The 144,179-nt window shown below is 42.5% G+C and overlaps 1 protein-coding gene and 1 long non-coding RNA gene across 8 annotated transcripts; one reads left to right on the forward strand and one right to left on the reverse strand.

Annotated features, from left to right (window-relative positions):
• Positions 1-9,470: 9,470 nt before the first annotated feature.
• Positions 9,471-30,187, reverse strand: IRX5 (iroquois homeobox 5). 2 transcript variants are annotated; one of them, XM_019749778.3, is made up of 5 exons: positions 29,468-30,187; positions 27,978-28,383; positions 27,020-27,799; positions 11,135-11,218; positions 9,471-9,627 (listed from the first exon to the last, which is right to left on the reverse strand). In XM_019749778.3, exons 1-4 carry the CDS (start codon positions 29,714-29,716, stop codon positions 11,154-11,156), a joined length of 1,500 nt encoding a protein of 499 aa, XP_019605337.1. In that variant the 5' UTR covers positions 29,717-30,187; the 3' UTR covers positions 9,471-9,627; positions 11,135-11,153. The 2 variants fall into 2 exon arrangements, with proteins under 2 accessions (XP_019605337.1, XP_074170967.1); XM_074314866.2 differs by having other exon boundaries at positions 9,471-9,630.
• Positions 30,188-30,616: 429 nt separating this feature from the next.
• Positions 30,617-89,333, forward strand: LOC109457116 (uncharacterized). Of its 6 annotated transcripts, XR_016022090.1 has the most exons (9): positions 30,623-32,126; positions 35,610-35,755; positions 37,177-37,242; positions 41,888-44,175; positions 46,317-46,927; positions 66,531-66,571; positions 67,247-67,392; positions 87,268-87,522; positions 89,058-89,186. It is a non-coding gene; the product is annotated as an uncharacterized LOC109457116 (long non-coding RNA). The 6 variants fall into 6 exon arrangements; XR_016022091.1 differs by having other exon boundaries at positions 30,617-32,265; positions 41,888-46,927; positions 89,058-89,332; XR_016022089.1 differs by having other exon boundaries at positions 30,617-32,126; positions 41,888-46,927; positions 89,058-89,331.
• Positions 89,334-144,179: the final 54,846 nt, after the last annotated feature.

Consider the following 144,179-nt stretch of genomic DNA (forward strand, 5'->3'; position numbering starts at 1 on the left):
CTGTGATTATATTCTTTTTACAGATGGGGAAACTGGGGCTCAAGGAGGTAAGGACCTTGCGCAAGGTCATCAGCGAGCAAATAGTAGAGGGTGATTTAAACTTGGCTTAGATGACCCTTAACCACCAGAGTGAATTGCCTTCTCACCACCGCCAGCCCTGAAGTACTGGGTTTCACAGCCTCATCCGGGCCGAGTGGCATATCTAGAGCCCTGTGGACCCCACACACCCCTCCTATGCTCTAGGGTGGCCTAAGCCAGTCTGGCTCCAGCCAGTGTTCAGTGGCATGAAGCCCAGCGCCTGACACCATCACTTCTGGGACCTGGCTTGGCTAATATGAGCTGGTGCTTGTTTCTGGAGAGATACCGTGTTTCCCTGAAAATAAGACCTAGCCGGACAATCAGCTCTAATGCGTTTTTTTGGAGCAAAAATTAATATAAGACCCGGTCTTATTTTACTATAATGTAAGACTGGGTCTATAATATAATATAATATAATAATATATAATATGTAATATAATAGAATACCAAGTCTTATATTAATTGTTGCTCTAAAAGACGCATTAGAGCTGATTGTCTGGCTAGATCTTATTTTCGGGGAAACAGGGTAACAGCCCAGCAGTGGTCACAGTTAGATGACAGGCAGGGGAGGGCCTCACTGTTAAGAAATGGCTTCCTTCTGTACTCAGAATCAAACTTCAAGTTCTTTCCATGGCTCACAAGCCTCTAGAAAAATCTGCCCCCATCTTCTAACACTCTCCCCTTCATGTTCTGCAGCCACTCTGGCCTTCTTTCTGCTCTGCCTTCCCCTCTCAGTACTTTTGAACTTGCTGAACCCACTATCTAGAACATTCTCCCCCCAGATCCTCTTTCAAACCTGAGCTGAAATGTTACGTCTCACCCAGGCTTTCCCTGATCAGCCAATCTAAAATATCCCTCCACCCTCAGCCCTATCCATCTATTCTACTATACTTTCTATAGCGCTTATCACTATCTAAAATTAGCTGGTGTATAGACTTATTTTCTTACTTATAATAAGCAAATACATTCCCCACTGACTAGAATGTATTTCTATTAGGGCAGTCCTCGTCTGTCTTATTTACTGCTTCATCCAGCACCTACTACAGTGCCTGGTGTATAGTCGACAATTGGTAAATATTTGTTGGCTCAATGGATGGATGGATATGTAGATGGATGCATGGATGGATGGATGGACAGATGGGTGGATGGATGGGTAAATGGATAGATGGATGTCAGAGAAAGAACAGCTGCAGAATCATAGACCATCAGGCCTAGAATGATCCTCAAAAAAAAAAGGTATAAGCCTCTCATCTTTCAGAAAAATAAGCTGAAGTCCTAAGACCAGAATATATGCATCCAAGTCTGGAGATCTAAGTTACAGAATTACCTTTGATTATGAACAAAACAAAACAAACAAACAAACAAACAAAAAAGTAGTCCGGAATAACTACAGAGGAAGCCTAACTGGTAAAGTGGAAAGAGCACTGGATTGGGAGTCAAGCCATTTTACCAAATGGACTCAGGTACCCATTCAGATATCCAGCCTGATATTCCTTAATCAATTTGGTTTTGCCCCCCTAACTTAAGCCACTTGGCCAAAGGACTGAATCAATTGGGTGATCAGTGACCTGCCTTAAAGATGTGAACCCATTAATCCTATTCCCTTCCTTAGGATCTGACCCAGGAAGAAACACTGAGTCATGACAAAGAACAGAATTACAGACTGGGACCTGTGGACTTGCTTTATTCAGCCTTCAGAATAAAAGCTTAAAACTTGAATTACATGTTTGCTAATATCACGTAAAAATCCAGATATCTGGCTTTGCCTCAGAGATCAGAAGATCAGGCAGTGCTAGGCCCACATGTCTGTTGGGCAACAGTTGGCTGGCACTGAGCAGCAGCTGCCCCTTGTATTTGTCACTCAGCGCACATCCAGGAAAAGAAAATTCACTCCAGGAATTCAGCAATGGGAATTGAATGCAGCTACTTAGCTACAAAGTAGTTAGAATGGGGGTGGGAGAGGGCGGGGTTGTATCATAGGGAAGTGAAATATCTGAGGCACAGACAGTAACTTGTCCAAGGTCACAGTTAATAAGTGGTAGAGCCTGGATTTGAACACACAATCCTGGTTTTAGAATCTTTGCTCTTAACATGCATTCGCTCATTTAGCTTCCCAGCACTCTTGTGACGCAACTACTATCACTCAGTGTCTACACTACAGAGATAGGAAAACAGATCTAAGGAGGAAACATGGTTTGCTCACGGTTTCAGATTTGTTCCCGGCAGCTCACAGGCTTGCTCTGTTTGGGTCCAGGCCAGACAGTACCTCCCATACCTCACATCCACACTGCCAAGATGAACACACGAGATGACAGACTAGCGATAACTAACACTGAATGAATACTTGTAACGTGTCAGCCACTGTTCTCAGTGCTTTGCAAGTATTAACACATCCTTACATGAACTCTATGAAGGAGATATGACTTACTCCCATTATACAGATGAGGAAATTGAGGCTCAGAGAGCTTAGGTAGTTTGCCCAAGATCTCACAGCTGGTAAGCCGTGCAGTCTGGCTCCAGGGTCCTTCTGCTTTTCTGCTTTGTCTCCTAGACAGGGGTCCTCCTTAGGCCTGAGGGGCACTGAATACTATGCAAAAATATCATCAAGATATGGGAGAAGGTATCTGGGGAAACACTGGGCTCCCCATCTCTGAACAGCACGAGATGAATAGCTAGATGCTCCTTGATGGAGCCCAGCTCAGGGGTGGGGAGGCTCCCTCAGCTGGGACAGTGAGGACCAAGAATGAGACGCTCCTTTTGGAAGTTCCTGAGACTGGGTTCTCCCAGATACAAACCCACAGGATGTGCCCACTAAAAGGTGTTGCTGAGGGAGAAGGTGGGCTGCTTGCTCTGCACAGTGAGGTGATCTCACTGTCAGAAACTATTAGGGGTCAAGTTTGTCTGTGAGCCTGCCTGGAGGCCAAGGCAGGGGCTGGGGAGATGAGATGCGGGACAATTAAAACAGAAAGAAGCAGTCAGGAGGGGAGAGGGAGGGAGAGCGAGTGAGATTGGGAGAGAAGGGGACAAGAGGAAAGAGATGTATTGAAGCAATCGGGAAGAAAAGTAAAGGGAGAGAGAAGAATTTTGAGTAAGCAGTTTTAATCTCCCCTCCCCCATCGTCCTCTCCCCGTCTCTGTTACCCGCCCCCCTCAAAGTTGGGGATTAAGTTATCCTATACATAACAAATAGAATGAGACCAGCATCTTGGAAAATAATTTAGGAAAATCATTCAATAATTGTCTTCATGAACACTGGCCAAATCAAATGATTCTTTCCAATATTTTCTCTCCAAGATGGGCCCAGTGGTGAGGAAAGGGACAGGGGACCAGGTCACAGGCTTGCTGGTAGAATTGCTTCTCAGTCTCTCTCACAGGTAGTGAAGATTCATTTCATCTCATCATCTTGTCTGACTCTCCTGGCTCAGGACAGTGAAAAATGACGTGTGGCTCCGGAAAGGGCACCAGAGAAATAAAAGCAGACCTCTGGCCTCCATTCCAAGTGAGAGCCCAGATGCCTGCACCCAGGATGTCAGGGAGCCCAGGACACCCCTGAGACTTTAACCAAATCTGTAGCCTTTTGGCCCACAGTGTTAGGGCAGGAGCCTCCGCTGCCTTCCTGGACCCCAATGAAACAGCTTCACCCTAGTTAGGCCCATGCTCCAGAAGAGCGGGGTGGGGGAAACAAAGGCTTAGGATGCTGCTTGAGTTTCATTGATTCAGGCAGAAAAATGAGCTTATTCTCCAAGAGAGCAACTGTTGATAACGTGCTTTCCTCAATGATTCCAAATCCTAAATTCAGCGTTTCTTATTAGAACACCCAGCTAGAGATGAACAGCCCCTGTGAAGGTCTTTGCAGGTTATAACTGGTGGGTTTTCTTTTCGTTTTTGTATTTTACAGCAACAGTGGTGACGGTGCTGTCACAGGGCGTTGTGGTCTCCTACTTGGGTGTGGCTCCCTCCTTTCCTCCCTCCCTCCCTTTTTTCCTTCTTTCCTTCTTCCCTCCTCCCCTCCCCCCCTCCCTCCTTCCCCCACCTTTCCTCCTTCCTTACTTCTCTCACATTCCCTGTTTCCCTTATTTCAATGAATATTTGCTGAGCACCTACTCTGTGCCAAAGCCGGTCCCGGCTCTGAGAATACAGCAATGAACAAGACAAACCAGGTTCCCGTCCTCATGTAATTCATTCTTTAAAGGAGTAACAGACAATAAGTAACCAAACCGACAAACGGCAATGCTATAGTGTTCAGTGCTATGAAAAGAAAATGTACAGGGTCATGGGATGGGGTGAGCAGGGGACACGATGAGGTTGGAGAGTCAGGGAAGGTATCTGGGGCGGGGGGGATCTCTGAGCAAAAGGAAGAGGGGGAGGAGGTGAGGTCAGGAAGAGAGGATGTGGGGTCAGATCACTCAGGACCCCCTTTTACTCTGGGTGAGATGGGAGCTGTCCGGCTGCAGTGTGGGAAACGGACCTCGAAGTAACAATCCAGGTGAGAGGTGGGCCAGGTGGCAGCAGTGGAAACGGTACAACGGGGGGTTAGGGGGAATCCTGGATGTGTTCTAACGGTGGAGCTGGCTGGATTTGCTTCGGAATTGGAGAAAGAATGGAATCATCTTCAGATGCTGCCAGGGTGAGAGCTAGGTGAATGGAGTGCAGCTCTCTGCCTGGAGTATAGACCAGGGAACGCTCCCCTCCCAGCCACAGCAGACCCCTCACGGCAGGGGGAGGGAGGCAGCTGAGGCAGATGCCTGGACCTTCCTCCCAGAGCTCTCTGGTGGCCAGTGGAGGAGAAGGCACCCCTCACATAACATTTACTCTTGCCACCCCTGCCGGGTGCCTCTCTGCAAAGTGTTATTACCCTCTTTTTGCACAGGGGAAAAAAAATATATGCCTCATTTCCATTGATCCATCCTGAATCAATGCTTTTAAAAAATCTCACGCACATTTAGCTTAAGAGCCAAAGCATGCATTTTATGTTTTAACATGGTGTCATTGATGGGAGGCCCCTGAGTGTGGGCCCCACCTGCCAGAGCCCCCTGCCCACCCTGGCAGCTGGCATGGTTGCAGTGTGTCCTTAATGGCCTGGCCCCTGCCTGCACCTGCCACGCCTCCCCTGGCCCCCAGCATGGGGCCCTTTCTCAGGTTTTTTGAAAGGATCGATAAGGTGCTGAGGCCTCCCACTGCCGCCTGTCACTCACACTGTACCAGACCATAAATTATGAATCTGCCTCTCTCGCTCTCTCTGGCTCTAATTTCTATGGCATTCGTCAATGGCGCTGCGACGGTTGACTCTTCTCAGCCTCAGAGGCAGGGGTGAGGTTGAACTTTAGTGAGGACACAGGTCAGGGCGGCAGGTTTAGGAAGAGGGCTGTGTAATGGGGGAGAGGGAGGCAGCAGCTGCCGGCAGGCATGGAGGAGAGGTGGAGATGGGCTGGCGCTGGACCTCAGTGGGGAGGCACTATACTCCCTGTGGTCCTGGGGCTTTCTCCGTGGGTGTGGGTGAGTCAGAACCCACGCTCTCAGCCTAGGAAGAAGGAACGTATTTCTGGGGGAGAAGGGAGAGTGGAGGAGGCATAAAACGACATTTCCTGTTGAGTCTCCCACTGGCTTTTAGGCCCAAAGGGAACTTTGCTAAGGCTGGGGCATGCCAAGGGCAGTGAAAACAGTGGGCACAGCATCAGCCTGGTGGGGCATGGGCTTTCCTCATGCAGGAGCCTTCAGACCAGCCATCCCGAATGCTGAGGGATGTGTTAGAAGAGCCTGGCGCTGGAAGGCAGGAGGCCCGACCTCTGTGCCTCGTTTACTGTGTGACTAGAGACCAGCCTGTTGTCTTCCCTCAGAGGTATAGCCAGGAGGTCAAGGTAGCTGGCACTTGCAACGGCTACCAGTTATTGAGCACTTACTATGTATTGTCTTGGTTCCTCTTCACAACCACCTGGGGACAATCACAATCCCTATTTACAGATGAGCAAACCGAGGCCACAGAAGTTAAGATCACCCAGTTCAAAGTGAGGGAGATTTGAACCCAAGCCTGTCCAGCTCCAGAGGTTGCGTTCCTAGTTACCCTGCCCTGCTCCTCCTGTGTTCCCAAGGCCCCTTCCTGCTCTCTTCCTCTTTGATTCACTTAGAATCTGTTCCCAGGGCCTTAGCACTTGTCTCCCTGCTATCACCCTCACCTCCTCTGCCCCTGCCCTCAGGGTCTTCCCCAGCTCCGTGCTAGCCAGACCTCTCCTCCCTGCACCTTGTCTCCCTCACCCCCAATCTACATAACTGCCATACTCTCCAGTCTGGTGATTAAGGGATTGGAATGTTTTCCCCACCTAGTATATTTTTGCAATGAAACATAGGGAAAGGCTTGAGCCAGAAGTCCAAGGTATCACCTCTGTCTTGCAGGATGACCTAGAGCAAATCCTTTCCTCCTTTCTGACCTCGATTTTCTCATCTATAGAATGGGTATAAGGTAATACATGTTTTATGTACCAAAAAACAAAATGGGAATGTAATGGTAGCAGAGAAATTGGGTCATTCTTCAAGATCAAAGTAGATAATGAATGAGGAAATATTTCAAAGCTCTAAAACACCATACATGTGAAACAGATTGATGCAAATATTTGTGCAAGCACAAAGAGTATTTTACTCTCACCCCAGGAAATAAGACTAACAGCTGCTCTGGGTGACAGTGGAGGGGAAACGAAAAATGTAGCCTAGCTCTTCAGCTATAGTGACTCCTGTCTGCTGGTCTTAGGGTGCCACTGAGGCCTCGGGCAGCTCTTGGGTAGTGAACAATGTTTTCAGGTTGGGAGCAATCAGTTTCCCTTATCCCCATTCCATTGATGTGAGTGGATCTTGATAAAAACAAAAACTACTGTACTGGGTCTGTACTGGAGACAGACCCACCAGGCTCAAAGTTGGTCTTCCAGAGAGGAAGGGTCTCCAGCCCTGAGCGGAGAACCAAGCGGAAGGACCTCCATTCAGTGTTCATTCATATATTAATTCATTTTATGAATAAGTATCTATAAAGTACTTGGTACAGTGCCTGGCACATAGTAGGTGCTACAAAAGTGCATGTCTTCACCATTCATTCATCCTTTTACTCAATCACTGGTTCGCTCAATCACAGGGCTGGTTTGCACAACTCCAGCAGGCGCCATTCACATGTACGCAGGGGTCCTGTTCATTCCCTCTCCGAAGCCAGACAATGGGCCCCCTCGGAGAGGGAATGAACAGGACCCCTGCCTACCTTTGGGCTTTGGGCTTCACAGATGAGTAAAGAGAGTCCCCCCTCCCCAGGGACCTCACAGTCTGTAGCAGAGGAGACGAAGATGTCTACAAACATCAATAATTCCAACATAAAGTAGAAAGTAAGGAGTATCCCCTAGGAGAAAAAGGTCGAGGGGGTGGGTGGGATGATGATGAGCTCAGTTGCCTTGAGGGCTCAGGAAGGCTAAGTCTGTCAGGGAAGCATCAGAGGTGGAGAATCTGTAAACGCCTGCCCCACCTGCAGGGGGCAGCAGTGACCCATCTCCACACCATTGCTTTCTTCCAGGAATATGGGGCCAGGATTGCCAGATCTTCTGACTGTTTTAGAGAAGCTGGAAATTCAAATTATTTTGCAGTATTTTCTGATTTTTTAAAAATATAGTGCAAGTCAATCAAAAGGGCCCCGGTTTGCAACTCTGGTTTGAGCTTTACAAGAAGAAATCAATTTTGTCGTAGGGAAGGCTTCATGGTGGCGTTGGAGCGTGACCTTGAAGATTTGGTAAGACTGACATTCCAGATGGGAAGAAAGGATTGACAGGAACCTGAGAGAGAATCCAGTTCATCTATCCCATTTCACAGATTAGGAAATTAAGGCTTTGGGGACTGGTTCTTTTTGGTTGCTAGTTAATAAGGGACGTGAAAATGGAGAAGAGTTTGGAATCATAGCTTGGAAAGAAGTGCCAGGCTAAGGAATTTGGGTTGGAATAAGCATGTATGCTTAAGAGCTAATGCTTCTAAAGTGCTTACTATGTGCCAGGCTCCATGCACCATCTCATTCAATCTTCCCAATACAATCACTATTATCCCCATTTTACAGATGAAACACTGAGGCTTAGCAAGTTTCAGAAACTTGCCAAGTTCACAAAGCTGGTAAATGGCAGAGCAGGTACTCAGACCTAGGCCTTTCTGACCCTAAAATTGACCACCATGTTATGCTGCAAGAGAAAAATGGAAGCAATGGACATTCGAAAGATGTTCCATTGTGTAGGCATATTTTTAAATTCTCTTACTCATTTACTCCTGTTTTGTTTTATTGAGAAGTCTTTTTTCACATTTCTTGAGAAGCCCCTCCCCGCCCCCTGTTAAACACAGCTGTCTTTGAGGGTGGGGAGAAGGAGAGTTTTAAACAGGAGTTGTTTAACTAATTGCCAATTATCTCTGAATAGGGTATGGTTTCCAACAGCTGTAAGGGATTTTGGTCCCCATCCATTGCCTACTGTTGCTGGTACTTGGAGTGTGTTGAGATATTCTTGGCCTCTTGCTTCAAAGAGAAAAACCAGTGCCTCACCCCTCCTCCATTCTTGCAGACTGCTTCAGCCCTGCTTTTGTACTGATTAGCTGGCTTAGGAGGGCACTGACTGTTTCTGACTATGAGAAGGTGGGTAAAGACACTCTCTATCTCTCTCTCTCAGTGACTTGGTATTTGTGGGGGCAGAATTCTCCCCCAGGACTTGGTACCCATGCTGTAATTTCCCAGTGCGTTTTCACATCTCCCTTGTGTATGGAGGGTTCTCGTTCAAATAGGAGACCAGACTTCGCTTCCTCCATCCCTAATTTAGCAGAAAGCTCAAAAGAAACTCTAGTATGAGATGCCAGAAGACCCCAATGCAGATGGGTGATGTTAATTGTCCCTTCTGGCTCTGTCTGCTGGATTCCTGGGAATAGGCCGAGGGGCAATCTCTGTAAATGTTAATCTCTTTATGCTTAACATATCACACTGTCTTTGATGTTCCCAAACATGTTGACTCCTATCTTGGTTGTGGGTGTGTGGCCCAGACAGGCCAAATGCTTGTTTTGTCTTTCGTCTTCCTCCAGGAAGGCTCAATGATAATATGTTCAACTCCAGCTGAAATATGAACAAGTCCTTCATCAAAGCAAGGTTTTGGGGGTGGGGAGCAAGATGCAGTGACACTCAGGGGGCCACTCCACCCCAACCCCAGAAACCAGACTTAGTATGAGTCATTTTCTCACTCAAGTCCCATTGACTTCAACTGGATGACACTGTCCATTACAAACTCCTCCACTCATATAGAAAGGAGAAAAAAAGAAAGATTTTAAAAAAGAAAAAAAAAACCTATTTATATCTCTATGATTAAGGTAATGCTAGTTGCTGTGACAAATAAAACCAAAAATGTATAATGGCTCAAATACAATGGAAGTTTATTTATCCCTGAAGTCAAGTCCAAAATGGATGCTCCTGATTAGAGGTGGATTTCCTCCAAATGATGATTCAGGAACCCAGGTTCATTGTCTTGTGGTCCTTTTATCTTCAACAATAGTTTCCAAGGATTCTCTGCTGTGGAAGGAGAAAGAGAGGGTAGGAAATATATACCCATTTTTTAACTGCTGGTGCCTGGAGATAACACATATCATTTCCTGTGGGGTTCCATTGGCAAGAACTAATCACATGACTTTACCAAGAAGAGAGGCTGGGAAATGTAGTCCCAGCTTGTAGGTGCTGCCCACTGACAACCTATCCTTTGGAAATGGGAGCAGGAGTCTTTGATGAACAATTAACGTCTCAGCCACATACGTGAGCTGTACGGAGCTAGCTGGGATATAGGGGGACGATTTGGGTTGGACTCAGAAGCTGTAGATCTGAGTTTGGGAGTTTGGCTATGTCCTTGTGGGCAAGTCGCTTCCCCTTTTTGAGCCTTGGTTTCCCAAACTATAAAATGGAGCTAGATAGTGCAGAATGGAAAGAGATAATAAGGGTGACCGTGTTATCTACTGTCACACATTCTACCTGTGGTTGCCCACTACGTTTGGATGTTACAGTATTTTAGGGAAAATGTAATGTCATTGATGATTTATACGGATTGTAAATTGCCCTGAAAAAACAATGTGACAAACTAGCAACACTGAGCCTTCGTTCCTGCTTGGTGACTACCAGCTAGAGCTGAATGTAGGAAAGGTATCACCGTGACGTTCTCCATGGTCCCCACCGCTCCCGTATGGCCTGTCTGGCCCTTGTCAGAAGGTAAGTGTGAGATGCCTGAGCAATGCAAGTGTCATATAGGTTAATGATGATAACCACACTCAGGCTTCAGGCATGTTTCACTTCTACTTTTCTGCTTCCCAAAGAGCATAGTCATTGCCAAACCTCCACCTCAGCTGCAGAAGCTTGTGTATTGGCTTAATTAACTAACCAGCTCTAGAAATTGCTTATTAACAATGAAGGCCAATGTAATGTCTTTTAATGATTGATTTTTTTTTTTTTTCAAATCTTGGCAGAGCATTACTTCTGAATACCATAACACAACCTTTAAGATCTTGTTGATTTGCATAAGATAATGAATGGGAATTCCTGGAGAAGGTTTTATCCAGAACTCAGAGCCCTGCAAGTCCAGTAATATGATTAGGAAGCTGGCCTGCTGAGGCCAGTGCTGGGGAGGATGATTGATTGATAGCTGTGATTGATTGGCACTGGTGGTGATGCCAGGGCATGGCTTTGTAGGGGCAGGCTGGTTATCTCCTGCCAGTGTCCACTTGGATATCACTGGAAAGGCAGGAGAGGAACAATAATGAGAGCCTTTTAACAGTCTGTTGACAGAAGATAAGTTAAGAAATAGAGTTATATATGACTGCTGGGCAGAGCAGAGCAGCAGCAGGAGAGAGAAAGAGGGAGGCAGGAAGGAGGGGAAGAGGAGGAGGAAGAAGAAGGAGGAGGAAGAGGAGGAGTGGGAAGAGGAGAGGCATAATTCCGAGTATATTATTCAGGATAAACTAAGGTGTGCTGCTATAACAAATTACCCAAAATCTCAATGGCTTAAAACAACAAAGGTTTATTTCTTGCTCACGGTACATATCCATCGAGGGTCAGCAGGGGTCTCTGCTCCACGTTGTCCTAAGTCTGGGACCCAGGCTGATGGAGCCTCCACCATCTGGAACATCATTATGGGGGGGAAAAAAGAGTGGTGAGTCATGCACTGACCCAGAAGTGACATATATCACTTCTACCCATATTTCATTGGCAAAGGAAGTCAGAATGAGTGGGGAAGTACAATCCTATCACATGCCCAGGAGGGGAAAAACTGGAAAGTTTGTGAACAGCCTTCATATCTACTGCTCAGAAGATCCCAGCTTTCTGGGTCTGGAAAGGATCTGTACTAATTGGAACTCTTTGTGTTGCAAAAATAGAAGGTGAAACTCAAACTACTTAAACAAAGGGAATTTATTGACTGGCAAAACCCAAAATCCAGTGGTAGCTCTGCCTGTCTTCAGGAAAAGCTAAATCCAAGGGTTCAAAGTCTTTAAGATCTGGTCTATTTCCACCTCTCAGCTCTATTTCCTTCCATGTGGATTTTGTTCTCAGATTTCATAGTCCTGGGGTTCAAGTTCAATGGGAAAAGAAAGCCTCCACCAATCTTCAATTTTAATAAACATCCTAGGTCTCAATCTCACTGGATCAAATTGGGTCATGTGCACATTCCTTAACCAGTCACTGTATCCAGGGGGAGTGGAAAGTTGGCCAGAACTAAATAACATGTCTTGCCCCAGAATCAGAATTGAAATAAGTTCATCAAAAGCATATGCTCCCAAAAGAGGGGAGAGATGGTCCCCAACGAAAATTAAGGATGCTAGATTAGAGTAAGTATCCAAAAATATTCACAAATAAAATCACACATGTCCACTACAGGATGTAGAGAGGCCCCAATCCAGTGGTTTTCCAAGTGTTGTTTTATAGATGTGCTTCAGGGGCTGCCTGGGGTTCCTGCACTCTACAATCTCCCTTTCAATGAGAATAATTGTGCTTTGTTATATGTGTTAGACTTCCATATAAGATAGCTTTGGAACCTCCCCGCCAAATAAAGAAGACCCTCTGCTTAAAAAAAAAAAAAAAGGTGGGGATTAAACATCACTGCTCTTTGATCCCACCTCCTCATTTTACACAAGTAGAGATTGAGATTCAGAAAGATTAGTAGATGTTTCCTCATGTCTCATTGGCCAGAATTGGTCACATGACCACCTAGCTGCAAGGGAATCTGAAAACATGAGCATCTGGCAAAGGGGAATGGAAGTATCTCAACTGGTCTAGACATAAACAGTTCATCTCCTGGGGCTGGGCATATTGCTATCCCAAACAAAGTTAGTGTGCCTTTAGGAGAAAAGAAGGAAGGCAATGGCTCTCAAATTGCTGTCAGCTTGGTGGTATAAATCTGATCTCATGGAAAATTCCTTAAGACTAAGACTGGGCCTTATGCCTTTGTTTATTCCTCCATTGGCCTCTGAAATTTGCCTGCAACGATCTCTTTCAATCCTCACAACAATCCTATGAGACACTGAATTATATATTGAATTTTAAAGGTCTACCTGGAATGCACTCTTATCACTATGATTTTGTCCCATTTTACAGATAGAGAAACTGAACCTCAGAGGTGAATTGAGTACCTAAGGTCTCACACTAGTAAATTTTTCTTATTCCTTACTTTATACCTGTAGCACTGAGAGGGACAGAGCACTGCGGGGGAGGAGGGAGGTTTAAGCACAAACCTTTTTATTACATAGGGGTTGACTGTAGAAAGGTGGGGGAAGAGAGTGAAAACATGGGTACGCCATGCAGAAGGAATAGCATTGCAAAAGCCCAGAGGCAAAACAGTACATAGAAATAGCACAGTTTTAGAGCATAAAGTTTGAAGGAGTGTCATATTTAGGAGTTTGGGCCTTGTAGGAGGGAAAAGAGAGCCATTAAATATTTTATGGAAGAGAATGCAGTCTGTCTTCAGTGGAGAACATCAGCTAACTGTAGGGAGCAAGGCTAGAGGTGGGAGGTCATTGAGAAGGTCAATGACAGTGGCCTGGATTACAGTGATGCAGTGGGAGTAAAGGGAAATGCAGACCAAGGAAGTTGAATCCACCAAATCTGACCCAGATTTAGTCACTGGAAGTGGTAATTTGAAGAAGATGGGAAAGGCTGAGACTCTCAGATTTCTAGATGGTGGTGCCATTTGCACAGGTGGGGCAGATGGGGCCAGGAGCATGGAGGACAGGAACTCAGACAGCCTGGTTCTCAAGCCTACACTCTTAGTCACAATGTGTTCTGCCTCCTCCATACTTGTCGTTCAGTAAGGAAGGGTCAGGACTCAGGACCGGGCCAGGGATATTGAGAGAACTCTGATCATAGTGAAGGCAAGTCCTTCACGTAGTGTGGGTATATTAGAGGTCCCACGTCCTCACACAGTGAGCTCTACCCCCTCCAAAGAGCACTGAGCGTCAGTGGGTGGTGCTCACCCGGTCCTCCCTCACCCTGCCCCAGGGCCATCATGGGCCATTGCTCCTCCTGTCCACCCAAGGTAAGACACCTGGGCCCCCAGTTTCCCTCAGGACTGACTACTGGGGTGCCCGAGACAGATCCTGGTACAACTCTGGCGTGCACTTGACTACCTTCTCAACCTGTATCCTCAGAGGGCCACCCAGGCGCCGTCATCCCATTGCACTGAAGCTAAGACTGTGCTTGGCAGTATCGATAAATGATGTATACTCTTTGTAAAGAGTACAAGCAGAAATGAATACTTGATAAACTCATCTAAAACTTTGTGTGGGGGAATAAATGCCCAGTCAATTCGTTTCGATAAAGAAAAGCAAAAAGTAGGAACTGCCCTAGCAGACTTGAAGACACGCTGCAAAGCCATAGTAAGAGAGAGCGTATGGTACCAGCTCAAGACACATAGACCACAAGGGCTCAGAACCAGGTCTATATGTTTAAGGAACCACACATGCAAAGATGAAAGGCCAGTACAGAGCTCATAGAAATGTGTGCTTTTTGGAATAATCTTGGTTCCAGTCCAACACATGGGTACTCAATATGTGACGGATGAACCTATTGGTTTTGCAGGCAGTGCTAGAATGAATGGCTTTCTAAAGCACCCCACAGACATGCTCCCAGGACACAGATATTATCATTGTTACTTTACTGGGATGGAACTGAAGCTCTGAGAGGTTAAGCCACTTACCCAAGGTGACACAGCTTGTACCGGGCAGAGGAATGATGCACCCAGCTTTCCTTGACCCCAGAGCCTGTGCATTCTGCTGCCTCTTCCTCAGCAGCCTCCCCCTGCCCCCATGGAGAGGAAGAAATGTGAGCAGGAGCCCTAGAAGCTTCTAGAAGCACATGAGCTCAGTATTAGAAGGGTGAGTGGACTTCGACAGGTGACTGGGATGGGTTGCTCCAAGACAGAGGAACCAGCCTGGGGAAAAGACTTAGGGAGAGACTGTTCCAACAGTGTGATCACAGCACAAGATACCCATGAAGGGTTTGGGGAGACGGGGTCACAGAGGGGAACGGGGTCAGACAGATGAAGAGCTTCGAATGACATAGAGAGGAATTGGGACTTTAATATTTTTGAAGTGCCACTTTGATTTTGTCACTGTCCTGCTTTACAACCTCCTGTAGCTCTCCTGGCTACTGTCTCCCAGGTAACTGGGTAACAGTATGTAGATGGAAAGATGGGCAAAGAGGCTGGAGACAGAGAGACCTATTAGGAGGCTGATGTCACAGTCCAAGAGGGAGAGGACAAGAGCTGGAAGGGAGGGGAGGAAGGAAAAGCACGCACTATGGGGCACGGTTTTGTGAGATGCACCCTGCCCCCACCCCACCTCCTACTTGTCTCACCAAATTGAGGCTCACTGCTTCCTGCAGCTAATGCCTGAAGCAGCAAACAGCAGCCAGCAACTTCCTCTGGGCTCCACCGAGGCCCAGAAAATGAGAGTCAGACTTTGCTAGGTTCATATCCCACTTTAACACCTACTTACGCAAATGAACCTTTCAGTGCCTTAGTTTTTTTGTCTGTAAAATGGGGATAATAATAGTACCTACTCCATAGGTTTGATGAGGCTCTACTAGATCATGTATATAAAACCTTTAGTACCATAACTGGCATATAGTAAGAGCTCAGTAAGGTAGGCATTATTATTGGTAACAGAATAATTGTTTAGATAATATGTTAATCCCTGAACTACATAATTAGCAGATTTTAGCAAAGGACTCAGTGTTGGAAATCTCAAACATCATTTATTTTTTACCCCCAAGACGAAGACATGGGCTTTATGACTAAGAAATGTCAGATGAAAGAAATTCCATTCCATTCAAGTCAAGAAGTTATGAAAAATAACTAAAAAAGAAATAAAAATTTAAAAAAGAACTGATGAATTGTCATTGCACCGGCTATGAAGATTGCTAATTATTAATTGATAGAGCGATAGATGGACAGATAGTATATCATGAGAGATAAACATGTTTTCCCGGTTTGACATACTGATAGCTATTAAAAAAGAAAGCAAAGGAAAGAAAAACCTGTTCTCCATTCACAAGTCACTGCTTGTGTGACAGAAGTCCATGGTGTCACCTCTAGGAGTTTTCATTATTGAGCAGTTTTTGGAATGAGTGATTGATGTAATTAAAGTTATTGGTAAAGAAAGACTCAGTGACCAAGGAACACATGAGTCAGCAGAAACTTTAAGTAATGAAATGATGTTCCAAGGAGTGATTCTTAAAGTAAGCTTTTTTTTTCCCTTGTAACTCTGCACATCTTAACCATTGCTGGTCAGCAAAAAACGATGTAAACTAGTTAAGAACTGGGGAAAAACACTATATAATTTTAGAAATTCTCAGATGAAGTCATTTTTGATCATCTGAAACTGTATTTATCAAGTAATAATGATAAGAGAGTCAACCACGTACTTTGGTGGGGCTTGCTTACATTATCTCATTTAATTGTCACTCTCTGAGATAGATACCATTCTTATTCCTGTTTTATAGATGAGGACACTGAATTCCAGAGAGGTTAAGGAACCTTCCCAGGGTTGCACAGCAGGCAAATGGCATGGGCAGAAATGGATTCCAGGCAGTCCAGCACTAGAGCTCACTTTCTCAGTCACCACAGATCCAGGGCCTCTGTTTAGATTTCTCGGTCATCTAATCTGGCTCACTAACCTATTCAAGATAATACACTGCAGTCAGAATTTTAGCTTACATCTGTCTGACCCCAGAGCTGGCTCAAAATTCATATTTCTATGGGAAAAGACAAACAAGTACAGTGGCGTGTGGTCCATCCACTTGTTTTCATTCCCACCCACATGTATTGAAGACTCAGGACATTCCAGGCTTTGGACTGTAGGTTGGGGCTACGAAGATGACTGGGGCGGGGAGATGGTCAGGAGGACGTGCGATAGTCTGTACAACAGATGACAAAGGCTCAGATGAGAGCAGTGGAGGGGAGGCAGTTGAACGAGATCTCTCAGAAGAATCTATGGGACTTGAGGAGTGAGTACATACGAGACATGGGGGAAAGAGAGGTGTCACCACGTTTCTAATGTCCTTCCACTGGGTGACTGGATGAAGGGAGGCAAGGGAAACTGATCTGGGGGTGGGGAAAGGCTAGGATGGGCAGGAGGTGACATCTGTTTCAGACATTTTGAATTTGAGTTCCTTGTGGTCCTCCCCACTGGAGATATACTTCAGGTAGTCAGATGTGGCCTGGAGCAGGGGTGACAGCTACAGCTGGATGCTAGGCCAGGTGTGTGGTATACTACAGGACCGAGGAGAGTCATGGTAGGGCTTCTAGGGCAGGTGCGGGAGGGCCTACCTGATACGCAAGCAATGCTGAAGGTCCCCAGCCAGGGAGAGAGAGAAGGGAACGGGGCGAGGGAGGGCGACTCGGCAGCTCCCCTGCACATGTTACCCTGTGTCATTGTGGATGGCTTCAGGCGGGAGGGGGGTGAACTGGGAACCTCCCACTGTGAGCATGTGCAGAAAGGGGAGATGAGAGACTGCTGGGGCAGGAACCTGTCAAAGGGAGATGGCATCTACCCTCTGCAACCCACCAGCACCCTCCCCAAACTGTGCTCAGAACTAGAGAACTTCTCCCCTGCGAAAGGAAAGGAGAAGGGCCAGAGCCCTTTGTGCTGTCAAAGAGCATATTGGGTAGTGGGTCTTTGCTATTCCCCCCAAAGAGTAACCCACAGGCAGGCAAAAGGGATCCAGGCCTTGCAGAACCAGTAGATGGAAGGAACAGCAGTGCAGCAGGTTTGGAAAGCTTCTCTGGTTTGGGTCGTGCCTCCCCAGAAGCATGCTGTGAGATGAGGATTAGGACACAGAGGATTATTAGGAAAGAGGCAGGCCTTGCAGGGCGCAGGGTGGGAACAGGGAGGTGGCTATCTCTGGCTTTGTCGCCAACCAGCTGTGTGATCTTCAGCAAGTTTCTTTACCTCTCAAGTCAGTTTCCATGTATGTAAAATGAGCAGTTGCTATTTTCCAAAGAGTAGTACACACATCTGTGGGGGGATATGCGATGATTTGGGGTGGTGGTGAAAAGACGCTCAAGTGGCCCACAGAACTTAGAGGGCAGCTTGCAACGCAGAAGGAATGGGGTTGGGGAAACCTCTAGAGAGGCCAGTCTCCTTCAAAACCCAGGGGGCCAAGAACTTCATTTAATTAATTTGGGTTTTTTTGTACTTGTCTTCTATTGATGGCAAGTGATATAGTTTCTCAGTTACAGTAGAGGTATGAATGAATATTCCTTTCAAAATAAGTCAACGGTGGCAAAATTTGAAGGAAATGGTTCTGTAAATAGTAGTTTCAACTGTCGGAAGGTATGACAAGGACCTGGAAGGTGGGGCTCGAATGAGTAAATTTTGAGGAGCACTAAGTAAAGGGAGGGCTTATTCTTTGCAGCGTCAAGTCCTATGGAGGCTTCTCAGACATTCCTACATGTTCTAGGACCTGCCAGCCGTTTACCAGATTAAAAGGGAAAATTAAAAACCAAAAAGAGACTATGGAAAAAAAAAATCTGGAGAGCAAAACAACTCCACCAACCAAAATAAACCAAGCCGATGATTTTTCTACCACACTCTTCATGAGAGCAAAGAGGTGGTGTTTGTTCCACATGAGCCCTTTTCTCTGCGTTGCCACTAATCCACTCTTTTCTGTCATCCAGGAAAATCGCTCCTCAGCGACCTACGGACACCTGCACGTATGAGTATTTGGAAAAGGAGCCGCAGGGTTTACATTTAGATGCTGGCTACAAATAGAGGGCAAAGAAAACTAACAAACAACAACAATAACAACAAAAAATCCTTGTGGTTTGGATCTAAAAAAAAAAAGTCTCAGAAATGACAACTGTGTGGTTAGTCTGATGTCAAACCGTGTTAGCTGGGCAGGTGCCCGGGAACTGTGAGGGTATTCACAATCGAGGCCTAACAGATGTCTCACTCTGCTTGAAAGATGTCAAGCTGCTGTTCCTAAGGGCCTGTGGGCTCCCTTGGGGACAAAGCCACTGATAGTTTTATAGAAAAACATCCCCAAGCTGACGACCATATAGACAACACAAGCAGTCAAGAAAAGGATTTGAGAAAAAGAAAAAAAGTCAAGCCGAGACACGAAGAAAAAAAAAAAAAGGAAGAAGGAAGGAACAAAGAAAAGAAAAGAAATTCAAAGAAATGCACGAAAAGACCCATCATTCAGGACTTGCCTCCAACGCACATCTTTGTTTAATAGGAGTTGCTCTGTAAAAGGATGGGCAAAGGAACATGAATTTTTTTGCTTGCATTATGTGAGGTAATTGTGGGTGGGTGGAGAGTCCCTTACAACAAGAGAAATGAGCAAATCTTTTTGGACAGCAATTATTTAGGGAAGCACACACTCCTTAGCAGGGACAGCAGTCCCCGTTCCTCCTGGCTGTTGACTGTCTGGGAGAGATGGCATATCCCTCGCTTTCCCCTCATCTGTACTTCACACACGGAGTCCTGAGGAGGTGGCCATGCTCCAGCAGCATTCCAGGAGGGCTAAGATGTTTCTCAGCCCAGCCTAAAAATATCTCCCTTGACAGCCTGTCACAGTGTCTGAGATTCCACCATTATAAATTCATTCCTCTCTGTTAAGGCATTTTGTTTCCAGGAGTTCTCTGCTAAAATAGAGATATCCCGGAGAACTTAGTTTGAGTGAGGCAGAGGGAGAAACCTAGGGTCAGGAGACCTGGGTTACTGATTCGGTTCTGCCAATAAACTCACTGTGTGAGCTTGGGAAAGTCATTTTTCACTTCTTGAACCTCAGTTTCTCCACTGATTAAAATTAAAAAAAGACAGATATAAGAGGGAAGACGAGCTGGTCAGAGATGGTGTCAGACGGGAGGATCAGTTCACTGGAGGGTTTGCTCTGGACACTGTCACCTTGACCACTGGACGCCCGGCATGTCCACTAGGGCAACTCCTTTGGGCCAGAGGGCTTGGGTTCAGGTCAAAGAATATCTTACTTCCCCACCTCCCCATCTCTGAAAAAAAAAAAAAAATCCCTGCTTCTCCCTTACCATTTGACATCTCAGCAAATAGCAGTCCCCAAGCCCCTGGGTGTTCACCCCACATCCTTGGAGGTATCCAGAATTCCCCTCTTCTCTTCCCCCACACGCTATCCACCAGCAAAGCCTGTTGACTCTACCTTCAAAATACAGCCCGACTCTGACCAGTTCTCCCCACCTCTCTGGCTACCTCCCTGGTCCAAGGCAGCGTTACCTGCCCCTGGATTCTCTATTAGCCTCCTAATTGGTCACCGCTTCTACTCTTGCCCTCCCAGAGTCTCAGCTCCTCACATCTATGGATGATTTTAGAACATAAATGAGATCCTGCCACTGTCCTCAAAACCCTCTCTCTCTTCTTCCCCTGTCTCTCATTATAAAAACCAAAGATCTCACCAGGACCTACAAGGACCTATAACCTGAACCTGGCTTTGCCGTGATCTCATCTCCCACAAAGGTCTCCTTGCGGTTACTCGAACTTGCTCCCACCTCAGGATCTTTGCACTTGCTGTTCTCTCTGCCCAGAACTCTCTCCCCCCAGATATCTTCATGGCCTAGTCCCTAACTTCTTTCAGGTCTCTGCTCAAATGCCACCTCCTAAAGGAGCCTTCCCAGACTCCCCTTGCTAAACGAATGCACTCCCTTCCATGTCCTTGCCATCCTTAATTTTTCTCCTAACACTCATCACCAGGACATTATGATAAGCCATTATCACACTTGTTTGGTTACTTTCTGTCTCCCCTCTAAAGTGTAAGTTCCAGGAGGGCACACAGCTTAGTAGGTAGGACTGAGCAACCAAGGTCCAGGCACCCAACCAGTAAGCCACAATGTCTTTAGACAACAACGCACATCTCTTTCCCCATTCTGTCTGGTTTGACCTGGTCACACTGGAGTCTCGACTTCTTGAGGCCTAGGCTGGAGAGACCGCCGCCCCCCTGTGGACCTGCAGCCTCTGGAGCCCTGGCCTCCCCCCAGGTCTGAGCAGCTGGCCCGCAGGGGGCGATGGTGGCACGGCTGGAGTCTCCTCCCCGAATCCGGGGCAGGCCTGCAGAAAGCATCTAAGGTCAAGGAAAGCACCCAGGGCCAGGGTCCGGCAGTAGGGGAAATCATTGCAGGCACTGAGCCCCGGGAGACCGAACCCCAGATGTGTTGAGCGCCGCCGCCAGGCTGCTGGTGCGGACCGGAGCTCTCCAACCCTTGTTTGATGAGCAGCGGCCAATAAATTCATTAATCATCATTTTATGCCTCATCAAACCCCCTCCAAACCCCTCCATGGGAGTTAACACAAATTAGCCCCTGAAAAGACAGTAATTTCAGTTTAGCGAGGTAAGTGCTTTCTGATGGGCTCGGCGCACAGAGCTCTCCTGACAAGCCAATCCATCAGCGCATTGGTGATGGGGCGCGGCCCGGCCGCCCTGCCCAGCCCGGCCTCACCAGGCCCCGCCCTGCCCAGCCCCGCCCAACCTTGCCTCTGGGGGCTCCTGGGCGATGGCCTCCGCCTAGGGCGCCCCCTTTGCCCGGGTCTTTTGCACCTATCCTCAGTCTATCTCGTCTGGCCTCTTGCCTTCGCCCACCCCGGCCTCCTCCCCAGTCCTGAACGGAAGAGAAACTTTGCAGGGAAACCTAGGCCTAAAATTGGGGAACGAATTTGGTGGCGGGGGAGGACGCGCTGGCGCTGCAGTTCTGAACTCTGACCCCGTAGAGGGAAGAGCCAGGAAGCCTTTTCTTCTCCTAAAGTCCAGATGTCGGGGTTCAGCCATCCCTTAAAGTTATTGAAGGGCTGTATGTATTGCGTGCGTACATTATCGGGGACAGGGGGAGTCTATGGCTCTCTGCCGATCCTGAAAGAAGTGCCAGGTTCCAAAGGAGAACCACTTGGGAAGAGAGATGAGAGTCCCTCCGTCTAAAGAGCAGCTCCCTGAGACCCTGGTAGCGGGGAAGGGTGGGGCGCGCCTAGTCTTTTTCGTGGCTCTCGTGTCTTTCGCTCCGAAACCACCACCTGAAGTGAAAGACTAGGCCTGGGGACAGAAACGAGAAAGAATTTTCTATCGAATGGGCCGGGCCGGGACGACTGCAGCATGGAAGTTTGGGTAAGGAAGGAGAGGGGAACAAGCCGGAGAACGTTGTGGCGAAGGGTGGGGTGTTTGCAAACGCGAAGCCGACGCCGCGCCTTTCCACTTTCCGGTCCTGGTGCACAGAAGGTCCCACCGGAACCCTACCCGGCTGGCAGGGCCCATGCAAAGGAGGTCGACGAGTAGCCCCAGCCGAGCGGACAGGCCAGCGCTCTGCGGCTGCGGAGAGCTGGAGCGCCGCGCGCGGAGTAGCGCCTTCATTCGCTTCCCCTCCACGCGGCGCTGCACGCCTCGGAAAATAAGTTAGCAAACGGGGAGCCGTTTATCTCTTTTATCTTGGGGCCTGATCCAATTAAATAAGTGCACATTTACATTTGCATCCATCAGGCGGGAGCGCTGAGAGCCCAGGGTTTGCTCGGAGCAAATAAAAGCAGATTTCAGTGGGAAAAGTGGCGTCTGGGCGCGCCGCGCTCCTCCGGGCGCCGGAAACGAACGCGGCCCGGCCGTCAGCCTTAGGGATCCAGGTCTGGGGCCTGCGGCCTACAGGAGCCCAGAGACCCGCAATGGCCCCGAGGGGCAACCACAGCAGAGGGTGCAGCAAGATCTGCAGCTCGGCCTCTGAGGCGGTCCCCTGTTAGGCCACAACCTGGGCCCCGCTTTGTGCCCTGGACCCACGTCGCATTTAGCGCGCAAACGAAAAGGAGGCCAGCTCTAGCCTGGTCACAAAGGGAGACCCGCGGGGTGGGTCTTGGGACAATCCCGCAGCATTAGCCAATTTGGGGGGAGGCAGGCGGCAAGGTCCTGGTTAGGCCCGATTTTCCTCCTGTTCGGTGGCGGAGTGGCGAGGTATGTGAAGAACCGTGCTGAAGGCGCGTGCGTTTTCCCAATATCCCTGCACCATGGGGAGACCAGTTGATATTACCCCTTAACGCTTCTGGAGGGGTGAAGGAGAAAGCCTAGGTGAGCACCTCCTGCCTTGCCACATCGACCTCATTAAAGGTCCTTTCGAAAAAGGAGGGTTTGAAGCATCGGAAGGTAGTTGTGCTTTGTTTTTCCTTTTCCTATCCAATCCACAAGCCAAAAGACAGAAACGGTCTTTGGGGGCAAGGTTGCAGGGTAGACCCCAGATATGCCAAACCGCAAATTAAACAAAATTGCGCAGGGCCCAGAGCCCTGGCCAGCATAAATGTAAGTGCATGCACCTGAAGCAGAGCGGGAGCAGCCGCGCACTGCCGGGGCCGCGGCCCCCACCCGCAGGCTATTTCAGCCGCGGGCACATTTCTCAACAGCTTGCCGTTTGTTTTTCAAGACTGTGCCCAAGCTGTGGCGGGAATTCGTAGGGTTAAAACCGTTCTAGTTATAGACTCTGCTCTTCAAATCCCCAGTGCTAATTGGATCCTGGGTCCTGGGCAGCAGCAAGTGGGGTGGTGGAGCCGCTAAAGTTTGACCTGCTTGAGGTTCAGAGCTAAGGCCCAGTCTAAGTTAGAGGGGCATAGCCGGGTGTCGCCTAACTCCTCCTCTCCGCGAACCGCGTGGCGCCCGGGGGCCAGTAGGCGGCGCCCTTCCTAAACTGCATCCGCGTCCGGCTCCCTCTTGGGAGCGCAATCACATTCCTTTCACTTTGGGCGCTTTGCAAAGCGTTATTCCGTGCCTCGGCCGAGTTAGGGAGCTAGTTGTGGGGGACAGGTGGGCCAGGAGGCACGACCCGTTATGAAACCGCACGCACGACCTCCCCCCCACACACCCTCCCATGCTCCAAGAGCTGTGCACATCAGCGGGAATGAGAAGCCCGCGAGAGGTTGGCAAACCAGGAGGCCTCGATACAGCCCCGCCACCCAGGCCCGCGAACATTTCAGACCCTAGCACTCCTAGCCGAGGAGCTAGGGAAAGAAAGCGCCCCCCCCCCCCACCCACACACACACCTTCCGCAGCCTCTCCTCAATGCCTGCCTATGAGCCATCGGAGATTGACTGGGCTGTTCGCTTTTCAACCCCAAGGAACTGAATCCGTCCCGCTCAGGGGGGTAAGGGAAGTCACCCAGCCTGTCCCAGGTTTGGCGCTGCCTCAGAGTGCTGACTGCATAGACCCCACTCAGTGATCTGGCTACTTCTGTTGGCAGGGATTCAGCGCCTTCGAGTCCCTAAGTGCCAAGCTAGGGGGCCGGAACCAGTGCAGCCAAGCACAGGTGGCAAATGCCCGCGCAGCCCCAGCACAGAGGTGTCTTAGGCGCTGCCTCACGCCACTCCCGCGCCCCAGTCCAAGCCTGCGAACGACCCCGATCCTGGCACCCGCCGGAAGTTTTCCTCGGGCTTCTCCAAGGCGCCTCGCCTTTGACACGGCCCAAGACGCGGTCAAGTGGAGGCTCGAGGAGAGACTTGGGACAGTACAGACGCGCAACTATCTCTGGGATTGAACGCCGGAGATATTTCCTAAATGCCCGAACCTCGATCTGCCCGTCAGGCCGCCCCCAAACTGGAAAGACTCCAGACACCAGAGAAACCACTGGCCTCCGAAAACCCAGCTCTGCGAAGGAGGAAAAAAACCGTAAACTTAATTGGGGGCTCGTACTGGAGACGAAGTACGCAGGAAACCGTAGACCCCGCAGAGGCCAGGGGCAGGAGGGATGCTGAGAGATGACAGCGACTCGGGTGCTAGTCTTCCAGCTTCTGGCAGTTTTGCTCCCCAGCCGGGAGGCTCCTCGCGGAGCCCCCCGTTGGGGAGAAACGCCGCGGGCTCCCTGGTGCGCGGTTCCTGTTCCCAGGCAGCTTTGCGGGCGTTCGCCTCCCATCCCCGAGCCTCTGCAACCAGACTGGGGAGGCCTGCGCCGCGCCATTTGCATATTCCCGAGAACACAAGGAGGCCTGTAATTTTCTCTTTTAAATCGTTGGACAGGGTTTAGGGCCAGTGCTTCCAAAACCCCGCAGAGTTGATGTCGTTCTTAAACTCTCTCTTAAGAGAAGGGGACTGGCCTATTCTTCTGACTTTTTCAGAAGACAAGGTGACTCCTGGGGCTGCATATTCAACAGGGGCGGGGGAAATCTGATTGTGAACCAGGCTGTTGGGGGTGGTGGAGGGGGCTGGGGCTCAGGGGGCGGGGGGTGGGGGTGGGTAGGGCAAGTCATCTCTGGAATTCAATTGTTTAAAAAAATCATTTATAATTAAAGGGACAAAATAAAATACGACCGTCTCATGCATATTTAATCATTCACACTTCCAGCTTTGAAACCATTTTCCCTGCGTGAATTTTCTCACTAATTTAAACTCTGAAGTCGACTGCTGTTCGGAAAAAAAACATCTGGACAATGCAGCTTTCAAACTCGTTTAAATTCGAATAAGCTAAAGGAGCCCCGTTGCAGCTTTTTAAAAAAATAGCAAAAGTAAAGACTCCGATGAAAGTTTCGGGTGTGTTTTCAAAAGCAAGTAGGGTTAAAATGATCTTTAATAGAAATGCAAATAACTGCATTTTGATTTAGCCTAATTAAAGCAGTGTTGTGTGCAAACGCATTCTTTCTAGACTAAGGCTTGGGTTTAATAGAGCAAATTAATTCTACTCGCTGGAGTATGTTTTTGCAGGGAACCCTCCCCAACCCCGACGACCGCAAATTTCCCACGAAGTAACACACGTCTGCGGTTGCATATCTTCCGCACAAAATGGAGACGCGAGCACCCGCAGTGCTCGCGGGCCTCTGGCGCAGGGCGGTGTCTCCTCATTTGGGATTGAGACGCATCCTTACCATTCATTTTGAGATGAAATATGCGGGATTAAAACGAAAAAATAAAATCTCAAAAAGCTTTTGTAGCTACTTGGACTCTTGTATCTGAGATGGGAAAAGTGCTAAAGCGACGACAAGCCTGCTGAGTTCACAGCAGTCTCATTATCTAGGCAAATTTCCTCGAACTTTTGAAGGCCACTTGTCCAAAACGGGGCCCTTGGCGGGGGTGGGGGCTGCTTTCCGGGTCCGATCGGGGTTCCCCTCGCTGCCCCCAAGCTCCTGTGGCGCTCACTCCCCTACTTCCACCACTCTTTCTCCAATCTCCTACTCTGCGGAGTGCAGGCTTGAAATTCAGGACAAGTGTGACACCTACCTGTGAAAGGGGGGAACCGTCCCCTCGCCGGTCCCGCCGTCCCAACCCCGCGGCTGTGCGGGGATCTACCCCGCTGCCTACCACCCGCACCGTCGCGGATGGAACATTTACTAATTTAATCAAATCCCACGAAGAGATCAATGCCCAATTTTGAAGGGGTAGGCAAGACAGTGACTTGGGAAGGCCTTCTCCTGGGCACCCCCTAATGCTCCCCGCCCGCATTAGCCCACAGCACCTTTGAAATAGTAATAAGGGCTAAATCCGGCATAAAATCGAACTCATTAGCAAAGTTCACCAGCTGATTGCTTTGCATAAAACACGACACTGATTGGAAGTAATTAGGTTAAGCGATGTAGTTCGGGTGGTGCCTGTCTCTAGCTGGCTTTGCCATCTCTTCTCCCTTCTGGGCATACACTTGGGTCTCTCTCCTCCTTCCTCCAGGGTCCAATCTCCCCCAAGCAGCCCGCATCAGTGATTCAAACCTGCAGTCCCGGCAGGGCCAGCTTCCCCGGGGCTTGCAGCCTAATTATGACCCCAGCACACGGAGGTTCTGTGGAACCTTTCATTTACCAGTTCGAAAATAACTTGCAGTTTGCACCTTTTGTCCAAGGCGATGGACAGTTTATTGAGGCTTCTAAAAAGTAATGAGTGGCTTTGATTATGTTAAAATCTCTTTTAATTAAATATTTTGCATTTTACAAAGGCAGCTGCAGTTTCTTTTACTTTTTAAATCTAAGAGTATAACCTGTTTCCTTTCTGTAATAATACTTTAGATCATACCCAGAAAAATCAATAGGTGTAAAAAATTAAATTAAACTTGTATTTTTAAACTATGAAACAGTTTGGGGGGGAAACACAAATGTATATATTTATATTACAAAAAAACATTAAATGCCTGTACAGGTGTCTTAATTTCATAATTTACTTCAAAGATATTGAATTATCAATTTAAATACAAAATGCTACATTAAATATACAGAATAAGATTTAATACAAATCCTTTTTTTAAATTTTTTCTTTTCGGTTGGTTAAGACATTTCTGTGTGTGTGGAGATGTTTACATTTTTATGTCATCCATCTCCATAAACTATAAACTTTTTAATAGGAGGGGTAGGTTTTCTCTCTCTCTCTCTCTCTCTCTTTCTCTCTTGTTGATGGAAAAATAACTGCCAAGGCCATGTTTTTTAATAAATTAGGAAAGTCCGGGACCGACGCAGCCCGCGTTAAATGTCGGACATACCTTTCTTCAATTCATAGGGAGAGTCTTTGCACAGGTCTAGCTGGGACTGGCTCCGCAACATTTTCGGGTCTTTAGCCAAAGCGTCCGCTCGGTTCAACACCGTCTGGTTTAATCCATTGAAATGCGAGCCTGGACCGGTTGTGGGGCCTGGTCCGGGACCCGGGTGGCCGTGAAGGTGTCCGAAGGAGCCATAGTTCGTGTAGCCAGGATAGAAGGGCGCCGTGTAGTAGAGAGGCCGGGACAGCACCGTCCCGCCTGGAAAGGGACACTGCGCTGAGGGCGAGCGCGATGGCGCCGGGGCCGGCGACGCGCGGCTGCCTCCTAGGGCTTGCCCTGCTACGGGCCCAGGGCACGGTGGGCACGGAGAGCCCTCGCTCCCGCCGCCCCCGTCCTTGACCTTGTCCGAGGATGTGGCGATCTCTGCCAGAGACCACAGTTTGGGCTTGGCCAGCACCGCCTGCGGCGGCGGTGGAGGGGGAGAGTGTATGACCGAGGGCCCGCCGGGACCCGGGGGCAGCTCTCCCGCGGCTGGGTGAGGGCCCGGGGCCGGTGTGCCCGAGGGGTAGTGAGGGCCCGGGTCCTCGGCCAGTCGCGCCGCTGCTGGACCCGCGGGGGAGGGCCCGTTGGCGCGGGGGGGCCCAGGTAATGCGTCCAGGCGGCCCTCGGATGGCGGCTCCTTAAAATCCGAGTCGCTGAGACTGCCCTCGGTCTCCTTGCCGGCGGGAGTAGGCGACCCCTGCAGCCGTTCGCAGCCCGAAGCCGCCTTCTGTTCCGCTCCTCCTGCCGGAGAAACCCAGGCCATCAGAAGCGCAGAGGCCTCGCGGGGGAGAGGGGGCCCAGGTCCCCGCCCGCAAAGGCAAAGACCCCTGCCCCCAGCCTCCAGGCCCTGTGCGCCCCTCTCCAGATCCCCCTATTCCTTTTTACTCTGCTCAACACACCCTTTCCCGCGTCCACCAACCTGCTTCGGGCCCCTCGGGGTCGTTCTTGTCCTCGGGTTTCTGGGGCTCATCCTCGTCGTTCTTTTCCAGATCAATGTTCTCCTCCTCCTCCTCGTCCTCGCTGCGGTTCCTCGGAGTCCACGTCATCTTGTTCTCCTTCTTGAGGCGCCGGCGCGCGTTGGCGAACCAGGTGGACACCTGGGTGAGGGTCATCTTGGTGATGATGGCCAGCATGATCTTCTCGCCCTTGGTGGGGTAGGGGTTCTTGCGGTGCTCGTTGAGCCAGGCTTTGAGTGTCGCGGTGGCATCTCTTGTGGCATTCTTTCGGTACGCCGGGTCCCCGTACGGGTAGGAGCCCAGGGGCGCCGCGTAAGGGTGGTACCCCAGGGAGCCTGCCATGCCCGGTGGATGGTCATAGGGAGAACCCTGCGGGGAACAGGCAGAAAGAAGGTGAGAGTGGGCCGTGTTCTCCACTGCCACCTGGGCGACCAAATCACATTTTCCCTGCGACCCGAGGTCTGCGGGCGACGAGGCCCGAACTCAGGCTTCCGCTGGACTAGGGCTGGCGGGCTCAGACCCAGAGGCAACCCCTCCCCCTCCTCCGAAGGCAACGGAGGCTCCAACTCCTGAGTCCGGTCCTTTGCCAGTGCTTGAAGCCGTTCTGGCCTCGGCGGCACCTTGTCGGCCCTAGGTTGCCCGGGAACGTCCGTCCCCCGTGCGTAGATCCGACCACCGCGACCAGGCCCTCCACCCAGGGAGAGGCCCGGGCAGCGGCGGCGACTCTACGCTCCGCGCCTGGGTGGCTTCACCTTAGTCGCAAGGGGGGAGACCATGGGAAGTAAAGGCATTTTCCCCGCTCCAAAGAAAGACAAACGAAAAGCTAAGCCTTGCCCCGGCACTCCCACCCTCCCCAAAATGTTACTCCAAACCGAAGTCACGGCGCTTTTCCAGAAAGTGCACCGGGCCGAGAAATCCCGGATGCACCGCAGCTCCGCCGACTTTTCAGAAATTTAATACCTCCAAATCGGATTGCGAAGATAGGATTACGGATTTGCAACATTTTGGAGGACTAATTAAAGGCGAGGCCAAACACATTTACATAGACTTCGCACGCTTCTGCTCAGATTTCGAGTATATTTCTTTTGAACTACTTTTCCAAAATTGCAAAACTAAAAAAAAAAAAAAAAAAAAAAAAGGTAAAACTGCAGGGCAACCTGGAGCTCACGTTTGAACCAGAAGCTGCTCTTTAATTGTAGCTACCTCTCCCCCCCCCCCAAAAAAAAACACTTTCCGCCAGCTCAGCGATCCAAGCAAGACGCGGCTCTCCTCTCCGAGCAACTCCCGAGCCCGTGGCCCGGGCGAAGCCGACCGAGACATCGCCCAAGTTTGCAGGGGCCGCGGAGCTTGGCGGGGGCGGTTCGCGGTGGCGCGGAGGCCGGTGTCCTGGTAGCCCCCGCCCGCCCCGCGCGGCCCCTGCTGCCTTCGCCGGCCGCGGCTCCCGCTCACTCACCACGTATGAAGAGAAGGCGGCTGCCGCGGCCGCCGCGGGGTCTGCGCCGTACTGGAGGTGCGAGTTGTAGCCCGGCGAGGGCGCCGTGAAGGCGGTGGAGCCGGCGTAGGGCGAGAACGCAGAGCCGGACGACGAGCGGCCGAGCTCATCCGTGCGGGGCCCCGAGATGACGCTGGTGCTGTACGCGGGGCACGAGTAGAGCGCCAGCGAGGCGGACGGCTGGTACAAGTAGCCCTGCGGGTAGGACATGGCCACACACGGGCATGGGGCGCGCCGCGCTGCGGCCGCCAACTAGCCGGGCGGCGCCCTGCGAGGGCGAGCGTGCGGGCACCTGGCCTCCGGCTGCCCCGGGCCGCTGCTCCTCCGGCCCCGGCTCCCGGGCTCCGGCTCGCGGCGCCTCCTCGCTGGCTTCCCGCGCGCCTCCGGCTGCGACCGCCGAGCCCGCTTCTCTGCGCGCCTTGCTCGCCCCGGCTGGGTTTTCCCCCCTTTCCTTGCTGCTTTCTCTTTTTCCCCCTCGCTCTTTGCACTGGGGGGCTCTGCTTTTGGCTTCGCAAAGGTCCTGCCAAGATGCTAAGTTGGAAATTGAAGATTCTGACGCCTTGTGCGCGCCTGAAGCTCCTCCTTCCCGGGGTGTAGTCGGTGGTTGGACTGGCAGGAGCCTCTGGGCGGCCGCAGCCAACCCGGCCGCCAGGCGCGCCTCGTCCTCACCCTCTTCCTCCCGGGCTCCCTCTCCGGCTCGCTGGCGCTCCCCTCGCCCCTCCCTCGCGCCCGCCTCTCCTCCGCGGCCCTCCTCTCCCCCCCTCCTTTTTTCTCCCCCCCTCCCTTTCCCAGTTTCTCCCCCTCTCTCTCAGACTCTCGAGCGCCGGCCCCAGGATGACAATCACATCCCAGGCACTGTGCTCTCTTCCAACTTTCCTCCTCTACTAAGTCCGGGTGCAGCGGCGGTTCCGAGGCACCGCGGGCCCTGGCGGATCTGGCCGCTCCGAAGCACAAAGGGAACGAGGCCGAGAAGGCGCGCCAGCGAACGCTCTGCGCTCTCTCGCCAGAGTAAATCGCGGAGTTCGAGGATTTCTCGTTTGCCAGGCTGGACTCAGAAGCGGGTAGCCGCCCTCCCTCCCCTGGCTTCTCCCCCAAGCCAGGGGGCCCAAGAGCGAATTGAAGACGCGTAATGAAGGGCCCTGGGAGAGCCCAATGAGTGCCCTCGTCCGGGGAGCAGGGAATCCGGGATGCCTGTCCCTCTCCACCAGCAGCAGTAGCAGCAGCAGGTGGGCGACAGACAGGCCTTGGACATCTGCACGCATCGGACCCGGCCTTCCTTCCACCAACTCCCTGCCAGACTGCCAGGGAGAAGACACTGGGGGCCCGGGACATGTGGAGATAGCCTTTCTCTAGAGGGGAGGTAGTGGGCAAGAGCTGCAAGATGGACTAGGTCTCCGGACCCCACTCCCCTCTACCGCCACCCCCTCCCTACGCCTAGCCGCTTCGTTCTCCGCGCTTTTCATCTCCAGCTTGTCCCGCCAAGCCGATGATGGTTGTGGAGGGTGCGGATGCCTTTCCTCTTCGCACGCGCTCTCGCACCCGCCCATGCTCCACTGTAAACACTGCGCAGAGCAGTGCCCAGCCCAACCACTGTTTGTTCAGAGAGGCGCTGGCAAGGCAAACACACACAACTGAGTCACAGGCAGAGAGACCTTGCCCACGACGGCCACACGGTACAAAACAGACCCTCGGCCTGTCCACCCCGCGCCGCCACAAGCCACAGACGCTCTCGATCTAGGGGACAGACAGGGGCGCTGGTGAACCAGCACAGGGGCCGGCACATTGTTGGGCACTTCGCTGGAGCTCAGTATATCAGGGACTTTGTAGCCTTTTATATTGGGATCACACTATACAGAAAGTCCTCGGCCAAGACTTTGACAGGCGAGGTACACTTATTTCTTAAGCTCGGGTCCCCGCACACCAGCCCATTCAGCACACTCAGACACGCACGGCGGCGCGACTTCGCGCACGCGCGCTGACTCCTCCCCTCCGTCGGCTCTCTCAGGCTCCGCCCCTCCAGCAGATACACTCCAAACCCTTTCGGTCCTCGCGGCGCTTTCCCTCCCTGCCTTCACCTCTAATTGGACGCTGGCCTCCATTGACTCCGCCCCCCGAGGACGTGAGCCTGCTTCCCTTCGAGTCACGGCGCCGCGGGGGTGGGGCCGGGCGGGGCGTCGGAGCACTATTGTCATGGAGACGGGAAGCCGGTGGCCTCGGTGGTGGGCACAGCCGGGCCGGGTTGGCTGCGAATCTGCGGAGACTGAGGCGAAGCCGAGCGGCCCGGACGGCTGGAGGAGGAGGGAGTGCGGAGCCGGCCAGCGGCGGCCTCTCGGGCAGCCAAGAGGTGGTGTCTTCCCGGGAGCTGTCTAGGCCTGAGTGGTCTCGGGGAGCGCCCGGGAGCGTCTCCCGCTTCCTCCCTCTCCCGCCCCCACACCCCGCTCCATTCTCTCCCGCCTCTCGCGGTCGCTCCGCTCCTCAGAGACCGCCCCCGGCTCCGCCCGCTGCCGCCGCAGCCCCTCGCGGTAACGGTCGGTAGCGGCCCGCGCGCGCCGCCCGCCGGGAGCTCGCGCCGGCCACGAGGGAGCGTCCGCGTCCCGCGCGCCCGCGCCGCGAATGAGAGGTGAGCCCCGAGTTCCCCATCCCGCCGGGGTCCGCCCCGTCGCAGCCGGGCTTCCCGCCCCTCGAGCCACGTTCACGTTCCCGAGTGAACCCGCTGGACGCGGCAGCGCGCCGCCGGTCGCCGGGTGGCCTCGGGCCGCGTAAGTGTTGGGCGGGCCTCTCCTGGTGTCACGGTCCCCGGGCGGGCGCGCGTGGGTGAGTGAGTCCCCTCTGCCTACGCGCGGCGGCTTCATCCTCGGCCCTCGTCCCGGAGGCTGATTTCTGAGCGGGAACCACGGAGGTTTGTCCCACCGAGAGTCTGAGTCTGTCACGCAGACATCCTCATTACATCATCCTGCCACTCTGGGCTGCTGGCTCTGCCCCCCTCCCGGCCCCCACCCCCTTTTCTTTTACTGTCTTCTTTTTGGGGTCAAGGACTGGGGAGAATCCTGAAAGATATTGAAGCATTTAGAATTTATGGTTCCGTTGCTGTGGTTGTCACCTCCGCTCTACGTCAAATTTAAGACTCATTTCTTAAAGGATGTCTCTATTTTCTGCTTTATTTGCACATTGATGGCTCTGCTGCGTGGCTGGCCACAGCCGCCCGGCGTCTGAGATAGACTTGTGCTAATATGTGAAAGGGAAGAGCTGATCATTAGCAGGCAGACGGGATTCAGATAGCATCTGGAGGGTTCGCTCCGTTTTCCTGCAAAAGCTGTCCCGTTTTTGCTGGGAGACACGGGGTTTTAACTTTTTTTTTTTTTTTTTTTTTTTAATCTCGGTGGTAGTGGCGATAGGTTCTCTCTCCCTCCTTGCCCCCCTTTATTCATCAGCTATCCCGTTTGGGAACCTGCTTACTTGTTAGTAGTGGTTTCTCTGGGCTCTTGTCACGGAAGCTTTCTCCCCCAGGAGAGGTGAGAGCTCCCTCCCTCTTATTTCAGGTGACCATTTGGGGGGATGGAGCCTACTATTGCATTTGGATCTTTCTGAACATTTTAATTTCAACCAGGGGGAATAGGTATGCCCTGATTGTGTTTACCGTCGGATTTTAAAAATTGTGATTTTAGAAGTTATTAAGGATTTATGGGTTTGTCATGTCTGCACGGATCCAGTTATGCATAACTCTTAAAATGTAAAGCTTTAAAGTAAGATCCACAGTTGTATTGCTAAGACACGGCCTTAGAGCTTGCTCTTCGAGTTTTGGCTGTACAGTTGCTATTGTTGAGATCAAGTGCAAAAGAGGTTATTCCTGTTTATTTAGTGTAATAACTGTTTACAGTTGAAACTTTAAAAGACTCATAAAAGTAGGTCTGCTGTATTTTAAAGATCTCATAATTTTTGTGGGAGAGACACAACACCCACACTAGGAAAGGCAACAGATTGCTTCTGTCATATCGCTTTGCTGTTTTGGAGTGTACTTAAAGGATTATGATTGATAAGGCTGTCTTACCAGAGAATGTTGACACAGGTGTGCATCGTTATCTTAATTAAGATCCTGAGAAAATGTTGTCTATAAAATGGTGACATAAGAAGGGCAGCATATTTTTGTACAGTTTTGCTTTGGGAGAATTTAATTGCACTTGAAACCTGTCTTTGAGCTTCCAGATTTTGTGAGCACTTTGGCAACAGAAGTTGTAGAGAGAAATGATAGTTTAATGTTAAGTGTTCTGGCATGTCCTAATACTACTTGTGGCGTTTTGGCAATGCCTTTGTCGGCTTTCTTTGTGCTCTATCTTTGTGGAATAATGGTTACTAATTTAAAAAGAAAAGCATTAACAGAGCAGTACATTAAGCAAACGTTTATTAGTGTTCAGAATAAATCTATAGAGGAAGGGATGCTTTATATGCAGAAACAGGAATATAATAAAAAGATAAATATGTGAGAAATTTATGCCACTTCGTTTTTTTGGAAAACAGTTCCCTAGAATGTTTTAATGATCTACAGCAATTTTTTCCATATCATCCTTAGCTTCATTGCTAATGGAATGCCTTGGTTTTATTTCCAGAAATAGACAAAAAACTGTTTTATTTCTTCCAAAATATTGTTCTGTAAATTGGAATTGATGAGCAAAGGAAGATAGTGCATTTAGCTCCTTATTAACTTAAGGATAAGAATCGTAACCTGGGTGACCACTAAATTAATACTACTGTCCTTGACTTCAAATCTCTGAATGCAAAAACAAAAGCAAGAGGGATGCTGTTGATCATATTACCCTTGGCTTACCCAGCACCTAATACTCTTTAACATCAGTATTGCATTAGGATCCCCACCCCCCCTTTGTAGATCATGATTTCCTGGAAGCCGCCTGTCCATCAGTGGGTATGTAAGATGTGTGAGTGTTTTTCTTTAATATTAAAACTTATTGTAGAAAGAGGAAATGAAAGTGGAGGAGGCCACAGGCATATGATCGGAGAAGCCAGGTGTAGAGTCACAGCTCATTTGTGACTCCAAGGTTAATTAGCTGGCTAGAATTACATGGTAAACTAAAATCAAAGAAAGACTTATTTAGATTTGTTTTCTGAAACTAAAACAAGAGCATTAATTGTGAAATAAATGCTTTACTGATCCCCCAACTTCCCCATCAGAATTTTTTTTCTGGCAGCTAAGATCAGCATCCCCACGCTGTTATCCTTGTGTTATTTTCAAATTTGATGTGCTGTGTTAAATGACATAGCAGTATGAACTAATTATCTATCACCTGTTTTAATAAGTAACACAAATAGTTATTAATATATTTTAATATTACAGAAATCTTAGAAAAAATTCAAGCGTTCTTTAGTTGATAACATGCAAGTAAATGAAATGTAATCCTGAGTGAATTATAGATTATGAAAACAATATCATATTCTGAAATAATGTTTTAACTCTGAAATAGCATAGCCTGTTTTGTGTGGTAATATCACAATATATTTGTTTATTTCCCTTCAATTTCAACAGTGAGTTGGCTTCTGTATTTTTAACTTCTTTTTGGTGTAATTGTTAGCTGTTTTATAGAGAGTAATTGTTCTTTATAGAATAGCAGCTGAAGCACTCTAAGAAGATGTAAAACCGTGGAATTATTTTTTTCTGGTTCAGTAATGACAGGTTTGCTTTTACAACACTTTTACTCTGAAGTGTGATTCCTATGACTTATTTCTGCATAAGTCTTCAATATTTTTATAGCTAGAGTATACCTAAGCACCAATTTAGCTTGGCAAATTAACTTAGGTGCTTCAAAATTGAAAACCAGTATATTCTAATGTAGTTTAAGTTTAAGTCTTTATTAGTAAGGATGCACTTAACATTTGTTCAGGAGAAGGGAATATAATTTTCTCCTACAGTTGTCATTTATGTAATCCATTTTGCTAGCCTTTTCTCAGGCTAATGATATTCCACATCTTGATACAGCCTTTATTTGTTTTTTTTTGCCGTAATATGGAGTGATACCTTGGAGAAAATTAGATTAGATATTCATATCTAATATCCCAAAAGTATTTAACTGGTCTTCTGTGTTTCCTTAAACAGAATCATTTCCAGTTTCTGTGCAGGTGATAAGTATGGTGCTTCCATAATACATTTGGATGTTTTCAGCTAAGTTGCCTTCTGAACTATGGGGTTCCTCCAAATGTTGGCTGAACTTTGTCCTTGCGCAGCCCCAGGCTCATCTGCAAGTGAGTGTCTGCACAGTATGCTTGTATGTGGAATACACCCCAAATTGCATGTGCTGGTTTTACCACAGTATTTATATCGGTAATAGGGACTAAGGACAGAATGTCACTTGAGGCTTTTGATTATTAACATTTTACTAATGCATTAAACAAGGGTTCAGTAAATAGAAAAAATTTTGATTCATGGAAATACACTGAATAATTTATTTTTAATGATATCATTGGTTAAGTGAAATTTATAAACTCAGTGCTTTTCATAAAACTTTTAAGTCTAAGGTTACGATATTTTTGTAAAAATAGAATGATTATTTGAAGGAAATATCTGTTTATACCAAATTATATGTTGTTGTTTTTTTAAAATTTTATTATTTTCATTACCCAGTTCTGTTCAGAATAAATTTGGTGGGAGTATCAGCTCCAGTCATTAGTACCAAACTCTCTTAATGACAAAGAGTACACAGTTGTATGTAAAACTCGTCATTTCTCATCAAAAGTGGGGCTCCTCAGTGCAAGCAGATGAGAAAGCTGTGAGAAAAAATTATTTTGCAGACTATTTGTGTTGTGTAGTGGGGAGAGCAAGGAACTGGATTTAATGATAGAGAACATTTTGTTAAGTAAAAAAAGATGGTTGTATGACCCAAAAAAAGCTAATTTTACAGGAGGCAGCTATAGTTAGTAGAGCCTGCAATAGAACAAATGCTTCTCTGCGAATACTTTCAAAGGTATTAAAATGATTTTTAACATAATATGAAGTAATATGTAATTGTTCTTAAATAACACATTTGTGTTCCCCTATCACTGATTAGGTCTTATGGAGATGGGGTTTCATGTATGATCAGGAACTGAAGCATTACAGCCAGTTAGAAAATACACAACACAAATAGAAAGAAAACACTAAGCAGTGAGCAATCTGATTCCTCTTTGTTTGCCTTTAAACTTAATTTTTTTTTTTGAACCATGTGTAAAGTTGTTGAATTTAAGAGATAAGAGGTTTGGGGTTTTTTTCCTCCTAAGGATAAATATAGGAAAAAATCTAAACATATCTGTGAATTAGTTGAGGTTTTTATCGTTGTCAACCAAAATTTATTAAGATTCATATGTTATATATATTAATAGTATTCAAATGTATTAAAACTCACACTCGTTTTATATAAAATGGGTGTGTGTGTGTGGTGGTGGGGGAGGTTCCCCACTCTTTTAAAAATCTGAAGAAAACACGTCCTTTCAGCAGTAATAGGTTATGGTTGATTAATTGAGAAGGTTGTGTTAAATGTTCTCTGGTGGAAATAGCTACAGTATGCTCTTTGAGAAATGTATCATTCAGGAATAAAATCAATCGAAGTATTGGTAATTAAATTGTAATTCCATGAAGGAAGGAAGTGGTAGGAAAGATGAAGCTAACTATTGCTGTTTTTCTTTTTAAGAATCTACGGTTCATAATGGAGCTACTGTGCTGGCTATTGGAAGGAGGAGATTCTGAAGATAGAGAGGTAATATTATCTCTTTTAAAAGAATACTTTCCTCTGTAATCCTAAGCCTTTATTACATATAAGAACTTTATCTAGTAGACAGCCATTTCTTTACATTTGAGATATGAAAATGATCTGATTTTCCTGTGCTGAGTTTTTGAGCTGCTTCTCCCAGAGCTATGGGTTGTGTTGGGAGAGCTGAGAAATCTCATCTAGGCATACTCAGCACCCTTAAAATAGCGTGTTTCTGAGAATTCGATCTGTGATGGTGGCCTGTACAGTTGTAGTAGACGTCATTTTAGTTGGTAGCTGATGTGCATGCAGTTAGCAGGTTGTTGGGCTGTCCTCATTTACCTCCCAGCCTTTGTTGCCTCCTCTGGGGGAATGCTCTCTTCTGCAGGGCGATTTATTGCCAGCCACAACCAAACTGTGAGTGGGAGACTTGGGGGTTGACAACTGGCTCCAGAGCTCTACCAAGGAGTTAGCTGGGCCCAGCCTCGGCTGCCCTAGTGCACTGCGGGCCAGGAGTGTACACACACACACACACACACACACACACACACACAAACACACACGAGTGCTTTTTCTAGTTCACAGCTTTAAGTCCCTTTCCATTTTTCGTGTAATCCTAGGCTACGGGTAATTCTGTCCTTTTCCTCTCGTTAGGTTGGCTTGCTGCTTGCTTTTGCAGCTGTTGCAGGGACTCAAATGGAATGGAGGACTTTGTATTATTCTGCATGATATATTTGATAATTTATTTGTGTGCTGTTTCATTTTCAAAAACCCAATGTTGATGTTAAAGAATGAACCTAAGATTGTTAAAGAACGAAAATTATGTTCAATTTGTATCAATAAGAAAAGCTTCTATGTCTCAAGCTATGTTGCCACATTGAATATGCAGGTTAAATTGAAAACATAAAACCCTTTTATAAAAGACTAGTTACTACAGCCAAGACTGTTTATACAAGCTTAAGTTGTGTAATGGTGTTTATATCATTTTTTTTCCCTTTTTTAAAAAAATGTACTTTTCTAGTCGTCAAAAATACCTACTCCCTGAACTACATCTATGGAGGGATATTAGTAAAACAATAAAGGGCTTCATGGTGTCTAATTATATAATGAGGAAATTGGTAAGCATTGTGGTAATGAAAATCAGTTTCTTCTATTAAGGAAGCTAGTATACATTTAAAAACAAAACCTTCAGGAAAAGAGTCTTAAATCTTTAAATCAAATGATGTTTTTGATTAACACAACAGGAAGGGGAAATATACCAATGTCAGATTCTTTTATTCATGCCTAGGTAGAGGTTGTAAGCAGCTAAGGAAGCCATTAAAATATAGCCTAGAAAAAATGGTGATATCAAAGTGATTACTTGGAAAGCAGTTTACATTTGCAAAACAATTCGATATTATGACCTTGACGAACTTTTACACTTTATATACTTGGGTTATTACTCCAGCTTTTAAAATAGCGATCTATGGTATAGCTTGTTTAGGGAATGCAAGGGTATTTTTGAGTTGACTTAATAGATCTTGCTGGTCATCTTAAAATATGCTACAATATTACAAAGTTGAAATGTAATATGTATTAATAGAAGGAAAATATAAAATTTAATATCTTGGCAACTGAGACCTTTAGACCTACTTTAAAAGTATAATCTCGATATCTATGGCACTATTTTTTGTCTTTGTTATATAGATAGAATTATGGATATTCTACAATCCAAATGTCTAATTCATTAACTCCAAATTTGATTCTCTATATTAAAAATGGACATGCTTTACAAAGTAAAATTTTGAGTCATGGGCTAATTTATTAAGCGTTAGTACATAGAAAAGCAGCCTTGATTAATTTAGAACTCTGAAAGGGGACAGGTAAAACTGTTTTCAGCTGAAATTTCCTAATACAGCAACCATTTAAATTAAATGTTTGTTAACATAATAGTGATGGCATTTTCTCCTCCTCCTCCTTGTGGTTTTGTCCAACTAGATGTTACAGTGGCAATTGCACTGACTGTTAAGTGTTTAAATGATGACACCATTATGTGAAGTGATTTTGAAATGAGAGATTCCAGCCAAGAATTACATCTGCTCCCATCTCCTTCAAATCATACTCTCTGGCAGTACAGATTATGATTGATTTGTTTGTGACAGATTGCAGGAAACAGTCATTGATTTTTCAATATTTTACCTTAAAATTATTTACAGTTGTAACCATGGGGAGGTATTTCCATGGGCTGTCAGCCCCTGAAAGACTAGGATAATATTCCCTGCTCTCTGACAAGACAAATTACCTGTAATGAGTGCAGTAGCTGAAGGGTATACTTTTATTTTAAAATATGTCAATAACCCCAGTGACTAAACGAATATTGATTTAGCATAATGAAGCCTGAGTAATGTGAAAATGAGCTTTTTCAAGGAGCATGGTAAAGACTCTCTTTTTAGCTGGTTCTAAGAAGCTTTTCATGCTTTTCAACTAGCCAGTGGCGATAAGGAGTTTTATATGCGAACCATCAGGAATGATAACCAGGGTCCAAATATTTTGCCCTTGTTTTTACTGATTCTTTTTCAAATCTTATTTGGAGTCTCTTAGCCATAGAATAGCTCCAGATTTGCTTGATCTTATCTTTACCCGACTTAATATTTTTACAATTCCAACATATTTTGTATTACAATCTCCGGTAATGAATATTAAAATATAACTATATGTACAATCATTTGTAGATGACATAATAATTATCTGAAGACATTTCAAATGGGTTATTGTAGTATTTAATGTGCCGTATTTTATGGTAGAATAATTCCCAGTCCCTGGACATCAGATTGCTTTCAGTGGGAATGAAGATTAATTTACTTAAGTCCTGATATTGTAGGCATCATGAAACATAGCATGTTTTCATTTTTGTCAGACTTCCACCCCTTTTTTAAATGTAATTCTAACCTTTTTATGGATTAAGATCTCAGTACATAAGGTCCTTCAAACAAGAATGATAGCAGAGATGTATATCGCTTTATTTTATAGTCCATCAAGGAGCCTGAAGATTTTATGACTGAATAAGTATCTCCATAGCTAACTTGGTAAGGAGAAAATAGGGTAAACAATGCCAGTAATATATAGCAGAAAAATCCGTATTTGAACAAGATGTCCAACTGATACTTCATGGGAACCTAACATTTTATGATAACTAATAGTAATAAAGTCTTATTAAAAGCAATAGGTAAAGTCCGTTTAGAAATTAAAAATGAATTATGATTTAAAGAAAATTCAGATGGCTTTTTGTGCTAGTTCTCTTGTAGCATGGCATTGGAAATGTTGCAATAAAATGAAAAATACGAACATATCTTTTAATGGAAAAAAGGATAGACTCTAGAACAAAAAAATTATTTCATTTTTTTCCCAGGTATTTGCCCAAGGGTGGGACACAGATGATCTGTCATTCGTCTTAGGTGCGTCTTGCAATAAACTAGATGTTATATAAAATACTGGTCCCATGGTTTCAAATGGTGTAAGATTTCATTTCTCCATCACCGCTCCCCCAAATTCTTTCCTTTGCTCTATTAAAATGACCCTTGAAAATAGAAATATGAGGGATGTACCATCATCATATATAAAACTGATAATCCAAATTCTTCAACCATTAATTTGGTTTATAGTTTTTTAAGTTGATGTAGTATCCACAGAACATAGGTTTCTACGGATAAGGCATAACAATAGTTATACCTTCCAGAAAAAAATGGATATAGATTATTTAATTGCTATTTTTTGTAGTTTCTTCAGACAAATCTACACTAAGGAAAACATCTATATTGTTGTTTAGTTTATTTTGGAGTAAAATAATAAATGTATTCTAGTCAGTACCTTTGACCCCATTCTTTAGTTTCAACATGTGTGTTCATTTTACAGTACATGTGTAGAACTATTTACGTGAATTAAATTTAATAAATACGTAGATAAAGTAAAGTTTTTTGGGGGAAATTATTCTGTTTTGGATATTATGCCTTTCTCCGTTTCTCTTCTCCCCTTAAAAAAAAAAAATAACTTGCCCTTGTTTTTTCTTCAGGGAATAACTATATAAAATATTTTTAAATCATGCAATTCATTACCTTGGGTTGGTTAAAACATTTACTTTTTGAAAAGGAGAAAATACTGAGTTTGAAAAATCTTTCGTGTATTTTTATCTAGTAAGATAAACAGTTTACTTTGTCACAGTACATACCAATCTACTTAGTTAATTTTTTTCCAGAATTCATTTTACTGTGTTTGATCTGACCTATGATAATTTAATATAGGAACAAATTAGCATATAATTCTATTTTCCATGTCACCTCAAGCAGTAGTAGAATTGTACTGCCACTTTTGGGGGACAATTTGATAGTTTATGTGACTGTAGCATTAAGTGTTTGCATATGTTCAGTGCATCCTGGCTCATGTGTTGTCGAATGTTTTAAAGTAAGCAGTTAGAGGAAATACCCCTGGTACTAAGTTATTAAAATGTCTCCTAAAGGTAGCATTTTTAATTAGTGTACATAATTGATTAATGATTTGTCTTCTCCCAAGCATAAAGCAGCAGGGCAAAGTTAAGTGCAGTTGGTGAAGTGGAAGATAATAGGGATTGATGGTGACAGTGATCATGACAACTAAATGTTTTTTTGTTTGTTTCTTTTAGATTCAGCTGTCGGTCTTCGAAATTTCCTGAGGTCTGTTCAATCTAGATGCAAAGGACATGGAAAAATCAAGTGCTCAAGTGGTTTAAATGTTTTGGATGTTCCTATTTATAGACTATAGTATTTTTCCCATTAAAATCCCAAGTTGTCATTCAGAAGAAGGTTATGTGCTTCTTGATCACCAATTTTATTTGAAATGCTAGTATTGTAGAGTATCGCCAAACATTGGTTGTTTTAATCAAAGTATAGAAAAAAAAATCAACTTCAGAAGTGAACTTTTTTTCCCTAAAATGTCTTTATTGGGTTGAATGAATGTTTATACCTGAAAAAGAGGTCTCAAAAAAAATAAAAATCCCTTTCTCCATCATAGCAATCTTCTGGCAATCCAGTATCATTAGAGTAGGTTTAAAATCACTTTCTTCTGTGACCCTATTATGTTTGGGGGAGAAAAAGGACTTGAAACATATCCGTGTATATATTTTAATTCTCTATATTAGTCCCTCTGGAATAGAACATTTTCTCCTTAACAAGTCTATTAGCTCAGCTCACATACAAGAAACAGTCGCCTTGACTGGCAGAGCGTCTGCTATGTGTTTGAACATTTGATTTATGTAAAGAAGGTTGATATCCAGTTTTCACAGAGTTCTTACATTAGAGTAGACTCAATAATGAGGACTTGCCTCCTCATTGTGAAATTCCTTGTTGTGACCTCTGTGGTGACTGCAGGATAACGGAAGGATTCGTCTTCCTCTGCGGCAGGCAGGCCTCCCGCCTCTGCGGTGTGAACACTGTGACAGGGTATGTCTGACCAGAGATAGCCCTCAGCTGGGGAACTGGGGGAATTCGCAGAGGAAACTGCTCTGAGTTACAGTGTTGGGAGTAACCCAGTTTGTACGTCATCCACTTCTGTAGTTTTGACCAAGGATCAAAGTGCTATGATGAATTCTTAAGCTCAGATCTCAGTATGGCAAAGTCAGTTTATCAGGCTAGAGTATTTGGTTTTTTATTATTCTAATTAAACTATATTTTGAGATAATTATAGACTTCCCATGCAGTTGTGCTAAATCATGGCGATCCCTTGTACCCGTTACCCAGTTTCCCCAATAGTAACACCTTCTAGTGTCTAGTACGGTCACAGCCTGGGTGTTGACATTGACACCGTCAGGTACAGAACGTTTCCTCACTGCAAGGATTCCTCAGGTTGCCCTTTTATATCCATACTCACTGCTTTCCTAACCCACCCCCTTAACCCTAACAACCACTAATCTGTTCTCCATTGCTATAATTTTGTCTTTTCAAGAATGTTACATAAATGGAATCATGTACTGTGTAACCTTTTGGGACTGGCTTTTCTCACTCAGCATAATTTTCTGGAGATTCAACTTGCATATATCAATAGTTTGTTCTTTTTTATTGTTGGGTAGTGGTCCATGGTATGATTGGCCCATGGTTTGTTTAACCATTCACCAGCTGGGACAGGGGTTGTTTCTAGCTTTTGACTATTACAAATAAAACTGCTATAAACATTTGTTTACAGTTTTTTTGTGTGAACATTAAGTTTTCATTTTCCTGGGATAAATGCCTAGGAGTGCAATTGTGGTTCATATGATAATTATATAGAGTATTTCTTTTTAAGACTAGAAGTGATTTTGTGTGTGGATGGGAAGACAAGGAGGACATCTACATTTTTGTGGTGTTTTTGCTTTAACTGGATTTGTTTAGGATTTTAAAACATGCAGACTGTCATAAATAACTTGTACCCGAATATCAAAAAAAAATTTTCCACAACCTAGATTTTTTTCTTATTTTTGGAGAAATACTTTTTAAAAATTTTTAAAGAAATATTTTGTGAGAGATAAACAATTCCTGTGTAAAAGAATAAAGGTAGACATACTATAGAAAAGATGTTGCAAAGCTGAGAGGTTACTTGAAGAAATTTAGGGGGAATTTTCCAGGTGTTAATGGAGACTTGACATTCAATGATATATTCTAACAATTTCTGAATTGATAGACTCTTTAGCTTTTGTTGCCGTCATCTTCCCTGCACCTTTTATTTATAGAATTAATTCATTATCTTTATAATTTGTGTTCAGTGGTATTGCATTTAATGCTCATTTAATTCAACTACATGCACTTAGTAGGGAAAAGAAAAAATTTTATTTAAGTATTTTTTCTTAGTACATGGCCCCTAAAAATGCAACTGCTTTACAGGATGTTTAATGGAAGAAACAGCTGTGTTCCAAACCCTGATGGAAATAGTACTGTTTTATAATTATTGAGACATAGTGAGGTATGTACAAAATTGTGGGTGCTATTTTTTGGGGGAGACCCACTAAAAGGATATTCAAGGATAATTTTTACTCTGATTTTCCATCATATATGTTAACTTTAAAACTCTGATGGAAGATATAGCTTCATTTTTTTTTTTAAAGAAACTTTGGATGTGGTTAACTGATTACAATAATCCTACTAACAGTCAATATTACAAATCTTTATTTTTTTGAGTGAAGCACTAGGCTCAGGGGACCCATCTTTCAATGCTTCTAAATATAGTTTCATCATTTTGGTCATGATCATAGTGATATAAATGATGTAAGATAATACAAAATCCTTGCCCTTAAAAATGACCTGGGTAAAAGTATGTATACATGGAATCTTTATACACCAGTAGGCATTTATCATTAAGCCGCTATTGAAGCACCCCATTATCTAGCACTTCTAGGCCCTGGGAACCTAACAGTAAAGAAGAACCATCCAGCCACTATTCGCTTAGCGTGATTGTCACCGCGCTTATCTTGGGCAGTGGGGACGGGGAAAGTAAAAAGGAACTGAGACAGAGACCAACGTGGTTATGCATTACTAGAAATCAAGAACCTTCCGGATTCAGGAGAGAAACTAGCAATGCTGAAACTGCTGGAGCAGACCTCACAGAAAATAGGCTGGAATTTTGAAGGAGCATACGAGTATTCAGAGGATGCCCAAAAATTTGTATACGCATTGTAAGATAACATCTCTTAACATGCGTATACATGTTTTTGGCACCCCTGGTCTACATGTGATGGAGACGGAGGACATCAGCTAGGAAGAGGGAAGTGAGCTGAGGTGTGGTTTGTTGGAAGTGGGGTGGAATCTGGTCTGGCTAGAATTTCCTGGGGCTTCAAAGGGGCTATATCACAGCCCCAAAGTATATGTAACAGCTTCCTATGTTTTAGGAACTCACCAGAAATGAGGCTTGCTTTTTAAGCAGAGTAATATTTGAATTTAAATAATGTGAGTGAAAAAAACTAGGGCTTGGAAGTATCTTTTAGTTCATGAGGCTCAATCTGTTTGTATGTAGGTGTGTGGGTGTGTATGTGTAAAATAAAATATAATTTCCCTCCTTTTGTTTTATAAGGAATAGAATATTTTACATAACTTGTCTGTTGTCTTAAATGCATTATCTGTAACACTATAATACTTTTTAAAGTTTTAGTTTATTTTAGGCTTAAAATAACAAAAGAATTAAAAGTTTATTTGGAAAAACTCCAAAATTAAAACAGCAAGATCATATGTAGATAAAAAGTTACATAAAGAGTACATTTGTAAGATTATATATAGAGCTGATGACTTTACTAAGAAACTATTTTGAGCACCCTAAGAAAATACAAGTATTTCTGTGCATTATTTTTCTTATTCAAAATACCTTACAAACTCAATGCATAAAAATACCTTATTTTTCAAGGTAGTAAGAGAGCTAAGAGCCTTTTCTAAATATGCATCTAATTTTAGGTGGCTAAAATAGGAAAGCTGTAATATGACTGAGGCCCCTTTAACTGGGGAACTTGGAAAAATGAAGAGACATAGGGTCTGGTAGAGTTGCTTTAAATTTCTATAAATCATAGGTTTGACCAAAGCAGTTATAAAAGACATTAAAATTAAGATATTCAGGATTTTATATGTAATAATATTGATTCCTATATCCCCAACTATATGGCATTGCCAATATTGGAGGCGGAAAAGAATCATGTTTTGTAAAAGGGCTACATTAGGTCAGCGACTTCAAAGTTCTGAGTATATATATAATGACCAACCGTTGTGGAATCATCTTGTAATACTGTTTATCTAGCAGTTAAAAAAATAAAAGAAAAAGAAAACGGTGCAATTTTAGACAGTTTAAAAAAAAAAATTTTTACAAATACTGCAAATCATAGGTTGGTTACCACTAGACTTCCTGACTCTGCTGTGATTGCTGTATTCTCTGTATATTCTTTTAAAATACCAGGCACTTTATAATTTTGTCTATAATTGTTTATATATATTTTCTCCACAAAATGTTTTTAGAACAACTTACTGCTAAATTACCCTAACCCACTTGTCATCTTTCAACTTTATGTATGAATATACTCAAGTGTCAGTTGCAAGACATTAGCAGACTACTTTATTTTTTTCCAGGAGCCTTCTTATTCAAAATACCTTTCAAACTCAATGGTAAAAATAGCAGGCCACTGCCACTTGCAGGCTTTTGAAGCTGGAGAAAGCTTGTTTTTCATATGAAGAAGCCGAGTCCCAGGAAGATGAAATGACTGCTAGGAAGTGATAATGAGGATCTTTGACTCCAAAGCAAATACGGCCAACTTGACGATGCAAGTTTCCAATTCTGAAAATTCAGCTTACAGCTACTTGTATCACAGCCATGTTCTTGGTGATATTTTATTCTTTATATGGTAGAAATAAATGTCTACTGTCATCTGTACATGTCATATAAACGTTTTGGCACTGAATATGGGGACAATATAGTAGCAAGTGAACGTGTGCTCATCTCAGAACTGGATTGTAACCACTAGAATTCATGACCATTTATGCATACCTGCTGTGTTTTAACATTGTGACAAATCCAGGGAATCACATATGAATACGACATGTTCCCTGAATTCAAGAAATTGGGCACTAGGCTCAAGCCTGGAGAGGAAATGGTGAACAGCATGCAGAGTTTGCCCTCGTGGAGCTTCGAGCTAAGAACTACTGTGGAGAGAGGCTTACACAGACCATTTCAGCACAGCATGGTAAGAGGGAAAGGCCAGGTGTCGTGGGACCACAGGGGCGCCATCCCTAACCAAGCCTGACAGGGTGGACAAGATCAGGGAAGGCTTCCTGGAGGAGGGGGCATTGGGGTTGAGCCCTGAAGGAAGTGGGCTCCAGGCAGGGGGAGCAAAGACCAAAGACAAGTGAGAGCACAGTGCTTTGGGAGTCTGTAAGCAGTTTGAGAGTCAGGGGAGGGGTGTGTGCAGAGATGGGAGAGAGACAAGAGTAAGCAGGGGCCAGGCTGTGGAGGGCATTTCTATGCCCGACAGAGAAGTTTGCTCTTTGTTTTACATTCACCTGATCAAGTCTGTGTTTTAGAAATATCACTCTGGGTGGTGACATGGGAAGTGTATTGGAGGCCAGCAAGATTGGACGGTGAGAGACAAGTACGGTGATTTTTGCTAGTAGTTGTCCAGGTGAGAGAGAATAGTTGTTTGAGCTAAAAGAGTGGCCAGAGAAAGGAGAAATGTCAGTGGATTGATGGGAGATACTAAGATGCTGGAAATAAAAGGACTTGGTGACTGGTTACATGTGAGGATAAAGAAAAAGCATGTCAACAAGAGTGTCCAGACAGTTTCAACAGTCAGAGGTGGTGCTGGTGTTTTGAGACAGGGAGCTGAGGGAAAGCAGGTCTAGTGGGGAGAAAAAGATACAGTGTGGGTGGGCAGAGCCTTTGGTTTTGAGGTGCCAGTAGAATATCCAAGGGGTCTGGAACTTACAATCTAGTAGCAGGCAGGGAACACAATCTATTCTTTTATAGTGGTGTAAATTTTTTTTCTCTTAAAGGGCCAATTTCTCAAAAATGTTTTCTTCATTGCATTTTTTTTTGTTAGTTGTATAATATAGCTGCAATGGTCCTGTGAAAAACAAGTCTGAGATAAATTGTTATTATTGAGCAATGTTTGTTTTGAAAAAGATGGGGTTCAAAAGCCTGTAAAGTAAGGAAAGTGCTGTTCCTACTTATGGTTACCCACTAAACAGTTCAATGAATTAAGTGTACTAAATTTCAGGTGTGCATAAAAATTTAAAGAGAGCGAGGGGCAAAACATTTCCAGGAAAAAAAAGCACTGGAGAATACTTTTGTTTTTAGAAACTTGATGAGGTTGGATTACACGTATGCTTAAGTAATTAGTATGTAATGGTATCTGGATCTTATTACCGCCAACATTCATTCCACAAGTGCTTACTCAGCACCTACTAGATACTGGGTATGGACGGCGCTGGCCGTAGAGTGGGCGCCACAGTTCCCATGAGCATGGTCCTTTCCTCGCAGAGTTTGTCGTCTACCTGACAGATTAGAAGTCCTGAAGGGAGCTAGCTCTTTATGATATTCCTGTCAGTGTCTGCTTCATAGACTTGACACACAGAGGTCAGGCAATTAAGTTTGTGAACTCATCCTAGAAAAAGTGCCACATACCTCATTGCTCAATATCACCATGGTCACCTTCCAAGTACTACCCTTGGGAAGCTATGCACCAACACCAGCGCCTAGTCCACCCTTCAAAGCAATTTTGGAACTCTTTTTCTGGAATGGCCATCAGAGCTGTCATCATATTACCATTGATGCCCTGAATGTCATCAAAATGTCTTCCTTTCAGTATTTCCTTTATCTTAGTTTAAGGGTAAAGAAAGAAGTCACTGGGGCCAGGTCAGGTAAGTAGGGAGGATGTTCCAATACAGTTATTTACTGGCTAAAAACTCCCTCACAGACAGTGCTGTGTGAGCTGAGCATTGTCGTGAAGCAAGAGCCATGAATTGTCGGTGAAAAGTTCAGGTCGTCTAACTTTTTCACGCAGCCTTTTCATCACTTCCAAATAGTAAGCTTGGTTAACTGTCCAATTGGTACAAATTCATAATGAAGAATCCCTCTGATATAAAAAAGGTTAGCAACAATTTGCAACAAATTGGTGAACTTAATTGTCAGACTTCGTGTGTGTGTGTGTGTGTGTGTGTGTGTGTGTGTGTGTGTGTAGCGGGGAGCCAAAAAAAAATATACACATGACTTGCGCTCATCTTTTGTTATCTATTTATATTATTACAATTTTTAATAAGGTTTTTTCCATTCTTAAAATGTGTATACATTTTGTTGGCACCCTCTGTGTGTGTGTGTGATCAAATACATTGTTTCCATTATTTTGAATAAACTGTTATCTGTGAGGTCAATTAAGAAAAATAAAGGTTTTACCTTCACTTACTCCTTTTCCTATGTTCATCCTTTCTTTATGTAGATCTGAATTTCTGAATTGTATGATTTTTCTTCTCTCTAAAGAACTTGTTTTAACATTTCTTACAAGACTGGTCTACTCTCAACAAATTCTCTCAATTTTTGTTTTTCTAAGAAAGTTTTTTTCTTCTTTACTTTTGAAGAATAATTTTTTAGGGTACAGAATTCTAGATTGGTGAGGGTTTTTTAATTTCCTCTCTAAGTATTTTACTCCATTCTCCTCTGCTTACATGATTCTGAAAAGTCAGATGTAATTCTTGTCTTTGTTCCTCTGTAGGTAAAGCATTTTTTTCCTCTGTTTCTTTTAGGACTTTATCTTTGCTTTTCTGCAATTTAAATATGATATGCCTATGTGTAGGGTTCCCCCCCACCACCCTTGGCATTTATCCAGCTTGTTCTGTTTCCTGGATCTGTGGTTTGGTTATATGACATTAATTTGGGGAAATCTCAGTCATTATTCCTTCAAATATTTCTTCTATTCCTTTCTTCTACTTCTGGTACTCTCATTATGCATATGTACATCTTTTGTAGTTATGTCACAGTTCTTGGATATTCTGTTTTTCTCATTCTTCTTTCTCTTTTCAGTTTTAGAGATTTCCACTAAGATATCCTCAAACTCAAAGATTCTTTTTTCAACCATGTCCAGTCTACTAATAAGCCTATCAAAGGCATTCTTAATTTCTGTTACTGCATTTTTTATCTCTAGCATTTCTTTTTTTATTGTTTCTTAGAATTTCCATCTCTCTGCTTACATTATCTGTTTGTTCTTACATCCTATCTGTTTTATCCCTTAGAGTTCTTATCATATTAATCATAGTTGTTTTAAATTCCTGGTCTGAGAATTCCAATATCCCTGTCATATCTGAGTCTGGTTCTGATGCTTGCTGTCTCTTCAAACTCTGTTTTTGCTATGCCTTTTAGTTTTTTGCTTTTGTTTTTGTTTTGCCTTGTAATTTTTTCTTGGTATTCAGGTATGATGTACTGTGTAAATTGAACTGTTGTAAATAGGCCTTTAGCAATGTGGAGATAGGTCATGGTAGGTGGGGAAGCATCCATTAGCCCTATGACTAGCTCTCAGCCTTTTAGGGAGTCTGTGCCTCTTGCCTGAACTTCAGAGATGCTTCTCAGTCACCCACTCCCCTTAGATGGGACAGGATGACTAGAGAAGGCTGGTGTTGCATATTTCCCTTTATGTGGAAGGCCAAAGCCAACTGGAAGTGGGTGTTTCTTTTCCCCCACATCAGTTAGGCACTGATAAAACCCCAGCAGATCAGGCTCTGTTAAAATAGTTTCTCCTGAAAGTATGTCTTGTTAAGAACAGAATGCTCTGGCACTTTTTAAAATGATTCCCTTTCCCCTCCCCCGTCCGGAACCTGGGAAGCTGGAGAAGGTTTTTCTCTGGTATTCACTGTGCGAAGCTGGTTGAACTGGAGAGAAAACTCACAAAAGTGTGGAGAACACCCTATGACTACATCCCCTGGAGATTTTGACTCTCTGAGCCTCCAGCAATTTGTCAATTACAGTTTAGGTTTCTCCTGCCCTAGAACTGGTTCCGGTGGAGGAACCAGTATTGGTGGAGGAACAATTCTCTGTATTGACTTTGCTGTCTCTCTAATTTGAGGGACAGCTGTTTGCCCTGTGACCTCACTTCTCTTAGTGATCTAAGATTTGCTGATTTTGCAGTTTGCTTAGCTTTTTGCTTGTTGTTGGGGTGGAGTGGTGACTTCTAAGCTCCTTACACATCAGAGCAGAAACTGGAAGTCCACAAACTTTTCTTATCAGCCCATGACAAGATAAATACCAAAAATAAGAGAAAGCATTTCGAAACTTGTATTAGCAATTTGACATTGCTGTGATACCCAGGCACACGATTTTATATTTTACAAGAATATTGATCCACAGACAACTGGATTTAAGAATAAAACAAAACAGCAATTGGCCCTGCAATGCAGATGGATGGAGAAGCATGGGACTAAGAGGCAGTCAAAACCATGCTGGTTTGGGATGGGAGCTACACCACTGTTGCAGTTGTCTGGAAGGTACCCTGAACTCCCTGGGGACGAAGGTCAAACTGCCTGGAGCACATATGGAAGGAAGATGAAGGGTTTTCAGAGTTGATGCGGTGGGGAGGGTGCAGCGTCATATGGGTGAGCAGAGACATCTCCCACCCTCTTCTACCTCACTCTTGCTTTTAGAATGATCTTTCTAAAATGGAGCTCTGATCAGGTGACAACTTTGCTTAAATCCTTTAGAGACGTGCTCCTGCCTAACACTTGTCAGCTTCTCAGCGTCATTCACGAGGCCACTCAGCACCTGACCGGAGAACTCCAGCTTCATTTTCTCCCACTCCCACCGTGCACGCCTCTCTCACAGCAACTGGTTTTCCTACAGTAGACCTCAGCTGCATGGCCTCAGCTGCATGGCCAGCCCCATACCTGCACATCTCCTGCCTCTTCTGTTTGGAAGGCCCTCCCTCCTCTCATGCTTTTCTGGTGAAATCCCACATGTCCTTTATCATCTTCTTTGAGATTTTCCTGTACTTGAATTCAGTCATAGCTCTGATAACTTCACAGCCCTGTGTCTTCACTGAGCATCTCACTACCGGAAAGGGAGTTGCGTTTTAGGCCACTGGTAGGAGTAATTACCAAGTAACAATAAAAATGGCATCTGGACATCTCAGGGATGGGGGAGAGGGAGGTTGGGTGGGGGGATGTAGCTTTCCAGGGTAGAGGCAGATTCCTGGGATTCCCATCCTTCTCAGAGAGAGACCCTCTAAAGCAGGGCTTGGCAAACTTTTTCTCCAAAGAACCACCTAGTGAATATTTTAGGCTTTGTGGGCCAGACAATGTCTGTTGCAACTATTTTGTCATTGCAATGTAAAAGCAGCCATAGACAAGTGGGTGTGACGGGGTACCAATGACACTTTTATAAAAGTGTTCCAATAACATTTACAAAAACAGGCTGCAGGCTGGATTTAGTGCATAGGGTGTAGTTTGCCAAACCCTGCTCAAAAGAGAGAGAATGTGCCCCTTCTTCTGCCTGGTCTCTAAATAGCCCTTCAGAGGCCTTGCTAAGTTTACCTTTAGAGTTTCTGAGTCCCTGGATTTTTTGCCTCTAAAATAGCATAAACACTGAGTAATTTGCCCCTACTTGCCAATCAGTTGCAGAGGCTTGAAACGTGGAGTGAAAGATGCATGGCACGCGCTGAACGTGGTGTAGGTGTTTGTAAAATTAATCCCTAAGCCAGGTCTTTATGAGATAGACCGGTGGGACGCTTACTGTGAAACTATGTGGAGACTAAAACTTTGCCCCAAAGCGAATTTGTAATGTCGGCAGTGTCGCCTGTGTTTTGGTGGGCTGTGTGAACTTTGGATGTGGAGTGTGGAGTGAAGCTTTTCCTAAACTGGGGTAAGCCTGGAGACCTTCCCAAGGATACCAGTGTCCGTTGTCTGGTATACTGTCTAGAATTCACAGCCCCGGGGGGAAATGGCAAAGGTTACTACATCTTTGAGTTAACAGAGTGGTAAGACAGTATAGCAATGCATACATTAAGCCCGTAGACATTACAGGCAAGCATGCCTGCTTCTGTGGTCTTATACTGTATAAAATGCCCAAACCAAATAGCCATGGAAATTAAAATCTAAAACGTGGGGTTATTAAAACCCTGACATAACCAGCACCAGGGAGGTGAGGAAAGCTTGCCAATAATACATATAGCCTTTGTCACCTCCCTCGGACCCTGAGGGCTCCATGGAGGTCACCCTGCCACCCGATTTCCCCAGGGCCACAAATCCCAGCCTCACCGCTCCCCTGGGACGAGCCTCACTACTAGTCAGACTGATAAAAGATGTCAGGATGTCAGGACATCTTTTGTCAGCCTGACTAGTAGTGAGGCTCGTCCCAGGGGAGCGGTGAGGCTGGGACTGGGACTTTGTCCTCGACATCTTCTGCTGCTATTTTGAGGGTCTTCAGATCAGCCACAGTCTCCTACTCTGAGCTCACCAGCAGCTTTTGCCCCAGATGCAGTCAAAGTCAACGTGTGCTTTCTAGCCGTCAGTGGAGCGCTCTCCTTAAGGTCCAAACTCTTTCTTTCCCTTTCTGTATGTCTTACATGTCTAACCACCCCTTCCCCCAAAAGTTGGTGATGTTCCTGGTATCGCCCATCTTTTATGTACCGTATATGACATCCAAACCACTTGCAAGTTATATTTATTCCGTAACAATTTATGGAGCATCTACTATGTCTTTATGATGTGAAATCAAATAAGAATGGTATAAAATGTTCACTTGATCATAACACAGATGCAAAAGGTAGGTTTGTTTCTCTGTAGCCTCTTCTCATGAATGTACTGTATAATTCTTTAGATTTTATTACAAGGGTGTAAGTTAGCAATTTTATACCTCTTTTCTCACCATTTACCTTTGGACATTTAGCTTTTTTATTTTGAAGGTCCACTTTCAATAAATTTATTGTCAATTTTGAAGAGGACAAATTTTAGTTTATTTTAATGTTATGTACTTTCATACTTGAATTATTTACTATGGGTTTGGTTATTGACCTATCTTATTTGTCACTTTATGACACACATATTTTCAGTGGAGACGCTTAGGCTAAGCTATATTTATTTATACCACGATACATTAACCATAAAACTATCTAACTACAGTAAAACCACAATAATCTGGAATCCTCAGGGAGTGGGTTATTCAAGATAGCCAAGTTTTTAAGAATTAAGATTAACTATTTGTGATAGAGACCTTTTTCAAAATGGCTCATACCCTATTATCTTGAAAACTATCGGAGTCTCATTGAACTTTGATGATCATGGTCACCAGTAAGAATTGCACTATAACTCAGCTCCCATAAAGGACTTGGGTGTTTTGTTTTTTTGTTTTGCTGTTGTTTAATTATCTTTGGCATTTCTTAATTGTTTCTGTCTTTTCAATTGCTGTCAGCTATATTCTCACTGGCCCTACCTGTAGTCCTCCCTCTGCCCTTCAAATTGTTGCCTTTCTGCTTTTGTGGACCTGGAGACTGGGTAATGGAGCTTATTAGGATACAGGCAGGCATGAGAAAAGACTGCGCAGGCTCTGTAACGAGGCAGTTGTGTATCAACTTGTGAGCAGCTCATGTCTCCCTGAAAATCCTTGTTTACTCACGTCAGTTCCCTGTGTGCTTTACCCAAACTGGGTGATACGATGGGGGGAGATCTGTTGTAACTGCTGCCCTCAACATGCTCTTACTTCACAGAGCTCTGCAGAAGCTCATTCTAGCCAGGAGAGGGGCGCTCTGGGCCTCGTGTCTGGGAAACAAGGCAGTTAGTTAAACACTCTTTAGGGAAAAAGCTCAGGTTGAAAACAGACCTCATTTTAAGTTCTAGTTTATTAAACGATGCCTTTATTGTAATGACATCCTGCTAATTTCCTTTCTTTATCTTATTGCTTCTGTTTCCTTTTTTAAAAAACATACATTGCTAAACATGTTATTTTGGCTTGTAATTTACTGGGACTAAAGCTAAAGCCTTAATTCTAAAACAAATGATCTCTAGTCAAAATTGTGGAGTCCTTGATGATTCTTAATGATTCTAATGTTTTTCTTTATTTAATGCATATTATTATGAATGAGTTACATACATTTTTTTTAACTTTAAGTTGTTTGCACAATAACATAATGAAAAATGCGTTGTTAAATATACTGGCAGGTGATTGTTAGACCAGAAGTTTTCGTTACCTTACATTTCCATGGTTCTTTATGGCTTCTCCATTGTTTTCATTGTGTTTTCTCATTGGATCTTTAGAACAACCCAGTAATTATAGTGTAATTATAGTATATTAGAACCAGGAGACCAGAGGTACCAAGGCATCCAGTGACTTGCCCAAGGTCATGCCATTGTTAGTGTTCTCAGGATTGGGCCCAGATCCTCTTCTTTCAAGACCAGTGGGTTTCCCTCACTAGCTCCTAAGTAGTCATTGATATGTAACAGGTGAGACTTAGTTCTCAATGTGCAGACACATTAGCTCTCAATTTGCAGAATGGGGCTGCTAACTTCTCTGAGAATATGAAGTGTCGGATCTTCTAGCGGAAGAAGTTGGGAACTTGATTGGCATGCGATCCCGAGGGGAAGAAGTCTTTCATCCTCAGCTATCAGTGATCCTGTTGCTGTTGGAGGAGGGTGGAGATGACCTGCTTGGGATCTGAGGATCAACTGGTCAGTGGGGTGCAATAATTTGGGGACCCTAGGACTAAATATAGTGGCTTTAGTTATGTTGACCTTAAACAAATAGCCAGGTATTTCTCCATAAAAATGGGTTTATTTGGGAACAACGAAAAATTACAATTCAGGACATGCAGTCTAAGGGGGAACCATGTGCAAGTCAGCAAAACAAAGGAGAAGAACCCTCTTTTACGGACTTGGGAAGGGCTGTGGTAAACAAAGAGTCCATTGGAGGAAACTGAAAGTTTGAAGTACAGTGACTTTTTATTGGCTGAGTTATGGCAGTCTCCCATTGGCTGAGCTGTTACTGGGCAAGGAAGCATGTTTTTTTCCCCCTGCTGGGTAGTAATATACTGTGTTTCCCCGAAAATAAGACCTAGCCAGACCATCAGCTCTAATGCGTCTTTTGGAGCAAAAATTAATATATTTTAAATATAAAAATTTAAAATATAAAAATTATATTTTAATATAAGACTGGTATAATATAATATAATACCTGATATGATATATAATATAATATAATACTGGGTATAATGTAATATAATACTGGATATAATATAATACTGGATATAATATAATATGATACAATGTAATGTAATATAATATAATTCCAGGTCTTATATTAATTTTACACATTAGAGCTGATGGGCCGACTAGGTCTTATTTTCAGGGAAACACGGTAGTATCACTTCCGGTTGGAAATGCAAGGTACTTCCTGTTGGGGTCAGTAGTGTGCATTGAGTGACGTGTGTTAGAGTTCTCTCTTCTAGACTCTTGACTCCATTTAAATGAGATTTCTGTTTATTAATTTTCATACCTACCCCTTCTGATCAAGATCTTTCTCCAAAAGCATTGCTGATCAAGAGTTATTAATAGTTTTTTCCAGATTCAGTGATCGTTTGTCCCTTGATGCCAGGACCTTTCCTGGGTGTCATTTCCCATGTTGGAGGGAAAGTGCACAGATGGGAAACCTATTGTGATCCCATTTGAGTAACAAAAAGAGGTAGGAGGGAGATCTCTCATCTCGCATTTCCTGTCTAAAGTCTGTAGCTGAGAATAGTAAACGTACAGCAATGTACACTCTGAACTGAAAGAATTAAACAAACACTTTGGGAAGACACAATGCAGGAACAAAACATGAAGCAATTAAACAGTATTGTTATCTCAAAAGAAATTCTTTGGAAAAAATGTCTCAAATGTAGCCCATAGGTTGCAAAATCAGAGACTATGACTTTTGATAAGAATCCAGAGTCAGTTAACAGTCTAGATGTAAGAGAGACTTAATTTTAAACCTAACTGGTTTGGTCCCTGAAAATCTTGGGAAAGCTGTCGCATCAGGTGTTATCTGCTTCAATTTTGGGAAATCTTCCCCTTCAGGTCAATAGATGGTGTGCAGGTCCAGTCAGGGTTAGGGCTTTCCTTAGATGTGTCACGTGAAGCTAGGAGTCTATGCCCTGCAGTTTGGTGGCACAAATGTTGGTTAGCAGTACCTGATAGGGGCCTTTCTGGCAAGGTTGAAGAGAGTCTTTCTGGAAGTTTCTTTTCCAGTAGGTGAAGTCTCCAGGTTGCAAAGCTTGTTGCTTATGTCTTCATATCCCTGGAGCACACTGTCAAGACTTGGTTAATCTTGATAGAAGCAATTAGGACTTTACAGTATTGAAGTATATCTTCTTTTATCAGCTGCAGATCAAAAGAGGCAGAGGCTGGATGCATTAGGCACCCTGTGATTACACATCGAGGGTGAGAGTTTGAGTTCCAAAGAGGGTAGAGCTGAGATTGAAAAGAACCAACAGCAATGCTTTCGGCTATTTGGGGAGTATCTACAGATTTTGTCAGTTGAGTCTTAATAATGCTATTAGGGCATTTGACTAAACCTAAGGATGAGGGTGGTAAGCCCAGTGAAAAGTATTATAAAACTAGCCAAATTGCAGAGGCTTGTCAAAGCACCCGATGGGTAAAATGGGCATCCTGGTTACTATGGAGTTTAAGAGGGGTTCCCTACGTAAGGATAATCTTTTCCAAAAGGACTTTAGCTGCAGAAGAGGCAGTAGCCTGTCTACAAAAGAAAGCTTCAGTCCAGTGAGAAAACATACAGACCATGACTAAAACATTTATCCATGAGACGGGGGCAACTGTTTGAAATCCATTTGCCAAACCTTAGATGGTCCATTAGGCAATTAAACATGGGAGCAGTGTGAACTGGCTTCCTTGGGTTGTGCTTTGAACAGGTGGGACAAGTGAGGTAGGTGCTTTTCGTGGCTTTATTAATATTTCCCCACCAATAATGATTCATGAATGCTATCATTTTGTCAGTGGACCAATGGCTTAATGCATGTACAGTAGTTAGGAGTGGGGATTCTAGAGTCTTCGGTAGGATTGAGTTGTTATTTGGCCCAAACCAGAGCTTTTTCTTTTTATGAAACCAACAACTATTGGATTTTCAACTTTGTTTTTCCTTTTCTGAGGCCACTTGTCAGCTTCTCTAGTTGGGTTTTCTAAGTTGTAATTTGGGAAAATATCCCTTTCGACCATGAGAAAGGTTTGACCACTGCTGGTTCCTTTGAGGGCAGCATTTGTCAGCAAGTTGATTTCCCTTAGCTATCAGACAGTCACGGTTAGGATGCCCTGGGACCTTAATAATACCTAAAGCAGCAGGTAAAAGTATAACATTCACTAATTCCTGAACATATTGGCCATTTTCCATTTTGTTTCCACTGGAATTAAGGAAGCCTCATTGCTTCCACAGCATTCCAAAATCATGAGCTACTCCAAAAGCATACCTACTATGAGTATAAACGTTGCAGTTTTGCCCTTGGCTAGGATGCAGGTCTGTATGAGTGCATACAATTCTGGGCCGTAGTAGTCAAAAGCAAAGGTGCAATTTCAGTTACTCAGTGGGTGTTTATATTGCATATTCAGCACATTTGCATTGTCACCTTTTAAATAAGAACCGTCAGTGAACCATGAGAAGTCAGCATTCCTCAAAGGAGTTTCCTTCAGATCATCATGAGGAGTCAATCAGGAAGTGATCCACCAGTGTTAGGCTTTGTGAGGGGCTTTGTGGGTAATGGAAGGGAGAAGAGGGGCAGGGTTAGTTATTGCAGTGCGAAGGAGCTATGTGAGGAGCAGTTAATAGAAAGATGATTTCGTAGCAGGTGAGGCGGCTGACCAGAAAATGTTGAATGTGGTGAGAATTCAGAGGGTTTCTACTGCATGGGGCACAGAGATGGTTAAAGAGGACCCCATCGCGATTTCCTCACTGACCTTAACCAAAGGACAGTGGCAGGGATGGCTCTAAGGCAAGGGTCCCCCATGGTCCCGTTGCTGGCTATAATACCCTATTCAGTGGTGGTCCTTATATTTTTGTGTAAGTACCGTAAGGGCGTTCCCTTCCTTTTCATATACAAAAGGAAAAGGGGGAATTTAATAATTGGGATACCCAAAGGCAGATGGGTTCATTAAACTCTCCGTTAAGACTTTAAAGGCTATGCTATCCTTTTCTTCCCATACAATTGGGTCAGAGTTTCTGTTCTTTAGTAAAACATGCAGAGGTTTGGCCATAAGGGATCCAATTTCGGCAATAACCAACCAGCCTATGAAAAGCTTGCAGTTGATGCTTACTTTGGAGTTTGAGGAGACTTAAAACACCACGAAGTCTTTCTGGATCTAGGACAGCCCTGTTCTGACATTAGAGGCATTCCATAGTGAACTTGGGTTTGGGCAAACAACAATTTTTCCTTAGCGACCTTATGTCCCTTGAAGGCTAAAAGCTTTAGCAAATGGATGATGTCTTCCTGTGGGGGATTTGTGAAGAGCAAAGAAGCAAGTCGTGCATATATTTCAACAAAATAGAACCCCCTAGGGAACTGTATATCACCCAGATCAGTCTTCAGGATTTGTGAGCAATAAGAGGGGGCTCTCAGTAAACCCCCGAGGCATTGCTGTCCAGGTGCAGTGTTTTCATTCCCAAGTGGAGACAAAAGGTATTGGCTAGCTCCATCAACTGGAATGCTAAAGAATGCGCCACATAAATCACTTACACTAAAGAATTTACTTTCAGTTGGGATGGACGTTAGTAGCATTCGGAGCAACAGAGCATCAAGGGGTAGCATGCTGTTCATTGCTCAGAGGTCCTGGCAAACCTCTACCCTCAGAACCTTCGCTTTCCTCATAGGTAACAGGAGTATTCCAGGGACTAGTGCACGGGATAATGGGGACCCGAGTCTTTTATGGGCTTCATACCTTGAAGCGTTTCTTTCCTTATGAGGTATTGATTGATTTGGGGAAGGGGTTTTGAGGGACCTGTTTGAGTCTTGATAGGAGGTGCAGTGTGGATTCTGCCATTATCAGTTGAAGATTTTGCTCATAAAGAGGATGGTGAGCTGATCCAATAGGGACAGATGATCAGTGATCCAAGATTCACCTATAGTGCCATCAGTCTTGGAGCAAATAAAAGATGTCGAGAGGTCATTTAATTCACCTGATTCGCTATTTTGATGGCCACTGTCAAATTCAAGAATTATTTCCCCCTTCTGGAAGAAAGAAATTCTGGTATGATGCTTTTCTAAGAAGTCTCCGCATAATAAATGAGTAGGCGTGGAGGAACTAAGGAGAAAAGGGTGAGTGTCTCTCAAAGGGCCCAAACCAAAAAGGATCATTTCAGAGACAGGAGCTTGTTGGGGGTTTATGAGAGAAACTCACTATTTGAACTGTTTTAGTGCTCTGAGGCAGGGGCTGCTTTGTAGCAGCGGGGCTGAGCACAGAGTGTGGCTCTGGTTTCAATCAGGACAGAGAGAGACTCGTTCCCAACCTGGAGAGTGGCTTCTCTGAGCAAGTAAGGGAGGGATGGGAAGAGCCCCTGTAGTTCCTTGGAGTCCCGTCATTGGGAATTAGGAGGATGTTGGAAGGGCTGGTTAGGAGGCCGAAGTCACCTGAAGTGCTTAAGTTTATAAGACACTCCTCTCCAGTGTCCTGGCTCTTTGCATCAATCACAGAAACTAGGAGGTTTTGGTTGTTTATAGGGACCTTCGTTTGCCAGAGTTGAAAATTAAGAATTTTAGATTTTTTTTTCAGGTGATTCATCGAGAGTACAAGCAAGCTGATTTGCCAAATTGATCAATCGAATGTGGACATGGTTTCCCATTCCACCTTGGTCTTGTTAATTAAAAGTGAAAGGTCTCAGTTCAGCCTGTTAGTAAACATAGGTTTAAAGGTACTTGAATGGAATCAACATCTGAAAGAAGACCAGAATTTTCTTTGAAAACAATCTGAAGTCAATAATAATAGTCATGTGAACCTGTTCATTACACTTTTATGAACAAGCCTGAATTTTGTTCCAATCAACAGGCTTTGGAAAAGCCCTAGGAATTGCCCGGTGAAGTTGCTTAGTGATTGCTCAAGCCTGATCATATCAGAAGTCATTGGGTTGGTCTCCCGGTTGTAATCCTAGAGACCTTTCAGGATTTTCCCAGTCAGCAGTTTTTATTCAATGTTTCAGAATTTTCCCAGTCAGCAGTTTTCATTCAATGCTGAGCTGGCCTTCACCAACAAGCATATAAACTAGTGGGTATAAGTCAGAGAAATCAGGCTGATAAATGTGAAGGACTATATTAAATTCCATAGGAAATTGGTGGGGATCCTCAGTTTCTTTGGGAAAATCTTTGACTATGGATTGCAATTCAATTTTAGTCCAAGGAATATAAGAAATTAGGCTTTAGCCTTTTGATCCTCAGAAGGCTTAATTTGAAAGGGAAAGGTTCTGATAGGTTCAGAGGAACAGGAAGTGGGGAGTGGGTCAGAGGCGGAGGAGGAAGATGGCACCAGAAGTGAAGGCTGAGACAAAGGAGCCAGGAAAGAGGTGCATGAGGCTTCAGGAGCCGTTGTGTCCTTCTTTAGTCATTTGTTTGCCTCAGTTAATTTTAAAATTGTGTTTTGCAAAGAAGTGATTTTAGACTCTTGGTAATGTTTGGAAGCCTCAAAATACCAATCAAAATAGGTGTCCCATTCAGCTTTGATAATTTCAGAGCTATGGTTGCCCAATTCAGTTTTAAGAAAAGTAAGTTTGGGGAGTTCAAAAGTTTCCAATAATGGCCATTGCTATTCTAAATTACTTTTGTTCAAATTGGTCCATTTAGTTAGAAATGAGCATGAGGGGGAAGCACAGTTTCTAAACAAAATATTGGCTGGGGTTCCTGAAGGGTGCCCTCAAAGTACTTAGTTAACTGGGATCCCATTTTTCAGCAGCTTCTTCTCTAAAGCAAAAACTTAAGCAGCCTGCAGGCCAAACACCAGCAGAATTTCACTAGGAACAGTCCAGTTTCAAAAAGTCAGACCAAAGGCTGAACAGCAGAGTTTCAATAGGGAAAGTTTGTTTCCAAAAGGAATCAGACCAAAGTCTGAATGGCACAGTCCCAGTGGAATGGCCTGATTTCAAACGAGTCAGGCCAAAGTGTCAACCAAGTACTTGCGGACAAAACAAGGTCTTAACCAGAAAAGGACGACACCTTAAATTCGATCTTAACTAGAACCTGAGGAGCTTCAAAACACAAAGAGCAGAAGCTGGGATCCAGGAGAAAGACATCCTCAGACTCTAGGTTCAGTAGGGAAGCGGCGAGCTCAATGTGTTCTATGGTTACTGCACCTGTTTACTCCACCAGCCTTGGAGTTGTTGAGGGTCTTCTTTGGATCCCCATACGATCCACCAAATAATGTTTCCCTTAAACCAAATAGATGGCCAGGTTTTTCTCCAGCAAAATCGGTTTATTTGGGAACAACAACAATTGCAGTTCAGGACATTAGTCTAATGGTGAACCATGCATAAGTCGGTAGAAAATAAGAGGAATGCTCTTTTATTGCCTAGAGAGGGGCTGTTGTAAACAAAGAGTCCATTGGAGGAAACGGAAAGTTTGAAGTACAGTCAGTTTTCATTGGCTGAGTTATGGCAGTCCCCCATTGGCTGAGCTGTTACGGGACAAGGAGGAATCTATTCTTCCTCCTGCTGAGGGAGTAAACTAGTATCACTTCCTGTGAAAGATGATGCAAGGTATGGCTCTTCCTGTTGGGGTCGGTAGTGTGCGTTAAGCGACATGTGTACGAGAGTTCTCTCTTCTGGCCTCTTAACTCCATTTTATAATAAATGAGGTTTCTGTTTATTAATTATCACAGTTATTACATGTAAAATTGAAATATGTTTTTAGAGAACCAGGTATTGTTTTGGCCCCATATTAGTAGTTAGCTAACGGAATTATTGTTTTTCAAAACTAGGTACTTACATGTTTTGGAATAACTTATGATCCATTTCTTAATGCAAATAATATCTGTACCATTTGTATCCAAAGCATAAGTTTCCTTTATTTTTACGTTTAGATTTTAGACTATAACTGTTCTTTGGGCTGGAAAAAAAATAGTCTTTGGCAAAAGGAATTTACATAACTGGATTTAATATGTCCTTTACAAATTTTATGGCTTTTTGTTTTAACAATTTTTATTGATAGGCTATGTTAACCAATGATTTTGAAGGTCTATTAAGATGTTACATTCCATATAGAAAAATATTTAAATAAACTTGTGTTTTTCTTTTTTATTTATGTGTGTATATGTGTATTTGCTGATGGACTGGGGATTTCTTCCTGAGAAGTCAACCCAACCCCCAAATTCTGAAGTGTTCTCATTATTCAGTTTGGTTTTTAAAAAATCAGAAATTTAGGCAGATCTATTTATATTAATAGACTGGTACTGTCAAGTTAATCCTGTAATTAAAATTCATTACTCAAAGATGTTACTAAAATCTTAGAAACACAAAAGATTTAAACCTTTAAAATTGGTATGGAGATAATGACATTTTCCCTATTCTTTTTTTTCCCTCTCTCCCAGAGTGATTAATTTCACTTCCTGTGTTTTTATTCCATGAGCCATAATACTTTTGCTGAGATTCCTAATTCAGTGAAACCTGTTTGGGGGATCATCTCTGTTAGGAAGACAGCTGCCGAAAAGGCATCCACTTTCCGAGCATGGATTTTAGATTATGGCCAATCAAGACACAAAGCTGGAAGAACACCTGTCAGAGACGTTTTTCTGCAAGGAGATGGTCTCTTTAATCAGATTTCATTGCACTCCAGAAAAAGGTTCATTTTTAAATGGGGGTAAAACAGCATCTGCTTTTATGATTCATCCTCACCATACTTTTAAAGGGAAAAACCCGATTTAAAGCTTATTGATGACATTGTCCTGTGGTAGAGGGAGAAACTGCAACAAAGTGTTTAAAAAGAGCTTTCCCAGATGTTTGATTTGTAACTTTATGCTGTGAAAGAAATCTAAAAATTTATTTTTGAACTTTTCTACATGAATGTCCTTAATGATAGGAATCCTTATGGCAAACATTTAAAATGTCTAAGCTAAATTGTGAATGCATGTAGTGAATGAAACCTGGGAAACTTTCCTCTGTTGAAATCTGTTACATTTATCTATGAACAATGCAAAGTATTATTGATACTGACTGGTGTTTAGAGAAACTACACTCGACTTGCAACTCTGCTCTAATTAGAGGCACCGTTCAGTACATAAAACACAGGTACTTTCTCACCACTGCAGACTATATTGAGGGTAACTATTAGAAGACAAACTTCATTTCACAAACTGTAATTTAATGGTATAACAGTGTGCAGACCGGAATATCAGTTAATTTTCAAAACATTTTATTCTACACCAATTAGCTCAGGTCCTGGAGGGCAAAATGACAAGAGGTTACTCGTTCACTATGTATTTAATTAATTGAAAAATGCTCAAATTGCTTTTACAGTTGTTATTAAAAAGTAGAATCAGTGTTGCCAGTGCTCAACCATAATTGGAACCCCAGGGAATTAAATATTTAGCATTAGTAATGTAACAGCACTTAGGACACAAATTTCTATTTTCGTAATGAAAGCTATACACTGTGAGTGCAAGCGGCTGAAACGACAGCTGTGACAAGTGAAACGGCCTGGGATATTTCAATAAGACACCTCATTGGACAGCAAGTCTTACCACATTACTCGTTTGTAAGAGATCTGCAAGTTTAATTCCCAATAGAAACCCGTTACCCAAGTATTTAGATTTCTAATTGCATGCAGGATGAACAGTTGGGTAAATGTCTTGCCGTAAGTGGCTGAAATGTATAGTGCTTTCTAAATAATCCTATATAAGTTCATGCCTTTGTCAATTTAAAAATAGCGGGACTGTCAGGGAATAAAGATCTTGTTTGTTTTAAGTTTAATTACATTTTAAGCATAAATGCTTTCAGTGTTACAATGAGAAAAGTTGGATATTGGGCTCTAATGAGCTGCAGTGGTAGACGGCTGGAGACCCTAAGGGATTCCCTTCGTAAATTAACTGGATAAAAGTACTTGGTTAGGATATAGTTGATGGCTGAGCTGTTCTTAAAACCCAGTTATAGAGCTGTCTCTCACTCCTGTTTTCATTCTAAACAGCCCTGTAGAGACTTTAACAGCCGCCTGTTACAACTGTTCAGCTTGTCAAAATGTATTATATTACTCCACTAATAAATAGTATTAAAGGGCATTTGACTTCATTTCTCATTTTCAGAGGGGACCAGGTTGAGCAACACAACTGGCTTAGGTTGGCCTTATTTTAATTTGTTTATGTCATTTAAGTAATATTGGAGGTCGATGATTTGCATTTTGAAAACATTTTCTGGGAATGTGAAAGTTAAAAAATATTATGGACAATGGAAACAATTAATGGAGGCTATTAACCGTAGAATCTTTGTCTTAAAAAGATGTATGTTTTGACACTTTTAGCCCACATGCAAAGTATTTGAAAAATCATAGTTAAAGTAACATTCTTCAAAGCATAATTAGATTAATTCCTTTATGCATCATTCTATCTTCCCTTGAAAAAAATAGTTGCAGAACAAATTTACTTCATAATTTTCTTTTGTTTACCATTGTCTTTTTGTCAGTTTTGGGGGAATGTATTCTAACTAATAAGATTTCTTCTTCTTCTCTTTTTATTTATTTTTTTGTGTGTGGTAATCTTTAGAACAATACATGTTAAAAGAAAAGAAAACTGTTATTATTTATTTGATAAGATATCCTTTTTACCCTCTACCCCATTTCACTTCCCTCCCCTTTGGTCACCTGTGCTAACAATTTGATAATATATCAAACATTCATAACATTTTCAGTGCATATTATACCCATGGACACACAGATATATATAAGGTTGGTGCAAAAGTAATTGCGGTTTTTGCAATTATTTTTAACCTTTTAAACTGCAATTACTTTTCCACCTACCTAATATTTATGTGTATATGTTACATATAGCATATTTAAAGAACATACTTTGGATCATTCCGTAGAAGTCAGTGAGTTGCTTTTTCCCCCCACTTAATTGATTATAGACATCTTCCTATATTGGGACCCAGATCTTCCTCATTCTTTTAAAAAGTTAATTGTCATTCCAAATTTTGGAGGTAAAAAATTAATTTATCTATTGCCTACTGATGTGATTTAAAATCATCTCCAGTTTTTGTTGTGGCAAATAGTGTTACAAGGAACTTCTGAGTGTGCCTAAGTGTGTGTTTGTGGCACGTATGTGTACACATCATAACAAAATATGGGACTAACATTTATTGAATGATTACTCTATGCCAGGCATTATTCAAAGCACTTTACATATATTAAATCATCCCATATTTGCAGTAAAGACTTAGGATGTATTATAAGCCCTATTTTATATATAGGGAAGCTGAGGCACAGAGACGTTAAGTAACTTGCCCAAGGCCACAGGTAAGTAATCAGCAGAATCTGGCTTCAAATCCAGACAAGCCAGACTCTGACTTCTTAACCAATACAGTGTGCAAGCAGAAATACCTTGTCTTTTTCTTGTAATTTTCCTTTCCTAATTAGTGAGTTTGAATGTGGTTTCATATATTTATTGCCATTACATTTCTTCTTCTGAGCAGTGGCCTGTTCATGTCTTTTGCTCATTTCCCTGTAGCGTTGTCTTCTTATCAAATTACAAAAGCTCTCTCTTGTCTCTTTGTTATACTTTATCAAATATTTTTTCTGTTGCTTTTTACTTTGTTTTATTTTAATATATTCAAGTTTCGCTTGTTTTATTTTAATATATTCAAATTTTGCTTTATAGATCGAAGTGTAAGGAAGCCTTTCATCACCCCAATATTCCAAGTATGTTTTCCTACATTTTCTTCTATTAATTTTTTTTAAGTTTTAATCTTTAATGCGTGTGTAATTTATTTAGATGTGTGGTGTGAGAAAAAGGTCAAACCTTTTAATTCCAAATGTCCACAGGTTCCTTTTGTAAATTGACCATTTTCTTTTCTCCATGGTTTGAAATAAGACCTTTGTCTTATATTCCACCGATGCTATATCCCACTGATACATGTTTTTGGAGCACCAGTTTTTCAGAATCTTCCATTTGTCTAATCCTGCAACATTACACTTTTTATCACCATAGCATAAATGTAAGTTTAAATCTTTAACATTTTAAAAAATATCTATCAACTACTCTTAATCTTACATTATAAAAATAATGCCTATTTGTGTTAACACATACAAATAGTTTACAAGGGTATAAAGTTGTGGAAAGGAGAGGTGTCCTAATCCCCAGTACCTGTGACTATGCCCCATTACAGGGCAAAGGGAAATTCGGGTTGCGGATGGAATTAAAGTCATTAATCAGCTGACCTTAAAATTGGGAGGTTATCCTGGATTACCCAGGTGGGCCCAGTGTAATCACAAGAGTGTTTAAATGTCCAAGAAGGAGACAGAAGAGTCAGTGTCAGAGTGATGCCCCGTGAGAAAGAGTCAACTGAGCACTGCTGTTTGCTGGCTTTGCAACAGGAGCCAAAGATGGCGGGCCAGCACCAGACACCAGCCAAGGCAAGAAACAGATTCTCCACTAGCGCCCCCAGGAGAAAGAAAAAGCTCTGCCAACACCTTGATGTTTGCCCAGTGAGACCCAGTTTGGACTTCTGACCTCCAGAACTGTAAGATAATACATTTGTGTTGTTTAAACTGCCATGTTTGTGGTAATTTATTATGGCAACAATAGAAAACTAATACAAAGGGGAAAAGTAAAAATTCTCCATTTACTACTGCCCTCTCCAGTCCCCCACCCTCTAGGTCCAGTCTGGACAGATTATGACTCAGAACAGATTTTTGTTTTTTGGAGGGGAGGGAGTAAGCGTGGGGGGAAAGGAGGCCCTCTGTAGAATTGTGACTCTGCAGAAATTTTTATAGTATGTTTTGATATTTGTTAAGGCAAGTCTCTCTTTTTTTTTTCAAAAGAGATTTTCTTACACATTTGCTTTTTCAAATGAACATTTCACTCAGTTTGCAAATGCCATTTAAAAATTCCTCTGAGATTTTGATTGGGAATACATCGAATTTATAGATTAATTTATGAGGGGATGAATATCTTTCTAATCTTCCTATGATATCTCACAATAATAGCTGATAAAGATTTGTTGAGTGAATGAATATGTACTTTGCTTTGTTTTTGGAGACGAGAAGGGAGTAAATATTTGATTATTTTCTAAATATTTTGTATTTTCTTAAAATGATCCATTGCACTTAGATTTGCAATTTATCATTACTAAGTCCTACATACTATTTTCATTTAAAAATCTTCCCCATATCTATAATTATGTCCACTTTCTTAATCCAGATGTGGTTTACTTTGATTTCTCCACTTTTTTCTTTGTCAGACTTGCCAGAGTTTTATTTTATTGATCTTTTCATAAAAAATGATTTTGCTTTTATTGATACATTCTTTTTTTAATTATTTGATTTTCCTTTCATCTTAATTCTCCTTCTTACTTTGTTTTAGTTTATATGATTGACTTTTTTTTGGATCTTATAGCTAAATGCCTACTTTGTTTATTTTTATTATCTCTCTTGATTTTTAGTAAGTATTTTTTAGGCTATGAATTATCCTCTAAGTTTTGTTCCGGCTGTGTCCAGTAGTTGTATATATATATTGCTTTCATTGTATTTTATTACTGAATAGTCCATAATTTTACATTTTTATTGTTTTCTAACTAAGGAGTTATTTTGAAGAGAGCATTTAAAAAAGAAGTGGTTAGAGCAGTATTTTTTTTGGGGGGGTTGCAGATAAAGAGGAGAGAATTATCCATTTATTGTTTATTTCTTATTTTTTGTTTTATATATAGCTAAAGAATGGGGCCTGTATAATTTCCACCTTGGATAATATGTTGATATTTCCTTTGTTATTCAAATACTTAATTTTTGTAAACATTCCATGCATGTTTAAAAAGAAAGTGTATTCCCTTCTTAGGAAAAATATCTTAAGTCTGGTTATTAAATCAAGGTTGCTAATTTTGTATTCAAATACTCTAAATTCTTATGCTCCATATACCTCACCTCTGAGAGCTCTGATTTTCAGAAGTTCTACTGTTTTTTTCAATAATTTGTTTATATATTTTGATGCTTTGTTTTTTCAAACTCACTAATAAGGAAAGGAAATTACAAGAAAAAGACAAGGTATTTCTGTTTGCACACTGTATTGGAGTGAACATTTGATTTTCTTTTCTTTTTTTTGTGTAAAAATATTTATTTGTACTAATGTTTAGAATACAGGAGCGAAAGGAAGGAAGGAAGGAAAAAAGAAAGAAAGAAAAAAAGAAAACTTATGAATTTTTTTACTTAACAATTTTAGTCTGGTGTTATTTCATGGTTTTTGTTGTTGTTTGTTTTTGGTTTTGTTTTGTTTTGTTTTGCTTCTCCCTCTGCTCTAGCCCTCAATTGTTGAGCCTTGCTCAGGTACATGTCTCCTTTTGTTTGGCAAGCAATTCTCAGGGGCAAACACTGTAGCTACAACCCCCCTAGCTGAGGGTGAGAGTGGGATCTAACAAACAGGCGGGGTACTGGGCTGAGCAGAGGCAGCCCCGGACGGCGCAACACTGAGGCACTCTCTCTTAGCATCTGCGGCTCTTACAGGACACTGAGAATGAGTGCCTTCCTACATATTGCATTCTAGGTGCCTCACCTGCGTCACCTAGTCCCAGCCCTGCTAACAGAGTCTGTTGTTCTCCAGGTAGGCCTTCCAGTGATCTTAAAAAATTGCCCATCTCCCACTCTGGGTCTTTAATATTTATCATCAGGGCCACGCAATTCTTACAGCTGAAGCCTCTCAGAGGAAGTGGTGTTGGGTGAGGAGTGGGAGAAGAATGGATGTGTCCAGGGAAAAGAAGACTAGTTCAGATTTCGTAATTGCCTAACTGTAATTAGTGTACAACAGAATTTCTGCATCTATGAATAACTTGAATGCCAAGGCAAGGAGCTATATAGAGACTGGCTGTGGACAAAACAAGTAAAAAGGTGTATGGAGCCCCCACACACCAACTCTTCCCCATTTTCTGAGTTGATACAGGGGAAGAGTTGATGTAGTGGTAATTTTCCCATTGTGGAAACTTCTGAGACTTCTTAAGATTTGGGTCTGATCTATGTCAGTTTTATCACAGATGTTTTCTTTATTACACTAGTAAATAGCTGAGAAGGTCCTGAAAGTTGCTGGGTGCTTATGTTGTCAGAGCTCTGTGGACAGGCGAGATAATGATCCCTGCAAGAAAGCTTTGGAAAGGCGGCATCCCGGACTACGGGTGACTCGTGAGCCATCCCCCGATGCTTTGCTGTTGCTGAATCGATGCTTCCTGATCTTCCTAATTCCCTTTCCAACCTCTAGGCCTTATGTTCTCTTTGCCTGGAACGCTTGTCGCTTCCTTCAGGCCTCAGCTTAGCTATCACCTCTTCAGAGAGGCCCTGGTTCTCCACTTTCTCTATCATGCATTGCCTTTCCTCTCCAGGCTGCAAGCTTTGTCTTTTAGCACTCTTTACTCACAGTCTGAAACCTGCTTGATACATATTTGTTGAATGGAGAAACGAGGCGAACCAAAGTAGGCCTAGATTATTCTAGACTGGAGGAAGTATGACGTTTTCCTTCTGTCTGACGCGGAGGAAGCTGCCATCAGGACCCCTGTGTTGCCCTGCAATGGGCCAGGTCCATACTGCTTTATGAAGGAGTGTGGTGGGGATCCCTGTGGAGAGGAAAATTCTGTCCACTCCTCACTCCCCTCCTCTCTGTGTTCTCGCTGTGATGACTAAAACTCTGTCCCTTTTGGAGAAAAGCATGCAGATCCGTTCTCTGTGGTTGGAAGTCGATAATGTTGATCATGAGAGCTCATGTTTACTGAGCATTGACTATGTGCCAGGCGCCATGCTACATGTGTAACACGCATGATCTCAGTTAATTCCCATGAGGGGATAGATTATCCCCACGATTCCTGTTTTTACAAGTGAGGCAAGTGAGGCTCAGAGAAGAGAAGTTCATGGGATCCATGCGTGAGAGAAGTAGGACTTGCGCCCGGTCTGTCTGCTGCCGAAGCTTCAGCTGGTGTCGTCCTCCTCTACTGCTTTCTGTGGTTTCCTCCCTCTGCCTGCAGCATCACGGAGGTGCTGGCTGGAGTCTCAGAGGAAGAAAAGACCATAGAGGTCCTCTACCTGGCTCAGTTCTATTGGCCCTGAGGAGAATCCGAAGGTCTGCCATTTCCAACCACTGATCGACTGCCAGGTGGGCGCCGCCATTTTCCGTTGGTTCCTCACCCGAAGCAGGAGAATGGGCGGCTCACCCTGCAACCGGGAGCACAAACGCTGGCCCACACCAACTGTGGCAAATGCACACAGCCCTTGGTCCACGGGATAAAGGACGCTGCCCTAGGGAGTAACGTTAAGGACAGTGCTTAGCCTGAGAAAGACACTCCAGGGACCTCTTCTGACATATATTTCCTTTTGACTTATAATTAGTATAAAACACCTAATATTTTAGTGGCCAGCTTTCCGAGTCCCCTGTGCCACTGTGCTTTGTGTTCAATGCAACACTCTCGCAACCCAAAATTACAGACTCATGGGACAATGTGGAATAAAAATGGAAGGACACTGTTCCAAGGTTTCCCATACAATACAAATTTTGGACTAAAATCACATGACAGTTCTCCCCGCCGCCCCTACTAAGTTCATCGACTGCCATAGTTCCTTAGGTTTGAACAGATTTGTGGTCAAGGGGAATACCATTGAAGTAAGTAGTAGATTTCACATCCTCCTGATGTTTCTGTAGCTGCCACATGTGGCCAAGTGTTAAGTAGCTGAACATTTCTGCTTGCTGGCTGCCAAAGTCAGCCCTCACCTCCCAGGGAGCTCCTTCTGACTTCAAAAAGCATTCCATGGGTTGCAGAGAGGAAACCTGGGAGAGAGTTACCACTCAGGCTGCCTGAATTCATTTTCCATCTCTGCTTTGCAGTGATTAGAGCCATGCTGGAGCAGGAAGTACAGAGAAATGTGAGGGTTTCCTTCAGGAAAGGTGCTAGGAAACCCTGATGTTTACATGAGAACTTGCATTATCCTAGCAGCAATATTTTTTAAAGCATAACTAAAACGTAATTTCAATTGGGAAGGTCCATTGATCAGATGTGCAAGGTATGCTGAATCAGTTAAGGAAATCCTTGTTATATATAAAAGCTCATCTCTGCATTTCTTAGGAAAAAAAGCAGTAACTTGGCATGTATTGCACAGTCCGACAATTCTGCTGGTGGCAGGGAAAGCCAGCCTGAGAAGGCACTGCATACAGAATGGCAAATGAAATGTGCCATTTACAAATCCTCACTATGCATAGCTGGAAAGCATGAATGAGGCTGGAATAAATATAAGCTAGCCGGACACCCCTGATCTGGGAAAGTCTTAATGGTGGCTAGCCTGTCGAGTTTGATTTTGTTTTTCTTTTGCCTATTGGACTTTCTCAGAGCTCAAAGAGTTCTTTAAAGTCTTCTAAATAGTTTTCTATGTAGAAAATAAATCAACATAGTCCTCATTTTGTTCTACTTTTATATTTTGACTAAAAATTTAAAGTAATAATCTTTTTTGTTTTTAATTTGCAAACTTTTGACAGAATTTTTAGCACGGTACAATAGGTTACTATTATATGAGCCAACTTACCCGAACCAATTTAACAGAGATGTTAGCATAATTTGTTAGATTAAATGAACAGTAATAGGTTGATTTTTAGTGTAAAATGTGACCCGTCAGCCAACATTTACTACACATCTCTGTGTGTGTAGATACTGTAGGCCTCACGTGTTCAGATGAAATGACTGACTAAGGTCATTGAGGCTCCTCTTCACTTTCCCCTCTGCGGTGATGCGCACTGAGTCTGACGACCACTGGCTTATGATTATCTTGGGGAAGAAGGGGGTGGGGCCCTCTCCGTGCTTGGAGTTGTTCCCCAGTGTACTGCGCTTGACTTGAGTCAGTCTCTGTATCACCCTGTGTTTCTGTCTCTCTCCCCTTGCTAAGCCATGGGGTGGGCTGTGGTTGGAGTTGAGCAGGGAGTTTTCTCTGTGTGAAGCTCATTGAGCCATTTGGGGCTTAAATCCAGGTTCTTAGACTTCTTAGCACCTTTCTTTAGACAGCTGGGCTTGGCACTTTGGATGCAAACTCTAATTGTTAATCATTCGGAAGGGCTCTCTCCTGTGGGGCCATAGAGGGGACTGGCTCAGCGGCTACTACATCAGCACTGACTCACCCAAGTGTGAGCTTTGGTCCTCAGTGTTGGAGCAGTTTGGGCCTTATGGGGCCAGTATGTTCCCTCTCACATTGCAGGGGACATCTCAGGGGCAACACACCCCCTACCTAGCCTACTCCACCACACGATGCCATTATCAGTGGTGACATAGTACCTAGAGGTTGAGAAGCCATGGATACAAATGTCTGAACCACACACCTATCTTGTAGTGGCAACCGAAAGAGTACAATGGGGACTTCTTGAGGAAAACCTTGTCTTCCTCTGAAAATCGGTGATTTTCTCGGTTAGTCACCTCAAATTTTAGAGCAACCTGAAAACTGATTCAGCTGATACACATTGTTAGCTCAACAGAATGTTTTCTTTATGTTCTTAAATAAAAAAAGCTAAATGTCACAAGAAATATATGTATAAAGAAAAACACATACTTCTCAGTGAATCCAGAATTGCTGACTTATACGTACAGTGTCAAAATACTGTATGCACAGTAGCCTGAGTCTTTGGTAGGCCTTAAACTTCAAAGATGAGTGTCAGAGGGGCCCATTAGCCAATTTCCAGATCCAGAATAGTAACTACGTAACACATTTACTCCTGTCCTTCTCCCCACAAGTTCAAGCAGCGCTTTCTAACCCACTTGGCACTATTTTCTGAGCCCAGATGTGTCATCAGAATCTTCTTCAACGTAAGCGTTCAAGTCAAATGATTGGAATTGGCTCTTGAGGTGACATTTATATGCCAGCTCTGATCTAGGTAGCTTCTTTCAGTGACATTTCAGTGTACTCTGTTTTTTTGCTCTGTACTCGTTTATGTTTGGATATTCCCACTCTCTTTCTGTATGACTTCTGTGTATTACTGTCAAAATGGTGTCAATTTCCAACCTCGACTTATTACATGTGTTCTGATAGCTACTGGGAAGGAAAGGAGCTTTGCAAAGTCACACACAGTTTAACATTACATTGTGATGAAGTATAATAGTAACTGCCTTGTAACTAGTGTTTATCAGTTTGAAAAGTGAAACATAGTCAGTCTTTTAAAGTTTCATAAAAGGTCTATTGATTAGAAAAGAAATATTTTTCAGATTATGTTTTAATACCTTTGGATACATATCCTTTAAGCCAAAATAAAGTCTGTGCGTGTGTGTATGTGTGTGTGTGTGTTCACAACTGAACTAATAGTAAAACCATTTATTGAGATTACTAGTTGCCAGGTACTATGCTAATTATTTTAAATATATCTGTGTTAGTTTCCTAGGGCTGCCATAACAAAACACCGTAAAATGCGTGGCTTAAACAACAGAAATTTATTTTTTCACACCTCTGGAAGCTAAAAGTCCAAGATCAAAGTATTGGCAGGTTTTGGTTCTCGTTAGTCCTCTCTCCTTGGCTTGTCGATGACTACCTGCTCCCTCTGTCTTCATACAGCCCGTCTTTCCTCTGTGTATGTGTATCCCTGGTCTCTCTGACAGGACACCTGTGAGATGGGTTAGGGCCACCCTAACGCCTCATTTTAACTTTGTCACCTCTTCAAAGGCCTCTCTCTCCAGACAGCCATGCTCTAAGGTACTGGGGATTAGGGCTTCAACATATAAACTTGGGGAGCAACACAATTCAGCTCATAACAGTGTGGAAGCCTCAAAATTTTTGAAATAAAGATATCATAATTATTTCCATTTTAGAGATAGAAAAACAGGTTCCCAGTAGCTGAGTCATTTGCCTGATGACATGCATATAGCAAGCCTAGCATACCATTTATATGCTCTGTATTTCTTACAGAGTTGGGTGTGTCAGAGATATCATTAAGTTTATGAAATGAGCTTTAAAAGGCCCATTGAAATTTCTAGATTCCTTTCAAAGGAGGTGGATGTAGCAAGGTTGTTAATGAAGCTTCTGCTATTTACCAGCTATGTGACCTGGAGCTGGTTACGTCACCTCTCTGTCCCTTGGTTTTTCTCATCTATGAAATGGGAATATTAATAGTATCTACCTGAGAGGGGGCTATTGTGAGGAGGATGCGAGATAATCTACATAAAGTCCTTAAAGCAAACAGTCTACACATAGCAGTGATTATATTAATAGCTATGATTATATAGGATTATCATTCTGAAAAGGATGCGTTTTTATAATGGGACAGTGATTATTATTCTATTTTAACATTTGATTATTATATGCTGGTTATTTGGATCTATATATTATCACAGTTTTAAATACCATGTTCAGTGTGTTGTGTCATTTTACGTTGGCAACGTGTCAGAAGTGGTTGTAATATGTCAAAGTGACTTAATTCATTGGCTGTGTGTCATAAATGTGACAGGGCACTGATAATCGGACCAACACGACCTGCTTTTAATGCATGTTGGACATACCAGTGGGGTTTTCTTGGAGTTAGGTGACATGCTGAGCTGTTGTAGCAGCTGAACAATTTTCTGTGGACTAGTTCTGGCCAGTGGTAAATGGAAATGGCGTGTGTTACTTCCAGAAGGAGCACAGAAGAGTGAGTGTGAGTCCTCCATACTCTCTTCCCGTCATGGCAACCTGGGAGCCATGTGTTGAACTGGCAGTGTCACCACCTCGAGGCTGGATTGCTGCATCACATGGAAAATGGCAACCCTGAAATCACCCAACTCACAGGGGAATTTGTGTCAGGAAGACAAACCTGTATTTAACCACTGATGTTTTGAGGTTTATTTGTTACTGAAGCATAGTCCAGCCTATCCTAATACATCGAGTCCCAGAGAAAATAAGTTACCTTGTCATGATTTCATGGGTGCTGATTAAAACCTCCCACTCAGATCTATGGCTACAAAGCACCCATTAGCCTTTCTAATATTATCTCTTTGATTAGGACAGGGAGGAGGGCCGAAGTCCAGAATGTGATGTTTTAATACCCCTAGAGTATCCTGGTACGGGACGTTACAGTGTAATTTTCTTTGTCTTCTTACTCCTCACCAGCCTGCAAGTGATGGTGAGAGGAAACAAGTTAGTGGCTGGGTTAATGGATGGCAAATGGTATTTATTCCCCTCACCCCAGATGGTTTGACTTGAACCACCCATCTATACTCACAGGCTGGATCCATCTTATGACCAGGGACGTCAGCAGAGGGCTGAGTAGGGTAAAGGAAGGAGTCAGAGCCCTGGCTTAGAGGAATCACATATGTGGTCCATGTGGGTCTGGGCTTATAACAGTGTAACCCTGCTGGAGCTTCTATAGGACTCCAGAGTGTCACACTGATTGTGTGGCGGGGCCAGAAAGTTGGCTGTGCTGCCCAGAATGGGTTATACCAGGTTTGTAAGTGGTTATTCGCAAAGATTTGGTGATTTATACTGGACATTCATTCATGTGTTCACTCATTGTCATTTTTAATATTTCCAGATGTTGAAAAAAGAAAGACCAACAAAACCAGTGCCCCTGTTCTGCAGGGGCTAACCATCTTGATGCTGAATCAGAAAAGTAAACAATTATAACACAACACGATAGATACTATACTTTATAGAGGCAAGCATGGAGCTCCACAGAATTGCCAAAGCAGGCGCCCTGATTCAGCTGGGTTGGGTGTGGGGGTCAGGAAGGTTTTTCCATAGGAGCAGCCCCTGGACAGGGTCTCGAAGCCCAGCTAGTTCAAAAAAGAATGGAATTACAAAGTCAGTGTCATTCTGACCTTGAGATTCTCTAGGGCAGCTAATCTCAGGGCCTTGAGTCCACACAATCCATAAATAGGTCTCAGAGATTCTGTAAACCCCCTGAGGTGGACCCAGGATTTTGTGTTCAGCTAAACCTTTCTGATCATACTTTTATCAGATTCTCAAAGTTTTCCATGGCCTCCAAACGTATTATCACCATAGCTCCAGAGAACTCAGCAGTTCTTTGGGAAGTCCAGCTACTTTGCGGTTGAGAAATCTGCCTGCCTGTGGACATTTGATGGTAGAGATGAGGAGCGCATGGAGAATAATTTCACTCCAAAGACTTTTTCCCAATATCCTTACATCTGGAACTTAATGAAACACAATGGCTTATCATCTCAACACCAACGTGTTGTGTTGCTTGCTTCCATACGTACCATACACACATGCGTGCGCTCACACACACTAACATTTCTAGAAAATTCAAAAGATAGAGATAAATGTATAACTAAAATTAAAAGGCTTTCTCGCACCCCTCACCCTCACCGCAAAGGTAAACACTATTAGCTGGTTCTTGTGTTTCCAGGGGGGAAAAAAAGTATAAATTACATACCAATATGTATGTATTTTTATTTCATCTCAAAGGTTGAAGTTGTACACACTGCTCTCTGTCCCTTATTTTTCTTCTCTGTACCTCTCAATAGCGGGAATTTTCAGAGATCATTCTGTGTCAGCTCGCGCTGGTCTAGCTAATTCTCTCTGTGGCCGCCATGGTCTTCCCTTGTGGGGTTGCACTGTCAGGGGTGCCCACCATCCCCACCCCACGTGATGCTCCTTCACGTCACGTCCAAAGGCCCAGTATTGCAAATGGTGCTACTCTGCATGTCTTCCACCTGGTTTGAGGTAGTTTTGCAAGTATTTTCTTACATTAAATTCCTAGCAGTGGAGATGTTGGGGTAGAGGGTGTTTTCATTCACAATTTTGATAGCTATTACCAAATTGCCCTTCAAAACAGTTGAACCAATACAATCGCATGTCCAGTGGAGGACCGTGTCTAGTTCTGCCTGCTATTGGTATTATCAAGCACTGAGATCTCTGCCAACATAGTCGGTTAGAACCGTTCTTTCATTGCTGCTTTGATTTGCATGTCTTTAATTATGAGTAAGACAGAGCGCCATTTCATACATTTATTCACTGTCGGTATTTTTTCCTTCTGTGTGTGACTTGCCTATTCATATCCTTAGTCCATTTTCCCCACTGCGTATGTCTTTTCCAACTGAATTATATAAACCCTTTGTCAGTTAAGGAAGTGAGCCCTTAGAATATATGCTTCGGCGATTTCCTCCAACTTACCTTTTGCCTTTTGTCTTTGTTTACATTATTTTGGGCCATGTTGAGTTTTTAAATTAATATATACTTTATTTTATCAACATCCAGGAAATTTGTTGAGAGTTGGGCTAGATCTCAAGATCTCTTCAAGGCCAAAGAAGACTGTATAAATATTAACAACCACAAAACCTAAAGGAATGCACGTTCAGTGGTGGATTTTTGCTGACTTTGGTGGGAGAGTGAAGGCCACCTCTGCTGGCTAGGCCTTTCTAATGATTCTCTCATCTCTCCTGTAAAATAATCTACTCTCTATTGTTTCAGCTAAACAGTTGATATTACAATCAAAATAGGATTTTTAAAAATGTCTTTATTACTGTTATAGAAGTCATCTGGTATACTACAGTGACCGAATTTTTTAAATCCAGTCTCTAGCACCATGCCTACCACTGAAAAATGTGCTGGATGAGTCTATGAATATTTTGGGTAAAAGAAAAGTGATTGGTGAAGGGACAAACCTCCCTGGAAGGCTTGGTGAGCTCAAGGACACTCTACGACTTCAGGGAGAAGAGAAGAAAATAAGAAATTTGAATGAAGACATTGAACTACTTTGAGGTAGCTTTAAATAATTTATAATGTAGTTTTAAAGTTTGTAAAACATGGATCAACAGACTTGTAAGCTTTAACAGCTATTAAAACTGAAACTATTAAGGAAAACTCAGTCATCTAAATTACAGAGCTTCTCAAAACCTTGATGTGCATGTGTTCACCTGGGGAATCTCGTTGGAATGCAAATTTTGATTCAGTTGGGGGTTAGGGCAAGAGTGAGCTTCTGCATTCCTAACAAGCTGCTGGTCCCCAGATCACAGGGTAGCCAGGCTTTAAAATACACAGCTCCTGAACAGTTTCCCCTACGCCTGTGTCTCCTCCTTTCCTTCTGTTTCTCTGGGCACGTGATCTGATAGTACTTATATGTGTGTATTCACACGCTTTATATATGTCTTTATATTTCTGCTTCCTAAAACATAATTGAGAAATAGACCATTGTTACAGAAACCACAGTGAACTTCATGAAAAAACCATTGAGTACAAAAGCAAAACATTGACAAATTGATACTTTCTTGCCTGGTCACGCCTGATTTAAGGAAATGAACCCAAAATAGGCTGTGTGAATTGGAAATTGACTTCCAGCACATTTAAATTGTTCTTTAGAATATTAGCAGCTGAGTGTGTAAACCAATATTTATTTTCTAATCAAAGGTCTGCAGCAAATGGTTGAGAAATGAAAGAAGAATGCTTTGGAATGTTTCTAGTAATAGAAATGGAAATAGGGTATTTTATTTCTTTAAATGGCAGACACAGGCCTCAACTAAAATTCATCCTGCTCGGGGAAGAGGAAATTGTATGAAAAACTGACCATTGTATAAAAGTCAAGGCCAGCACCTCTCTGCCAGCAATCATAATAAGTGTTATTCGGTGGGAAAAGTTGAAGATCCAGCTAGGTTAAGGGAGAATCTATTAACGGAATAATTGTATAGAGAAGACCCCTTAAGAAAAGCTTCCAAAATTCCATTATCTTAACTGTCACTCGACACTTTGAGTTGTCTTGGTGCTGTGTGTTTTCATGAATTACCTGAGCTGTTTGTTTTTCCTTTATCAGTCATCACCCTGTCAACTGGGCCATTCATAACAACTTTTGGCAGCTCATCAGGGGAGTTCAGCGCTTGAATAGGACCCTATCAACTCTCACACCTCATTGTGTGAAACTGTTTACCAGCATTGCCTTTTTCTGTAAATATTACAAGCAGAGTCCTGAAAGGAGAGATGTGTGAAAACAAAATGGCCTAACCTTGTAGCAGTTGGCTGAGATGGCAGGTCTGGGTTGGCTGAGAATTTGCAAGTCCTTGTGTTTCATTTATTCGACTGAATAACACCGAGCCCCTGGTCTTCTTGTGTATGTTGGTTAATTAGGCAATATTTAATTTGACCTAGGATTTGTGTCCGTTTGGTGAAAGCGAGACTTTGTAATTAGGGAGTACAGATTGGGTTTCTGTCACCATTTTACTCGCTAATTTAATGCACACTTTTCCTGTGTGTTGTCACACTTGATGTGCTGAGATCCCCCACTGTCTTTTATGCTTGGCTAGTAACAAGGTGGCCCGTATCATATAACCAACAGCAAATGGACTCAGTCTGCTAGACTTAGGGCCTGAAGTTTCTGCCAGATTCACCCATCAGAAATAATTTCTTATTTTGAAATGAATGTCAACAATTCTCTATTGAAGCTAATACCACCAACCTGCAAATGGGTGTGATTTTTTGGTGTGTGGTCTTTATTTTTACTGAAGTTATATATGCATGGATTTTAGTGTCAGATCGTCCCTAGTTGTGTGAGAAAAATAGTAGTCTCCCCAGAGGCAACCACTTTCAGCTCTTGTGGCAGATTCCTTAGAAAATAATTTCACAGTCGAGAAATAGGTTATTTTGCTTTGCCTATTTCTGAATGTTATACAAATGGAAGCATATTGTTGTGACTTGCTCTTTTCACTTAACCATTAAGGTATTTTTAAAACTACTTTTTTAAAAAAATGAAGGTGTAACTTATGTATAATGAAATGAACATTTTTAGGGGTGGCCTGATGGCTCAGTTAGTTAGAGCACAAGCTCTCAACAACAAGGTTGCCAGTTCAATTCCCGCATGGGATGGTGGGCTGCGCCCCCTGCACCTGAAGATTGAAAACCAGCAACTGGACTTAGAGCTGAGCGGCGCCCTCCACAACTAGATTGAAGGACAATACTTGGAGCTGATGGGCCCCGGAGACACACACTGTTCCCCAATATTCCCCAATAAAATTTATTTGAGAGAGAGAGAGAGAGAGAGAGAGAGAGAGAGAGAGAGAGAGAGAGAGAGAGAGAGGCACATTCTTAGATGCACAGTTCAATGGGTTCTAACAAACGAATCCACCCATATAACTGTACACCAATCAAGCTATGGAACATTTTCATCTTCCCAGAAAATTCCCTCGAACACCTTTGCAGTTCGACCCCCTCCACGAGGCAATTGCTTATTTCTTATTATTTCCATCATCATATTCTCTCGTTATAGATTAGCTTTACCTGCTCTCGAACTTCCTGTATGGTATCCTATAGTAGGTACTCTTTTGTGTCTGGCTTCTTTTGCTCAAAACGATGTCTTTGAGAATCATGCCAAAATGTATTCCTTTTAACTACAAACAGTGTTTCTTTGTATGAGTACACTGCCGTTGGTTTATAAATTCACTTGGTGGTCGTTCCAGCTGTTTCCAGTTTTTGGCTATTCGATTGTCTTTTTATTATTGATTTGTAGAAGTTCTTGTCTATTCTAGATAACAAGTTCTTTGTCAGAAATAGGCTTTGCAAATACATCCCCCAGTCTGTGGTTTGGCTTTTCATTTTCTTAATCGTGTCATTTGATAAGCAGAAAAATTTAACTTTGATTATGTCCAATGTATGATTTTTTATGATTAGTGCTTTTTGTATCCTGTCAAAGAAATCTTTGCCAACCTCAAGATCATGCAGATATGCTCCTATGTTTTCTTTGAGAAAACACTGAAGCTTTATAGCTTCCGATTTTACTTTAGTCCTTCTGTCTCAATCTAATTTTTGTGTCTGGTGTGAGATAGAGGCTGAGGTTCTTTTTAGTAAATATGAATGTCAAATTGTTCTAGCATCGTTTGCTGCAAAAACTTTCTCTCCCCACTGAGTGTGTGTACGCATGTGTGTGCCTTTGTTCAAAATCAATTGACCATATATGTGGATCTATTTCAGGATTTTATTCTGTTTCATTGACTTGTTTGTCTATCTTTATGCAAAACAGTATCTTATTGTGATTTTACAGCAAGTCTTGAAAGCAGGTAGTATAAGTCTTCCAAATTTGTTCTGCTTTATAAGGTTATTTTAACTACTCTTCGTATTTTGCATTTTCATATACATTTTACAATCAGCTTGTTAATTTCTACTAAAAGCCTTCTAGATTTTTGATTGAGATTACACTGAATCTATAGATCAACTTGGGGAGAGTTGATACTTTTATGGTTTTTCCAAACCATATGTACATAATATGTTTTCAGTTTCTTATTTATTATCTTTCTGCAAAACGTAGCAGTTTTCAGAATGCAGGTTTTACATATCTTTTCTTAAATTTATTTTTGAGGAGTTTTTGTTTTTCCTTAGATTATGAATGAATTGCTTTTTAATTTTACTTTCTAATTGTTTGCTGGTAAAAATTGAAATGTAGTTAAATTTTGTATATTGACCTTGATTCCGGTGACTTTGCTGAATTCACTTTTCAGTTCCTGTAGTTATTTGGGGCAGGTGTAGATGTCTTAGATGTTTTAAATATGTCATCTGCAAAAAAGACATTTTTGCTTCTTTTTAAAAATGTTATACTTTTTTATGTCTTACATTGTTATACTAGCTAGAATCTCCAGTATATTGTTGAATAGATGTGGAGAGAGTGGCTTACTCGTGAACTCAGAAGCATTTAATATTTTATTATTAACCATGACATTGACTGTTGATTTTTATATATGCTCAATATGAGGTTTCTGAAATTCCTTTCTTTTCCTACTTTTATCAGAATTTTTTTTTTATGAATGGGTGTAAAATATTGTCAAAAATGTTTTTGCATCAATTGAGATGTAATTTTGTGTTCTCTTTGATTCTGTTAATGTGATGAATTATAAGTATGGATTTTATAATGTGAAACCCATCTTGCAAACCTGACATGAGCTCCATTTATTAACAACATTTATCCTTTTCATATAATACTGAAGTTAAGATTTTAAAATATTTTTTGAGGACTTGGTGTATTTATTCATGCAGGAATCAGTCAATAATTTTCTTTTCTTGTAATGTCTTTGTCAGGTTCATGAGGGTATCAGGGTTATGCTAGCCTCATAAAACAACTGAAAAGTATTTCCTCCTATTTTCTCAAAGAGTTTGTGTAATGCTGGTTCTGGTTTTTCCTTAAACCTTTGATTGAATTTATGAGTAAAGCCATCTGGGCCTGGGGTTTTCTTTGCTATGAGGTTTATAATTATGAATTCAATTTTGAAAATGCATAGAAAGCTATTTGCATTTTTCTATTTCTTCCTGTGTAATTTTGGTAAGATGTGCTTTTCAAGGAATTTGTCCATTTGCTCTAAGCTGTTGAATTTATAGGCATAAAATCATTAATGTTTTTGTCTTCTTGGGAAATTGAATCACTTTTCATTATGTAATAACCCTTTTTATCATTGGTAATATTTCTTGTCTGAAGCCAACTTTAATTTTAATAAAGCTACTTCAGCTTTCTTTTGAGTAGTGTCTGTATGGCGTATCTTTTTTCATCCGTTTACTTTTAACCAATCTATATCTTTATATTTAAAGTGGTATTTTTGTAGGCAGCATATAGTTAGGTTTTGTTTTTTATCCAATCTAACAATCTATCTTTGAATTAGTGTGGTTTATATTTAATGTGATTATTGACATGGTTGAATTAAAATCTACCATCTAACCAGCTGTTTTCTATTTGTTCCATTTATGCTTTTGCCTCCTTTTCAACTGAAAATATTTTATGATTTAATGTTATTTTCACTACTGGATTATCATGCATAACTCTTTTGGAAAAAAAATGTAGTAGTTACCTTAAGATTTATCGCATATATCTTATTTAATCAGTCTTCTTTTAAATAATATTCTATTTCATGTCTAAGGAAAATAATACATGGCCAATTCCTCTCTCCCATTCTTGTTCTGTTTTTGCCACATATTATTCTTACATATGCTATAAATACATAATACTCCTATTTTTGCTTTAGATAGTTATCTTTCAGAACAATTAAAAGAAAAAAATGAATTTTGAACTTTGTTTGGTTATTCCCTTTCTAGTGCTCTTACTTTCTTTGTGTAGATTCAAATTTCTGTCTGCTATTATATTCCTTCTGCCTGAAGAACTTTCTTTAACATTACCTGAAGTGTGGGTCTACTGACAATGAATTCACTCAGATTTGATTTTGGTTTTGGTTTTGAGATCAGGAAAGTCTTTCTTTCTCCTTCCTTTTTGAAAGATATCTTTGCTAGGTATGTATTCTGACTTGATAAGCTTTTGTTGTGGTGAAGCAAGAGATATCATTCCATTATCTTCTATCTTGCATAGTTTCTGATGAGAAGTTTACTGTGATTCTCATTTTAATTTTTGTTCCTCTATATGGAATACGTCTTTTTCCACAGCCTTCATAATTTTCTCTTTGTCTCCGGTTTTCAGTAGTTTGAATGTGATATGCTATGGTGGTGAGGGTCCTTTTGGGAGGGAGTATTTATTCTGCTTGGTGTTCTTTGCGGGTCTTGGAACTGTTTGCTATCTGTCACTTCATTTTAGAAAATTCTACGTATTATTTCTTCTTATCTTTTCTTCCTGGGATGCCAATTACACATAGGTTAGATTTTTTTGGTTTTGTCCCATATCTCTTGGATGCTCTGTTGTGTTTTTCCTTCCATACTCCATCTTTTCCCAGTGTTCTATAATCAATGCCAGAACTGTTATAAATGCAGTTTCCATGTATGTGAGGGTCTAACTGAAGAAATTTTGTTGCCATTGTCTCCTCCTTTATTCTCCAACTCCATGTGGGTTTATTCCTTTAAAAGGTTGTTTTCTGCCATTTTAGTGGTCTTGGAAGGGAGTGAAAATAGATGCATGTGTGCAACCTGCCATCTTTACCTGAAAGTCAAATTTAAATTTCATTATTTAAGTAAAGCTTATGTGGTGAAAAGTACTAAATTAAGTGGTGACAAAGGCTAAATTTTCTATTACCTTTGAAATGAATTAATCTATTATCTCTTATTTTCTCATTTTAATGGACTTTTACATTCTCAAAAATAAGAGAAAATCACAAATAATAATAGCTAACATTTATTATATACTTATTGTGTGCCAGTGTTGTAAATGCTGCTCTTATATTAACTAATTTAATTCTCACAATCCCTTTACAATATAGACACTCTTATTATCTTCATTTTTACAGATGACAGTAAACTGTGGCATAGAAAATTAAGTAATTTGCCCAAAAATGCAGAAACAGAAAATGACAGAACTTGGCTTCTTAACCACTATCTTCGAACTTCTTTCCACAAATGGGAAGATAATGGCTTTTATATAATATCTTTGCTTTTGTTCTCTGCAGTCCTTCATATATTACTGTTACCTTTCCAAGAATCTTAATCTTTTAATCAGCAAGTACATATTTAGTGCCTGTTATATGCCCCCAATTTTTTGTTTACTGTGAAGGTATAAAGAAATATGCAGGGCTGTTTCCTTCTCTTCCAAACAGAAGGCCCCCACAAATCTGAAAATAAGCTTTGTGATACCGAATGGTATCACCATTCAGACAAAGGAAAGTTTGATTTGATCTGGGTGCTCAGAAACCATGGAACACACATTAAGAACAATAATGTTATTCAAGAGTTTGCTTAGCTTCTGGATTACCCATGCTGCTTTTCACTTCTCCCTTGACCCCTTTTTCGCATGCTAGTTCTTAGCTATTGTAATGCTTATAAATATGTCTTCCACAGAGCAAAAATAAGAGGATTGTTTATAAGCTCAAAAGATCTTTGTAAAAGTTTAAATTGGGAAGAGTCTCAAATTCTTGAGGTACATGTATACCTTTTACCCCAACCATCTTCTCTCCCCGTCAGGATGGATCACTGAGAATGAGCATATATTAACATTAGGTGTTCTCTAGTATTTCTGGAATAGCTGTGAGTAAACCAAGGGTTTATACATGCAATATTATTTTTAGATTGACTAGCACAGTAGCTGACTTCTAATAGGCACCTAACAAATATTAATGGTTTCACTGATTGAATGAATTGAAATAAAGGATTCCTAAGGTGAATCTTTTTATAAACAATAAACAGAGTCTTTATATTTTAACTTGAAGCAACTTTCCTAATGCAATGCACATCAACATGCCTTAGAGAGAAAGTTGTATTTGATTCATTATCCTTACCTAGAAGCTCTGTAGGATTGAGGGACTGGATTCATTCATAGTATACGACCACCCCCTACCCAGTGCAGTATCTGACAGAGAGTAAGCACTCAGTAAATAATTGTTGGATGGAAAAATCAATCATTTGACAGAATGTAGTTTGATGCTGAAGGAAGTCTGTATGCTACTTAACCCATCCCAAGGTTAGATTATAAACAAAACTAACAGTAACAATGGAACAATTTTTCAGGAAAAACCTAATGTGGTAGTGGTCTGACCATGTGCTTTGGAGCCATGCAGACCTGGGATCGAGTCCCATCTCTGACACTTGCGAGCTAGCTTTGAAACCTCGGGGAAGTTATGGGGCACCTCCGAGTATCAATTTCCTAGTCTTTCAAGTAGGAGCAGTAACAGTATTTCATATGTTTGTTGCAAGGATTAAATAAGATGTCCCCCATCAAGAGCTTGTCATGCCACCCCTGCAGTCAGTGCTCAACGAATGGTGACTAGATCGTTATTTTATACAGGATTTCAGGAGTTGAGGCGGTGGCCATTTAGAACTGTACAGAATCTTGACAAAAGTCGGGGAAACCTAAAACGGGTATCTGCATGCTTCCTATGTTTCTCTTTTCTTGCTTTAGGAATTTTGAGTGACGTTTGTTTGGTTATAAGGGTAGGTGGAAAGAGATGGGATGGGATGGGGGCTAGAAACCTTCCTACTTTTGGAGAAATGACCTCTCCCAAGGATTTATGCTAACCGGGAACCAGAAGCCCAACCTATGGGCTGAGGATGAAAGCAGCCAGCAACAATGGGATATGACACAGTAATGAGTTCTCATTTGTCAGGTGTCAGCTTGCTGATATGGTCTAAGGATATGGTGTTCAATAATTCTTTGAAATAGGCAATAATACCATTTACACAGCAGTACCTCTCACAGTTTCTTAGCACTTCCACACACGCTATCTGTTTTAATTTCCACCACAATGCTACGGGGAACCTGAAATAAATACTACCATTCCCATTTTATAGATGAAAAAAATCTATACTCTAAGAAGTGAAATGACCACGCCAAAGGTCACTCAGCTACGGTAATTGACCTCAGACTTGAACCCAGGCCCTCACTCTCGGTTCATTATTTTTTTCCCACTAAACTAAGCAGCCTGTTTGTTCTACAGAATCCATCTGTTTTGATTATTAAGTGTGCTTTCACACATGCTACACTCTTAAGAATTTGTGTTTATAAGATCATTTACTCATCGATAGCAGCAGCTAAAAGAAAACAGCCTGTTTTTCACACCTTGTATCTCTTGTTGGTCCAACAGAGAACAGAGTTTGTTATCCTGATACACCACATCTTTAATGACGTCAACAAGGCAACGTTCACGCCCTTTGGCTAAAAGACTGAGTCTTCCAAGACCACTGGTTGCCCAGACAGGGCCGCGGTTCTTCTGGGGAAGCATGAGGTTGTGCTTATTTCAATCAGTCACTCCACGAAGTGTCCAAAGCTGCTAAGCAGAGTGAATCTCGGTACAGACAGCAGTGGAATTCCAGAAGATGCAGCCTCACTAGCAGATGAGGTATTGATCATGGAATCCTTTTCATCTCTCAGTTTATATTTCAAGTTGTTACCTGCAAGAAATCCCCTTATTTCTGATTAATGCGCTCATTGTCTCTCTTTCCAATGGTAAAGGGGGGTATATGTTGATGCCCCGATAGCAGCATAAGAAATCTGCCTAAAGTGGAATATCTTTTCTCCATCATGAACAACATTAATCTTTATGATTCTCCAAAGTGATTATTGTATAGTTGGCTTCCTATGTCTATGGATTGATGTTATCCTTTATGAGTTTCCAGGTGACAATCTGTTTCAGGAAGAATTCTCTCCAGAAACCATTTTTAAGATGACTATCAAATTCATAATGAAGAATGAGAAGCCAGACTGGCCAGGCTAAATGCACAGCCAGCCAGCTGGCAACAGGCAGATCTCGTCCTCCCTGGATTCTGAATTGTCAGAGAGGATTGATTGATAAAGCTGCGGAGGGCTGCTCTCCATTCCGAGTCTTCTGGGGTGAGGGCAGCCGCCGTGCCACAATCTCATTCTTACCCTGAACCTGCCTTGTTGTGCATTTCAGAGTATTCAAGTGTGTGATCCTTATACACGCCCAGGCCCTCTGAGGAGGTCATGACGGTGCTGACGCACATGACAGTGTCAGGGCCTCTCTGCTACATTCTCTAAGGAATGTCATTTTTGTTCCAACAACAATTTGAAATTGAAAGAATTATCACGTTTTACACATTTTGAAACAAGGGCTGAATAGATTAGGTGCCTTGTCCAAGGTCACACAGCTATTAAATGGCAAAGTAGGGACGTGTACCTAGTTGTCTGCCCCGCACCCAATGCTCTCAACCACCACATCCATTGTCTCCACCGAAACCATGGCTTCCCTGTTGTAACTGTTAGGTCTGGAAAATGTGGGCTGGAAAGAACACTTAAATATGAAATTATAACTCTGCCTCCTGAGATTCTTATTTTTAAAAACCCAGAGGAAGATAGTCTTCATATACTTATTTAACATTTGTGTATAATATTGACATTTATAAAATACAGAATAGGCAGAAACTTTTATTTGGGCATATAATTGTCTTTTCTTTTGTATCCATTTATGCCTTGAAGTTATATAGTATGCTTTCCACTTGGTCTCCTGAGATCATGTACAATGGTAACAAATTTAAAATAGGATTAATAAAAGATTATTGTGTATCAACTCTTAGGGAAAGCCGACTAGGGCCATGTCAGTCTCCGCTCTTTATGAATGTTACACCAAAGAGCCTAATATCATCCCCAGAATACTGTCTGTAATACCAGCTGTGCTTGTTCATGGGTCTTTAAAACTACGTTAGCTCCTAGTCCTCATTTATTTCATGCTATTCAGGCGGTTGGGGGCCCACGGTTCTGGATAAGGGACCGCGGGGACATCACCTGAATCTGCCACACTACTTCCTTCCCTTATTGGTCAAACAAGACTCCTCTGCAGAGCTTTCTTTCCACTCCCTTTGTCTGGAAATCTTCCTCTCCAGATGCTCACATAACAGCCGCCTTCTCTTTATTCAGGTCCGGAATCAGGTGGCACCTTCTCCAAGAAGCCTGCCCTGAGCACAGACCCAAAGAAGCCCTGGTCAGTGGTGGGTCCTGGCGTTCCCTTTCATTTTCTCCTTAGCATGTAAATACTCTGTCAAGGGTTTGGTGAGAACAAATTTTTAAAACATATTGATAAGCGAATGTTTTGTCATTGTTATGCTGCTGTGATCTGCTGTAAAATTAATTAAGGAATCTAGTGTAAAGTACTCTGATGGCTTATAATATACTCCCCGTGTTTTTAAGGAATCAAGTCATTACTGTAGAGGCCATGCAAAAATTGGGCTGGGGCAAATGCCTATATCTGGTCACCTTACAGGTTCCAAATAACTTGTGTGTGTACTCAGTAGATTAAAAAGTTATTCTAAAAAAAAAAAAAAAAGAAAAAAAGAAAAGTTTTCCCATCCTTGTCTATAGTCATGCATCAGCTAACTACACGGATACATTCTGAGAAACGCGTCGTTAGGTGATTTCGTTGTTGTGCAAACATCATAGAGTGCGCTTACACAAACCTAGACGGTAGAGCCCACTACACACCGAGGCTCTATGGCATAGCCTATGGCTCCCAGGCTACAAGCCTGTACAGCACGTTACTGTACTGAATACTGTAGGCAATTGTAACAAAACAGTAAGTATTTGTGTATCTAAACATAGAAAAGGCATAGTAAAAATATGGTATAATAGATAAAATATATGTGTGTGCATGTAGGCTGGGGGAGCAGAAGGAGGGCTGTAGAGGGAGGGCAGGAGGGAGAGTAGACATCAGGAGAGGGAGGAAGGAAGGGAGAGTGGAGATGGGAGATTGAAAGAAACCCTGAGAGATAAAGCTTGAGACCGAAATAATAAGAGGGATGGGGGAGAGAGAGAGGTGAGGAAGAGAGGGGTAAGTGAGGAAGGGAGGGAAAGAGGGAAGGAGGGGAATAGGGTCGGGAGAAAAGACAGAGAGGGAAATGGAGGGAAGTAAAGTGAGTTTGTGAACACAAATGTGTATATGTGGCATCTGTCCACTGTGGGTCAGCAGGTGGCTGTGCTCAAGTTAGTCGCGCGGGGACCCAAGACTCCACCCTCTTTTGATGTTACCATCTTAACACAAGTTTGATAGCTCATTGTCAGAGGGAAAGAGAACAACACAAATAGAGCAGTGGCTCTTAACTGCTCCCACAAGGAAGTGACAGACGAACCTTTCACTCATATTTCTAAGGGCACAGTGCCTGGGGTCCACTCTTGAGAAAAGTGAGGGAGCAGGGTAGCTGTTGTGATCCAGAGGATCTGTCCAAACCTGGGAAAAGTTGAGGATCTCACTTCCTACCTGTCTGTCGTTTCTGGAACCGGTCTTGCTATCTCCATCACAGTGTCCAGTGAGCCTAGCGGTGCCCTCACAGCAGACTTTCCTCAGTCAAAAACAAGGCCTTCGAAATCATGGAGAAATAAACTCCACCTCGTTAGCAAGAGGCCATTCAAAGTCATTTGGCAAGGGGCCTGAATCCAGGGGAGGGGTGAAAAATGGGAACCATTAATGCAATCAGTCAACCACAGATGGGAAGCAACTAAGGGAGATATTGATGGAACATTTCTGGGAAAGAAGCAAAAAATTGTATGAACATCAGCTATGCAGGGAGTTCAATTTGATCTTATGTGAAAGTAAGGGGTGCCCGGTGACAAAAAAGCAGTTGGGATCACATTACCATGAAGCGCCTAAAAGTTTGTACTTTTTGTGACTTGAGAAATGTGCACGGATTATTTAGATAGGTTACGAATGGAAACTTCAGACTTCCACACAGGGCAGAGAGCGGGCTTGGATTGGATCCTGGCAAAGACGGATGAGATGAGCCCACATTGCCAAGTTGCCATCTCCCCGGAAAGGAAGCAGGATGCAGTGGCTACAGTCCCTGCAGTTGGGGTTATCAGAAGCCCCTAGGCACTTGACTGTGCTAGGCATGCTCAGTTCATCCCTCTGCTTCTGGCAGAGGGGCTTCCACTCTCTGAACCTGGCAGATCGTACTTCCCTGCCCTTTGAAATATGAGTGAAAGGGTCATCTGTCCCTTCCTTGTGGAAGCAGTAAGAGCCACTGCTCTGTTTATGTCATTCTCTTTCCTTCTGACAATGAGCCATCAACCTTGTGTTAAGATGGTAACATCAAAAGATGGTGGAGCCTTGGGTCCCCATGTGACTGACTTGAGCACAGCCACGTGCTGACCCACCATGGACAGATGGCCTGAAGAGACATGAACCAGTGTTGTGTTTAAGCCATGGAGCTTTGGGGGTTATTTCTTGTTGCAGCAGAACCTGGCCTGTCCTGGCTATCTGAGGGACTTTTCCATGAATGTGCTCCTGTTAACTCTAGAACTTTAATTTACCTCTAGCCTGGTGAATAGAGGGAAGCAAATTTTTCATCACAAAAAGTGTCTGGCATTACCTATCCATGCTCATCTAAGTCAGGCCTCATGGGGATGGAGGCAGATAAAAAGGAACTCGTGTGTGTTGACTTCCTACTCCAGACCAGGCACTGTGCTAGATGCTATGTGTGGCATCACACAGTATGCTTGGAGGGTTTTGGTTGAGGAAGAAGAGCTCAGAAGAGGTTTAATTCCTTGCCTAATAGATGTCAGAGCTGGAACAACAACCCAAGTTCATCTGACTTCAAAACCTATGTTTTTTCCCCCCTGTTGTATAAATATACAAGTGATGAGCTTTTAACCCCTTGTAGCCTGTTGGTATTTAACTCTTAACCATGATCTCTTTCAAATAATCTTTAGATTGATTTACTAGTCAAGCTATTATTCTTAGACTTATTATCTTTCATTTCACCCCTATTTGTTTTTACTGATCTTTGACACCTGAGGTGCTACAAATCTGTGTTTGTTTAAACTCCAACCAAACACACTCATGTTTGTTTTAAGTCAGGATATCATCACTAAGGATCTAGAAATGCCTCCTCTGTGGCTACAGGTTCTTAAAAATGTGAGATTTGCCTTTGTGGGAAGGAAATTGAGTGAGATGTAGAGGGAGCAGGTTTATTTGTGAAGAGGGGAGAATGAAGGCTGTGCTCAAGTAACAGAGGCCCTTTGGTTCATAGGATCTTTTCAGCTGCCATCTCCGTGACCCTTTGAAACGTACAGCACGTCGACTTTAGGGAAGCCCCAGTAACTCCCACTGGGCCTCACCAAAATAAGATGAAATCACGATGCAAATCCACGACTCACCCTCTCCGTGCTCCTGGGATGATTTGCTTGGCTGTTTGAGTGCAGCCAAGTTGCTCCATTCAGAGTTCGGTCGGGGGCATGCCTCCACCTGCATTCTCTGACTCCTGACATGACTTCTCGATGGAGAGCCAGGATTTTTCTCAAGTGTAACAATATTAATTATCAAGTCACTTTAAAACACGTGTGATGTATGTGTGCATTTATTTCACAGGAATGGTATAAAGATTAAATACTTAATGAATCCATTTTTCATATCAAGGATATATTTGCCCTATGCCTAAATATATCTCTCCCTTCTGTTTCTCATGAGAAATATAGCTATCTTTATTATGTAATCAGTAATATATCATTCCTTCTAAGCAGGATCTAATTTTAGCAGCATGATGAATGGCCCAGGAATGTATTCCACTGCCCTCTGCAGAGAGGAATATATATCAGACCTGCTCAGGTGTGTGTCATTTCTTTATACTGGGAGCTTTCAACTCCCCAAGTGGCAGCCTGGGTTTTTCTGGCTGAGAGCCCCAAGTTCTGTCTCTGTTTTGGCGTGTGTAGACAGTGTTAGGAAAAGGCCATGTGTGAACAATAACCAGGTTTGCGAGCTCCAGCCAATGAGGTATGTGGATCGCCTATGCCTGGGTTTATTGAACTGGCTAGAAAATGATCAACTAGGTTTTTCCTTCATTTACGTGCAAGATCTGCTTCTGTAGGACTATACTCACGGGCCTCCCCCTCCCCGTTTTTTCCCCATTTTGTCTTTAAGCAGTGACATTTCTTGAAAATGCAGGAATCATTCCAATTTGACTAACAGCATGGGGAATTGGTGGCTTTGTTTTTCTTGAGCTTCCAAGGAGAAAACTTTGTTTTCTTTCATGCTGCCTCTGAGTTTTATAGCTGCTTCTGCACATTCACAGCACCTTACATCTCAATAACATTTTGACTTTAAAACTATTTTGAATTCATTTTTAATTGATCTAGAGAACAGTCAAAGCAGTACCTTATCTACATTTTAGATGTGAAAATTGAGGCTCAGGGAGATGAAATATTCTGGGACATTGCCTGGTAAAGACTAATAACCTAAAACTCCATATTGTACTAGTACCTTTGCTTAATTTTAAATGGCATCTATATAAGGTGAAAGATGAATTTAGAAGTGTTTGTTTTTGCAACAGTTGTGTATATGAAGCTCTGACAGTCTTTGTTCAACTATATTTGTTGATTCTAAGACGTACTTTTCTCTTGTATTCCTGTCTATCATACTGTGATACATCTTGTAATTGATGGGGTATCATAATCTAATTGGCAGTATTTTTCTTTCTTAGTGGTTACAGCAGAGTGATCCCTAAAATGTCCCAAATCTTCACCCCTCTCTGTCTCCGTGCCCTTTGCAATGTCGCTTTGCAACTCCTCCTGTCAAATGGTCCAGCCTATTTCTCCTTACCTTGAAAATAGCCTTATCTTTATTTCTTCCTGTAGAGGATCCATGGGTGCCCCACCCATTGTCTTTTGCTGTTATTACTGCAGCCTGCCTGACTTCCAGATGCACCTGCATGTCTTTGCCTAAGGGCTGTCTGTGGCTGCCAAAGCCTGTTTTGCCTGCTGTGATGGCTTAAAAATATGTTCACAGATACCTTGACACTCCTCCCTCCTGTCCGCTTGAACGTAAGCCAGACTTCATGACTTGACTTGCTTCTGCCAAATGGAATGTGGTAGAAATGGCAGTGTGACTTTCAAGACTAGGTCATAAAAGGTACTGTGGCCTTGCTGTTGCTCAAGTCACTTCCTTTTTTTTTTTTTAAATTCTTTGTCTTAAAAAAAAAAATTAGTTTCAGGTGTACAAAGCAATGTAATAGTTAGACATTTATACCCCTCACAGAGTGATAACCTCTTCCCCCAACCTACTACCCCTCTGACATCGTATATGGCTGTTACACTTCCACTGGCTCTATTCCTTACGCTGTACTCCACTTCCTGTGTCAAGTCACTTACTTTTGAGGTAAGCCGTATGCCTCATCCTGAGGACACTCAAGTGGTCAAAAGTAGAGGTTTACCTGGTAAGAAATCGAGACCTCCTGCCAAAAGCTAGAACTGTCTAACCAGCCATGTGAGTGAGTCATCTTAGAAGTAGATCCTCTGGCGTCAGTTAAGTCTTCACGTAACTAAAGCCGTGCCAATTTTTAACTACAATCTCATGAGGAACCCTAAGCTGGAACCAACCAGCTAAGCTATTCCAAACTTCCTGACCCTTACAAACAATATGAGATGATACATATTGTATTAAGCCACTAAGTTTGGAGATAATTTATTGCACATCAATATATAAATAAACTCACCAATGTGGCAGGCTGGAAATGTTGGCGGATTACCTCTTGGAAGCATCCCTTAACCAATGATGTGCAGTGGCTTGTATGAATACCACAGCTTCCTCACCTCTCAGGTAGGATACCTGAATTCCTAGAGTTTCCCCAGGGGAATAAAGTTCCAGTTTCCCAGAAGAGTAACTGGATTGATAACACCCTTTACTGTCCACTTGCACTTCCCTGTATAACGTCTTCACTTCCCTGTTGGTGTTTCTTTAACCTCCTATATTAACCAGTTGCTCCTAAGTCCTTGTCTCAAAATCTCCTTTTTGGGGGGAAAGGGGAATGAAAACTAGGTCAATTCCGTGTAATCATTTGCCAAGCCCTGTGCATTACTCCTCACCCCCGCGCCATGGCAGCAGTTCAGTGGCACCAACCTGAACTAATGAAAAACAAAAACAGAAACAAAATAACAGCCCTCTCACTTCAAACATATATAAATATTAGTGTAAACATACATACCCGCCTTGTCAATTTTCAACACCGTTTCTAACTCAAAACCAAGAAAAGAAAGTCCTCAAGTGCCAGAAACAAAGAGAAGACTCATTGTTACAGTGACAAGAGGGAGGTGAAATGAAAATGCTCCCATGTGAGTCAGCAGGAGAGAGAGGCTGTAGCAGCTGAAGTTTTGAAGCTCTATGAGCCAGATTATGCAGGCCTGGGACTCACAAGTGCCAGGAGTAAGAACCAGGCTCCCTGCATTAAGCCAGGGGTCCTGAAGAGCTTATCTTGTATCCACTGAGTCAGGGACTACAGAAACCACCCACTAGCCAGGGGACTAGAAAAGAAACTTGTAATTTTCCTGTACCACGAGAGTAATAGGAATTACACACACACACACACACACACACACACACACACACAAAGAATATCTGTGCCACAAATGGTATAAGGCCTGAATTCCTATTACTCCTGAATTCCTCTTACTCATGTGTTACAGCAGGGACCCAAAATTAAGAAATTATCCTAAAATCTTGTCCAGAATTGGTAAATGTAAAAATACTACCACAGGGATGCTCTAGAGCACAAGAAACTTCTGTGGACTCCCCTTTCTCTCTCATCTTCAGAAAGAAGAGTTTACAGAAGGAAAAAGAAGACAAAGAAAAGGAAAGAAAGCAAAAACAGAAGGAGCCAATAGGTGAAACAACTGGGAAAATTTGCCTCTTCAGAACTGGAAATAATAGAACAATCTTTAAAAGACTTTAAAATAAATATTTTAAAACATTTCAAGAACATGGAGAAAGGAACAGTCATCACAAAGGAAGAATACAACTATTTGAAAATATGCAGATTTGGGGGAAAAATTCTAAGAATGAAAAATATAGTAATTGAAATGAAAATTAAATAGACCAGTTCGGCTATAAAATAGACACAGCTGATGAGAGAATAAGTGAATTGGAAGGAAGATCTGAGGAAATCACCCAGAATATAACACCAAAGATAAAGAGATGGAAAATGTAAAAGTTAATCCAATGAGACGATCCTATACATGTTTATTGAGAGTTCCAAATGGAAAAAATAGAGTAAGAAACAAAGAGATAATAGTCAATAATTTTTATTATTTAAGACATGAGCCTTCAAATTAAAGAAACACACCAGATTCCATGTTGTTCAATTAAAAACAAACCCACTTTTGAATACAGGAGTTCAACTTCTTAGTATCAACTTTAAAAACTACCAGAGAGAAAAAACAAATTACCTACAAATAGATGACAATTAGACTGAGAAGTATAGTTCTCAAAAGCAATAATAGCTGGCAAAGTACAGCTATTATGTTATAAATGTAGTTATAAATGCACAGAAATAATCCTTTTAAATTTCTGAGAGAAAAAGTGTGAAAGTAAAATAAAGTGAATTCCAGGGTGAAAGTAAAATAAAGTCAATTTCAGAATCAAAAGACTATTTTGGCAAGTAGTACATGAAAATTACTTCATATGAAAAAAAAAGGGGAGAAATAAACATTACATGTGAAACATCCAGTACAGCACATAGCACATGATAAAAGCATTCAATAAATACAAGCGAGGGTTATGATTAGCTAAATTTATAAACCCAAAGCCAGGCATGAGATAACCTAGTTCTCTTCCATCCCCTTGCCTGCCCATGATAGCATTGCATTTATCTGCCCTCTAGAAGATAAGTGTGGCCATGTTATTTGTATTCACCAATAAAATGTAAGCATAACAACATATGTATTATCCTACAGAATTTGTAAGACCTACTGAGCAATTCACCGCTTTGCAGTCCCCTATATGAGGACTGCAGAAACATGAGTTGAGATGGAGCCTTATTTGTTTCTAAATGACCGTTTTGAGTAGAGCCCTCCTGTATCCCATGTGGACACACAAAATAAATGAGAAACAAGATTTTGCTCTGTTAAGCTCCCTCAGATTTCCCAGTTGGCTGTTCCTGCAGCACAACCTAACCCACCCTCACTAACATAATGCACTAAAAGTCAATTTTTTATTTTCCTCACAGGAAAAACTACCTATAGCCATGCCTTAGAACTCACTGGCTCTTATTTAAAAATACTTCTGTCCAACTTGCTTATGTGGTTTCCAATCTCCCAGAATGTTAGAAGCAAAATACTTGAGGAGATGCCACCAGAGGTAGGCACTGACTGACCCCAGTGAGAAGGGAAAACTGCTGGATTATAAAAAGAAAAGTTAGGAAAACTATGAAAAGACAATAAGAAACTCAAAAAGCATTAGGATCTGTGGCCATTCATGGTGGGTAGAATTAATGATGCTCATTAAAAAGCCTTTGAAGATATCTCTGTATTACAGCAATGTTCTTTTGGTTTATTATGGTTTTAGTACATTTTAATTTTGCTTATTATTTTTATTTACTATACATTTATTTTTTACTACACTTTTTTTTTTAATGCTTAATATCATGCTGAACCTTTTAAATAAGTAGCAGGTCACCTAACCCCCCCCCTCCAGCATTTCTCAAGAGGCAGCAGGTTTTATCCCATTTCTATGGATGGGAAGGTAGCAGCTCTCAGAAATTTGTAACCTGCCAGGGTTTCATGGTCAATACAGCAGCATCAGGGTCTGATTGCAGAGTCCTTTCACCACTATACCTCTCATGCATTAGCAGAAGGCCATAGGATGACCCTCAAGAAAAGCTAAACTATGTTTCAGGAAAGTCTGTTTAAAAAGGCTGGGAAACATGTGTGATATTTGGAAATTTTTCTATCAAAAAAAAAAAAAAGATTCAATTTTAGCAAGTGCTGGTGCTTCAAAGGATATAAAGCGTGGGTTATCAGGAAAAGCCACATGTGGGAAGCAGCTCTTTCTCTCACATTGCTAGATAAATGAGACAGTCTTGAATTTCAATGATCTTATGAATGCAACATGAGTGATAAATATAAATCTATTAAAGCTCTTTCATTTAGAACAAGGAATCTGTATTCTTTGACCATACAGCTTTTTTTTTTTTTTTTTTTTTAACTGTATCATTCAAACAGAAAAATTTGCTTGCCATTGATGAGTCACTTCCTTGGTTCTTTACAATGTGAAGAGAAAAGACCAAAAGTGGTGCTGGGGGGAAGGGGGGACGGGAAAGTAGAGTGCTCTGCTGCTGTCCAAATGGTTGCCAGAGGGGCCCCAGGTTGCCATTTCATGTAGTTGTTTCCTTATGCGAAGGATGGCTGCTGACACCCAGGGTCTTCCCTGTGAGTGAAAGAGCAGAGGACAATGACGTGTGGAACTCCAGAGACGTTGCCTTCATTTACCGGCATGTGGCAGAGAGCACTTCTTACAGGATAACAGCATTTTCCCCTCCTCACTGCCGGAATGACTTCTCTGGGGCTCACCTAGTCTGCTCTGGAAACCCACATTTCCCCCACATACCACAATCAAGGTTTCATTCTCACTGAACATTTGATTTTTGTTTTTATTTTTCGTATGATCATTCAACAGGGAAATGAACATATTTGTCTTAGAACTGTAGCACTGCTGTTTAAATGTGGTGATGGCAATTTCAGTTCTCTAGAGGGCCGGGTCAGAACGTAGAGTCTCTTTCCCCGAGCTGTGTTTTCGTCCCCCATTCGCGTACCTTCAGAGCAGTTCCGATACGCCAAAAGGGAGGTGACTGCAAATGCTTACTATCTGGCTACTTCTGACAATTCCTAATGTAATCCATATACTACACATACATTCTCGTTACACAATTTATGAGGTATAACAAGGGGAGCGAAGTGAAGCTGGGATATAATTGTGACTGATGTGAAACAGACATGTAGAATGAATGGCCTTACAACATTGGCTTTGAAGTTTGTTAAAAGCAGTAAAGTGATATTCACTATAAGTGAAACCTGCTGTTACAGATATCCACTGGCTTGGGGAACATTTTCTTTTTACTTTATTTCTTGAATGTTAATTTGCCACTTGAAGTTTTTGAAAACTTTTCATTCGATGTGCAATGGAAGAAACAGGGGATAAAAACTACAGTGCACCCACTATGTGCTAATCCTGTCAGGCACATGTGAGGGCTGACTTAGGAGGCAAAGTAACCTAGAGCCCACGGAAATGTTTTAATTTTAATTTCTTTTAAAGCTAGAAGAAAACAGTGAATGTAATGTTAATATATTAACATATTAATCAATTCATAACATTAAAAATTAATATAATAAAAGGAATCCAATCTGGATTATATTTGTACTTTAATCATTTTTGTATGGGAAAAGGGGCCCACAGAGACAAAATGCCAAGGGCCCACAGATGTCATAATATGGTTGATATAAATTATCTCATTTAATTCTCTTGAGTAATTCTAAAAGACTGAAGTCATGGGGGAAATGATGCTTCAGAGACTTAAGAAATTTTCCTAAGGTCCTACAACTAGGAAGTGGTAGGCTATGAAGACTCTTAAGACTATTGTCTGGCTCCTTCCACTGAAGAAGAGTTTATGTATAGGCAATTCAACATTGGAACACCTGGCACTGGAATGAAAAATGTCACTTGTATATTTGTTACCGAAGAAATGAACGGAAAATCAATTCTGAGGTTGCCATGTGTTTTTCCACACAATAGAGGAAGATTGTCTAGAAATATATGTAACCCAGATGTCCCCAAGTTCACCTGTTTCAAGGTCAGGATTTCTCTTTAACATGGAAATAGTACTTTAAGCTCCTATGGGAAGTTCAGCTTCCCCATCCCTGTTATCTTTCCTATCTTTCTCTGGGGGTCTTTGAAGACCCTTTAGTGTGTTCCCCTAACCAGTCTTGTTAATACTCATAGTCTCAGCTGGTTGCCTCTTACCAGGTTATGAAAGTCACAAAGAGTAACACGACTAACACCGAGGTTGGCCAGGTGTCCCAATTCACCCAGGACGAAGGGAATCCCAGGAACTGGGACAGGCAGGGGAAGACCTGGCCAAGTGGTTTACCCTACTGATACCACAGGTATCTCAGTTAGGACCTCCTGTTTGCCATGGTCCTATCTCATTTTAGCTAATCTGTTTGGTCCCCATCCCTGTCATCTCCAACCATGCTCTTTCCTCTGGTTACCTGAGAGAGAGGGAGAAATCTCCCCTCTAGTTTAAGACCAGCCTCCTTTCCTGCCTCACCTGTTTCATATCAGGAACATCTCTTCCCTTGCTGGGAAAGCCCTGAGCTCCTTCATGAGCACGCCATTAAACCCTCATGGGCTGGACAAGACACATCCAGAGGTCCATGGGACCTTTCCCAAACTCAAAGTCATGCGTTCTCAAATGACACCATGTATGGGACCCTGCTGAGGAGTGACTGCTAATGGGGATGCAGCTTCTTTTGGGGGTGATGAAAATATTCTGGACTTAGATAGTGGTGATGATTGCAAAACTTTGTGAATACGGTAAGTCCTCATGTAACGTCGTCGATAGTTCTTAGAAACTGCAACTTTAAGCAAAATGACTCATAATGAAATCAGTTTTACTATAGGCTAACTGATATAAATAAGAGTTAAATTCCTAGGGCACATTTCTGGTCACAGAAGCATCAGCTGGGGTGTGGATGGGGATCAATGGAAAAGGTAGGAAGGCACTTTCTGGGATGATGGAAATGTTCCAGATTTTGTTAGGGGTATATGTTATACAGCTGTATGCACTTTTCAAAACTCATCCAACTATAACAAGTAAAATCTGTGCATTTCACAGGTAAGGTTTTGCCTCAACAACAAATAAAAGGCAAAAAATAGTTGAATATTAAATACTTCTTTAATCGAGGTGTGACAGTTTTATCATGTATATAATCTCAAACCAATAGTCAATATCTTGCTTACTACTTAACCCACTAGAATAATTTTATACTTGGAAATAAGATCGACATGCCCTGTTAGATTTGATACGTTTTAACAAGGTTCTGCAAGTACTAGTCAATATAATTAATGAAAATAAGAAATGAAGTTTCTCTACTAGAAAGGAGGTGGCAAAATATTGTTATTACAGTTATTAAAATTGTCCCCTTGAAATACTAAAAAATTACTGAGAAATTGTTAGAACCGAGAGGGTTTACTATCCTAATGGTAAAACCAATAGCTTTCTGATATAATAGTAAACACTACTTAGAAAATAGAATGGTTAAAACAATCTCATTTTTAAAAATTAGCAAAAACACAAAATGCCCAGGACTAACGTACAGAAAGTTACTAAACTCTACTGAGGGACACAAAAAGAACTTTAATAATTCAAGAGTACATCTCATCTTTGCATGGGTGGACTCAATATTATAAGATACCACTTCCTTCCAAATTGTATACATATCCAGTGCCCCCAAAATCCTAGCAATGTGTTTGTGAAACAAACAAACAAATAAAAAAATGATTCTAAAATGAATCTAAAGTTTAAATGTGCAAGAACAGCCAGAGAAAGAAGAAGAACGAGGGTGAACTTTCATCTGCCAAGTGTAAGAGTTCATTAATTAAAGCTGGTGCAGAACTGGTGCAGGAAGAGGGGGCCCTTGATGGAACATAGAGAGCCAAGACAGAAATCCAAACATGAATATGGATTGGGACAAAGTAAAGGTAACATTGAAATTAGCAGGAAAAAACTGGGTTGTTCACCAAATAATGTTGGGACTTGCCTGCCACTCTCTTCACTAGAAAGCCATGTTGGTTGCTTGTAGCCCAGTCTCTCCTGTCCTAGCAATTTAGTCCCCCAGAAAAGAGTGCTGCTTCTCTGATGGCTCCAGCAGAGAAGTTTTTGGAAGGATTTTGGACCAGCTTGGGTCACAGGTCTATCATTGAATAATCCTTGTATCTGGAGTGTTTCTTTCTCTCTTGTTTCTGTTTCTCTTTTGTTCCTACATTCTCGTAGGTTGACCACTGATGTTTCTAGCCAGGCATGGATCATGTGCTACCCTTGTGGCAGGGAAAAGGGTAGGTCCATGCTATACAAAATACCTGGGATGCATTTTTCATCATACAGAGTGATTCTGTTACCAGAAGAAGGGAAAGGAAGGCTAAGAAGCAAAAACATTAGATTTTCACTAACTTATGTAAAGAGTTCTCACAAAATGATAAGATTCTCAAAGGAACAGGAAAAGCCATGAAGATTAATTCTTAATTATAATTTACTTTTCCCGAGTCCTATTCTTTTATATTTCTGCTGAATGCCTTCCCAGGTTGTAGTTGGCTAGTTCGAAAAATTAAGCTGTAATAATTTATCACAAGATGCTAATATGTCATAAGGAGCTTCCTCTCCTCTGAAGTAACATACAGAATATGGAGCCTTTCTGATGATAATGCTTTAATTCAAAGTGCTGTCTGGTTGTGAGAACTTGAGGCATGATGACTAAGATTCAGCCCCTCAGGCAGAATGAATGCTCAAATCTTTATTTCACAAGAGTTCAATAAATCTTCCTTCTTTCATCTTTGAAAAGTAAGGGAGGGCCTTGTTCTTACGGTTTTTCTTAAATAACCTATAATTTTTTAGTGATTTTATGTGCATGTTTCTTAAATGTATTTAGGGACCTGAACTTTACTGATTTGGGTTTGTCTCATTGAAAGAAAAAACAGATGATTACTTTTATATATTTTTACATACATTTTTATGATTACACATTTTTACCTGTTACTTCATGTTACTGCTTTTAAAAAGTATAAGCTGTATGTGTTAGACCTATATGAGAAGATTCATAAAAGATGAAAAGTTAAATTTTTGAGAAAACAGAACATTCTTATTGACTCAGAATGCCCAAACCCCTGAAGGACGATTAAATTGCTTTTGTAAATATTGCACCTTATTTTTATGAGAGAGAGAGAACACCTATAGCAGGAAGTTAGCACAAGAGAACCCTACTAGGTTGCATTCCACTGAATAAATAAAAGTATAAGCTCTACCATTTACACACTGTGGGCTGGGAGGCGTTATTCATCTCCATAGTCTCTTAGGTTCATCTTTTATTAATAGGGATTACGTTAGTACCTACCTTACAGGGTGGTTTGGAGGGTGCAATGAATTAAAGTTCTTTGAACAGTGCTGGCCCAAAGTAAGTGCATAGTCAGTTGGCTACACCCATTCCTTCGTGTCATGTCTAGCCATAACCCAGCCTGCAGACCGCTGTGCAGCTGATGCTGTCAGCGGGCTCTGTGAGGTTAAGTACCTCCTGCATGACAGAATGCAGTTAAATAGAATTGGATAAGCTTATTTCCTTGAACTTGAATTCTTTGGAAATAGGTGTTTTATCTATGGATAAATGGTCACTACCATTAATCAGAAACATAAAGGGTTCTCAGAGTTCCTTGTTACTTCTCTGTAGCCCTTATTCTATGGTGATTTATCCACTGATATTTCTGTTTCCTCTACTAATCGGTGAACTCCAAGGAGGGCTATGATTTATTTACTCTTAATTCCCCTGGATTCACTATGGGCCTATCGCAGAGGCATTCACTGAATATTTGTTGAATGAATAAATGAATGAATGAGAAAATAAAGAAACCTCTTATTTAAATATTACTCTGCTGTCTGGTTTGAGCGGCGTGCAAGTCAGAACTAGAAGCCCCACAGGCTAACTACCTGGATGGCAATGAGACACGTTTCATCTACTTCAAATCTATGAAAAGATCATCCTTCAAAAATTCTTTCAAGCTTCTTAAGAAGAGGAAATTCCATCATCATATGGGCTTCAGCCATGAATTTCAAATTTTCTCCTTTGAGAAAACATGAAATATTTTACTAAGTTAGATAAAATCTTGTCGTTACTTTTGTTGGTCATTCATGCATATATACTATTAAAGATGAAACAGAATTGAAAGGTGGTGACCAAAAAAGAATGTGATTTAATTTAGAGGAATTAAAAGGATGAGAGGGAAGCAGTAAATGCTGTTAAATTAGCTGAATATTTTTCTGTGCCTGGAAAAAAGTATCACCTGATGTGTATTTGATACTTGAACAGAATAACATCAGTTTGATTCAGAAAACATTTTGAAGATTTGATTTATTTTGATGCAGTAGGTGAGGGTGTTTTTGTTTTTAACAACTAGGTTCAGTCCTATTTGAATGATCCTTTAGTTCATTTGTCTTTAGTGAAACTTTATTTCACATTGAGTACAATGAACAGTTGGATTCAGTTTGATATTCACCGAGTTGTTCATGCTGTTGTGATTGTTGCTCACACCTGGGTTTCGTTCAGGCCTCCAGGACTGATGTGGGACTCAGGGTTCTCTTCTGGATCAATAAATGGAGACCTCAAATGAGATCAAGTGGAGCAGACTCCTTAAATCAGAAATGTCAGTTGAGAAAAGAGATCTGTCCATGGGTTCTGCAGTGGTCCAAGGGCCCATTATTTCAACTCAGAGCTAAAAGAAAGCAGGCAACCTGATGGACTTTTAGAAGAGGCTATTTGAAACCCATTGACCTCCAAGTTCCAAATTAATCAAGACATAACTGCAAGAAACAGGTCAATGAAGATGAGAGCATCATCTTAATGCAGGCATCACTCACCTAGAAAATGTGGCTGGAATTTGTGGCCCAGTAATTAGGCTTCCATGTCTTGCTTCTCACACCCTTCTCCAAGATAAGGTATTAGGCTGCCCCTCAATTTAAAATAAATGTTTATTGAATGAATGGGCTATATGTAGTACTCATTTTTTTCTTTTGTTCTAGTTACTTTTTATTGAATGTGTACTTTTCTTTTTTATTCCAATCCCTCTACCCCCCTCCTTGGGCAACCATCAGCTTATTTTCTGTATCTATGAGTCTGTTTCCAGTTTTTTGGTTTATTCACTTGTTGGGTTTTTTTTTTTTTTTTCAGAGATTCCACATATAAGTGAGGTCGTATGACATTTGTCTTTCTCTGACTTATTTCAATAAGCATGATACACTCTAGGTCCATCCACACTGTTGCAAATGGTAAGATTTCATTCATTTTTATTGCTGAATAATATTCCATTGTATATGTATATATCTCACATCTTCATTATCCGTTCATCTATTGATGGATGTCTAAGTTGCTTCCATACCTTGGCTATTACTAGTAATGCTGCAATGAACACAGGAGTGCACGTATCTTTTCGAATTAGTGTTTTTGTTTTGTTTGGATAAATACCCTGAAGTGAGATTGTTGGATTGCATGACATCTCTGCTTTTAATTTTTTGAGGAATCTCTATACTGTTTTCCATAGTGGCTGCATTAATTTACAATCCCACCAACAGTGCACAAGTGTTCCCTTTTCTCCATTGCTTGCCAAAACTTGTTTGTTGATTTATTGACGATCACCATTCTGATAAATGTGAGATGATATCTCTTTTGGTTTTGATTTGCATTTACCTGATATTAATGATTTTGAGCATCTTTTCATATGTCTATCTATTGGTCATCTGTATGTCTCTGGGAGAAATGTCTATCCAGGTCCTCTGCCCATTTGTAAATCAGATTGTTTTTTTGTTTTTTTGCTTTTTGTTGTTAAGTTGTATGTGTTCTTTATGTATTTTGGATATTAACCTCTTATCTAATGTATCATTTGCGAATATCTTCTCCCATTTAGTAGGTTGTCTTTTGATTTTGCTGATGTTTTCTCTCACTGTACAAAACCTTTTTAGTTTGATGCAGTCCCATTTGTTTACTTTTTTCTTTTCTTTCCCTTGCTCAAGGAAATATATCAACAAAAATATTGCGAGAGCAATCTAAAAGAGTTTATTGTCTATGTTTTCTTCGAGGAGTTTTATGGTTTCAGGTCTAACATTTTTAAGTCTTTAATACATTTTAAGTTTATTTTTGTGTATGGTGTAAGAAAGTGGTCCAATTTCTTTTCTTTCTTTCTTTCTTGCTTGCTTGCTTGCTTGCTTTCTTTCTTTTTTTTTTTTTTTGGCATGTATCTGTCCAGTTTTGCCAATACCACTTATTGAAGAGACTGTCTTTATCCTATTGTATACCCTTGCCTCCTTTATCATAGATTAATTGACCATCTAAGTGGGGTATTTATTTCTGGGCTCTCTATTCTAGACCATTGATCCATATATCTGTTTTTATGCCAGTTCCATATTGTTTTGACTATTGTAGCTTTGTAGTATAGTTTGGTATCAGGGTCTGTGATACCTCTCACTTTGTTCTTTCTTGATTACTTTGGCTATTTAAGGTCTTTTGTGGAAGGATAGGTATTAATTCTTTGCATGTTTGGTAGAATTCACCTGTGAAGCCATCTGGTCCTGGACTTTTCTTTGTTGGGAGTTTTTGATCACTGCTTCAATTTCATTGCCATTAATTGGTCTGTTTAGATTTTGTATTTCTTCCGGGTTCAGTCTTGGGAGGTTATATACTTCTAGAAATTTATCCATTTCTTTTAGATTGTTGAATTTGTTGGCATATAATTGTTCATAGTATTCGCTAATGATTCTTTATATTTCTATGGTGTCAGTTGTAACTTCTCATCTTTCATTTATAATTTTATTTATTTGGGCTCTTTGTCCTTTTTTTGTGATGAGTTTGGCTAAAGGTTTGTCTATTTTATTTATCTTTCAAAGAACCAACTCTTAGTTTTATTGATCTTTTCTATTTTATTTTTTAAATTTCTATTTCATTTATTGCTGCTCTGATAGTAACCATTTCCTTCCTTCTGTTTACTTAGGGTTTCGTTTGTTCTTTTTCTAGTTCTTTTAGGTGTAGAGTTGGGTTGTTTACTTGGGATTTTTCTTGTTTCTTAAAGTAGGCCTGCATAGCTATGAACTTTCTTCATAGAACTGCTTTTACTGCATCCTATAAATTTTGAAAATTTTTACTTTCATTTGTTTCAAGATAGATTTTGATTTCTTGCTTGATTTCCTCTTTGATCCATTCATTGTTGAGTAGCATGTTGTTTAGTCTCCACATAGTTGTGTTTTTTCCAGTTTTCTTCTTGTAGTTGATTTCTAGTTTCACACCATTGTAGTGTCAGAAGAGATGCTTGATAGGATCTCAATCTTCTTGAATTGATTGAGGCTTGTATTGTGGTCTAATAAGTGATCCATCCTGGAGAATGTTCCATGTGCACTTGAAAAATATCTATTCTGTGTTTTTGAATGAAATGTTCTAAAAATGTCTATTAAGTCAATCTCCTCTAATGTGATGTTTAAGGCCAATATTTCATTAATATTTTTCTCTCTGGATGATCTATCCAATGATGTGTGTGGGGTATTAAAATATCCTACTATTATTGTATTACCAAGGACTTCTCCCTTTATGTCCATTAATAATTGCTTTATATATTTAGTGCTCTTATGTTAGGTGCATAGATATTTATAATTGTTGTATCCTCTTCTTGATTTGACCCTTTTATAATTATGTCCTTCTTTGTCTTTTTTTTTGTTGTTGTTTTTTTTTTTTACATTTTTAAAGGTTCATTTTGTCTGAAGTATTGCTACTTCAGCTTTCTTTTCATTTCTATTTGCATGGAATATCTTTTTCCATCCCTTCAATTTTAATCTGTATGTGTCTTTCGATTTGAAGTGAATCTCTTATAAGCAGTATGTAGATGGCTCATGTTTTTTTTAATCCATTCAGCCATCCTATATCTTTTTATTGGAGCATTTAAACTATTTACATTTCAAGTAATTATTGATAAGTATGTACTTATTGCCATTTTGTTAATTGTTTTTAGGTTGTTTCTGCAGTTGTCCTTTGTTCCTTTCTTCTTCTCTTGATCTCTTCCCTTGTGGTTTGCTGTTTTTCTTTAATGTTTTATTTATGTTCCTTTTTCTTTGTTCTTTGTATATATTTTGTAGGTCTTTGGTTTGCGGTTACCATGAGGTTTATGTATATCATTTTTAAATCTATAGCAGTCTATTTTAAGCTGATGGGAATTTAAGTTTGAATATATTCTATTAGTACTAATTTTTACTACCCCCTTCATGCTTTATTTTATTGATGTCATATTTTAGATCTTTTGTATGTCTCCTAGCTACTTACTATAGTTTGAATTGAATGTGATACTTTTTTCTTTTAACCTTCATAGTAACTTCTTAAATGTCTGATTTGTTGTATTTGCTGAATACTTAGCTTTTCTGTGAGGTTTTTCCCTCTCGTATTTTCTTATTTCTGGTTATGAACTTACCTTTTCTACTTAAAGAAGACCCTTTAACATTTCTTGTAAAGCTGGTTTAATGATGATGAACACCTTTAGTTTTTTTGCTTGTCTGGGAAACTCTCTCTCCCTTGATTCTGAATGATAACTTTGCTGAGTAAATTATTCTAGTTTCCTTTCTTTCAGCACTTTAAAGGTGTCCTGCCACTCCCTCTGGCTGTAAAGTTGCTGCTTAGAAATCAGCTGATAGCCGTATAGGGTTTCCTTTGTGTGTAACTTGTTTTTCTCTCACTTCATTCAAGATTGTGTCTTTATCTTTAACATTTGCCATTTTAATGACAGTATATCTTGGTGTGTGTCTCTTTGGGTTCATCTTGTTTAGAAATTTCTGTGCTTCCAGGGCCTGGATGTCTCTTTCCTTTCCCTGCTTAGGAAAGTTTTCAGCCATTATTTTTTTAAATAAAATTTCGATTCCTTTCTCTTTTTCTTCTCCTTCTGGGATCTGTATAATACGATTGCTTGAGTACTTGATGTTATCCTAGAAGCCTTGGTTTTTTTAAGTCTTTTTCCTCCCCCCCCCCCCGCTGTTCTGATTGGTTGATTTCCACTAGTCTGTCTTCCAGGTCCCTGATCTGTTTTTCTGCGTTCACTAATGTGCTGTGGATCTCTTCTAATGTGTTTATCATTTCAGTTATTTTATTCTTCAGGTCTGCTTGGTTCTTTCTTATACTTTCTTAACTCTTTGTTGAAGTTTCCCCTAAGTTCCTCTACCCCACTCTCAAGTTTGGCGAGCATCCTTATGACCGGTTCTTTGAATTCTTTATCAGACATATTACTTATTTCATTTCCTTAGAGTTTTTTTTTTCCCTCCTGGGGATTTTTCTTGTTCCTTCATTTGAGAGACATTCTTCTATTTTTTTGTGCATTTTGTTTGGCTTTCTATATTTATTGATAGAATTAGACAAAATAGCTATCTCTTCCAGTCTTGGAAAAGAGGCCTTGTGTAAAAGCGGGGTCTGTGTAGACTATGCCCCAGGTGCACCTGGTTTTGGCCGGCCAGTAGGACCTCAGTGGGGGCCTAAGGAGTCTGGGGCACTGGCCTACCAAGCCACAGCAGCTCCTGGTGCGGAGGCCAGGTGCATGTAGCAATGCCCTGTTGATCCTGCTTGCTCCCTTTGTTAGGGCCTAAATGGGCTGGAAACACACTGCAGCAACCTCGCAGGCAGGCAAAAGCACCTGCATAGAGCCACTGCCCACCCAATGGAGGTGGGGGGAATGCAAACAATGGAACTGACTGGCTGTCATGCGGGAGACCCTGCTCGCTGCGCCATTTGTCGTGCGGGGAGGCCTGCAGGGTCTCTGCTCCCGCTCCCCATACAAGAACGCAGGATATGGTGAGGCCAAAAAGGAACACCCACGGAGCCATAGGTAGGGGAGTCATACCACTTTATTCTCTCTGGCGGCACTATACTCTCACTGGAGGCTGGATACACACTGTCCGCAAACCGCCATCCACGCTTGCCAGCCCAGCCGCCATCTTCTTGCTAGCCCCATTCTTTTTTCTCCTCTCTCCTCCTTCCTCGTAGCCACAGCAGTTATATTGTGGCCAATGGCTTACTGGTTACAGCTGACAGCCAACTAGCCACAGATGATGGCCATGCAATCACAGTTGGCTATTTACTACCTGAGCCAGCACCTGTCTATGTGAGGCCGAGAGCCTGGAAACTACTCTCTGGGGCTCCGCCCCCACACTCCACCCCTACAGGCTCTCGCCTCACAATCTACGCGACAAGCGTCTTCCGCGAGGGGACCTGTGCGAGGAGCCTGGGGGTGAATGCAATATCCTGGACACAGCCAAGCTCTCTGGGCACAGCCAGGGTTTCTCAGGGCACCACCAGTGCTTCTGGGCACGGCCAGACTTCCTGGACTTCTTAGGGTACCACCTGTCTTCCCGGACACAGCCAGGGTTTCTCAGGGCACCACCAGTACTCCTGGGCACTGCCAGACTTCCTGGACTTCTTAGGGTACCACCTGTCTTCCCGGACACAGCCAGGGTTTCTCAGGGCACCACCAGTACTCCTGGGCACTGCCAGACTTCCTGGACTTCTTAGGGTACCACCTGTCTTCCCGGACACAGCCAGGGTTTCTCAGGGCACCACCAGTACTCCTGGGCACAGCCAGACTTCCTGGACTTCTTAGGGTACCACTAGTTTCCCCGGGCACAGCTAGGATTTCTCAGGGCACTGCCACTTTCTCTGGGAACAGCCACACTTCCTGGACACAGCCAGGGCTTCTCAGGGCACCACCACTCTCTGTGGGCACAGCCACACTTCCTGGACACAGCCAGGGCTCTCAGGGCACCGCCACTCTCTCTGGGAACAGCCCGACTTCCTGGGCACAGCCAGGGTACCTTCAGGGCTCTACTACTCTCTCTGGGAACAGCCCGACTTCCTGGGCACAGCCAGGGTATCTTCAGGGCTCAGCCAAACTTCCTGGACTCAGCCAGGGCTCTACTCTCTCTGGGAACAGCCCGACTTCCTGGGCACAGCCAGGGTATCTTCAGGGCTCAGCCAAACTTCCTGGACTCAGCCAGGGCTCTACTCTCTCTGGGAACAGCCCGACTTCCTGGGCACAGCCAGGGTATCTTCAGGGCTCAGCCAGACTTCCTGGACTCAGCCAGGGCTCTCAGGGCACTGCCACTCTCTCTGTGCCTCTCAGGGTACCCTGCTGGAACAACAGCGACTCACAATCAAGGTGCTTACATATTCTCAATGGCGGCCAGTCAAGAAACAAAAGCAAATATCCCCCAGTTCCACTAACAACAGTTCCCAAACAAACAGTCAAGCGGTCCATTAAATTAGGGATGGAAGGCAATTCCCCATAGTCCATAGTCATTCACCAGGGCTGTCCTGGGGGTGAGGGACGACCTTGACCTCACCCTCATCTCCCACGGAGGACTCAGCAAGCGTTACCTCCTGGGACTATAAGTCCTGCATCCGGGCTGCCTGAGCAGGAACTTCCCCGGCCCACAGGGCTGCAACGACCTTCGCTTTCTCCGGCCTGTGCTGGTTGGGGAACCGTCCACATCTTTCCACCTCTCCGCGGGGCTCCATCTCTGCAGCAGCTGCATGGCTTTTCCTGTGCTGGTGGGAGAACCGTCCACATCTTTCCACCTTTCCACGGGGCTCCATCTCTGCAGCAGCTGCATGGCTTTTCCTGTGCTGGTGGGAGAACCGTCCACATCCTCCCACCCCTCCACGAGGGTCCAGTTCTCCGGCAGCTGCTCCTCCTGGTCTTCCAGAGACTGAGTGTTCATACACACAAACTGCTCCACCGTCCTTTGGAGAGCTTTGGCCGGCACCATATCCTGCCGACTACGCCATGTGTCATGCGGGAGACCCTGCTCGCTGCGCCATTTGTCGTGCGGGGAGGCCTGCAGGGTCTCTGCTCCCGCTCCCCATACAAGAACGCAGGATATGGTGAGGCCAAAAAGGAACACCCACGGAGCCATAGGTAGGGGAGTCATACCACTTTATTCTCTCTGGCGGCACTATACTCTCACTGGAGGCTGGATACACACTGTCCGCAAACCGCCATCCACGCTTGCCAGCCCAGCCGCCATCTTCTTGCTAGCCCCATTCTTTTTTCTCCTCTCTCCTCCTTCCTCGTAGCCACAGCAGTTATATTGTGGCCAATGGCTTACTGGTTACAGCTGACAGCCAACTAGCCACAGATGATGGCCATGCAATCACAGTTGGCTATTTACTACCTGAGCCAGCACCTGTCTATGTGAGGCCGAGAGCCTGGAAACTACTCTCTGGGGCTCCGCCCCCACACTGGCCCTTTAACCAGAGAATCCCCACAGATCGCGGAGAGCTCCCTCAGCTTCCTAGCCTTCTCCATAGTCTCTCTCTTGTTAGTTGTAGAAAGTGATAGTGTGTAGAAGTGACCTCTGTGCAGACTCTAGGTGTGGGATAGTCTGGGAAGCTGTTTGGAACCACACAGGTACTACCAACAGCTAACACAAGGAGTCACTTTTGTGGCCTAACACCAGCAGCCACTTCCGGTGCCCAACACGCAGCCACTTCCGGTGCTTGGGCGCCCCCTCCCCCCTCCAGCAGGCACCAAGGAGTCACTTCCGGTACCTACTGTGGCAGTCACTTCCGGCTTCCGGGCTCCGCGCACCAGCCTGCTGCCCAGTGCCCCTGTGGGCAGGGAGGGCAGGTCATTGTTGCGACCACTCTTGCGTCCTTCGTTAGGAGGCCAAGGCTCCAGGCGGCGTGGCTGGGAACCGTCCCGGGATCTACCAGGTAGGCCTCCCGCCCGCTGCGCGGGGGTGGAGGGGACATACATGCCTCTGCCCCGAGAGTTCTCACAGCTGCTGGCGGGCTCTGCGGCCTCCGGTCTTCCCTGTTCAGTCTCTCTTTCTGTTTCATTGCCGGAAGCTGTTCACTCAGCTCTCAGTTGTCTCGCAGGGGTCGTTGCTCCCTACAGGCGCGTATATTGATTCTGCGCACAGGAGGGGCGAGTTTAGCGGCCTCTACAGCTGCCAGTTTGGATCCTCCAGGCCGGCCCCGTTTTGTAAGGCAGACACTTGCTTGGTCCGCTGCAAATGGGATCACTGCTGCCCATGTGAAAAACCTGCTTAGTTTGGACCCATAGACATGGACTTCCCATCTGACCCCAGAAAGGAGTCGCCAGGCCCACGGCAGGTGTGCTGTTCCTGTGGGTGCAGGAGCCCGAGGAGACATCCTCTGGAAGGAGACAGACGTGCGAGAGGCAGGGATGGTCCAGCCACGCTCACACCCTCCCTGAGTCCACGAACCAGGCTGGTCACTTCTCTTTTGTGTCCAGCCAGTGAAGGGGGAGAGAGGGAAAGCAGAGTATGGGGTGGGGGGCCTCTCCCAGAAACACGAGGGCTGACCCCCCTCATGGGAATAGCTGTCCCCTGTCAGCATATTCTATCCTTGCCCTTTCTGTCTCACTGTTCAAAATAGCACTTTGAAAACTTTGTTCAGGAATTGAGTCCCCAGGTAAAAACACCTTCATCCTTGCAAAGGAGCCACTCTCAGCCCTTCTCAGTAGCTTCTGAGTCAGGAGAACCATATGTTCCTTTTTCTAGACATTCCCTGTTCCATCATAGCTACCCCTTCCCCAGGGGTCCTTGTTGTGACTTTCTTCATCCCTAAGAACTGAAAGTCTATGACCTTTTCTTTCCAGAATGGCCTCTTTCGTGCTGTGCCAAACACCTTCCCTCCACCCAGCACACACATCTCAGAAGCTCTGGTCCCAACCAAAGATTTGGATCATTTGGATTATGTAGAGCACTTACTGTAGTCACAGCCTGTGTTAGAAGCCCCCTGGGGAATTTTGCTATTTCCTCTATATGCTCAGTTTTTACTATACGAATCGAAATGTTGATGTTGATTTTGTTGTCATGTTCTGTTGACCATGGTGTGTGAGTTCTTGAGCAGGTGGATTCATTTATTCACTCATTCATTTCTTTACTTACTTATTAATTTTTATGGAGTGTGCCTGGCACTGTGCTAAACCCTGGGGTTACAAATAGGAATAATTTTCCATTCCTATCTTTGGGAAGTCAGTCTGGGGGAGGGATGGACATACAGATATTTTTAAAATATGGCCAGGTAAGCTGAATTATAGAGGCTTGTGTGAACGCCTTGCCTTCGGATGAGGGACATTTAACTTAGGTCTTGAATGAAAGGTGTAGGGTGAGGCATCTGCCTGCGTAGAAGGTGGGCAGTTTTGGCAGGGCCTGGTCTCCTCTGGTGGGAAGGAGAGCAGGAGATGCAGTGGGAGTTGTGAAAGGTGGTCAGGGTGCAGGCTGTGGAAGGCTTTGTAAGACAGAGGGAGGCGTTTAAAATGCATTCTGGGAGCAACGGGAAACCAGCAGAGGTTTTAAGCAGAGGTGTATCTCCATCAGTTATTTTATTAGGGAGATAACTCTGCATCAGAGGGATGGGATTCATTCTTAGAAAAGTTAATCCTTAAAGGGCAATAGGCATTTGGCTGCTGAGAAGCCCGGCTTTTAGCTTAGTGTTTGGAGGGTCTCGAGTGATATTGATGTAATTGAGCTTTTAGCAAAAAAGATGAAATCGTAATAGCCAATATGTCTAAAATGAAAAGAACGTGATTTGCCTTATAATAATGCACCCCCTAAAAATAAATCTTTAATTCAACCTATGAATCTTTAATGCTAAGAATGCAGCATAATACTTTGAAATTGAAACTTGAGAGGCAGGCATTGCAAAATCAGCCCTACGGTGGGTTTGGGGCAGACAAATTGAGCAGTATGAACTATTGACACCTCCTGGTGGCAGCAGATGTGTGCTGGCTGCCTGGTGAAAACAACAGGGAAATGAATCAAAGGCATTAAAAATAAATAACGTTGGCAGCCCAAAAGGAAGGGACGGGAGGATGAAATGGTCCCAGTCATGAGGCCGGCCTGGTGGAAATCTCTGCCTGTCAGAAGGGAGAGGTGGCAGAGGGTGGCCTTGGGTCACCGGGGCCAGCCACCACCCCGCTCCTGGTGAGAGGACCTGAGCAAGGGTGCCTCTGACAAATTTAAAACCAAAAGGTGGATCGCTGAGATAGGTGTTCCAGAATGTCCACTGGCAGTTTTTAAAGGAAAGTGTTTTCATTTTTGAGTTCTAAACATCCAGCCTAATAAATGCTTTCTCATAATAATGTCTTTCAGCTCTGTAAGCACTTTTTAACCTTCTCAGAACCCTTTCACGTACAGGATTCTATGTAATATAAAAAGTGGCAACTCACGGGAAGCGCCACCTAGAATCATTATATTTCTCACTTGGCCTTTTTCTATTTACAATATTTCAAAAGTCACGAAGACATCAACTTGTGAGATACTCAATAGCAAAATGAAAAAGCCGATTAAATGCCATTTTAGGTAGACACCCTACTTACTTATAGTGGAAAACTACAAGAAGGAACAAAAAGAAGCAGCTTTTGGTTTCTGACTCATGGGTTTGATATGGAAGCAAGTCAGTCAGCTGGGAGGAACAAGGGTGCAGGTTTAATCACTCACGTGCTGGAAGATCAAGGACGTATCCCTGACCCTCTCCAGGCCTCAGTTTCCTTCTAGGTCAAGTAAGAACATAGACTCCAAAAGATCTCTAGGGTCTAGGGGGTACAGGGTTGCTTTAGGAACTTCTATGGCTGTTAAGCATTTTTGTCTTCATGGACCCCCTCCTCCATTAAAAAAATTAAAATGATATTTTACTCCTTTGGCAGAATAGAAATAGAATCAAGTCTGGATCATACTCACCCTTATAGCAACAGTTGACATATGTATCTTGCTTATTGCAAGAAGCAAACTATTCAGGTGTCTTGGGCCCTAAGCACGGTACCCACTGCACCTCACAGAGAAGTCTGCCCTGAGTCGGGGGTTGAGCAGCCAGGAGATGCAAAAGGTCACAGAGGTTAAGAGTATGAGCTTAGCTTTAAAGGAGCCTCGAATCAAATGTGCTCTTAGCCATTTACTGGCTGTTTGGCTTCAGGCAAGTTTTTTAACCTTTCTGAGCCTCACGTTTCTCAAATGGAAAAGGAGGAAAATAAATCATTACAACGGCAGGATTTTTGTGAGTGCTAAATGAGGCAGGGCCGCGATATTCAGATGTTATTTAGCTCAGCACCTGACTGACACTTAGTAAGCACTCGAGAAAAGGTGTCTGTTACTCTTGTTATTTTATTATCATTCTGCTTCCAGCAAGGCGAGCAGGGTGTTTCCTCCTGTGGGCATGGAGCCTACTTCATGGTGGTATGGCTTTGGGTTCCTCTCTCAAAGAGCACGAGGGACTGTCAGGCTGACAGCCAGCTAGCGGCCATCCCCCACCCTGGGCACAAGCTCATGAACCTCATTCATGCCAATAGTTTGGGAGGGCAGGGACAGCAGTGACACCTGCTCTGATGGAGAGACGGTCATCAGAGTCCATGGTGCTAAAAGGCGGGAATAAATATTTAACACATTTGGTTTAGTTTTCAAGCCTTTTTTCCCCCACTGTGTACACAAATTATTACAATTTAAACGACAGTGCAAGATTTGATTGCCTGAACCTGTCATCTAACATTATTACTAGTGAGCAAAAGTATTCCATGAAGTGTGTGTGTATGTGTCTTTTGCTCTCCTAAAGTTTCCATAACTACCTCGATTTAAGATTCTGTGGGGTGGAAAGCTCATACTGTTGACCGAGGAGGGTTATTTTTGCTTTACCAAAAGCCAATCACACAGGTCAGTGGCACCCCCTTGCTCCCCCACTATCCTTTGGGCATTAATTTTAATGCTTAAATAGCAAGTGCATTTTCCAAAGACTGCATAAAGCACTCGATAAGTAGAAGACCACTGACTTGGGAAGAGCGGATGCTCAGCGAAGCCTTTCGCATAGAGAATGCTGAATATCTCCACCATTATTTAGCATCAGAATCAGTTATGGTTGTCTGACTGATGGACAATTTTTCCCCCGACCTGCTCTCTTTGCGAGTGACCTATACTGTCTAGACAGTTGCATATTATTTATGCATTCATTTCAGATTGTATTTTTTTTCCCACTAAAGTTGTGCAGGTTTCATACAGCCAAGTAACTATTGGAAATGTACTTCATGAAAAGCCATATAATTGTACCAGGTGAATGCTTTCTTTCTTAGAGTTGTGTCACCATTAAAATAAAATAAAAAAGAAAGTTTTTTGAAAAAAAAGATGATCATATGAACTCTGAAAAAAAAAAAAAAAGAAATAAAACTTCCTAAACTCTACCCTGCCCCCGCCCCCCCCCCCCCCCCCGCCTCTGCAGACACACACACACACACACACACACACTGACCCACCCACCCACCTCCTATCCTATCTTCAGAGTACCAGCAGCAGGCCATGGAGAGAATTAAAGACAGCTAATTTCAAAGGTTCTTAATCAGTTCAAGTTGATCCCATTTGTTGATTAGGGAGTCAAAACGCATTATTTGCATTCTGTTTCAAATTCAGAATTTTCTGTGGAGGTTGGAGGCTGAAGAAATCTCTTTCAGAGAGATCCCCTTGGGCAGAAAGGGAGTTAATTTGAAAACTCTGGCAAGTCTGATGGGTTGTGAAAGTTCCACATGAAACATTTATAATGGCTCCTTTCAGGGTGGTGGATTTTTGGGTGTGTGTGTGTGTGCGCGTGCGCTTGTGTGCATGTGTGTGTGTGTATGTGTGTGTGCGTGCGTGCGTGTGTGTGTGTGTGTAGCAGGGATGCATGCACATGCGTGGCCTTTAGTAGTCCTGAACCAGTGGCTGAAGCTTTGTGGAATTATCTGGTAGTGAGTGGAGTGCCTCATTTCCATCCAGATACTTGGTGTGTTGCCCAGAGGCAGAACAGGTCAAAGTTTAGAGATTAAAGGGAAGGACTCCCCTTCCTCACCTGCATCTGAAACCGGGCTAGTACTGTCTGGTCTCAGGTCCCAAGATGACCAGTCCCACTGCTCTGGATGCCCAGTTTGGGATGCAGTATTTTCCCGACTTCATTGTGGGGTTACTTTCAGCATGAGGCTGAAGTTGGAAATCAATTCCTTCAAGCCCAGGACCTGGTAAACTCTGTACAATGTGCCGTGGCCTGAGTCAGAGGAAGTGAACGTGAGGGCCAGTTCTCATGGGAGAACATGCTCTTTGTAGCCACAAGTCAGGGCGTGCGTCTGGAAGTCCCTCCCCTCTGGCTTCGCGCCCCAGTGCTTTTTGATAGGAAAATCCCATCCCTGGATAGAAAAGAAGTGTGTTGGTGTGTGCCCTACATATCTGGAAGATACTGCTTCTTTGGAGCAAGATTAGACATTAACCTATTTGCATCTCATGTCAACTGGAGAAGGTGAAGGTGAACATTTCCTAGAAATTACATGAAGGAAAAACTTGAACTGGACTGAATTTGTTCTCTTGTTTAGACCCTCACCCCTATCCCCCAAATATCCACGTACACTGCTTCCTATGTCCCACTGGAAGTCATAGTTAACACCTTAAAATTTGCCCTGGCCACCAAATGGTCAACCATGTTCTGTTTATCAGCCACCACCAACATTAAATTGTCACACTTGCTTATCCTGTGGCTAAAGGTATTTGGGATGTAAAAAATCACAATGAGGAAAGCATGCAGTCCTTAGTGCTCTCAGAAGATGAGAAAGTTTTACTTGTCTAAATACCAATTCTAAAACACACCATTTCCTTCGATAACGGCGCAAGCTGGCCCTTTGCAAAGGCGCTTTCTCTCTCAGCCACGGTTTTATTTTCCATGCCATTCCTACAGTCTAAGATTAATCCCCACGTCCTGCACATTGCCTGGAGTTCAGTGCACATGTTTACTGAGGTGTACAGCTCTCAAATAACTTGGGTGCTTCTTTCACCCACTGTTAGGAAGTATATTTAAAAGAAATTGCCTTTTATAGATTTAAATTACAAAAGTACTGATATCATGCAAAAGGCAGTTTAACTCATGCAAGCATACAAATAGGTAAATCTTAGGGAAAGAGATACCAAGGCTTAATATGAATGTAAATAGGATTAGCTGCCTGCATTAGCAGTGGCTGTGAAATTTAAAGTACTTTCTGTTAGGTTATTCTTTAAAATACACCTATATTTCATGTGTGCATTTGTAGATATTTGGGAATATATTTTACTTTGTCTTGGGCTTGAATTTTGAAACAAGAACAGACAACGGTGCTGACGTCTGCTTATTGGCAGCCGAGGTAGAAGTGGAATTTAACCTTCTTGATGGTTAAATATTTGGTGACATAAAATTTTAAATCTTTAGGAAAAATATGGCATAGCTTGACCAAGAAAATATAGATTCATATTACAAAGTAATCAGAAAAATGAATAGATAGTGTTTGTATTTTTCTCTTAAGGAAAACCTTGTCTGTTCCCTAAGACTGATTCAGATATAAGTGAGCGGTTTGGAGCCAGGGTTGGCAAACAATGGTCCACAGGCTGGATCCAGCCCACTGCCTGTTTTGTTCATCCTCCACGGTAAAAATGGTTTTCTATTTTTAAGTGGTTGTAAACGAATCAAAAGAGTCCTATTTTGCGACACATAAAATTATATAAAATTCAAATTTTTGTGTCCATAAATAAAGTTTTATTGACATGCAGCCACACTCATTTGTTTAACTATTGCCTGTTTCCTCCTATAGCAAATCTGAGTAGTTTTGACAGTGACCTTATGGTCTCCAAGGTCTGAAATATTTACCGTCTGCTTTTCACAGATGAGAGTGCCGGCCTGAGTTTAGAGCATAAGTATCTTCATGCACTTTATTGTTGAGAATCAACATTAGATTGTTGGAAACCAGTTCTGAAAAGAATCTCCTGTATCTGTTTGAACTTTATTTTCTTAGCTAGAAGCATCAGAAAGCGATTATAGGTAATAAAGCAGATTGTTGTGGTTGTGCTAATGAAGCCACAGTCTGACAGAGCACGTAGGGAACCCCAGGTATGACACTTCAGGAGGACGCTGGGTAGTGTGAGAGGTGGGGAGCCCGCTCGGGGGGCCCACTTCCTGGGCTCGCATCTCCAGTCTGCCAGGGAGGATGTTTGCTTAACCTCTCTGCCGGTTTCATTATCAATAAAATAGGGACGACCCTCGTTGGGTTGTTGCCAGAATTAAATGAGATGATGCATTATCAAATGTTTAAAAGAGTGCCTGGCCTTTGCAGAGCTCAATTAGTGCTAGTTATTACCGTATAAGATGTTTGCGTTTACAACCTTACGGATTCTCAGGGTAAACTTCAGTTACGGAAGCATCTCTGTTGCAGTCAGAATATTTTCTAAGGCTTCATTAGGTAATGATGCTTTGGGGTTTTGTTAGCACACACTTCCACGTGAGCATGTAAGCTGAGGATGAAATGCTAAAAATATACCTTCTAGGAATCGTTGATCATTTTTCTCAAGCTGTATGGATCTAACCTCAGAGGAATGGGATGGGACCGACACAACTGATGAGTTGGTTTGGTTCAACCCATTTTGTCCTGTGTAACATAACTTTAGATCTAGTTAAGACTGTTCAAGGTTGTGTAGCCTGTCATTGTCACATGAGGACAGTGAGGCCCAGAGACTGGGATGGACATGGCCAAGGCCATGAACAGAACTCCAATCTTCTAACTCTTAATGCCTGTTTAACTCATAAACAGTGAAAGCACGCACGCAGCTCCCTGGTCCTTAGCACAGTGCTAGCATAGTAAGTACTCAGTAAATATAAGAACGACAAAAGCAATAATGAGCTTACACAGCAATGGCTAAATAATACAGCCTCTTTTATCTTTCACAACCATGACTCTCAATAAGTCTCCTCATTCAGTTTTCGTCTCTGCTCTCCGGAGAACCCAGCTGACACCCAGGCCATCAAATCTGGTGCTTGGGAGAAACGTCCAGTTGGGAATGAAGATCTGGAGGTCAGCAGCGTAGATGGGGAGCAAGAGGTGTTGGCCTCCCAGAGCACGCAGTTGAGAAGAGACGGGATCAGGATGGGGTCTGTGTGCAGCGTCAGACATTGGAAGGAGAGCCAGCCGGAGATGCCGAGGGGCAGCGGAGCGCTTCCTCCCCTCCACGTCCTCCCTCACTCTCCTCCGGAAGCCGCGTGGGATGCCTTCCTCCCTTCTGATGTGGCGCTCATCTTGCTGTTGCCCAGTTGTTGGTTCTGGTGCTTCATCAGGCTGGTGCTTAGTAGGAACTCATTTAATGTTTGAACAAATATGTGATGAGAATGTATGGAAGCAGCAAAACAGGATGGAAGTTTGATTGTTAAAACATAACAGAGTCAGTCAACGATACTGTATTCTGTGCTTAAAAACCTTAGACGGTAGGTCTCAAGGGTTCTTCCCACAATTAAAACCAAACCAAACCATAGCTCAGCCCTGCCAACCTCTTCCCTATATGTAAAGTAATAGATGCGATTTTCTCATTTAATATATGCATGTAATTAAATGCCAATTTTGTCATTTAACATTCCTAACCATGATATAGTTACTGCTATTTCCCATTTTATAGTGAAGAGACCGAAAAGGATGCATTAACTAGTGGGCAGCAGAGCTAGAGCTTGAATGCAGGCCTTGACTGTTGGGACTTTGAGGCCCTCTGCTTATGAGAACTGAAAGTTGGGTGAAGTCTCCCGGGGCCCTCACTCTGGAGTTAGATTCTGCTTCCTGTGTTCAGGCTGAGTCTCTAGGCAGCAGAGTCTGCTTTCCATTCTCCCTTCAGCCATTTGGATAGTGGGAAGTTCAATCCCTTCTTGCTGAGATCTGTGGGGTGACTGTCCAGTGTCTAATGCGGTGAAGTTGGCTGAAATGTCAGCTTTTTGGGGGTGGACGGAGAGGCTGGCCTGTATGCAAGAACAATATTCTGTTTACATGCAGCTTGTTCAGTTGCCACTCTGCTTATCGGAGGTTGGTTTCAGGGTCGTGGAGACACAGACATGGTCTATCCTTAGAATTATGGCACAACCATTTGTTGAAAAGTGAAAAGCCCACTCAAAAAGCAAGTCATTTTTCTTTATTTCGGATCATTCTTCCTTAAGCATCCCTCCCACACCCTACATTAACAATGTCAATTGACAGTTCCAGGCAAATCTGGACCGTTGGTCACCCGAAAAATAAATCAGTCCCAACAAGATGGACAAATGACTCATCTTCCAAGTCCCTTCTCTCTTTTTCCCTCCCTATGCAGTTCCCATCCTTACTCGCTCCCCTCAGATTATCAGCACAGGAAAATTGTGTGGTAGTTGCGTCAGATTGAAAGGAAAGCCAAATAAAATAGCAGTAGTTGAGTTTGCAGACACAGATCATGTGGGTTTCAGTTCAATGAATGACGTGATCCCAACTTGATCGAAGAAATCCCAAGCTTAAGGTTCGCGTGTGAGTCTTTGCTTCACAGGTTCATTATCATGTTGAAAAATAAAGAACTGTTTTTGAGGAAACATTGTTGATGTTAGAGGTGTCAGGTGTATTTTTGTATCTTTTATTAGTTCTGAAAGAAACGTAGTATCCCCTATAGTAATGAAATCTAGATCACTCAGGTTTCCGGGTGTGGACATTTTGTGCAGGAAGTACCTAGACTGCCCCTGCCCTTGGTCTTTTTTTTCCGGAGGCTTTGAAATATATTATATTTGATTGACAAGACCTGCATATGTGTACAGACTTCCTAGTTTAGAGATTTTGTTTCCTTGTTGTGGTCCAGCCTCTGTGAAGTATACTTATTTATTAAAGACTAGTGGACTTTCTGAATCCTCCCTCTAATCCCTATAATTCTAAATTCCAGCCTTCTCTCACTGTGCCTTGCATTTTCATAGTTCCAGATAAACAGGACACTTAAAAGTCACCATTGCAACCAGAATTGGATGCCTTTTTTTTTCTTTTTGCTAAAGCAAAAACAAGTAGAAGCATCCTTTAAATAACAATATTTTCTGATGTTAATGTCGAATTAATCCAAGAAATGAATATGTATTGATGGTATTCTTTGGGGTTTTGAAAATCCTTACAACCACATAATTAAATGAGTGCCTTTAGAAATACTGATAAAAGCCCATTGCCATTCAAATATCTATACAAGACAATGGCCGTAAGCTGTGGGCTTGGGAGATTAGTTTGGCCACGAGCCAGTGTTTATCACAATATTTTCATCTCAGCTGATAAAATTTAATCATTCTTATTTAAATAGAAATCAGAATTAATGCAGGTTTTAAAGAGAAGGAATAATAAACGAATCTCACTATCTTTATTTCAGAGCTCCTGGCATATATTGTCTATTCAGAATGAAAATGCTAGCGGTTGTTGTGTTGTTTTCCTACCTTGGACTTGCATTCCAGAGTCCTCAAAAATAATGAGCTACTGCTTCTTGAATATTTATTTTTTCAGCTCTGCTTTAAGGAAAGAGGTTTCCACCCTCCTCTCCAGTGGGATAAGCGGGGATTTGTGTGTGATGGGGACCTGACTTGAGCAGGAGTCAGCACAGCGTGTACTTTGCGCTGCTTCTCCCAGAGCGGCAATGGGTTTGGGCTGATCGGATCCATTCACATCCTCATGCCTGGCTCCCTTGAGACCAACAGCAGGAAGTAAGAACACAGCTGGTGTGGATTGGGTGGATTGGCGTGGCGCTGGCTTTGGATCAGAACCATGGTGCTGCCAGTGGTCAGGCCCGGAGTCAGGTCTCTCACTGGAACACTCACACCCCACAGCTTCGTAGAAGCAACTCCGGTCTGAAGAAACCGTATTGGCCATTGAGTTCAACCCACTCATTTTGTGGGGGAGGGAGTTGAGCAGAGTGTAAGTGACTCATTCTGGGTCAGCTGTCTCGTTAGTGGTAAAGCCACGCTGCAAATCAGGTCTCCAGACTCCAGCCTGGTATTCTGTGATTCTGCCTGATCCTTTTAGCCCCGGCCTAGACCTGGAGTCGACACAACTCAGTACCGTTTTGTTTGACTCTGTCTATATACCTGGGTGCCAGAAACATGCATACACATTTTAAGAGATGTTAACACTTTGGTCAGCGTTGCTCAAGCAGTAGTTCACCATAATCAGAAGTGTCTGGACGCTGATGGGAACCACTTTGAGCACCTCTTGTAATTGCAGAAATCAAACGCGATTTGTGTGTACCTTTTGTTATCAGTATATATTAATGCAATTTTTTCCTTTCTTAAAATGTATATACATTTTTTTGGTACCCTCTGTATTTTTGGTTAATGTCTCAAACCGAACCCATTCAAATTCAAACACTTCCCCAACCATAAAATAAATAAACCAACTAAAGGAACCACATTTCCCCCCAGGATTTCCTCCTTTAAGTAACGTTTTTTAAAAATTAAATATGTTTTATATTTAAGTATAAAAATAAAGACCAAATTTGTCCATAATTTCACTGTCTAGATAATATGGCTAACATTAAAACAATAATTTCAGTAAATAAAATGTACTGATCATTTACGATGTTTCAGTCCCTGTATTGTCGCATTTAATCTATACAAGACCCAATGAGGGGGGTACCATTTTTATCCCCATTACATATGAGGAAACTGAAGGGGCAGAGAGGTCTAGCAACTTTTTCAAGGTCACCCAGCTGGCAAGTGGCAGAGTTAGGATTCTAATACAGCCTCTGGCTTTAGGCCCAGGCTTTTAACCATGATTTCGTACAGACTCAGAAATGTGGGTTCTTAATTTAGCCAGCACTAAGGTCTTGCCTGAATTTTAAGTTTTATTTCATCTTCAGACTTTATGGTGCATCTCATTGTTTGCGTGGCCATATAATCTCTCCCGAGTAGGAATTAGGCCCCATTAAAGCCAGTTGGTGTAAACAGTCAGATTTTCTGGAAAAGGCATTTTGGAATCAATTTGACTCTATTGCTTTTGACTTTGTTATGAATTTCAGTTTGGGTTAAGGCTGTATCAGACTTCAAAACATCTGGTTAGGTCATTTAAGAACCTTCCTGAGACTTCACAGCCCCTTAAGACTTCCTTTCAAATTCATACATTTCCTCTGTCACCAGCTCTTACAAGTGCTTTGAGAAACAATGAAACAATGCTTTATTCATTTGAGAAAATGTATAGAAGACCTCCGTAATCTGGTATCAATGGGAATAAGATGTTTCACATGAGTAAAATTTCAAGATAACTAAACAGAGGTGTGAGAGCTGGGAAACCTTTTCCTCAATAGTTTTTGGTAGTTACACATCCCTTTTTGTTTGTTTTTCCCATTTCTTCATAACCCAGAGCTGTGATTATAACCATTAATAATATACGACGTGCACTAGTGAGAGTCTCTGGGAAAATGCTCGTTGGGTTCTGGGGCTCCCCAACAAATACCACTTTGTAGTAACAGTGACCCCTAAATTACTTAACATGCTTAGATGCTAAGCTCTGAGCAGGACGACGTAAGCTGATGATAATGGCATGTTTGTGTTTGGGGAGTGCGACTGGCCGTTAGCAATATGAATATGAGTTAAGGTGGATGAGCTGTTACGGGAGGTCATGTTCTCTGTCAGAGGTGTGCCTCCTCCTACTTGATGTTCCCTAAAGGGACAAGACTTGTCAGTTGGCCTCTACCTTTGCCATCATCTTTGTGGCAGCCACTGGCCCCACGCTGGCCCGATGGCGCTGACCTGGCCCCTCCAGGCTCCACGGCAGCCAGGACACCACCCTCTTCCCACTGGGAGGCACTTAGATGGCTTCTACTTTTTCACAGTTGGAATCAAGGCTGCAGTGGACACGGGATGATGTCTCTTTGTGCCCGTGGGTAAGGGTGTCCCTGGGCCAGGCACCCACGTCTGACCTGCCAGGCATCAGCTTTCCTCGGGGCTACTGGACGGCTCTCCAAAGTGACCACCCTGGTTTGCGTTCTCAGCAGCAGGGTCTGAGAAGGGGCTCCCATTTCCTGCTGCTCTCACCCACCCTTGGTCTTCTGGGTTCTTTCTTTTAACTGTGACAAGACTTATGGAAACATTTGCTTTTTTAGAAACCACTTTATTGAAGTATGATGGACACACAAAAAGCTGGATATATTTAATGTATACAACTTGATGATTTTGGAGATAAGTAAACACCCATGAAACCATCGCCGCAATCTATACTGTAAACGTATCCATTACCTCCAAAAGTTTCCTCCTGCCCTCTTGTTATTATTAATTGTTATTGCTGTCATAACTGATAGGAACACTTAACAGAAGGTCTACCCTCTTAGCGAATTTGTAAATATAAAGTACAGTATTGTTAACTACAGGCGCTGTGCCGTCCAGTAGCTCTCTTGGACTTGTTCATCTTGTGTGACTAAAGCTCTGTACCCTCTGACTAATACTTCCCCCTCCACTCCTCCCTCTCACCCCTAGCAACCACCGTTCCACTCTCTGTCTGTATAAGTTTGACCATTTTAGATTCCTCATATAAGTAATATGCAGTATTTGTCCATCTGTGTCTGGCTTATTTCCCTCAGCATAGCGTTCTCCAGGTTCCTCCATGTTTTTGCAAATGGCAGGATTTCTTTCTTCCTCAAGGCAGAAAATGATTCCGTCGTATGTATGCACACCACACTTTCTTTCTGCATTCACCTGTAGATGGACACTTAGGTTGCTTCCATTTCTTGGCTATTGTGAATAATGCCGCTATGAACATAGGGGTGCAGACACCTTTTCAAGGTCCTGATTTCAATGTATTAGTCTTTTTGTTTGTTGCCCTTAAGTTGTGTTTTAGTTTTCCGAAGTTTTAAATGTAATAACTCAACTGGAAAACTTAGGAGCAGCAGAAACATTCACCTGTTTCCATTAGGCAATAACTGATGATCATCTCTCCTCTTAAAAATCAATCAGGCAGAGAAGGAAGTTACATTTTGCGTGACAGTGGAAGCTATTCCAACCGTTTAGCTGTTTAAAAAGGAACATTGGTGTTTAGATTTCTTAAGAACTCCTTAGAAGCCTGCTTGACCAAAACAAAGATACAGGAATCTTAATTGGCTTCAAGTCCCAGTGCTAACCCTTAAAGAGGCAAAAGACAGAGTCTGGTCCTCCAATGGCACGTGCATTAGACTTGAGCTGTATGGAGTTTTCTCATCAGCTCTGTCTACTTACCCTGGTCTGCTTTGGTCAGTGCCATCTGGAGGCAGGTTCGCCCTGTTTGTTATCATGATTACTGCAGCGGCACCTGAGGTAGGTCTCTTGGATCTCTCATTGCTGCCGAAGTAACACTGACCATTCTCCATGGCCATTGTCTTACTTCCCCAGAGAGAACCTAGGATTCCAGGCTTTTGAGAAACCTTCTCTCTTTCATCTCTCCTTTTCAGCTTTTACTGCCCCCCTACTCACTAATTCAGTTACTTGATCCCCTTCTGCTTGATGCTCCTGTTATTTCTACCTCAGTCATTTTCCTTTTCCCCATCCTCCTCCCATCTGCTGATTTGTACCCTCCACTTACCTGCCTTCTAGCGCTGTGTGACCTTTGGCAGGTTGCTTCACCTCTCTGAGCACCATGTGAGCACCATGCGTTGGATTCAGTCAGCAGCTCCAAAACCAAATGCAGGGTTCAGAAACCAAAAAAATAAGACTGATGCATGTTGCTTGCATCTTAATAATACTTAAAAATACTCTTCACTTTCCCATGGAAACCTGCTTGCTTCTATATTTTGCTGGAACACACTATCCTCTCTGTCGAGCTTTCATTTTTCCGCTAAGGACAGAACACGCGCTGGGCTAGGGTAAGAATCTGGTGCACAGCTCTTGGTTCTCCCCACCCCAAAATAATTTGGAAAAGCAGATTTTTAATACTAAATCTTTCAATATTTTTATTTTTTTTAAATTAGCATTTAATTCTACTCTAAAACTTTAAAAAGATCACTATTTTCGTGAGCACCACGCAGGCCTAACCGAAACAGCCTATGGGCCACATCTGGCTTAGGACACACCAGTTTGCTTCCTGGTGATTATATGGCCTCTTATAAAAGCCCCTGTGTTTGCAGTTAATAATCCAGCACCTCTTAATCATGTCTTTACTCCATGGATTTTCAGCACTCACACTTTTGATTTATACTAACCTAGAAATCGTTTCATTCATTGTTTTGGCAGTTTCACTAACAGCTTCATTTCTGTGTTTTATCTCCTCTCGATGGGAAGCGCCTTAAGGCCAAGCCAGACACTGGACCAGGCACTAGGGAGCATTGTTAGGTTTAAAGGTCCCAGTCCCTGCTTTTAGCGCGAGAAGATGGGAAGGTGCGTAACTGACCTGGGCAGAGGCCACCAGCGGGAGGTCCAGCCCAGTGACAGGCCCACAGCAAGTGCACCTCCTTCAGGCCTCTCCATGTGCCAGTCATTATCTCTAGATGCACCTTCATCGTCCTTGACGGGACCACTGCAGAAGCGCCCTCATTGACCCCAGAGCTTTTGAAATTGCTGCAGCCAGAGTGACCTCTTATGTTCCTTTGACCTACTGTGCACCTGTCAAGGGCTCTTTGGACGAAGCCCCCCGTCCTTAGTGGGGCCTGAGATGACCTGCATGGTTTGGCCCTACCCTCTCCAGCCCCATCTCCCACGCCCCCTACTCTTGTTTTTCTCCTTCAGTTTCTCCAACGCACGATGCTTCTTCCCATCAAAACAAAGGAGAAACTACATTTTCTTATGAGTGCAATTCCCAGTAGAAACAGGCCTGCGAAATGTTAAAGGCTGAATATGGAACATGGAAGGTAGGATATTGTTTGGTAGATTCTGCAGCATCATGAAAGTAATACTAGTTAATACTTACATAGCACCAACTCTGTGCTCAGCCCTGTTCCAAGAAACTTACTTATATCAACTCATCTTACCTTCATAACAATCCAGTGAGGAACTATCACCCTCCCATTTTACAGACGAGGAACTGAGACACCGATAGGTTAAGTAATTTTACCCATCTAATCCTTGGATCTAATCCTTGGATCACACCACCAATAGGTAAGTAGCAGAACTGGGATTCAAACTCATGCCGCCAGGCTTCCCTGAGTGCATGAGCTCAAGTTCTATGCTAGACGGCCCCTTCTGAAGTCTGAAGACTATTAAGTGAAGGGATGCGTGCATTTATACCTTCATTCATTCTGCAGATCTGTAAGCATCGGTTAGGAACAAGGCCTGCTCTGGAGGGATCCAAAGGCAAACACAGGAATTCCTTCCTCTTGTACAGTGTTGTGGACAGTATTTCCTTGATGGTCCAATGATCCTATTTACAGATGTGGGCACCTGAAGACCAGAGAACTGACATGCCTTTTTCAAAGTCCCACGATCAGAAACAGAATGTTAGAACCTAAACCTGGAAATTCTGATCACAGGCCCAGTGTTAATTTTACCCTAACACACTTGTTTAAGCTACCAGAGGCAATCAGACACGCAGACATGCGAAAGAAATAAAACAAGATAGAAATACTTCGTGCTTTATAAAACATATTAAATACCATGGGTAGATACAGATTAGGAATATGTAACAGACTTAATGCCGTCATCCTAGCAAAAGTAGCCACCTCCTTCACTAGCTTTCCTGGAGTATGTTGTTTTAAAAGAGTAAATATAAAACGTGAAATGCATGACTAAACCAGCCACAATTTTCATTAAGAAGAAAGTGATATCTGAACCTCATAATATTATCTAGAAAACCCTGCTTGCCAGTTTATGAAAATAATTTTGGGGTCCACATTTCTCCCCCTTGTGGATTGGCTCACCCACCCAAAAGGTCGCCCCTCTGTAATGAACTCTCATTAAAATGCTCAGTCCGTGACACCGATAAGTGTATCCCTCGGAGAAGGCAAGTGTGGTGGGTCTGTCATGACACGGCCTTCCTGTCTTCTTAGGGTATTGATTATCCCTCACCTGCCAGAAAGCATTAGCAACGGGATCGCCATTTTCTGATCGTTTTGAAAGGAGGCTAAATTTTAGTAAATAATCATTGGCTGCTCTCCCGGGGGAAAACCAGCTTGGCGCGGCACTGAAACGCCGCGTTGGTTTATGTTTTAGTGGGTGTATTTAGGAAGGAATGGAAATTGCATTCCAAGCAGCTAATTATAGGATAAGTGTGCCTACTTAACCAGCCAGCGAGCATGTCGGCTCCGCACAGCGCTATCACATTATATACATTTTCTGTTCTCCGGATAATTAACAGGATCAAAATATTACTGTCAGATTCGAGGGGAAAATTAACACATTATCTTAATTGTCTTTTCTACTCAGGTACAAGGCATTACCATTTCAAAAAGGACTCGTCTAAGACATTGGAATTTTAAACTGCAATTCCTGAAGATGCCCTTAATCCCTTTTCAAACTTTGATCTACTGTGGTGATAGCTTTGGATCCCGGTTTCTCTGTTTCCCTCTTGAACTATTTGAAAATGGTAACAGGGTGCAATGGCGCATTGGACCCAGCTCGCGCGGCCTCACAGAGCCGCCTGCTAAATTTTCAGAAATGTTCTAAACTGGGTTAGGCAATGCTGTTATTAAAAAGTAAACTTTATCAATTTACAATGAAAGAAATATCAAGACAAAGGAGATACTTAAAAGTCACCACTTTCTAGGTATTGTACTACATTTACCATCATCTAGGTGGTTGAGGTTACCTCTGTTGTTTCTCGATGCGGAAGTTACTATGATGGTGACCCGGTACTGTGTTTTCCCAGCTCTGCCCTCAAGACATTGCATCGGTAGCTTGGCATCAGCCAAGGTGAGGGTATCTACACTGTAGGAATTGGCAAATACTACAGGTCAGTGCTTTGTGGATTGTCTAGACCAAGGGTGGCCAACTACAGCCCATGGGCTGGGTGTCTATTTTAGTAAATCAAATTTGTTGGCACATAGCCATGCTCGTTTGCTTACGTATTATCTTTGACCGCTTTGTGCTACAGCAGCGGAATTCAGTGGTTCCTAAAGAGGCTGTATGTTCTGCAAGCCTGAAATAGTTATTATCTGACTCTTTACAGAAAAGTTGCCGTCTTTCTGGTCTATATTTTAAAAGTATGGGGAAACTATTGATAATGCAGCTGCAATTTGTAAGTGTAGCAAGTCTGTAGCCACTGCATGTGTGACTGACTAGCTTGTGTTACTAGAGAAGCCAGGAATATGCGTCTTCAGGCATGGCTATCTAAGATGTCGTGGAATCTCTCATCTTTGCTTCTCTATCACCGTTATTTTCAGGCGGGGTTTACCATGATATGATAAAATGGCTTCTCAAAGTCCCTGACTAATAATATCCTGTCTGTAGTTTAATAACCCCAGCTCAGAGAGCGTCACTTTCACAGTAGTTGCTAAAGTTCCATGCTGTATCAATTTGCCATGGGTCATGTGCCCATGTATGAGCCAATCACAGAGATGGAGCACCCTGATTGGTTAGGCCTAAGACATGGGCCCATTCTTGGAGCTTGGGGTTAGGGTCAGCGTCAGCCCCACCTGAATGACCTAAGTGAGAGGGAGGAAGTATGATTCTCCAAAAGAAAACCAGGTGACTTATTGGAAAACACAGGTGCTCTAATCCTTGGATGCTGGGCACGCAGAAGCAGCAGATGTCCACCGTAAACATCATCTTAGCTCTTGCTGTTCAAAGAATGATCTAGGGACCAGCCACACCTGGGAGCTTGTTAGAAATGCAGAATCACAAGTCCCTTCGCAGACGTCCCCAAACAGATCTGCATTTTGTCAAGAGCTCCGGGTGATTTGTATGCGTATTATGGTATGAGAAGTACTGTTCTAGGCCAAACTTTCCGCTCTGTGGAAAACCAAGGCCAAGAAGTTCAGTGACTTTTCCAATGTCACCGAGGTTAAGTGCTACCGTATTTCCCAAAAATAAGACCTAGCCGGACAATCAGCTATAATGCAGCTTTTGGAGCAGAAATTAATGTAAGACCCAGTATTATATTATATTAATTATATTATATTATATTATGTTATATAAGACTGGGTCTTATATAACATAACATAATATAGTATAATATAATAACTATAACATAATATAATTAACATAATATAATATAATTATATATTTTTTTTTGCTCCAAAAGATGCAATAGAGCTGATTGTCCGGCTAGGTCTTATTTTCAGGGAAACACGGTAATACTGCTCCAACCAGACCTTAGCTCTGAGCCCAGCCCTCTGTTCTCTCCGGGACGCCCAGCACACCTGCCAACACGTGATCCCCTAAACAGAACTGCGACGGGTACTCTTACTGACTTCTTAGGCTGAAGCCGTCTTAACTTCTATACCCTGTGAGGAAAGATGTTTTAAGGTAACACCAGGAAAAAAATAATTCCCAGTGTTTCCAGAAAACAGCCTGTCTTTAGCTCTCCATTGGCAAGAAATACCAAGTTAAACTCCCCAACTGTTATTTACACACACATTGCTGGTGTTACATTTGTCCTCAGGCCCCAGCTGGTCTTGTTGTATTTATGTTGGACTAACACTAAATCCTGTGTATTTTCGTCATCATCATCATTGCTGTCGTCGTCATCAACAACAATGGTAATTATACAAACTATATATTTTAAAAAGCCAACAGTGCTCTTTTCCATTCTTGGAGCTGGAGTGGAAATGCACAAATGTGAGGCCGCTCCCATATTTCCTTACATGTTGACATCAGGAATGACACACATGGTTAACAGATTTTCCACATGTTTTTCTCCTTGGCTGACATCTCCCCACTCAATCAGAGCGAAGTCTGTGATCAGAGAGAGTGTTGATTGACTGCTTAGAGGGCATGAGCCTTCATGAAAACACAGGAATGACAGTTTATATAAATATCCTGACACTTTTTTCTTATTCTTCCCCTCCCTTAAATTCCCATTTTTATTTTTTCTTTGAGCTTAAAATTAATATTTTCTTTATGGACATGTAATATCCCGGCATGCCTCAGAGTTCACTCAGGCAGCTTGTTAGCATTTCCTACTTAATTGGATCTCTTTCTCCCTTACCCATGTGGAATTCTCCTGCCACGGGTTTCCAATCGATCTAATGTCAAAAAATAAGAATAAAGGCCATCTCCCCAAATTACATAGTGTAATATATTGTTTCCTTTAGTAGGATAACCACAAAGATGCAGACTTGAGCCAATGTCATTTGGGGGGCCAGGTCTACAAAGTTCCAATTATGTGGATAATTTGGGCAAACAGACCATCTCTCATTTGTCCAAATTAGTTGGCTAATTGCAGCTGTTTGGTTCTGACCTGGAGGGATTTTGGCTGCTTCCAAAGTGCAGGGAAATAAATGATGTCGTTTCCTTTGGAACAATATTAAAGTTGGAAAGATTTTAATATGTGCAATTTTCCCACCGATAACATTTTACTTTCTGGACATCCTGGACTGGAAGGAAGATTATACAATATTGACAGAGGTGGAATTATTTTTTTAGTTCGTGGTCTGAGAAATCTGTCATAATTATGTAGTACATATTTCCAAAAACTGCTTAAGCAACCAGAGGAGACTGGTGAAATCCTCTCTTCTAGTCATCCAGATAATTCCAGCTGGCAGCAGGCTGACCCCAAGCTCTGTCAGCATCCACCTAAGATCTTACGGAAATCAGAATTCTTCCCAGGTTGGTCCCAAGAATGGAATTGGCTATGACACCATTAATTTCCCAGCACTGTACTTTTACCCAGGGTAGTGCTGCTCCTTCCTCTGTCTTCATGCTATTACTTGTTTCATCATGTGGTTACACTGAGTCTGTGTTTCCCATTGGTGCCATGGTCCTTGACTACCAAGGGACTCAATTACTATAAGGTGGACTTTGGATCCCTCTGAACATGTGTTTCCTAAGCCCACCCACTCCTTCTGAGAGCCCAACAAGGCTGCCTGTTTGCAGTCTCTGATACTCAGGGTTTTCCATGTCTCCCTGCCAGAAAAATCCTTAACTGTTTCACCACCCCTAGCCCCAGTCCTAGGCTACTAGACAAATGTCTCTTAGTTCACCTTTGCTTAGAAGCTATAGAAACAGGCCAAGTCAAGAACTCTGCATTCAAATCCTGATTCTGACTGTCTGGCTGTTTGACCTTGGGAGAATTTATTCACTTTTCTAGGCCTCAGTTTTCCCCATCTATAAAATGGTAGGCATTGGCCAAGCTCTAGGTTAAATCCAAACCCAAGAGATTAATCCACTCTAACAGAAGATGATCGTACACCTGAATTTAGAACATGAATTTTCCCACCTCTGAGAAGATCCCAACTATCTTGCATCTGTAGATCTAACAAAACAGGACCAGCCTTAAAAAACAACAGTGTGGTCTTTGCCCATAGCAAGTGTAAAGCTGCTATGTCTTCCCTCAGCAATGCGTGTTTTTGTCTCTGCTCCTGTGAATGTCTAAACACTTTTAAAGAGAAAATTTCAACTCTATTTTTCCCCTTTGTGGGCCAGTCTTTTGAACTGCAAATATATGAGTAGAGACTATTTATGCATTCAACTTCTCCTGTTCATGTTTGTTTGGTAAGATGGAAGGTAAGGGACTATTTACAGATATCTTTGAGAATAATATAAGTACACAAGGGGGCCAGGAATAATAGGTTAACATCACAGAAAATGTAGGTTGGGTATAAACTTCCCAGCAGTTTTCATGATTCAATTATGAAGTGGTATCCCATAGGAAGGGCTTTGATCATCTGTTCTGGAGACGCTTTCAATTTCCTCGGATTTTTGAAAAATCTCTCACAGTGATCTTGACAAAAACAGGAGGCCAGGCTGCTGAATTTGGGGTATTTTTCTGCATTAATTTCTTTCTCTGTCTTTGTTCCCCCACTTGCTGATTTCTTTGAATAATTATTACAATGAAGTATAACAAAGGGTCCATTCAGGGTTTCAGACTAGCGATGGCATATGTGTACTTTGTAGAGTGCTGTACACGCCTAATCCAATATTGTTGGCTCCTATGAGAAGTGAAAATGTTTAACTAGCTACTCGTGACTCCTAAGTGTATGTAACTTATCACTGACTCGAGCTTTCTTGAGGACGAGACTGCTCCACTTTCTTTCTTCTTCCTTTATGTTTGGTTAACTGTTTTAAAGTAAAATAAGACAGGATAGAAAAAAAGCACACACACAAAAATGTGTAGTTAAAAGACTTACTGTAAGACAAACATCCTTGCAAATCACTACCCAGAGCAAGAAATATGACTGCTAGTCACCCCGGAATACCTTTGATGTGCCCTATTCCATTCACAGCATCCTTCCTGTCCGTGACCTTGATTTGTGTGTCACTTCCTTGCATTTCTTTATGGGTTTATTAGTTAAGTGGGCATCCTTAGACACTGTAGTCTTGCCCATTTTAAAGGCATTCTGTGTTTTTAATACTTCTCTCTATAGGTTTGCTGTCTGTCTCTATTCCTTAACTTTGTCTGTTGAAGAGCTTAGAACTTAGACCTCTAGAGTTTTCCGTAGTCTGGTATTTACTGGTTGCAAATTCAGGTTGTTGTTCAGTGTTCTCTCTCTGCCTTTTTCCCCGCAGTGGGACCCAGAGGTTGGATTGGACTCATATTTGATCTGTTTGGGAAGCATATGGTTGGTGGTGTGTTTTTTCATTGGGAAGCACACGAGTGTGTGTATCTTTTTTGTGATATTAGCGGCTGTAGGCATTCAGTGCTTACATCCTTTTATTTGAGTTGGTAAAATGGCAATATTTTTACTGTATCATTTTTTTCATTTAATAGAAATACGGATATAGAAAGAGACGCTCTTATCTATATTTGGTTGTCCAGAGGTACTGCTTGTACATGACAGGTTGGATAAAGGTGTAATTCTTTTCCTATAGTTTCTAATTTTCAAGAGAATGAATTGGCTCCATATGATCCCAAAGGTGACCAATCGGTGTCTTTAAAACTATCATTATGATTGTCATCAATAAAAGAGGAAAACAAACAAATTGAGCACAGGAAGGAAGGAAGGAAGGAAAAGGAAGGGAAGGGGAAGAAAATGAAAGGAGAGAAAAGAGAAAAGAAATACTTCGGTACAAATCTAATAAAATGTGCAGTATTCCTATGTGGAAAACTTTTACAAAGCACTAATGAAAGAAATTAGAAAAGATCTAAATAAATGGAGAGAGATTTCCTGTTAATGGACTTTAAAATAATGTATCAGTATTGGTCAATTGTAAAAAATGTGTCATACTAATGTAAGATGTGAACAATAGGGGAAAGTGGGTATGAAGCATATGGGAACTGCACTAGCTCCACAATTTTTCTGTAAATAAAATTATTCTAAAAGGAAATGTTTACTTATAGAACGTCGTTATGAGCTCAATCATTTAAACCTGTTTGATGGGAGTCAACCAATTGACATTTTATTTTTTGAAGCCAAAATTGTCCCATGGTTGTCCTCTTCTGAGTTGGCTGTTGAGTTCTTCTCACGTGACCCAAGTCTTGGAAAGTTTTCTGGATGTCTGCTGGGACAAGATGTCCCTCGTTCATCTGTCACACTCCTGCCCCAGACATAAAATCAGCCATTTCTACAAGAAAAATTTCTTCTATTTGTGGAAAATAGTATTTGAAGATCACAATCTTTACGCTAGGGACAGTCATTTTTAGAGCTCCACAGTGAACCTCAAGAGTTTATATGATTCCACTTCAACCTCAAGACTATGGTTATTGGTTTGTTTGTTTTTTGAAATAAACTCAGCCCGTCCTGTAATACATCTGTATCTCCTTCTTCCCACACCGAGAACCCTGGTTCGCAAGGACACAGGGAATGATAAAAATCAGAACAGCCCATATTACTTATTTACTTTACCTCAAATTACACAACAGTTTCAGGACAATCCTGGGACGACTACCACCAATTATAGTTATCCAGAAAAGTCTTTTAAAAGTTTATATGTGCTCTCCTCATTCTTCCTCTGATTTTATGGTTGCATTATAGCCACAGCGCCCAGTGCCCAAAACCCTTACACATTATCCTGCTTTCTTTTTAACGCTGCTTTAGTCTTAGCTCCACAAGTAACCGTATGTGAAGCTGACCACCATTCCTAGTGTTGAAGCCTTTGAAGTCTTTGGGTTGGTTGTCTGAAGCTTGTGCTTTAGAAACTTCCTCAGAAGGGCTCATGGGAACAATATTCCTTGAGTTCATGTATGTTGATAACATTTGTCTCTGTCCTTTGTACTTTAGTTTTATTAAATATAAAATTCTTGACTCACATTTTCTGTCTTTGAATGTCTTAAATATTTTATTTTATTTTATTCTGACATAAAGTGTGGTCTTTGAAAATATCTGATGTCTGGTTTTCCTTCCCTTATAAATCTTGTTCTTTTTCCTAGTTATCTAAAGGATTTCCTCCCTCCCTCCCTCTCTCCCTCCCTCCCTCCCTCCCTCCCTCCCTCTGTCTTCATCCCTCATTCCTTCTCTCCCTCCCTCCTTCTTTCCTTCTTTTTTCTTTCTGCATTCAGTCATTTTACTAGCATGTATGTCTTAATGTTGGTAGCTTTAGATCAATATTCTCAGATACACAGTGTACTCTTTCAATGTATAGTTTCAAATCTTTTTTCCTCCAGTAAACATTTACTGAATTACAGTGTTTAGTATTTGTTCTCTTTCCTTGTTTTGGCTTTTATTTTTAAAGGCATTCCTATTATGCCAATGTTGGATAGTCTTCTTAAATATTTATCACTTTATTTCAAACCATTTTTGGTTCTTTCTTAATTTCATGTATATTTTTAATTATTTTGTTTTGACTTCCTACTTATCTTAAGGCATATTCTGTCATATTTATTCATGTTCGTGTTCCTTCTAGTTTAATTTTTATTTCTAAAAATTATTTTTTTAACTTCTACTCTTCTTGTTGCTTCATCTCCAAGTTTTTAAAATTCTGATTTATGTTGTTCTTTTGCGTCCTGCACATTTTCTCATTGTTTGTTAGCTCATTTTAAAATAGAAGTTTGTCGTTTTGGTCAGTTTGTACACATATTTTTCTGGTAAGCTTTTGTTGTCTGTAGGAATGCTGCTCTGTACCTTTTTTTTTATTATTATTATTATTGTAATAACTTTGCATGGTATTTGTCCTTGGTACAAAGCGATTGCTCATTTTTATATAAAATTCGTTTTCCTGAACCTTTAGAAGGAAGTGTAGTTTAGGGTAGCTTTCACGGCTTCGGGGAAGTCCCTTTCCTGACGTTTTGTGCAGTATTATGAGTCCGAGGTCTTCCTTTCCGGCCTTTCCCTACTGTTTCCTCCCCTGGGTACCTTTGCACCTGTTCCTTCCTTTGTGTCTCTTCACTCCTGCTTAACTTTGGTTCCATTTCTGCCATTCGTTCCTCAGTGTGGGCTCCTCTCCTAAAAGGGGGCCCTGGATATGAGTTTTGGATGTTGAGAGGAGCTAGATTCCTGCAGACCTGTCAGTTTCTGCTGTGGACCTCTCACGCCCACTCTCTGCTGGGTCAGGCGAAACCCCTTCCAGTTTTAGCCACTATTCTCACATTGGTCTTCCTTGCTTTATAATGAACACTTCTTGACTATTTTAAGATTCTTCTGTTTCCAAGTTCATCGGATGCTCTGTGGCTTCCCCATGTCTTCCTGCACAGGCCAAATGTCATTGTTGGTTGTGATATTGTGGTATATAATTAGAAATCTATATATTTTGTCTTTACCCATTTCTGGCAAAGATCCTAAACCCTTGGAATTTCCTAAGTGATCAGAGCTACAAAGGTATCTTGATATTCATAACAAATCCCTTTCAACCACACCTGAATCTGTGTTAATGAGGTGACTTTGGGAATGCCCCTAAGATGGGAACTGATTACCAGAGGAACCAGCCACACGATTGGAGGGTTGGAATTTGCAATCCTACCCCTGACCTCTGAGAAGGGAGGGGAGCCAATTATTTCATCAATCATATCTATGTAATGAAGCCTCCAAAGAAAACTAAAAGGACGGGATTCAGAGAGCTTCCTGGAGGGGGAAACAGGTGGCGTTTAGGGAAGAGTGGCTGGCTCAGAGAGCATGGACGTGCCACCTTCCTTCACACACACCTTGTGTTATGCATCTCCTTCATCTGGCTGTTCCTGTTATATCCTGTTACAATAAACCACTAATCTAGTAACTGAAATGTTTCTCTGAGTCCTGTGAACTGCTCTACTAAATTAATCAAACCCAAGAAGGGGTCGGGTCATTGGAACCTTCTATCTGTAACCATTGGTCAGAAGCATAGGTGACAATTTGGACTTGCAAATGGCGTCTGCAGGTGGGAGGGAAGTGCAGTCTTGTTGGACTGAGTCCTTACCCTGTGCAATCTGACACTATCTCCAGGTAGATAGTGTCAGAATTGAGTTAAATTGTAGGACACCCAGTTGGCGTCATAGAATTGCTTGGTGGTATGGAAAAAACACACACGAATTGGTCAGAATTTTAGTGGTTTATTCCAACTTATGTATTTTTGGGGGGTTCTTGGAAATACTTGGCTCATAGTTTAATTATACATATTGTCTCTAGGTTGTTTGGTCTTTCCATCCAGTTGCTCCATTTTTATATTGTGAACTGGGAAGACTAAGAATGATGCCACTGCCCCTCCCTCCTTTTTTTCAGAATTTCTCCATTTTTCTGACCCATTACTATACTGATTTTTATGTTTTGATACCAAAGGAATAAATATCAATATATGTAATCTGACACAAAGAACATTTCTAGTTGTATTTTGTTTAAAATTATGTGTAAAATGAGTATTCCTAACTGTAGAATCTAGCATTTGGGGAAAAAATGAGGAAATAAGTAAGTCAACAAAAGGGAAGCAGTCACAGGAAGGGTGTTTGTTAATCATACATTTTAGAAAGCTGTTTATCCTACATGATTTTAAGAGCCTTTAAGAAAACTTGAGAAGCTGGTAAAATAAGAATGGGACCTTCCTATCTCACACACAGGGTAATTGCACAGTCCCTTCAAGTCTAATTCCAGACATGGTTCTTCACTGACTATTGACAACTTGATGACCAAGGATAGGCACCCAGGTTGAAAACAACCTGTTGTATAACAGTTTTTTTCCTCTTCCTTACAAATATTTTATTCTATTTTTTTTTGGTACAACTAATTAAAATGATAACAACAATAAATCCCTTTAATCCCTCTCTTTCTACTTCCTCTGCCCTTAAAAATCTCTACTACCATGCGCTGAACACCTGACCAGGTAACAGGTACCTGCTCTGTTTGTAGATGTTAGGTCCAAGCTCAGGGCAAACCCCTACACGCAGTTTTGCTGATGAGACAACTGACGCTCAGAGACATTGTGATTTTCTAAGATCACTCATCCATTCAGTGACATATTTGGGGTTCAAATTTTGAGTCTTGTTCTGTAGCACACATCCCTTCCACTACACCCCCCCCCCATCCCAAATGTTAGACGTACACCGCTGGAAACAGACAAGACAATTTTAGGGTTTCCCAGGGCAGTGCACTAAGTAACCTTGAATCAGTCGTGACTAAGGATTTTCCTTTATGTGCTCCTTCAATGTCATGATTATGTGAAGTGGGAACTCGCAGTTCGCTGATGTTGAGCCTTTCACACTTGTCTACCATTTGTTAATCTCCCCTTTTAATAAAGAGACAGCGGCCTCAAGCACTGAGCTTTGGGCAAGCAATTATGTCCAACTAGACTTTGATAGTGTTGTTTTTATACTTGTATTTATTTGGTATGGCAGCTCTCTGTTTATTCCAAGGGATATTAATTTCCCATTTACAGAAGTGATGAAAAGTGTCCTTTTAAAATACATCAGTCTGGATTGTAAAATGTAAGTCAACTGAAAGAAAACTGTTGAGTAAACAATAGTATGGGTTATATGCAGGTAGGGAAACTGTGTCAAAGTGCTACTCTAATGCCTGAAATGTTGAAAAGTTTGCCCTACTCAGTGCTTCAGTTATTTACGTCTCACAGAAAGCCAAGGCCATGGCAGGTGCAGAAGGACATGAGGACATGCTAGTGCTTACGCTTTTGTTGCACAAGCACTGTTTTGTGATATTGTAGTCTTTTCTCAGAATTGATTTACACAAGTCTTCAAATTATTCCATAGATAGTTTCCCAGGCTCTATCCATCCTTCATGAGCTCCTGGCTGGAGGGGGATCAGATGGTCACCAGTAGCTGTAATAGAAGCTGGAGTGTGAGAAGGCCTGGAAGAGAGGCATGGGCCGTGTCGGAGAGTCTCCAAGCTTGTGGAGTCACTTCTGAAGTGGAATCAGGAAGCCTTTCTGGAGGAAGAGGCATTTGAGTTAGGCTTCGAGGAATGGATAGCCCTTGACAGTGTGGATATGGGAGTGGAGGAGGGGGAGCAGAGGTATCCCCAACAGAGTACATTGAGAGATGTGGCTGGAAGGGTAGATTGCAGCAAAATCATCAGAGTCCTTAAAAAGAGGCCAAAGAGCTGGAGATTATTTTCGAATGGCGTGGAGATTCACCGAAGGCTCCTCAATAGGAAGTGGAAATTATTAGGATCAGTCCCTTACTGTATTCAGTTGACCCAGGAACCTGCATTTCCCCAAATTTGTCTTTTCCTTATATATTAGGTGAGCTACATCTGAGGCCTCATTTCCATGCCTACAGGTTCTGTCCAAAATGTCTGTCATGTTGCTTAGAATTCCATCAATGTAAATATGTTTCAGGTTGAATACTCTAGGAGGGGCAGCGTTATCAGTTCTTGAGCCCTGCACTAGGTAAAGAGAGGTGGTTATAAGTGGGTGGTTACTCAGGTTGCAGGTTTTGGGGATTTGGGGTTCATGGCTATCCTTCTATCCGCAAAAACATGAGAGTTTTCTGTTTTTACCTGATTCTTCGCGTAAAGAATACAGAGGGTTCTCCACTAGAAACCCCATTTATGGGGGGGAGTGAAAACAGCAGTGCTTGTCTACCCAGGTGGTACAGAGATTAATCTCTTTTTAGGCCATCAGCCTATGTATCTCTGGATGCTTGAAGAGAAACCTTGAAGCCCTGCTTTTTGGGTACATAGGAGGCTGATTTTTCTTTCCTGTGTTTTGTAATTTTGCATTGTGACCTCATCATTAGTGGGACTTTATGTGGGGGAAATTTGTAGGAGCTGGTTTTGGGAGTATGTTCTCCTAAGGTGCTTGTTTGTAGCTGCCAGGGGTCCCACTCAATTGTGGGTTCCAGATGAACCCCAAACCACAGTAAGAGCAGTCTGGTCATAAATTCTCATGGGAGATACTGACATTTTTTACCACCCAGACTCAGGTCTACAGTCAAGTTTCTTTATTTGCTGGAGAGAGGATTGCCTAGTCCATGCTGTTGCTGAGGGAATGGCTTTGTGAGTGTCCGGGCTTTATGTCTACATGAAGCCTTAACTCCTATCCCTGTGTGGTGGTCCATTTTGCCCACATTGGCTACCACGAGCCCCACCCTCAGGCAGCCGCAGTTTCATTTCACATATAACTCTCAAGACTTCAAATGCTTCTTTGTTTTAAACCTTTCCCCAAAGGTTTCCCTGATTTTTTTTCTGTTTGCAAGTTCAGCTTTGCTGCATTAGAGCGGATATTCATTATATGCCATCCAGTAGTTCTAGAGCTTTTGTAATCAGAGATTCTTCAGCTTGTCTAGTCCAAAGCGGTCTCAGAAACAAAGGTCTTCAAAGGAAATGGAAAGCCCCTTCTTCACTAGTTGTACCTACCCTGCATGGGCTGTAGCTGAGTTTTCTCAGAAAATAAACAGTTTGGGGACGTTTTGAAAGAGTGAGAAGAAATAAGCCGTGTTCCTGTACTGTCTGAAGGAACAATGGCCTCAGTGGCAGCACGTCTTACTATGTGATGTTATGGTTTCTTTTTCTTAAATTATGGGAGAATAATGAAGTAGAGAGAAAGATATTTCATTTTAATCTTTTACATCTGTTCACGAGGTATAAAAGGATAAAATAAGATAAAGCAGTGTTCTCCTGAGAAGTCCATATTTTCAAAGGATTTTGGCATTAATGTGCTTATTAATTGTCACATCATCACTGTCATCAGAAGAGTATTGTATAATATATAGTGGCCTTTCTAGGGCTAACAGAGAATTTCGAGGTTCTCTCTTACCCTGAGCCACTTAAAATGAAAAACAAAGGCCATTAGACACTGTTTATGTGACATGGATTCTAAATATAGTGTATTGGGGCTCTTAATTCACCCTGAAAAATACTGTAGTTATTAAAAGTGTCCAAGCTGTTAACTAGAAAACAACATATGCCACATTTACATAATGATTTGCATATAATTTCCATGTAAATCATTTAATGTCAAAATGTACAATTATGCTTCTAGCCCCTCTGCCTTTTGCCCCATGCCCTCCCCTGGCCCTGCTGTGTTAAACTGTGGACGCTGTTTATGAAAGGGTTTTCAAGTGACAGCTGGATGGATATAGTCTATGATGTGGGTCAGAAAGGCTCTGGCCATACTTACTTGTTTTTTTCAGGCCGGACTGGTTGTTGGTTGTACCGACTATCTGTACTGTGACACAGTGGGTACCTGTTAACTCAGTTCTGCCTGAGTCATGGGCTCATTGTACAGATGAAGAAACTGAGGCTCACGGGATTCTGTCTGTGCTGTGGTCTTTGCTTGCTTTGTCTGCCCAGCATTCCCGAGGCCTCCACCTGGCTTACACAAGGCTTTCTCGGACATCTTTTACAACATGCAAATATGCTTTGTTTAAAAAAAGCCATTGCCACAGTCCATGTGATTATTTGTGATGGTAGCTCTTGGGTTGGTCATCGAAGACAAAGAAGAATTCTTCCACCTGATGCTATAAACACATTTAATATCAGTGCGCTAACTTTCTGTCTAATTGCAGTCCCCCAAATGCGACATGCTTTTTCTAGCTCTACCTTTGTTTTTTCGCATGGACAACTTTGCCACCTCTCTCTTCTCCCTGCACCTCTACTTGCCACTCAGCATTCAGCGGTCAGATTACACATGGCCAGGGTGCCTCCTTCCACGATGCCTTGACCAGATTTGATGTCCCTAGTGTGAACTCCTAGATCACCCTGTCTGACTTGGGTTCCCCTGAAAACAACTCTTGAAACAAGGGCCTTGGTGTAGGTAGATTATTTGGGAAGTGATCTCAGGGTGCAGGAGTGAGGGGGCAGGAAGAGTGGAAGCAGGAAGGAAGAGAAGCAGTATTAGGGGACATTATTCAGCGCTGCTGTTGCCCACAGGAGCTCGATTCCCCCTGGTCCTCCCGGGGAATGTATGGAATGGTGCCAGCGTGTCCACCCGAAAGAGGCAAACGGAGGCATTTGTGAACTGTATGGGTCTCCGTGGGCTGAGGGTGGCCCCGGGAGTGCTTGATTTCCCGCACTTTCCAGCAGTGCAGGAGCATGGGCTGAGCAAGCTCTTCAGGGCTCCTGTGATGTCGGGGGCACTCAGCAAACGTAGCCGTGTGACACTCAGGTTCTCAGCTTGAAATGCGTTGCTACCTGCCTGGTCCTGTCCACCCAGCCCTGGCTGAAATCAGAGGTGCGGCCAAACAGATGTGAGTTGGTCACCAGATGTGTCTAGCATCGTACTGACCACTCTGTATTTCATTTACTTTCTCCTCTTAATTCCATAAATATTACCATTGTACGGATCAAGGACTGAATCTCAGAGAGGTTAAGTGACTTGCTC

This window comes from Rhinolophus sinicus, chromosome 8, assembly GCF_057876585.1.
Source record: "Rhinolophus sinicus isolate RSI-liver-muscle chromosome 8, RSI-T2T, whole genome shotgun sequence".
Taxonomy (NCBI): Eukaryota; Metazoa; Chordata; class Mammalia; order Chiroptera; family Rhinolophidae; genus Rhinolophus; species Rhinolophus sinicus.

Bases quoted from the DNA above. Each gene is read 5' to 3' on its own strand.
- IRX5 (XM_019749778.3), bottom strand. From the start codon at position 29,716: ATGTCCTACCCGCAGGGCTACTTGTACCAGCCGTCCGCCTCGCTGGCG. The intron at 27,800-27,977 runs GTTGGTGGACGC...TTTCTCCGGCAG, and splicing joins CCCCGAGGGGCCCGAAGCAG to GAGGAGCGGAACAGAAGGCG. The intron at 11,219-27,019 runs GTATGTCCGACA...ATGATGTTCCAG, and splicing joins TCCCTATGAATTGAAGAAAG to ATGGTGGAGGCTCCATCAGC.